At 37.2% G+C, this 143,378-nt stretch overlaps 10 protein-coding genes across 14 annotated transcripts; 8 read left to right on the top strand and 2 right to left on the bottom strand.

The window, feature by feature from the left end:
• Positions 1 to 11,579: 11,579 nt before the first annotated feature.
• On the top strand, positions 11,580 to 14,479 carry LOC130712092 (protein NRT1/ PTR FAMILY 4.3-like). Its single transcript, XM_057561924.1, has 5 exons — positions 11,580 to 11,832; positions 11,953 to 12,170; positions 12,259 to 12,708; positions 13,212 to 13,318; positions 13,488 to 14,479. Exons 1-5 carry the CDS (start codon positions 11,712 to 11,714, stop codon positions 14,371 to 14,373), a joined length of 1,782 nt encoding a protein of 593 aa, XP_057417907.1. The 5' UTR covers positions 11,580 to 11,711; the 3' UTR covers positions 14,374 to 14,479.
• Positions 14,480 to 17,029: 2,550 nt separating this feature from the next.
• On the top strand, positions 17,030 to 21,631 carry LOC130711849 (uncharacterized). 3 transcript variants are annotated; one of them, XM_057561613.1, is made up of 8 exons: positions 17,033 to 17,220; positions 17,289 to 17,357; positions 18,143 to 18,262; positions 18,556 to 18,638; positions 18,740 to 18,815; positions 20,066 to 20,251; positions 20,522 to 20,650; positions 21,264 to 21,631. In XM_057561613.1, the coding sequence occupies exons 1-8, from the start codon at positions 17,140 to 17,142 to the stop codon at positions 21,423 to 21,425; spliced, it is 906 nt and encodes a 301-aa protein (XP_057417596.1). In that variant the 5' UTR covers positions 17,033 to 17,139; the 3' UTR covers positions 21,426 to 21,631. The 3 variants fall into 3 exon arrangements, with proteins under 3 accessions (XP_057417597.1, XP_057417598.1, XP_057417596.1); XM_057561614.1 differs by lacking the exon at positions 21,264 to 21,631 and having other exon boundaries at positions 17,030 to 17,220; positions 20,462 to 20,601; XM_057561615.1 differs by lacking the exon at positions 21,264 to 21,631 and having other exon boundaries at positions 17,030 to 17,220; positions 20,474 to 20,598.
• Positions 21,632 to 26,533: 4,902 nt separating this feature from the next.
• Positions 26,534 to 38,289, top strand: LOC130713938 (cullin-associated NEDD8-dissociated protein 1). Of its 2 annotated transcripts, none has more exons than XM_057563765.1 (29): positions 26,534 to 26,676; positions 26,869 to 26,930; positions 27,017 to 27,186; positions 27,315 to 27,525; positions 28,081 to 28,246; positions 28,887 to 29,016; positions 29,127 to 29,241; positions 29,340 to 29,497; positions 29,594 to 29,717; positions 29,979 to 30,029; positions 30,104 to 30,186; positions 30,852 to 30,936; positions 31,005 to 31,106; positions 31,205 to 31,303; positions 32,510 to 32,620; positions 32,695 to 32,778; positions 32,850 to 32,990; positions 33,709 to 33,801; positions 34,202 to 34,323; positions 34,412 to 34,574; positions 34,661 to 34,900; positions 35,279 to 35,527; positions 35,656 to 35,832; positions 35,927 to 36,073; positions 36,204 to 36,320; positions 36,514 to 36,682; positions 36,887 to 36,964; positions 37,044 to 37,182; positions 37,899 to 38,289. In XM_057563765.1, exons 2-29 carry the CDS (start codon positions 26,895 to 26,897, stop codon positions 37,993 to 37,995), a joined length of 3,657 nt encoding a protein of 1,218 aa, XP_057419748.1. In that variant the 5' UTR covers positions 26,534 to 26,676; positions 26,869 to 26,894; the 3' UTR covers positions 37,996 to 38,289. The 2 variants fall into 2 exon arrangements, with proteins under 2 accessions (XP_057419748.1, XP_057419749.1); XM_057563766.1 differs by having other exon boundaries at positions 26,553 to 26,697.
• A 3,098-nt stretch (positions 38,290 to 41,387) lies between these two features.
• Positions 41,388 to 46,685, bottom strand: LOC130713939 (CLP protease regulatory subunit CLPX2, mitochondrial). Of its 2 annotated transcripts, XM_057563770.1 has the most exons (12): positions 45,772 to 46,685; positions 45,636 to 45,686; positions 45,215 to 45,289; positions 45,053 to 45,130; positions 44,535 to 44,591; positions 43,934 to 44,004; positions 43,750 to 43,849; positions 43,393 to 43,497; positions 42,909 to 42,971; positions 42,656 to 42,778; positions 42,280 to 42,435; positions 41,388 to 42,103 (listed from the first exon to the last, which is right to left on the bottom strand). In XM_057563770.1, exons 1-11 carry the CDS (start codon positions 46,582 to 46,584, stop codon positions 42,283 to 42,285), a joined length of 1,689 nt encoding a protein of 562 aa, XP_057419753.1. In that variant the 5' UTR covers positions 46,585 to 46,685; the 3' UTR covers positions 41,388 to 42,103; positions 42,280 to 42,282. The 2 variants fall into 2 exon arrangements, with proteins under 2 accessions (XP_057419753.1, XP_057419750.1); XM_057563767.1 differs by having other exon boundaries at positions 41,388 to 42,435; positions 45,772 to 46,684.
• Positions 46,686 to 50,610: 3,925 nt separating this feature from the next.
• LOC130715833 (imidazole glycerol phosphate synthase hisHF, chloroplastic) lies at positions 50,611 to 68,204 on the top strand. The gene is made up of 18 exons (XM_057565959.1): positions 50,611 to 50,889; positions 50,965 to 51,059; positions 51,129 to 51,232; positions 52,770 to 52,939; positions 53,051 to 53,165; positions 53,735 to 53,790; positions 53,891 to 53,929; positions 54,035 to 54,133; positions 54,375 to 54,437; positions 54,515 to 54,577; positions 54,681 to 54,763; positions 54,910 to 55,018; positions 55,108 to 55,161; positions 64,585 to 64,672; positions 65,190 to 65,227; positions 66,494 to 66,599; positions 67,102 to 67,268; positions 67,884 to 68,204. The coding sequence occupies exons 1-18, from the start codon at positions 50,659 to 50,661 to the stop codon at positions 67,941 to 67,943; spliced, it is 1,740 nt and encodes a 579-aa protein (XP_057421942.1). The 5' UTR covers positions 50,611 to 50,658; the 3' UTR covers positions 67,944 to 68,204.
• A 1,420-nt stretch (positions 68,205 to 69,624) lies between these two features.
• Positions 69,625 to 70,293, top strand: LOC130710561 (putative ribonuclease H protein At1g65750). The gene has a single exon (XM_057559871.1). It carries the CDS (start codon positions 69,625 to 69,627, stop codon positions 70,291 to 70,293), a length of 669 nt encoding a protein of 222 aa, XP_057415854.1.
• A 1,543-nt stretch (positions 70,294 to 71,836) lies between these two features.
• LOC130710562 (uncharacterized) lies at positions 71,837 to 74,536 on the top strand. The gene is made up of 3 exons (XM_057559872.1): positions 71,837 to 72,836; positions 72,941 to 73,750; positions 74,133 to 74,536. The coding sequence occupies exons 1-3, from the start codon at positions 71,837 to 71,839 to the stop codon at positions 74,534 to 74,536; spliced, it is 2,214 nt and encodes a 737-aa protein (XP_057415855.1).
• A 1,381-nt stretch (positions 74,537 to 75,917) lies between these two features.
• LOC130711913 (protein root UVB sensitive 6) lies at positions 75,918 to 81,273 on the top strand. The gene is made up of 11 exons (XM_057561695.1): positions 75,918 to 76,463; positions 76,557 to 76,841; positions 76,909 to 77,019; positions 77,103 to 77,222; positions 77,665 to 77,766; positions 77,858 to 77,930; positions 78,162 to 78,242; positions 78,335 to 78,399; positions 78,504 to 78,605; positions 78,700 to 78,882; positions 80,660 to 81,273. Exons 1-11 carry the CDS (start codon positions 76,164 to 76,166, stop codon positions 80,726 to 80,728), a joined length of 1,491 nt encoding a protein of 496 aa, XP_057417678.1. The 5' UTR covers positions 75,918 to 76,163; the 3' UTR covers positions 80,729 to 81,273.
• An 8,522-nt stretch (positions 81,274 to 89,795) lies between these two features.
• LOC130710569 (uncharacterized) lies at positions 89,796 to 90,659 on the top strand. The gene is made up of 2 exons (XM_057559879.1): positions 89,796 to 89,885; positions 89,928 to 90,659. Exons 1-2 carry the CDS (start codon positions 89,796 to 89,798, stop codon positions 90,657 to 90,659), a joined length of 822 nt encoding a protein of 273 aa, XP_057415862.1.
• Positions 90,660 to 92,114: 1,455 nt separating this feature from the next.
• LOC130716244 (zinc-finger homeodomain protein 4) lies at positions 92,115 to 94,309 on the bottom strand. Its single transcript, XM_057566449.1, has one exon. It carries the CDS (start codon positions 93,587 to 93,589, stop codon positions 92,609 to 92,611), a length of 981 nt encoding a protein of 326 aa, XP_057422432.1. The 5' UTR covers positions 93,590 to 94,309; the 3' UTR covers positions 92,115 to 92,608.
• Positions 94,310 to 143,378: the final 49,069 nt, after the last annotated feature.

Genomic DNA, 143,378 nt, shown 5'->3' on the forward strand with positions numbered 1-143,378 from the left:
AAGTTATTGGGTTGGAGTAAAAATTAATAAAATGATGTAGATGATGTGACATTATTAGAAGTTATAAAATGTAAATACTTTAGTGAATATCATGGTTAAAGATACTTTAGTTAGATGGCTAAATGTTAATGCGATTATGTTAACTTTCTCTTTTAAATGAAGCAGTTTACTTTAAAATTTCCATGGTCTAAGCATACATGGTGGTCTATGTTGTATAGAAAATATATATGGTGGTCTATGCATTTTATTCAGAATAAAATATAATTGAAATTAATGGGGGAATTATGGTATCCGCTTAGGAATTATTATGTGGTGAGTCTCCACTTGTCTCCCACTTTGCCCTTAACAAAACTTTTCCGTGTACATCAAATTCTAGGCACAATAAATATCGAGATTAATTTTTATGCACTGACGGTGTAAATAAGTTTTGCACTATTATTCAATCACATCCCTCCATTTTATTTGCTCACAATTAATTTTGAATTTAAGAATATCTAAAAATAAACAATGGAAGGTTGTGATTAAATGATGGTGTAAAACTTTTTACACCGTCGATGCATAGAAATTAATCATGCATCCATTTCTTCATTGACTTCTGTGTTTATCAACCGATACAGCCCAAATATATCTTTCTTATTAGGCTTAATTACAACTTTGGTCCCCGACGTTTATCAATGCCACGATTTTGGTCCCCCACCTAATTTAATTACATGGATGGTCCCCGACGTTGTAGACCGTGTGCAACGTTAGTCCTACCATTTATTTCTTAATGGAGGAGGCTTACGTGGACGTCTAATTGGAGAGAAAAAGGAGATCTGAGGAGAGAGGGAAGCACGTGAGTATCACGTGAACTCACATGAACCTTATATGAACCCATTATACCCAAATCTGAAACCTTAGGGATCTAAATCGCGTTACCTTCTTCGTTCCAGAGAGGTCAGGGGTTTAGGTATAATGGGTTCAGATAAGGGTCACGTGATACTCACGTGTTTCCCTCTCTCCTCATACCTCATTTCTCTCTCCAACTGGACGTCCACGTAAGCCTCCTCCATTAAGAAATAAACGGTAGGACTAACGTTGCACACGACCTACAACGTCAGGGACCATCCACGTAATTAAATTAGGTGGGGGACCAAAATCGTGGCATTGGTAAACGTCGAGGACCAAAGTTGCAATTAAGTCTTCTTATTATTATATGAACTAAACTGGAGAGGCACCGGCCTTCCATGTAAACAAAAAAATTGGAGAGACACCTTAATTTTTTTTTTATAAGAATTAATTTGAGATTTGTGGTGAATTAATTATGTTCAATAAGAAATACTCTTATTTAATTAAATTTTCTCTCTTCTTTACTCTTTTATTTTTTGCTCCTTTGGCCACCAGTCTCCACGGGGGAAAGGGGCCTCACGTGACTAATATGGCTCGGGATACGATAGTGATGTCCCTGGTCACAAATGTTTTTATTTTTTACCTCAGAGGGGATCGAACCCGGGCCAGAAGCCTAGGTGAAATCCCTTAAGGAAATGCACATTCACCACTTATGCCACCCCTTGTGGTTCTCTTCCTTACTCTTTAAAACATTAATGATGCATATAATTATATAAATTGAGAAAAACGAATTATGAGTAATTTTGAGAAATTGATATAAATTAATTGAGAACAAATTTATGTTACTAACTACGCAAATTACTTAAGAGGCATGAAATAATTATTTGGTTTTTATAATAAGAAACGAAGGGAGTAAAATTTAGTTTTTGATACTATAAAATTTTCAACCTACCTCTTTTAGTTATGGTAAATAAATTGAAAAAACTAAAACTCTTTCTATTTTTGTATATGCACCCTCTCATCTAGTCCGTTTAAGGAACATACCCTGCAATAAAGATGTTTCAAGACCAATTAGGACTCATATCTTTCAACCAAGATGTCATGCGCCAAAAAAACTTCGAATCTATTTGCCACCGTTTTAGTAATGACCTTGTATATGACATTGCACAGTGAGATGAGACGAAACTCCCCCTTGTACTTCGACTTCTTAACCCTTGGAATAAGGCAAAGAAATGTCTCACTAAACCGACTAGGATCCTCCTCATCATTCAGAATCGTGAGCACCAGACTAAAGATATCATCACCAACAACCGACCAAAACTTTTGGTAAAAAAGAGCAGGAAGACGGGACCTAGAGCAGAAGTTGGCTTCATTTGCATAAGGTCATTATACACCTTCTGCCTTTTTAAAATAGCTCCTAGAAACCCCCTCATCTCTTTTGTTACCTGACCCGTCACCACCTCACACACCTTCGACGCGTCACAAGGGAAAGACGTTGAAAAAAGGCTAGAGAAAAAACTGGCCACAACGTGCGCAATTACCTCTTCCTCCTCATGAACCACGCCGTAACCATCCTTAATCAGCTCCACCCAATTTCGCTCGCCTTCCTCTATGAGGTCTTTTGATGGAAGAAACTTGTGTTTTTATCTCCATGGGCCAACCACATAGCTTGGGATCTATGCGCCCACCAAATCTCCTCACTCTCTAGCAAATCATCCAACCTAGCCTCCAAACCTTTCTTCCTATCCAGCACCCCTTTGTCTGCTTCCTTCCCACAACTCCAACAACTCATCCCTTACCTCCTTGATTTTAGAAGGCACTTTCCCCAAACCTCTCCTTCGCCCATCTAAACACAGGTCCACTATGCAATCATTAGCCTTATCATGTTTTGGTTTAGCCTTGGCTTTGAACAATACTAGTTTATGTACTAACAAAGTAAATACTTTTATATAAACATTTACTTACAAGTTACAACATTTTTTTTTAAATTAATATAATTATGATGCAGCAAGATAAGAGTTAAATTTTCATGCACTTAATGTAAAACAGTTTTACACAGATATCGAATTAGATTATGCCACGCAGGACCAAACAGACACATTTCTTTTTAATTTTATTTAAAAATATATAAGTTTCTAACGTGTCAGAATTCAATTGGACGTTTGTGTAAAAAATACTTTACATTGAATGCATCAACTCGTTTCTTGTAAGATAATAAAATCTAATTAAATATATATATATGTAAAATTTAATTACACTATCACTTTATTATTATTAAACTTGATTAAATATATCTTTCGCATCAATTTGCATGAAAATTTTGTCGTCTACTTTCCATGAAATAGAAGGGACACAAAAACATGTTTAAAAAGGATGTAGGTTGGCCAATGAACTCGAAAATGTATAAGCTACCTTTTGTTTTGAATTAATTAGCAGCGACAAGCTTTTGAATTGGTCTTTTTTGTCCTTGTCATTTATAACACACACAACACAGAACAGGACAAAACTATCATAACACTGCAATAAGCGATTAAAGTTGAAAGCATGTGGTGTGGAAAACTTCTCATTTTTTCGTCCGACACCAAAGAGCAATGCACCCAACAACTTCTTGCAACCCCTTTTAACCTTTTTCTTCTTCTCAATACTTTAATTTTAATTTAAATGGTCGGTGCACCCTATAAAATAATTCACACTACCTGGTCAGAATATATTTTTTATGAGAAAATGGTTTTTTTAGTATATTGAAAAGATAAATTGATCTCTCTAGAGATTGATTCCTAAACCTCTCCACCCTGATTCATATATCCCAGAACTCTTACAATTTTTTATGAGAAAATGGTTAATGCAGCGTCAATATAAAGTTTTTTTTACACATACATTTAATTAGTTTCTATCACATTAAAAATTTATTTTTATTTTAATTAAAATTAAAAGGAAATGGTCCATTAATCTTATATTTATCTTTTGGCTTTGGAAATCTTAATAATATATAAAGCCCATCCACCAAAGTGGGCCGTACTGTTATTTAATTTCCACATGTCACAGCTCTATTGGTTGGTTTCACCTATTTTCCACATGTCCTTAGCTGATTGGTCCAAATCCTTGCATTTTGATTGGTCGAAATCATTGAATCATTAATTAGAAATGTCAATAGCACACGGTTTTGTCTTTATTCATACATGGTTTTGTCAATATTAATTAGTACCCGGTTTTGCCCACATATTAAGTAAATATTAAATTTTTAAATTTTGTTTAATATGGAAAAAGTCCTAACTTGGTATGTCACGTAAAAACCAAATATGGTTTCAATTTCCGGAGAACAAATATGGAAAAAGAAAATGAGCTGTATGAATAAAGACATACCCGGTTTTAAACAGAATGGAAATATTTGACTGATATGGAAAAAGTCATACCCGGTTTTGTCTATTGTATACTTCTCAAATATGGAAGTATTTGACTAATATCAATTGTGATAATTAATTGACGAGAACAAATTTTATTTTTTGAAAAAATTTCAATTTTTACATGTATATTTTCCCGCCTTTCTCATATCCCAAATTCTATATAAATACATGTGCTCATAACTGTTCGGCCACCAACCTATTTCCCTTGGCCATTCATTTCTTCACTCCATTGTGTTTGTTTTAATCATGGAGATGCACAACTTTGTTGTACTTCATCATATGGGGAAGGTTTATTCTTTACCTACATTTTTTTTTATTAAATGATCTTACATATTTTGAATTGTCCACGGTACAATTAAAGTTTTCATTTTAATTTGCAGGACTTTGGTTTGCTTACTGAATATGATGTCATGAGGCTTAAACTTCAGACTGCCGGGACATGCTACATTGTTGATCCTCTAGGGAAAACTTTAGTGTTGAAGTATGAAGTTTATGAACATTTTGCTGCAATAACCGATGGATGGGCTGGCCTCTGTTCATTTTACAATTTCAGTTACAATTGTTGGTTTCTTTTTGCCAAATAAGAAAAGCCACATTTAATATCTCTATCTATACTGAAACTTTTGACAAAATTAAGTACCACGGTTGGCCTGTTGTCAGACTTTCAGTTACAATTGTTGGTTTCTTTTAGATTTTGAAAATTAAAATTTATGTTAGTTTTTTTTTTTTGAGAGCTTTACGTTAGTTAGTATGATTTCAAGATTGTATGTTATAGAAAAACAAAAAAAAAATTATAAAGGAGTAGCCTTTTTAAATTTCGTTTAAAACAGCTATATTTAAATTTCAAATTTAAAAAATCAAGCACAAAGATATCTTCAGGATTATTTCAAATTTTAGTTATCTTCATTACGTTAAAAAAATTGCGGAATTAAAGGAGATTTTTTAGAAAACAACTATTTTTAAACATCGAAAAATGACTAAAGCAAAAAAGAAAAGTACAGCACTCCTAACAAGTCTTAAAGCAAAAACACTTTGAGCTCTGAGGACGTAATTCCACCAGCTTAAAGCCTGGAACTAACAAGAATGAGTCATGATCATGACATACTCTTCAATTTCTTTTTCTATGTGATTTCTAGAATTTTTTATGTCAAAAAAGAAAACCCCCCATTGTAATCGCTCTATGCTTGCATATTTCAAGGAGGACAAATTCATACTTCAGAATGTGCATATGAAAGCATCCCTAATTAATGCATTCTTCCTTTTGGGCTTAGTGTTTTCTTCCCTTAGTAATTTAGAGTTCTAATATTTCTTTTATATTGTGTATAATGGCAAGATATATATTAAGAAGAAGAACCAACAATAGAGTAGTTTTCGTATTTCGTTCTTCACTCTTATTAATCAACCATTGCAATTATACTTTTGTGTCCTCCATAATTTCTGCTTCTACTTGAATTGAATACAATTTGTTGTTCAGTTAGCTCTGTTTTAAGGCTCAATTGGCGCACCCTTCACCCAAGTCTCCCACCACCATATAAAGTTGTATTATGAGTGCTTTTGGCGAATATTGTATTGTCAATATGTTAACAATGAGACAATTAAAATGCTTGATTCAAATAGTGAATTTATGGTTTATGAATTTGTATATGTGCCTCAAATTCTTAATTTAAGAAGTCAGCTTTATGCTTTATGAATTTTTATACGCTTACCTAAATTTTAGGAGAAAATTATCACCATTTTTGAAATGTAACGGTCTCTTTTTATTTATTGTTTTAGTTAGATAAAGTATACACAAAATGGTTATAGACTTTAATAATCTGATAGTGAAATATGTTCTCCATGAATTTGAAGGTAAAAATTTCTCATGGGAGAAATATTTCATGTGAAAATATATTTATGTTAAAATTAATAGGAAAAATTTTTAAAATAATTTTAGTGTTTTTTCATAATACATATAGTTTTTTTAAAGCAAAATTTTATTGAATAAAAAGTTGAGATACAAATCATCTCGACAAAGGAATAATTACACCGTGGCAACGATGGCAAGCAACAACCGCAAACAACGAAAAGCAATCAATGCGGAGCCTCTCAGTAGTTTATTGAATTATGTTTAAACTACAAGATTGTTTAAATAAAAATTATAGGATTAAAAGCTCTCAAGGGATGGAACATATATTAAAATATTTTCATGTTAAATAGAAAAATACATATATAGTGTTTTTTTATTTATGGGAAAAAATGAAAATTACGACCCTAAGGTTTGGTTCCCATGCGATTTAGACCTTAACTTTTTTAAAGGTGTATTTATCTCCCTAAACTTACTAAAATGTGCAAACCAACCCTTCTGTTGATTCTGTTGATTTTCCTTTTAAGTTTTTTTTCGAAAGCAAAATGATATATAAAATACTATAGTCAAGAATATACCAACATCAAAAAGAGGGGACACAACAGTCAAATAAAGCCAATGCAGCAAAAGCACTCAAACAAGCCCCAAGACCAAACTAACAACTAGACATAAAAAGGAAAACGACATGACCCTTTTAGTAGAGGGAAGGCTATCCACAATATAGAAGAAGGCAAACGGGGATTGTGGTCAAGAAAAAATACATTGAAATTGACAACAGGTATGAAATTTATTGCGGTTTTAATAGGCATTGTGGGTACAGTAAATTTTAAAAAATTTGAAAAAAAAATCGTGCAAAAATTAAATATATATCATATATGTTATTTATTAGTATTGTAATCTGCATGCTACATGTTCTTCACTGCAGATATGTTGTGCCTTACAATCCCACACTCCTTATGAGGTATCAAGCTCACATTAATGTGGAGTATTGTAACAAGTCCAATGCTATAAAATATTTGTTCAAGTATATCAACAAAGGGGCAGACCGAGCAATGCTTGAAATATCAAATCAGGACAACGATGCACAAGCAAAAGAGCCAGTTGATGAGGTAAAGCAATATTATGATTGTCGCTATCTTTCACCGTGTGAGGCAGTTTGGAGAACATTTGATTTTACCATACACAAACGATGGCCGTCAGTGCAAAAACTAAATTTTCATCTCCCAAATGAATATTTAGTATATTATAATGATGATGACGATGTTGGAGATGTCCTAGAAAAGAGTGGTACAAAATCCACAATGTTTATGGCTTGGTTTGCAGCTAATGAGAAATACCCTGATGGGCGGAATCTAACATATGCTGAATTTCCCAGTAGATTTGTTTATCATAAAAAAGATAGAATCTGGAAACCAAGAAATAGGGGTTTTAAAATTGGCAGACTACAGTATATCCCTCCAAGCATCGGAGAGTTATATTACATGAGAATCCTACTGACTATGCAAAAGGGTTGTACATCGTATAGAAGTATCAGAACAGTGAAGGGAATCACATATGATACTTTTAAGGAAGCATGCGATCAATTGGGATTGCTAACAGATGACAAAGAATATATTGATGCAATTAAAGAAGTCTCTGATTTAGCTTCCGGAGAACAAATGAGGAAACTCTTTGTAAGAATGTTGATGATGAATTCTATCTCAAAACCTAATGATGTTTGGGAAGCATGCCGGCTACTCTTATCAGAAGGCATTCTACACCATAGACGAAAAGAATTTCATAATCCAGGTATGACATTTTTCAAATTATATTATTAAGATTTTAAATGTCTTTAAAATGAGTTAATTAATGCTAGGATTTAATTTAATTGAAATTCAAAACTTTTAACACAAATGTCGTGCAACATAATTTTGCATACTATGTGAACAACATTAGTTATATTCGATATAGCGATAAATCATTGGTTAATTTTTATTTTCGACTGCAGGACTACGAATCGCAGATGCTGATTTGAAAAATTTATGTATCATTGAAATTGAGAAGTTGCTCCAAAGAAATGGTAGGTCATTAAGTGATTTCCCATTATTACCAACTCCAGAATATGATGAAGTCCTACAATTTGACAATAGATTTATTGTCGATGAACTAAGCTATGACAAAGATGCATTACGGATACAATATGAACAGTTGCTTAGTATGCTCACACCTGAGCAGAAGTCAGTATATGAGAGGGTTGTCACATCTGTGTTGTCAAACTCAGGAGGATTCTACTTTTTATATGGCTATGGTGGAACCGGAAAGACTTTTGTCTGGAACACTTTATCCGCGTCACTTAGATCCAGATGACTAATTGTTCTTAATATTGCTTCCAGTGGCATAGCATCATTAATCTTGCCTGGAGGCAGAACAGCTCATTCTAAGTTCTGCATTCCATTAGATGCTACAGAGACCTCGACATGTAATATAAAGCAAGGAAGTCTACGAGCAAAGCTTCTACTTGAAACAAGCCTTATCATATGGGATGAAGCTCCAATGTTGAAAAAGTTTTGTTTCGAAGCTCTAGACGTTACACTTCGAGATTTAATGAGGTCAAAAAATGAAGACAACGCTCATAAGCCTTTTGGAGGAAAAGTAGTAATACTTGGAGGTGATTTTAGACAAATACTACCTGTAATAGCTAGAGGAAGCAGACAGGAAATCGTGGAAGCTACTGTAAACTCTTCGTCATTGTGGAAGCATTGCAAAGTTATGAAATTGTCTAAGAACATGCAGCTAACCGCAGCTGAGACGGCTGATGAAGCAAAAGAAATCAAAGAGTTTGCAGATTGGATACTTAAAATTGGAAATGACGATCATCCTGATTCCGGCGCAGGAAAGTATGAAGTTCAAATCCCGCCAGATCTGCTCATCCAAATTAGTCCCGACCCATTAATGGAATTGATTAGATATACATATCCTGACCTTTCGGGCAAAATGAAACACCCTCAATTCTTTCAAGATAGAGCAATATTGGCCCCAACACTGGAGGCTGTAGAAATAATAAACACTTACATGCTTGGGATGATAGATGCACCAGAACATGAATATCTGAGCTCCGACTCTGCCTTGCGATCTGATGATGATTCTAAATTTCAAGGTGAGTGGTTTACCACAGAATTTTTGAATGACACTAAAAGTTCAGGAATGACTAACCACAAACTTTTATTAAAAGTTGGTACTCCAATCATGCTTTTGAGAAATATAGACCAAGCAGCAGGCTTATGCAATGGAACCAGGTTAATTGTGGATTAACTTGGTGAACGTTTTATTGGTGCAACTGTTATAACGGGAACAAATGTCAATGACAAAGTGCACATTTTAAGAATGGACTTGGTCCCTTATGATTCCAAATTTCCAATTAAATTCAGAAGAAGACAGTTTCCAATTGCAGTGTGCTTTGCTATGACCATAAACAAAAGTCAAGGACAAACATTATCTCAGGTTGGGCTCTTCCTTCCGAGGCCCGTCTTCACTCATGGTCAGTTATATGTAGCTCTCTCAAGAGTACACTCAAGAAAAGGTCTTAAACTTTGTATACTTGATGAGGCGGGCAAACAACAGACCAGTACTGTAAATGTGGTGTTTAAAGAAGTTTTTGGAAATGTTTGATGTAAACAACACCATTTCAATTCATTATATCATTTTGCTCTACATATATCTTTACACGGTTAGCTTATACAAAAATTACTTATTGATTTATTAAAAAATTACAACATATACTTTCCGTGCAACGCACGGGTACCAGCACTAGTGATATATATATACACTTCATTCCACCCTTTTTCAACTTTTACGACGAAATATTAGAATTCATCACAAAACGAGACAATAGGGATAGAATTAGTGATGAATTTTACTAAGAAATGTTTTCCGTGGCATAAGATGTCACTATTTTAAATCTGTCTATTCTAGCAACAAATTATATTTTCATCTCTAAAATGCATTGATAATTTAAAATACTTGTTAAATTTTGCATGTATTAGTGACGAATTTTGGAGATGGAAAAATATCTATCGCTACAATAGAGGGATTTAAATTAGTAACGACTTTTGCGACTAAATTACCCCCTTATTAAAGTTGTCATTAATTCTAACTCTATTATTCATTATCCAAAGATTTTTTACGATTTTATGTTTTGCTACAAAATTTAGAAGGGGTGAGGTGGAATGTACATTTAGACAAGAATGATGGGGTATCATTTTAACATATCTTTTAAGTGTATTTTACTATTTCCCTTTTTATATTTGTCCTGATATTTGGACCTAGGGAGGAAGTGACATACGACGGACTTATGTTATGGTGTGAATTTTGCTTCAAATTTTTCATGCATAGTTTTTATCAAATTTTACCTGCACGTTTTCTTACGCATTTTCATTACTAATATTGAAGAAAAATTTGCAAGAAAATTTGTATGAAACCTTTGCAGAAAAATTCAAAAGAAGAGTTTTGAAGGAAAATTTGCATGAAGTTATAGGCTAGGTTTTAAACTTCTGCCATACACTTTTTTTTGCAGGGATAAGTATGCTTTAACTAGAAAGAAATATTAGACAACCACACCAATTTCCTTGTCATGCCGAGCAGCCAGCACATGTATACATACATCTTCACAGGGGGAGGAAAAACTGGAGATAAGACCGGAACCACCCCATGTTCTAGTGACCATAAACAGCCCGTTCATTGCTTCAGGTTGATCACTAAATTTGTTGACTTAATGTTCCATCTCTTTACATCTATGTACCGGCCGGATGAGAGAAGCCGATGCCAGCCTGCCGCCTAATGTGCTCGGGGATGAGCCTATTTACCAGCTCAGGTGATGCTCCAGCTAATTCCTGTTTAAAGTCAAAAAGTGGGGGCAATGGGCGGCCATTTGGCAGTCGGGCATTTGGCTCACGAAGCTCATCAAAGAAAGGATGTGTCAATGCTTCCAGCGCAGTGCAGCGAAGACTAGGTGAATATTGTAGAAGCCTTGATGCAAGGTCAATTGCTTCAGGAGGCATTAATCACAGTAAAAATGTGTATATTCCTTGGATGTTATGTCTAAAAATAAGAGATACTTATATATTCCATTTCTTTTATCAAATTATTGTTTCTCTATCTTCTCATTCTTATATTTCTCTATGTGTCTGTGAATTTGAGAATAATTATTTCTACACAATCAACACTAATGTTCACATTTCAGTTTTTCTTCCATCTCATTTTCACATTTTTTTCCATTTTATCTTACTTTATTTTCTATCACACATTAAAGTTCTATAGATGGAGGTGAAGAGGTGCTCATGCTTTTTTTCCTTTCCATTAATAATTGGTGCACAACTATACAGTGAAAAACACCTAAAGCCCTCCTCATAAAACATGTTTCGTTGTTTTTTTTTTAAAGTTCTCCACTTTATGAGAGTCTAAAGTAGCTACAAAAGTGGGTGGTTATTTCCATTTGACATTAGAAGTCAGAGTGGATCAGTGGAGGTAGTACCACACATATTGCTTTGCGGGTATACATCCACTTTCCATTTCACTATAAATCAAGGAGCTAACTATGTTGATCCATCCATCCATCAAGTAAGACAAGGCAAAAAAATAACTTGTATCATTTCACAACAATGCCTAACAAAGCAGAAGTCAGCAACACCACCCCATCCGCCGTTGAAACTCTTGATTGGAGAGGCAGACCCTCTCATCCTTACAAACATGGTGGAATAAGACCTGCTGCCTTTCTTCTTGGTATCATTCTTTCTATTCTATGTGTCTGTCTATGACGTGTTCTTCTAATTAATTACACTTATACTCTGTCTCTTCCTCTGTCTCTTTATTCTTAATTTGCTTCACTGCACTACACTGCAGGGTTGCAAGCATTTGAAATAATGGCAATAGCTGCGGTTGGAAACAACCTCATAACTTACGTCTTCAATGAGATGCACTTCTCTCTGTCCCAATCTGCCAACGTTGTCACCAACTTTGTTGGCACTATCTTTCTCCTTGCCCTCCTTGGTGGCTATCTCTCTGACTCTTTTCTTGGGAGCTTCTGGACCATCCTTATCTTTGGTTTTGTTGAACTCTCTGTAAGCTACTACTTACTTACTTCTGTTTATTTATTAATTAATGACATTTAATTTGAATTGATTGTAATAATAATTAATTTAACTGCAGGGTTTCATATTACTCTCAGTCCAAGCTCATCTCCCTCAGTTGAAGCCACCACCGTGCAATATGCTAATTACTGATGATGGAGGAGAACACTGCACAGAAGCAAAAGGTTTCAAGGCCATGATATTCTTTTTGGCAATATACTTGGTGGCATTGGGGAGTGGCTGTGTCAAGCCCAACATGATTGCTCACGGAGGAGACCAGTTCAATCAGGAAGACCCCAAGCAGCTAAACCAGCTCTCAACTTACTTCAACGCTGCTTACTTTGCATTCTCTTTGGGAGAACTTGTTGCCCTCACTATTCTTGTTTGGATTCAAACTCATTCTGGAATGGACGTGGGCTTCGGGATCTCAGCAGCTGTCATGGCAATGGGACTGATAAGCTTGATTTCTGGAACCTTTTATTACAGGAACAAGCCCCCACAAGGCAGCATCTTAACCCCTATTGCTCAAGTACGTACCATTCTTCAACTATCTGTCTATTAATTTCCTACCCTCTCAAGATAAAACTCTATTGTATACATTCTTTAGTGGAACAACACATTGCTAGCTCGGTTCAATTATCCATTTCTAGTTATCTAGAAAAATTCGTACTTTTATAAGTGTCTGTTTAGAATCCTTAGATACTAGCTAGTTGTGTGATATGTGAACTTACTTCCATCTCAACCTTTCTTAAGGGTTCTATTCAGTTTTCCTTTTGCATTGAAATAAGACTTATCTGCTAAATAGGGTTGTGTAAATGAGGTGGATCACATCAACATTTGTGATTTTGTGATAATCATCAAAACATGTATCATTGTTTATTCTTGGGTTGCACAATAATATTGTTAATTTGTGTTTGCTGAGACATGTAAGTATCAACTTTAATTTTGTGTGTCTTATGGATATATGCATGCTGGTTTGTATTCCTATTACTCTTACACTAATTCAATCAAGTTGCCATGATCTCATACCAGGTTCTTGTGGCTGCATTTTTTAAAAGAAAGCATATTTATCCATCTAACCCCCAAATGCTTCATGGAGATCAAAACAATGTCGGTCAGGTTCATACTGATAAGTTTAGGTACTTATATACTATGTTATTTTTACTGCTTGTCTTTTCAAACACCTAGATCAAAAGAAACAGCTGTCTGTTGATAAACTTCATGATCTAGAATAGTCTATATAGATTAATTAAATTTCTGCCAACATATACATATCTAAAAAAGCTGATGATGAAACTCTATGTTCAGGTTCTTGGACAAAGCTTGTATCAGAGTTGAAGAGGCTGGGAGTAACACAAAGGAAAGCTCATGGAGGTTGTGCAGTGTTGGGCAAGTTGAGCAAGTGAAGATATTGCTATCAGTTATTCCCATTTTTTCTTGCACCATAGTTTTCAACACAATCTTAGCACAACTCCAAACATTCTCAGTACAACAAGGGAGTGCCATGGACACCCATCTCACAAAGTCCTTTCACATTCCTCCTGCGTCGCTACAATCCATTCCTTACATTTTGCTCATCATTGTAGTCCCTCTCTACGACACCTTCTTCGTACCATTTGCCAGAAGAATAACAGGCCATGAATCTGGAATCTCGCCTTTAAGACGAATAGGCTTTGGCCTTTTTCTGGCTACCTTTTCCATGGTTTCTGCAGCTCTATTGGAGAAGAAGAGAAGGGATGAAGCCTTGAACCATAACAAAACATTGTCCATTTTTTGGATCACCCCACAATTCTTGATCTTTGGGTTGTCAGAGATGTTTACAGCTGTTGGCCTCATTGAGTTCTTCTACAAACAGTCCATGAAAGGGATGCAGGCATTCTTGACAGCCATCACATATTGCTCCTACTCATTTGGGTTTTATTTGAGTTCAATTTTGGTTTCATTGGTGAATAAGATCACTTCAAATGGTTCTTCAAATGGTGGTTGGCTCCACCACAACAATCTCAACCAAGATAGGCTTGATCTTTTCTATTGGTTAATGGCAGTCTTAAGCTTCCTCAACTTTCTCAGCTATCTATTCTGGTCCAATTGGTATTCTCACGGTTCCACCAAATCCCAAGCTGAATCTAACACCAAGGAAAACAATCCATGCGGCCAGGGCTCTAAATACTTTGAAGATCACAATGTTCCATAGCAACTTAATGTTACTCTAAATAAATTTACATATCTTTAGACTTTAGTTTTCTTGTACTATTGTAAATATAAAGCTATGAAAAATTCTGCATACTTTTTTATTTGAAGCTGACAGTTGCTACATCTGAAAATGTCTTGTATATACAAGAGTTTAATGGATATGCACTGACACAGTGTAAAATAGTTTTACACAGTCATCCAATCAAAGCATGCCACATAGGAGACATAATTACATTTGACTTTAATTTTAATTAAAAGAATAATATATTTTCTGATTTGGCAAAATTCAATTGGATGTCTGTGTAAAACTATTTTACACTGTCAGTGCATGTCCATTAAACTCATACAAGAATATCAACTTATATACTTCAGATGCATGCTAGCTTTTAAGTTCCTTCGTTCTTTTTTTTTGCCCAAAGTTCCTTTTGTTCATGTTACTCTTCAAACTCAGTGACATGGGCTAGGAAGCTTGTATTATATATTATATATATGATATGAAGATGAATTAATTTTACATGTTACTAGGCCCAAGTGGCCCCTAAATTATATCTAAGGCCTAGTTAGTTTTCCAGAATCTTCTACCTGATAGGATTTTGCCACTTGTCAAATTGTCCTTATTTTTTGAAAATAGTTCTCTATAATAAAGTGAAAGAGCATCTCTAACGCTGGTTTCTTAAACAAGCTGGAGATACTAAGATATGTTCCTTATTTTTTGTTGTCCTTGGAAAGAGCTGAGTTTGAGGGCAAGTTTCTTATAAAATAAGAAACGATGTCTTGCACTAAGAACTCTGCTTTTTGATTCCTTAAATTAAAATATTGCTCTTTCTCTCACATTTATCAACTAAAAAAAAGAGGGAACGATAATAGAACTGAAGAGGAAGATGAACATAAGTTGAGAACTAAAATCAACCATTTATTACAAACCAAAAAATAACAAAATATTCCAAAAAGATTTACAAAAGATGAACTTTTTTTTACAAAAGATGGAAAAATGAAGAGAAGACGACAACGAGGGGAAGATGGTGACGGCGAGGTCCTTTATTCTTGAATGTCACCGATTTGTTGCTCGAACCTCTAATCTAGTGCTTGAACCATTGATCTGGTCGTGTAAGACACTGATCTGGCAATGAAAAACTCCGATCTAGCTTGGGAACCTCTTATCTGCTCTTAGCCCTCTAACCATGAGAAGAACAAAGGGGAGGGAAGGACATGCAGAGGCGGAGCTCGGAGACGCGTCCAGATTTCGTGAAGAAGGGAGAGGGAAGGGTTTCAGGGTTTCTTTGAAGAGGAAGGGTCGATGTCGCCAGAAGGGGCTGGGAGTGAGAGAGGGGCGAAGAGGAGTGAGAGGAAGATTTTTATAGAAGGTGACCATTTCAACCGGTTGTCTTAACGTTAGGGCTCCTTATAGACCGGCTGGAGCAAGGTTTTTTTACCATTTTGGCTCCTTTTGACCAGTTGTCTTTTGTGTTTTTTTGTTATACATATTAATAATTAATAAAGTTAATATTTAATTGGAGTATTGAATTAATATTAAATTTTAATATACGCTTAGGGTAATAGAGATAATGAAGTGGTAACTCAAAGAAGTCCCACATTGCCAAGATTAGCAAGTGCACAAGTGCATATATAATAAAGAACACACACACCCATTGCCTTAAGCCTAAGGTTTTGTGGTGTTGTGTGGTTCTAACTAAGGATTTCTAACATGGTATCAGAGCTGGTCTGATCCAAGCCATGACTTCCGCTTCCAAAAAAAAAAAAAAAAAAAAAAAAACGAAAAAAAAAAAAAAAAAAAAAGTAAAAATCCGAGAAAAAAAAAAAAAAAAAAAAAAAGCAAAAAATGGCAGTCCCATTTGCGCAAGCCAAGGCCTCAGACTCAGACGAAGGAGCACAAGTCCAAGGAACTCCGATGCTCCCGCTAGAGTACTAGCCCAGACAAAGAAAGTCGAAAGGCAGACTCAGACGAAGGAGCACAAGTCCGACGACCACTGATGTTCCCGCTGGAGTGCAAGGCACAGGCAAAAAAAAAAAAAAAAAAAATGGAGTCCCAATTGAGGGGGAGTAATAGAGATAATGAAGTGGTAACTCAAAGAAGTCCCACATTGCCAAGATTAGCAAGTGCACAAGTGCATATATAATAAAGAACACACACACCCATTGCCTTAAGCCTAAGGTTTTGTGGTGTTGTGTGGTTCTAACTAAGGATTTCTAACAGGTGAAAATAAAAATTATAAATTTATGCATTATTGTGAGACCAACTAATAGTTAAATAAGAAATCGTGGTTTGAGTGACATCTGTATCCCTTTCTTGTGGGTGTCTTAAATCTTATGTCGCATTACGAAACCATAAAAATAATATTGAAGAAACTAGAATAAGGAAACAACGATGGAGATGTTACAAGAAATCTTAAATGGAAAGCATGCAGAAAATTGACCAAGTTGCTCACCAAATTTCTTTTGTTTGTAGCTTTTAGCCCTTTAGTTTGTTTTTGGTAGATTAATTTACAAATCTTTTTACCCAATTGATTTCCATTGATGTTACATGCCCCCCCCCCCCCCCCATTATGTTATAAGTCACATTTAGATTTAGGAATGATGAAGATTTGGGCCGATTGAAATAAAGCCCGGCCCAAGAGATGATATAAGGAATGTCGCGACTCGCAAAGTGTTGTTGTTGTTTCTATCTTTTTCAACAAAAACTGTGTCTGTGTGTCGAAGAGAGAGAGAGAGAGAGGTTACTTAGGGTTATCGAAGAAGAAGAAGAAAGATGCAAGGGCAAGGCAGTGATGAAGTTAGCATAGAAGAGCTCGCCTCTAACCTATCCACCTACAAAGACCAGCTCTACCAGGTAGGTAATTAGGGTTTCTTCTTCTTCAATCATGATCACAATTTCATATTCATAATCAATTTCTTCAGGTCAGACAACTTTTAAATGACGACCCTTCAAATTCAGAGTATGTCGACATGGAAAGGGAGCTCAGGGAGGTGAAATTTCTCCTTCTTTCGATTATACTCCTTTAGTTTAATTTCCCCTTTCCTATCAAAATATTCTCAATTGATTACTTATTCATTCATCTCATCACATTCTTATTCTTACGTAGCATACAGACCATGTATACATTTTATTTTAATAATTCAACTGTTAGAAATATAGTATGAAACCATTTTTGTGACCTTTACCCAAAAGCTTGGGATAACTGCTTGTTTGTTTCACATGGTATTAGACCTTCTATCACTAAGTGCTCTTGAGTTTCAGCACATGGTAGGTGGGTCGTGCATTGCCAGCGCTTCAACCTCATGTGGGCTTTGCGTGAGGGGATGTTTAGAAATATAATATAAAACCATTTATGTGGCATTTACCCAAAGGCGATAATTGGTTCTTTGACGACTCTAGTGGCTCATTTATTCTATTTAGTGTTGAAAACGTGGGTGAGGGTAGAATTTTATCTGGACGGCCGTTAGTCTAATGATTCGAATTGCAGATCATGAGGACCATGGCAAAAAAAGCAAAATGAATGAATGTTAGATCTATGTACCAAAATAAAAGATTAGATAAACTCATCAGAATGCACATTACTTCTATCTTGGTGGTTCTGTGCAGGTTGCTCTGTATCGTGATGTCCAGCATGCTTTCTCCCTCTCACCTGATATGAGATGTTCACACTGATCGTCTAAGTTAGAATTTTGACATTCTTGGTTTATGATGTACAAATTTCGGAAACATATTTGTTTTACTGAACTGGAATGTGGTCTAAAATTATGTGTTACAGGTGATTGCTTTGACGGAAGAGCTCCTTGCAACTGCAAAGCAAAATGAAATGTCAAGTTCAAATGCTGTTCCCAATGCTGATACATCTCCAAGTTTGTCTAATCCTATGGAGAATAAAGGAGTACGTACTTGGCATTCTGATTTGACTTTATTATTAAGTAGATAATTGAACCCTGCAGATGCAGGCACTTGTATGACCTATTTTGGTTTTTAATATTTATCCCTGGCATACTGCATTTTGCACCACCATAGAACTGCTTATTCAAAATTGACTTAAGTGCTTGCCTTGATGATCGATGAAATTACAATCTGGCAGAAGTTGTGGATGAAACAATTGAATATAATCTCTATTGATTTGACTGCAATGGTTTTTCTGGTGATCATTAATAATTCCTTATGTTATTCCACTTTTAGGAGTTAGATAGCAGCTATGATCATGAACAGAAATTTCCGGTTGGCTCCAAAATTCAAGCAGTTTGGAGTGATGATGGGGAGTGGTATGTGAAGCAAATATTTCTATTTGCTTATCTTTGTATTTTGTTTTCCATTTCATTTACCGATGTATTCATGTTTGATTAGTTGTATTATGAATGTTCAGGTATGAAGCAACAATTGAGGCTCATACACCAAATGGTTATTATGTTCGCTATGAAAATTGGGGTAATAGAGAAGAGGTATGGTTTCTAAAACTACTTGATGCGTGCTCAGAGTTTGTTTGAAAGAACTTATTTGGGCTTGTCTTATAGCATAAGACTTGAGCAAGTGTTTGTTTTGAGCTTCTCAGATAAGTTTTTGAATAAGCGCTTATACTTACCTATAAGATCTTTTTCTGTCAATTATCATAAAAGATTAAGAATAAGGGGTTGTGTTATAAATACTTGATGACATAATTGTTTAAGTAAGCAATTTACCTTTACCCAAAGTCCCAAAAGCACCCGCAATGATAATCCTTGTCATGTGATGTATTATGTTGTATCTGCGTAAAAATTTCCCTCTAAATTCTTCTTTACTGCATGATTTTGAGGTAACTTGCGTGGTACTGTAGTTGGATAGATAGGAGGAGGGATTAAGTTCTAATGGAAGTCCTATGTCTTGTTTGGTGGATCTAAATTTAAGATTGGCACAGTGCTCATCTATACTATTTGTTATATACCATTTAACTCGAAGGAGTCCTCTGTTGCTACTTGCTATTTTACCATAAAACAACTTTGCTGTATTATCTGCTTGCTAATCTTGGAAACGTAGAAAAGGTATTTTGAGGGAAGAATTGTGAATTTTTTGCTATGTTTGATCACCAACCACCCCTTAATCTGCTGTTGAAATAATGCATTGGTTATATATTATTTATCATTTATACAGAGCGAAGTCGCCACTTGTTATTGTACCATAATACAATTAATTAAGTTTTATCTCACACAAGCATATGAAGAAAGGGATTTTGAGCAAGAAATTTTTGTTGAAATAACATAATTCGAATAATGTGTCATTGCATCTTCTATCTTTTCTGTACATGATTAATAATCACTAAATTATGTTACTTTTAATCGTATGCTATCATGTTTATTCAAGTATTTTCTGGTGCTTTGTTTTTTAGAAAGGACATAGCGGAATCAATTTATCTCAGGTTACATGCAAGTAAAGAACTTTCAATTGTATACTGTGTGCCATCATGTGTGGATGAAAATTCTCTGTAGTTCATTGTGTAATTGGAAAATGGAATAGTAGAGTATTTTGTACTGGAGATGATTAATTTCACTGTGCTGCTCATATATTGTATTGAGAAAACATTGTCCATAAATTAATAGGCTAGTAGTCATAACATAAAATCTTAAGCCTAACTTTTGGTTGTTGATTAAGAGACCAATAATTTTTTTTTTATATCTCTCGGTAATTCTCATGTACTGATGGTGGTTGCTTATTACAGGTAGATCCTGCCAATATAAGGCTAGTTCAAGAAGGTATTGTTGATGCTTTGTTAGAAGCTGAGCGAGTTGCTGAAGCTACCAAGCAAGCTATCAAACGTAAAATTTCTCAAGCAGCATCTGTTGATTTCCAGTCTCGAAGTCTACCTGCTAAGCTTCGAATAGAGCCTGATGACCCTGAGGATGTGGTGAGATGTTGCAGCAAATTTTCATTCTTTGTTTTTTTACCTTTGGAATTCATTGACTTGAGTAGTTATTTTTTTATATTCATGAAGTGCTTGAATTTGCTATCTATATATCCTTGGGGTAGTCTCATTCTGTGGGTTACTTAATGATCTGTATTTCTGTAACCGATGATGATTGTCAGTTTCATCCTAAATTGATTCTGTTTTCTGAAGTTTTTCTGCCAGATAATTAGGATGCCATTGATGACAAGTTTGCTCACTCAATGATTGCAGAAAGCTGCCAAACGTAAGAAAATACACGCCTTCAAGTCAAAGATGAGATTTGAGCAACTTGAAGTCACTCAAAATAAGCGACAAAATGCTTGGCAGCAGTTTCAATCAACCAAAGGAAAGACTAAGAAGGTACCTTTTTCAATTTTGCTATATTTCATCGTCTCATTTATGTTATCATTAAGAAGTTTCACAGATTATCTACTCACATGTACCTTGGTGCGTATTGTTTTATTTTCTTGTAAGAATCTTATTTAATTTTAATTTTATATTCATTTTAAAGTGGATAATGGATGTGAACTAGAGCCTCATTGCTAAACATCCAAACATAGAAGTGGAGGTGAGCTCATATAGTGAAGTAAAGAATTTACATTTTATTGTACTATCTTGAGGTGAATGTGTCGGAAGATGTTAAAAATTTAAATTTCATTAATTTATTAATTTGAGTGCAAGAACCAGCTTGAATTTACCTTAGGAGAGAAATATTGTCGCAGTCTAAAAGCCCTTTGTAAGTTAAAGTCACTTGAAAATTGAAATAGAATTCATTGTTTGAGATTTTTTTTACCATCAAGGAAAAAGATTTTTGTAACATCAACCCTGGGTAGAAGGCCAGATCTTTGAAATTCCTGTTATGTTTCATTTCCAGTTCACAATTCACCGATCTGCGTTCTCTATACATTTAAATTCTTTAATATGCTCAAATTGTTACTTTTTGATGTGTAAAATATATTGGCTTTGCTTACAGATTGGTTTCTTCTCGGGAAGAAAGCGGGAGAGTATTTTTAAATCTCCTGATGATCCTCAAGGAAAGGTTGGTGTGACTGGAAGTGGGAAAGGTTTGACCGAATTCCAGAAAAGAGAAAAACATTTTCATCTCAAGGATGGTTCAGTTGAGAATGATGAGTAGGTTATGCCCAGTTGAGAATGATGATTAGGTTATGAAGGTGTTATCCTTGTTGGATGTAAAATGTGCAAACCATTCACTGTAGAGGTTCATTAATGCCAAACCAAAACAATTGAATTAAGGGCCAAGAACAAAAATTAATTAATAGAGACTTGAATTAAAATGTTAATTTTACATAGATGAAAAAAATTAATCCTATTTTGTTTGTTCATCTTAATTTATTATGATGCTGTAAATTTTGCTGGCTTTTATGGCTCAGGTTGAGAGTTTCCTGTAGAGGTAAGTTCTCTTGAGTGAGATTTGATGTTGCAAGATTTTAGCTTAGATTCTCGAAGGACACCTCACAAAAGTTTCCCCGTAATATGACTCACTTTGCATTATGTATAAATTAATTTGTTTCTTTAGATGATAAAAAATCATAGTTTCCTATTGAGTAGAATCTGATGTGGCAAAATTTCAGCTTGGATTCTTGAAGGACATATGGCAAAAGTTTCCATGGAATAGGGCTCCCATTGAATTATGTATAGATAATACTCCCTCCAATTTTTTTAACCGGTAAAAAGAAAAAAAAAACACGCACACACACATTAAGAAGTGTAATTTTTTTTATAAGCGAGTAGTGTAATTAATATTATTATCTCTTTAAAAAATATTGCTCTTTATTTTTGTTTTTCTATTTTACCTTTCAAAGTGTTTTTTTTTTTTTTTTGTGCCCACTAGGGTGGAACAATAATATTTTGGTCCACCGATGCACCGTGATTTATCACCATTAGATTTTAGCATATTGGAATATTCTTTAATTAGATGGTCAGGATTTGATAGATGAGAAAAGGGTAAAATTGTAAACAGACACTTCTTCCCCACCCCTTCCCCTCTTTACTGGAACTGAATCACCATCCATGAGCTTCAACCTTTCATGAACCACCACTTCCATCATATTTTTTTGGCTTAAAAGCATTTGTTGCCTCTGATGTTTCAGGTTTTTGCAACTGACACCCCCCATCTATTTTCGTCCATGTTTGTACCATTAATGATACTGAAAGGTGTAGTAAGTACCCCTCCGTCACATTGACGTTAAAAAATTAACGGAAGGGGCTGATGTGGCTTTTTTTAAATTTTTTTTTTACCTGCCACGTGGAAATTACGTTTAAAATTGAGAAAAAAGGGCAAGAAAGATTCGAACCCAGGCCATGCAAGTGTCAAAAACAACACTTAACCAACTGAACTAGGTAGATAATTGTAATATCTAACAACACAATATTATTTATATTATCTACCCTCCTTTAAACCTATACACAGCAATTCAGCAAACTACCCCATAAAGCTTCTCACCCCAAAATCCGAGTACCCCCATCTGATTCCGATTTCGAACAACAAAACCCTTGTTGGGTTTACGAGAATCAACATTGTTTCCTTCCCTTTAATCTATGGAAATCACAAAGCTGTACCATGTCATAACCTCATCCTTCATCATCACAAAACCTCTCATCCTTTAACCACAACTCCCCTGCATCCTGAAAACCTTCACCACCGAATTGAACCACCTTCTTCCATCGCCCAGAACCTCGCCAAAATAATCACCAACAGCCACCAAAACTACCAGAACAACAACCCAAAATCTCAGAAATCAGAAAACAGAAATCACCACAACCATTCCCAATCACCATAACCATTCTCCAACACCTGAATAAATTGAACCCAGAACCTCCAACGCACAAACCCAACCATCCAGAGCCACACCAACCTTCGCCCCAGCCACTATCATAACCAACAACTGAAACCCCCATCGTCAGAACTCAGAAGCCTCCACCCTCCGTTCATTGCAAACCCGCCACCATCATGTGGGTTTACGAGAGAGAGAGAGAGAGAGACCAAATTGAGACCTGAAGGGGAGGAGGAGAGAAATTGAGCAATAGTACAAGGCGAGATCGAGGAGACTCCACGGCAGCGTGAAGATGACCCGACGAAGAATATGGTGGTCACGCGGCTCAGTATCTGGGTTTGTTGATGATTGGCAGGGATGAGGGTTTCTTTGATCTTCCTTTTCTTTCTGGTTATGGGTCATGGGTTTGGGCTCTGATTTGAAGATGAAAATGGAGATTAGGAGAAGAAAGAGGTTTTTGGGATGATGGAGTTGTTGCTTTCGGTTATTGAGTGAAGGAGAAGGAGAGAATGTTGTATGTGGATCAGGATAAAGAAGAAGTTCATGGATGAAGATGAAGGGAACAAAATGATGAGAATTATCTGGGTTCAAGTTCATTACATTTTGATGAATAAGTATGCTATAAATAAAAAGTTGGTCATAGTTTCAACATTTGATTGAGTAGCTTAACTGGTAAAGTCTGTGTTTTGCTAATTCAAGGTCATGGGTTCAAATCCTCCCACCTCCTTTTTCCAAGTTCTGATTTTCTTTTAATGACGTGTCACGCCACGTAAGATGCTGACGTGGCATTTAACGGCCACGTCACCCTTTTTAAACGGCAGAATAACGGAGGGGCAAACGGTGCACATTTGTAAAACATCAAGGGTACAAACATGGACGAAAATAGATGGGGGTGTCAGTTGCACAAACCTGAAACATCAGGGGCAACAAATGCTTTTAAGCCTATTTTTTTAAGAAATCCAGAATCAAGTAAAAGCTAGAACCCGTGCAAACAAAATCTCATCCTCATTCCTTCAAATGCTTCAAACTTTTTTTACTCCAAAATTCATAGCTCTTCCAAAACAACTGAAAAATATTCCTGTAGACCAAAATTGACCTACGCTATTTAAGGTGTTAATTACCAGAATGTTGAGCAGCAAATAGATGCTGAAAATTTTATTGAGACCTTAGGTTGAGATGTAAATGATATCGATCAAATGCGTGAAACATGCTCTGTCAAATGCATCCAAACCCAGGGAAAAAAATTGAAGCTTTATGAAACCCATAAAACATCAAAACGGATCTGGTTCACAGCCGAACACACCATCACCACCAAACCCCTAACTAGAACCACCACAACCTGCATCTTTTCCATCGTTTCTCCTGAGACCACAACGCACACGAAGGAGAAGATGATGAAGAGAACCAGATACACTATCACCCAGATTTCTCCACCGCTGCTCCTCACCATTGAGAACCAGATCAGAGCTGTACAACCACCATCAGAACAGATCTGCCACTCTTCCCTTCGATTCACACCCAACTTCCCTTCGATCCACTCCTCTGCAACATCTTGCTTTGGTTAGGGCAGAACAAGGAGAAATCAAAATTGAAAAAAAAGAGAGAAAAGGAGAAATCGAAATTAAAGTTTGCTTGATGTTTTCTTATTGGTGATGCAGATGGTGTTTGTGGGTGCTGTTGGAGATGGTTGAAGTGGGAGGAGGGGAGAGTGGGAGGAACCGATGAAGAATGAGGAGAATGGAAAAGTCTATAATGCCCCGAGTGCAAAGTCTCAAATATCCCTGGTCCATCGGTGGACCAAATTACTAATAGTCCACCCTAGTGGGCACCTATTTTTTTAGTGTATTAGAATTGAAAAAGCAACAAACAAAAACACGAAGACTAGTCACACCCCATTAACTGAAGAATCTCAAAAGGAGGGGAATTTTAAGTAAAAAATCTCTTCTTGCTCGAAGACTCGTCTATGCAAGAGCATTTGCAAGTTTATTCCTCTCTTGGGACATGTTGCACCAGAACTTCCCAACCCTGGTTCAATAAACTCCTTGCTTCAGTCAAAAAGGCTACACAAGAATGTAAGTTCAAAGACTTGTCACCTATTAGTGCCTTAACAACATCCAAACAATCAGATCTACAAACAAGCTTATGAACACCTTTGTCCCAGCCTTCCAGGCCATGCTCAAGCCCTGAATTACATCAATAAGTTCATCCTGGAAAATCTCCCCAATACCTTTATAGCTAGCAAAACCGTGAATCCAATTGCCATTATGGTCTCTAAGCAGGCTGACACAACCCATGGTGGAGGAAGCACGAAGAAAGCTTCCATCGACGTGCAACCTAGCCCAAACCCAACAGAGGTGCGATCCACTTTGAAGCAGGGCGCAAGGTCAGACCATCATCATAACCTTGACTTGAATCAGCAAGGGAGCCAGTGATACTGCGTTGGACTTGCTCCATGGGCTAAACCTCACTACCAAGAACCATGTTGTTCCTTCAACGCCAAATCCACCATATATTATTGAGGTAAAACACAACTTTTGCATGGTGTATCATACTATCATTCCAATTCAAATAACTGAGACAAAAAAGTTAGGGAAGAACATACCAACAGAACGAAGCCAAAGCTTTTTAGGATGTGAGCAATCATGGAGACAATGAAGAGCATCTTCCACCATATGAGAGCATCTAGTACAAGCACGACTATCAACCATATTGTAGGAAAAATGAAGAGCAATCACTGGGAGAGAGTTAGGAAAAACTAACCAAATAATGAACTTGTACTTCTCAGGAATAAGAAGTTTCCATTTTACGGATACCCTCCTGACTATGTTTGAGTTTAGGGTGTTTCTCCGAGACTTGCGCCCTTATTTGTCTTTTGATTCTCCTTTTTAATGAAATTTCATTGTTCTTTTTAAAGCGAAATTTAATTATTACAGTAAAAAAAATGTAAAAATGTCAATGTATTTTATGGATGAAATAAGAGTATGTTACTCAATAAAACTTTTCTCTTTTGAGTTAACACTTAAAAAAGAAGTTTGGTTGCAGAAGCGGTAGCAAAACATGGCTTAGATTTGAGGCGCAACTTGTAGTTTGATTTTTCCCTAGGTGCCTCTTTTTGATACATCGGAAAAGCCCTAGGTGCCTCTACCCATTCTAATTCATCAAAAAAAAACTTAAAAAAGAAACAATAAGAGGAAGAGTGTAATATGAAAATAAAAGTTTGTCTAAATAACCTAAGGAAAAACTTGAATTAAATTACCATAATTATATGTGGACCAATAATATTTAACATAACTAAAATTTATAGCCCACTTATGTTAAATATGATTGGATCACATCTAAAATTAAATTATATTGATTTAACCCAAATTTAATTTATTAAGGGTTATTTTGATGAAAATAAAATGTAATAATATTAGTGATTTGAGGTCATAATAAGTAGAAACGAAACGTTAAAAAAAAAAAGTAGAAACGAGACGAGACGAGACGAGACGAAAAGGGTTTTAAGGGCAGTGGCACGGAGCGAGCGGGGAGGGAGGAAGTGTGAGAAAATTGCATTTGGGTTTTAGAGAGGTGAAGAACCGAAGCGAAGAGGTGCGTGCATTTTCAACTAGGGTTCGGTTCTGCTTCTGATTTTCTTCTCGCATTCCATTCTAAACATTCACGATGCTTTGCTTTTGATTTTCAACAACTTCACACACGCACACACTCATACTCACAATTGATCGATTTCTTTGCTTGCTTATCTAGTTATTTTCATTCACCTATCGTTTCGTTTCTTCTCAGTTTTTTCGCTGATTTGAGGTGACAGAATGGCCAATTTAGCTTTGACTGGTATACTGGAAAAGGTACTATTGTTATTTCTTATTCAAAGAGGAATGCATTTTTTCGTTACCAACTAAACTAAACTGTTTGATTCATCTTCTCATAACAGATGACTGGGAAGGATAAAGATTACAGGTATATGGCCACATCTGATTTGTTAAATGAGTTGAACAAAGCCACATTCAGGGCCGATTCCGATCTCGAGCTCAAATTGAAGAATATCATCATACAACAGCTTGATGATGCTGCTGGTGATGTTTCTGCACTAGCTGTCAAATGGTAATACCACTACTACTACTACTACTACTACTAGTACTTTCTTTCTCAATGTTATGCTATTATACTGCACCACCATTCAGTTCAAGTAATCTATTTATTATTGATTTAAACCTGATTCAAAATTGCAGTCTCGCTCCGTTAGTGAAGAAGATGAGTGAGGCCAGGGTTGCGGAAATGATCGCACAGCTGTGTGTCAAATTGCTCAATGCAAAGGACCAGCATCGCGACACTGCTAGCATAGCCCTCAAGACGGTTGTTGCTGAAGTTTCTACTCAGTCTCTTGCACAGTCTATTCTTTCAATTCTCTCACCAGAATTGATAAAAGGAATTACTGGCCCAGTAAGTTCTTCATTTTGCTTAAAAACTGCATTCCTATTTGGGGGGTGGCCGCCACACGCCTCAATTCAGGACTGAAAACTATGGTTTTTGGACAAAATGTTGATTAAGAGTTTTTTGTTACTTTATTAATAATTGCTGGTAAATTAGGGTTGAGTTTTACAATCTATATCTTTTGGTCTAGTAAGCCCATAGATCTATGGTGCAATATGACCTATGCATGCGGTGATAATCCAATTATTTTGTTCTTGTGCATTACTTGGGAGTTGTGTGACAAAAAGGGGATCATATTGATTTTTTAGGTGTTTAATTTGGGCCTTTTGGTTTTGGGATCTACCTAAGCCAATTGGTTCATGGGCTTCCAGAATTCTTTGAGAAAAGGAAATCTTCTGAATGGCTTTAAAATTTGGCAATTTTTTGTTTTCATTTACGAAATTGCTTAGTTTTGTGTTTGTCCCTCTCCCGTGCTTAAGCGTTAATCACAATTAATTATAAACACTTTATTTAGTGCTTTTTCTAAGTGACATGCTATTATAAATCTCCTTATTTTATCCACAGGGAATGGGCACAGATATTAAATGTGAATGTCTGGATATTCTATGTGATGTCTTTCATAAATTTGGCAATCTGATGGCAGTTGACCATGAACTGTTATTAAGTTCCCTACTTTCTCAGCTGAGTTCTAATCAAGCTAGTGTGCGTAAGAAGACTGTGACATGCATCGGTAAGACAACTTCAAATTGGTGGTCTTTTGTTTTCCATGTGAAGTTTGTTTTACTGGAGAGTTGATAGTTTTTTTCACTGTTTGAATATTGTCAAGTTTTTCTCCTTCCATTGGTTGAAAACTCTGTTGTAGAAAAGTTGTTTAGAGCAAAATCTTATTCAGTTTTTTACTATATATAACTTTTCTATACTCTGATTTGAACCTGTTAATCTTTTAAAGTCATCTAGATTTTTGTTGTAACTGGAATATGGGGTAAAATGTAACCATGAATTTCGAATTGGCAAGCTAAACCTGACAGAGAGACTAAATTATTAATCCTTCACCTCTTCTATATTGAAAATTATATTAAAGGTGGACATTTTGTCGTCAAGAAAACTGATGATGGCCTCCTGAAACATGGCCTCCAGAGTTTCAGGATTGAATTGGAATTTTCAAGTCCATGTATATGTTGTTTACGAATGGAACACTAATTGATTGGATATAGTTCATTAAATTCCTGATCGCATTGAAATACTTGATGCAAGACAAGATATTTTGAACCCTGAAATGGACAATTTTAAATTTGGTTGAGAATATTGTTGCTGAAAGCATGAACGTAAAATTGTAGTTTGCTTTAACAAATTCTTTTTCATCTCTTCAGCATCTCTTTCTTCGAGCTTGTCAGATGATTTGTTGGCTAAAGCAACAGTTGAAGTTGTTACCAACTTAAAAAATAAAGCTGCCAAGCCTGACATGACCCGTACAAATATACAGATGATTGGTGCTTTGAGGTTAGCAATTTCTTCCATATTATTTTCTCCCTTTTGCTTCAGTTTCTTTTTAATGTTGAAAAGAAAATCACTTTCTTGTTAATAATAGCTTCTGATAATTGGTGTTTTAGTCGAGCTGTTGGCTACCGATTTGGGCCCCATCTTGGAGACACAGTTCCGGTGCTTATTAATTACTGTAATAAGGCCACAGAAAACGATGAAGAGCTCTGTGAGTATAGCTTGCAGGTGATAAGTTTATTCTACGAAGTGTGCATATTTGTAAATGTAATAACACAGTGTCAGTGATCAGTCATATGCTCAATAATGTTAATATTTGTCTGCAGGCTCTAGAAAGCTTTCTCCTAAGGTGTCCAAGGGATATTTCTGTTTATTGTGATGAAATTCTACATCTGACACTAGCATATCTAAGTTATGATCCAAACTTCACGGACAACATGGAGGAGGATAATGATGATGAAGGTCATGAAGAGGAGGAGGATGAGTATGCTCTTTTGGGTTCATTTGGCTGAGTGTGGGATTAATGTTTACATGATATGCTTCATGTTAATCATGCCATATATGTTATATTGTTTGGCAGGGAGAGTGAAAATGAATATACAGATGATGAAGATGTCAGCTGGAAAGTTCGCAGAGCAGCAGCTAAATGCTTAGCAGCATTGATTGTTTCTCGTCCTGAGATGCTTTCAAAGCTGTATGATGAGGTAATTATGCTATTAGTGTCTTATTCGTATTTCGTACGTAATCTACTGTTCTCTTTGTCTTTTTAAGATATTGCTATTGTATTACTTGATCTCTCTGGGTAGTGGGTGAATATTTGGTTTGATGAGGTATTATGTTATCCTCATTTCCTTCTTATAAATTCTTTTATACAAAGAAAATAAACTTTTTACATGTTTCTGAATATGCTTGTTCGCTGTAATCTTTAGGTGTATTACTGCCTAACCGTAAACTTTCTCTTTTAGGCTTGTCCAAAACTGATTGACAGATTTAAAGAGCGAGAAGAAAGTGTAAAGGTAGGTGAAAATAAGTAATTTATTTTTAGTGTTTGATGACACAAGGTTATTTCTCTGACATGGATGGGTTGCAGATGGATGTGTTTAATACTTTCATTGAGCTCTTACGTCAAACTGGAAATGTCACAAAAGGGCAGATTGATGAAAATGAAACGAGGCAAGTGGCTTATGTTCTTCCTAGTGACAAATCACTTTATCTAATTTCATTTTTCAATCTGAACCATCCAAATTTTAAGCTACTATCTAACAGCCAAACCGCAATATTACAGACTTACCCACCTTTGGGTCACTTTTTCACTTACCCACATTAAAGGAACCCTTATAGAGTAATGTTCTTGTATATTTTTGTAAAGTCTGAAGTAAATATTTTTTTGAAGAACCTGTAGCATTTGTAACGCATGAAATCTGTTATCCAAGAGCACTTCTGTTATTATGACTGGTGTATAGCTTCACTGCTCTGCTTTTACAGAGATGACATTTTACAAATTTTATATCTGAACACAGCTCTTTAGGTTACAAGGAAATACCCATTTTTGATGTGATCCTCACCGTTTAGCTATCTATGTTAGAAATATAATCATTCATGTGCCATTTACCTAACAGCCTAAGCTTTTGGGATAATTGGTCCCTGACAAACAACTGCGTTTAGTCATTTACGCTAACATATGCGTCTAAACCCTAAAATATATTTGGGTTAGAAGCTTTATCATTAGCAATATTATCATTGACCATGTCTGTTTTTCCAGTAGTTAAACCCAGTTTTTCCAATAACCTCATAATATATAGCACTAATTAACTTCTTGGCACTGACATGCTGTGCAGTCCTCGATGGTTGTTGAAGCAAGAACTGTCCAAGATTGTCAAATCTATAAATAGGCAATTGCGTGAGAAGTCTATCAAAACAAAGGTAGCAGTCACAAAAAATTCATATTTGATTAAACTCTCGCCAGATTCTAAGCATAGTTGTCTATGTAGGTTGGTGCCTTTTCTATTTTGAAAGAACTTGTGGTTGTCCTGCCCAACTGTCTTGCAGACCACATTGGGTCACTGATTCCAGGAATTGAAAAAGCATTAAATGTAAGTTATAATGCTGAGTTAAATTTTTGTTTAATTTCATGTAGTTTGTGCTACATTGCCATTGCTCATTATTTTGTCTTTTTTTCTTTGCTATATAGGACAAATCATCTACCTCAAATTTGAAGATTGAAGCCTTAATATTTACAAGATTGGTGTTGTCTTCACATTATCCTGATGTTTTCCACCCTCATATCAAGGTAACAGCATGAGTATTAGTTTAATTTACTCTTTGAATTGGTTTTTGTGTACCTTTACCGATTGCGTTTTGAGGGCAATGCTAGTGCTGTAATAGTCTAATGGATATAATATATTATGAGGAAACATATTATAAGTGTAATTTATGATGTAATGGCCCCTAATTGCCCCATTCTTCTAATAAAAAGTTCAATTTCAGCACAAGATATGTTGGCTTGTGCAATTTCCACGCTTTAAGCCCAAAGCCCTCGTGTGAGGGGGCATATTATAAAGAAAAAAATATAAAACTGTTAATGTGTCTTCATTTAACAGCTTAAACTTTTGGGACGGTTGGTTCATGATACTTATTAGATTTGTATTTTATGATCAAAATTCTAAGGTCAATAACTCCATCTTCTTCACAGTAAATATCAAAACAGAGGTCGTATCCTTAGTCTATGATTATATCAGTTAGTATGTTGGTTCTGTTTCACATATTTTAGTTTTGGTAAAACTTACTAGATTTGATGTCTTAGTGAAGTATTTTTATTTTCCCCCTTTAATATTTCAATCTATGATGTCTCTAACCCTAGTGATTGTGATGAGTTCAGAAAGTCGCTACAAAATATGCTTCTTCTAAATTTATAATTATTTATTCTGTTTCAGTACTTATTGTAACGTTTTCTGTCATCTTTATCAGTTTTCATTTTGTCTTCTATTATGATTAACTCATTGTTTATAGTCCTCTGTTTCTCTTTCTTAAGTCACTTGATTTCTATGGAATAAAATGGTCATCCTGCACTTGATCGTTCAAGGCTTCAAACTTTTGGTTCAATTGTTCTAGGTGTCCTAACGAAGTGAACTGTGTGTATCTAGACTTCAATCTTTGCCATGTTCAGTCTCATGGTTGATATGGTCATGATTACTGTCAGTAATCACGACATGCATGCAGTTGTAACTCTTGTATTTCTGCACATTTTAAGTTCAGTGGGCTTCATGTGAGGCTGTCAGTTATAAAACCTTCTCCTCCTCTCCTGTGTTCTTAACAGCATATGTAAGCCTCTAGTTTTGGTGGCTCCATGATACACTTTATTGGTTTAGATGTGCCTGTTGAATTCGTCAATGCAAGGGCAGTGACATTTATTTGCTATTTCAATGTATATTGATTATTGAATATTTATAGTTATGATATATAGCATTATTGTGTAATTTTTTGTTTCTGTTTGTAGGCGCTCTCTGCTCCTGTTCTATCAGCTGTTGGTGAGCGTTATTACAAGGTTACTGCAGAGGCCTTGAGAGTTTGTGGAGAACTTGTTCGTGTTGTGCGACCAAACATTGAGGTATGTATATATCCTCTTTGGACTGAAAACCAATGTTACTTGTTTCTAACAATCAGAATGACATTTTCCTGTAGGTGTCTGGTTTTGATTTCAGACCATATGTCCATCCCATATATAATAGTATAATGTCACGCTTAACAAACCAAGATCAGGATCAGGTTTGTAGATATTTTGTAGAAGGATGTTTTTAATATTTTTTTTTATCATGCATAATCTTTTTCCTCTCCAGGAAGTTAAGGAATGTGCTATCTCCTGCATTGGCCTCATTGTGTCAACATTTGGCGACCATCTGAATGCAGAATTACCTGCATGCCTTCCTGTGCTGGTTGATCGGATGGGAAATGAGATAACCCGACTTACAGCTGTTAAGGTTGGCCAGTTGACTTTTGTAACTGAATTTTTTAAATTGTGACTTACATTTGTTATGCAGAAAAACTGTTAATAGTATAGCAGTACGGTAAGGCTAGTATGAGGAAAGTCATAAGGTTTAACAGAGCGATTTTTTGAAGTGTACTCAAATTGAAGGGTGTCTATTTTTTTTTTTTTTGCTTGCCCACATGGTTTTTACTTTTTAGTATTGATAGAGGTACAAGTCAGTTTCATATGCAACAGTGGTTCTAAGTATTAAGTAATTTGTGAAACATGGGGTACTCTCTGTTTGATTGTTTTTTTCTTCTGCATAAATTGTTAGAATTTTCCCAAATATCGAATCTATATCTTTCCATTACTTTCTTTGTTAGCTGCCCCTTCCTCCTTTATGTAATTTAGAGTCCAAGTGTCCAAAATCTAAACAATCTGACAGCTACTGGTTCAGATTAAGAAAGAACTAAAGAAATGATAGGATTTTTTAAAAGATAACTCTGAGCCTTGGATGTGTATCCAGGTTAGGAAGAGAATGACTGGATCCATGTTGTTCCCCTCAAAGGGTTATGATTTATGATAGCCGAGGTCCTCTCACTTCAAAACTAATCTCCAACTAAACACTAAACCCCTAAATGGCTATGTTTGTATTGTACTCCTAGTTGCTTACCAGGAAACATGTTAGCTTGAGTAGCAGTATATTCTTTAATATCAAGGTTCTTATGCAGGCGTTTGCTGTCATTACTGCTTCTCCACTTCGGATGGATCTATCGTGTGTCCTGGAGCATGTAGTAGCCGAGTTGACGACATTCCTTCGAAAAGTATGCAATGCTTATCAGATATTTTCTTTATTAACATGTAATTTTTTTTTTTTGAAATTCCATATTGGACTTAATCTGATTTTGAAGTATCCATAAAGCAAAAATATGAATGTCGACAATATACCGGACTTTTATTATTTCTTAGTTTATTTTAATTTCAATTTTTAGATTAATATAGTCTAAAATATTATATTAGATTAGTAGAATCTAAATTGAAATGCTTTCTATTTAATGGAATTTTGGTGTTTTGATGATCCCTACCTTGTTGACCGCAACTTCTGTATTTCTTTCCACATTAATGCTGCTCTCCAGTGAATATTAAATTTATTATAATTTCCTGGGAGTTCCCCACTGTAAGGGGTGAGAAGTTCTGAGATTTGCTTTGGTGGTTTGCAAACAGGCTAATCGAGCACTAAGACAGGCCACCTTGGGAACCTTAAATTCACTCATAGTTGCTTATGGTGACAAGATTGCTTTGTCTGCTTATGAAGTTATTATTGTCGAACTCTCCGGACTAATTAGGTTTGTCTTACTGATCTACATTTGCACCGGTGATTTGGATTGATTGACTTTTTTTTATTTCTTCTCATCTTTGTTGCTTGTGTTTCAGTGATTCTGACTTGCATATGACGGCTCTTGCCCTGGAGCTCTGCTGCACATTGATGGGTGACAAGAGGTCAAGTCAAAGTGTTGGTGTGGTTGTTATAAACAAAGTTCTTCCTCAAGCTCTAACATTAGTCAAAAGCTCATTGCTGCAGGGGCAAGCACTTTTGGTAATGTTTATGCATGTGACTGAGCATACCCATTTTAATGATATTAAATATGTCCGTGCTCACATTTTTTGCACTGAATGCTACAGGCTTTGCAGCACTTTTTCGCTGCTTTAGTCTATTCTGCAAACACTAGTTTTGATTCTCTGCTGGAGTCACTACTTGGCTGTGCTAAGCCTGCTCCACAGTCAGGTGGCATTGCTAAACAAGCATTGCATTCAATTGCTCAATGTGTGGCTGTTCTATGCCTTGCTGCTGGTGATCAAAAGTGTTTGTCTACAGTGGAAATGCTTACTGACATTCTCAAGGATGACAGCAGTTCTAACTCGGTAATTTTGCTCTCAACTATTTCTGCTGTGTAGTAAATGTGTTTTGATAATCCACCTATTCAACACCTTATAAAGGTCAATCCTGCTCCAATTGAATCTTGATCTCGCAGCACTGCTATCCGTTTTATATTTGCAGTTTCCCTTCCTTTTTTCTTGTATGGCTTTGCTTCCTGGTTTTGTTAGAATATCTTCAGAGTATTTTAGACAATCTTAAGTATTCTTAGCATTTCTTGATTATCTTTATAAGATCTATAGAATATATTGTGCAGTCACTTATTTGTCTCAAAAGAAAATGAAATACATTGCCACAATAGCATCCCTTCAGATTACTCCTAATTTTCTATATGTACTAATCATTGTGTGTTTTCCCTTTCAAAGGCTAAGCAGCACCTTGGTCTTCTATGTTTGGGAGAGATTGGTAGAAGGAAGGATCTAAGCGCACATGCACATATAGAAAATATTGTAATTGAGTCTTTCCAATCTCCTTTTGAAGAGATAAAGTCTGCTGCCTCATATGCCCTTGGTAACATTGCTGTTGGTAATCTTCCAAAGTACTTGCCATTTATCTTGGATCAGATTGATAACCAGCAGAAGAAACAATACCTCCTGCTTCATTCTTTGAAAGAGGTATGTTTCCTCGAAAGAATATATGGTTGGTTACAATTTCTTTCTAATATTTAATATGATGCAATTATGAATTATGATTACTTTCTTATATTTGATATATATGTGATTCTCTTGTCTCTACTTGGCAGGTAATTGTGAGACAATCTGTAGATAAAGCTGAATTTCAAGAGTCTAGTGTCGAGAAAATACTTGATTTACTCTTTAACCACTGTGAAAGTGAGGAAGAAGGGGTGCGCAATGTAGTTGCAGAGTGTCTGGGCAAAATTGCACTCATTGAACCTGTTAAACTTGTTCCTGCACTTAAGGTATCTGAATTTAACTTGGTACCCTGTACTTACGCGTGTGAATTAGATGTTTTATATTTAATGGTTCTGTTTGTATTTTCTAAAATTTGTATAGGTAAGAACAACCAGTGCAGCTGCATTTACTCGAGCTACTGTTGTCATTGCTGTGAAGTACTCTATAGTTGAACGCCCTGAGAAGATAGATGAGATCATATACCCTGAAATATCATCATTTCTGATGCTTATCAAAGATAATAACAGGGTAAGTTTTTTTTTTTATCAACTTACCCACCAAGAAATTTATCACACTTTTATTTTTATGTTTATGTGACTTATTTGCTGATTATTATTTGGTTTGAACTTTATTATTACTTATTGTTATAAACGTGCAGCATGTTAGACGGGCTGCTGTCTTGGCTCTAAGCACATTTGCACACAATAAGCCAAACCTCATCAAAGGGCTTCTTTCTGATCTGTTGCCTCTTCTTTATGATCAAACAATTGTTAAGGTAACATGTATTGTGTTATTCTATTTCTTGGGGTTCTGTTGAATATGACATAACAATATAAACCTGACTTTTTCATCCCTATGATTCTTTTGAACTTTTTAAAGTAACCTAATATGTTCTGTAATGGCTTGAGGCTACTGGCTTTTGAAGAACTGCAGGACGTTTTCTGATTTTTATAATGAATTTTTGACAGCAAGAACTGATTAGGACAGTTGATCTTGGTCCTTTCAAGCATACTGTGGATGATGGGCTTGAGTTGAGGAAGGCGGCTTTCGAATGTGTAGACACATTGCTGGATAGTTGTCTAGATCAACTGAACCCCTCATCATTCATTGTTCCTTATCTTAAATCTGGTTTGGATGGTGAGCCCATCTCTTCTAATCACATTTGTTGCTTCTGATTTACTCACCTGATGTTAAATTTTAATTTCGACATTTTTTATTTCATGTTAACTCTTTTCATCATGGATTACCCTTCAACTATTTTTCCTTGCATTTTAGCACAAGTTAAGATGTCAAATTGTGTTTTTTAGATCATTATAATGTTAAAAAGCTTGTGTTTTTCAGATCATTACGATGTTAAAATGCCTTGTCACCTGATACTTTCGAAACTAGCTGATAATTGTCCTTCGGCAGTCCTAGCAGGTTCATTTTTTCTCTGTTGAAGTATTAAGATTTTGGTGTATAGCTTTTCTCTTTTTGTAACTTGGATTTCACCTTTCAGTGTTAGATTCATTGGTGGATCCTCTCCAGAAGACTATTAATTTTAAGCCAAAGCAAGATGCTGTCAAGCAAGAAGTAGATCGAAATGAAGACATGATCCGAAGTGCACTCCGAGCTGTTGCATCCTTGAATCGCATAAGGTTTGTATTTGCGCTGTTTGTGAACAAAGCTACTTATATTTTCCATGACTTATCTGAGACATAACAAATTCAAAACAAAATATATCAATAAAGTTACACCTTTTTAAGAATACACTATCAGCTTGCCATCTTTACTTGTTAAACGTAGAGACAAATATGTTCCTCAAATTACAAAATGGAACATTCCTTCAATGCAAGTGCTAGAATATTAAACAATTGAACGCATAAGAAATATTTGGTGCAAGTGTACGAATACCATGCTTAATATAAATACTAGTGTCTCATCTCATCAATGCTTACATAGATCTTTGATTTATTCTTTTACAGTAATATTTAAATGAATAATTTAAATTATAGTTGTTTTGATGTTGTATTCTATAGAATACCATATTTAATCATTTTTTAATATGAGCAACCCCCCCCCCCCCCCCCCCCCACACCAACACATGGTACATTGCAAATTTACAGTTTTAAATGGATAAAATTCAGTTTAGGCACATAAAGCTTTAAAAACTTACTATTGAAGATGTTCTTCAATGGGTTACGGTGAAGGCATACATGCTCTTCCTTGATAAGCGGATTCTTTATTGTCAAACCATGTTAATTGGATGTAATGACAGAAGTAAATTGGATTTTTTTTCCCTTCTGTTTATCATCTTTGCATTACTGTCCATGTGGCTTATCTAATATATCTTCTGAAAATTTGCATTCTGCAGTGGAGGAGATTGCAGTGTCAAGTTCAAGAGTCTTATGAATGAAATCTCAAAATCACAAACTCTCTGGGATAAGTATTATTCAATCCGCAATGAATAATGCACATGCACCACCGATATATTTTGTTCTTTATTCAGGAAGGAGTGATTAAATATCAACTGTCAGAGCATGTGTGTGATTAATTTTGCCTTCATGGAAAAAAGTGATGCAGTGGTTTGAAACCCATTGATGCTAGGGGTCTGGAAAACTAGTTCAATTTTTTGTTGTATAGGATAAAAGATTTTGCCTTTTTTGTACTTTTTTTAACATGAAAGGTCTAGCAATTGTGCAAATGCTAATGGAAATTGAAAACCATCTTGGTATCTGCGAGCAATGATTTTGTTCTTGTTTTAATATGGGTAAATAGCCAAGTTGGTCTCTGAAAGTATCAACCGCCTTCAAGTTGGTCCCTACACTTCTAAAAAGTCTCCTGCAGTCCTTGAATGTGACAAAGTGCATTCAAGTTAGTCCCTGACGTTAAAAATCTTAACAGACGTTAACGGAGAGACTGACATGTCATGTTTTTTTCCACTTGGAAATCCCACGTAGGAAAGAGATTTGACCGAAACATGAAATCTTCAATTTAGTCCCTATTGTTGAAAAAATGTCTTTCTCGCCCTATCTTCCTCTACCTCTTCCCACCACCATCACCCTCTCTTCCGGGAACCTTCCTCCCCAACTATCCACCCACTCCACCACTACAACTCTAAAATCCCAACTCAAACCATAAAACAAAAAACCCAAAACCCCAAACCTTGATTCTGATTCATGAAGTCAAGAAGATGAATTTTAGAATTGAAACACAAACACGTACTGTTGTGGTGAAAACGCAATCCATTTACGTTAAAGACATGCCTTGATTCTTCTAGAGCACCATGACTTTGATGAGAAACTTTCCAATCCACCTTGCCCATTGTATTGCATACCGAAATGAGCATTGACCATCATCATCATCATAACTACGATCATGATCTCTATCAGACATTCTGCTTCTTTAGCCGTATAGGTAATCATCAACACTTTGACAATTAACCAATACTTGCGCTAAATTTACCAAAACTAGCCATCAAAGCCTCCTTTCATAGTCATTGCAGATTATAGAAACAAAAGGAAGAAGACCCATAAGCAAAAAAATGCCCAGATCCATAACTGCAATCATCTACCATAATCATCCACCCTAAACGAAGAAGAAGAAAACCTAGAAGAACAAACAACCCAGATCCGTCACCACAGTCATCTAGCATAATCATTTACCGAGAAGAATAAGAAAAATCCAAAAACCCAGATTCGTCACCGTAATCATCTACCATAGCCAACAAAACCCGACCGGTACTCATTTTCCCCAATTTCTAGAAAGTGTGTTAAGCTCATTCTTCTTCCATAAATTTGGGGGTTTTGGTTTTATGGTTTTTGAGTTGAGATTTTAGAGTGATGATGGTGGAGTGGGTGGACGGTTGGGGAGGAAGAGAGGGTGATGGTGGTGGGCAGAGGTAGAGGATGATGGGGGAGAGAAAGAAAAAATTTCAACCCTAGGGACTAAATTGAAGATTTCATGTTTCGGTCAAGTCTCTTTCTTACGTGGAATTTTCAAGTGGAAAAAAACATGACATGTCAGCCTCTCCGTTAACGTCTGTTAAATTTATTGACATTAGGGACTAACTTGAATGCACTTTGCCACATTCATGGACCGCGGGAGACATTTTAAAAGTTTAGGGACCAACTTGAAGACGGTTGACACTTTCAGAGACCAACTTGGCTATTTACCCGTTTTAATATGCATGAATTTGAGGTAAGGGGGCTAAGAAAAAGAGGGGTGGTCAAGATAAAAAAAAAATTGTATGCCTATAATGGTTTCTAAAGCTCACATACATATGTATAACATGTAAGAAAGCAAAAATTGTAAAGTTGGGGGTCATAGCAGACTGTGCCCCCCTCCCTTCGCCACTATCTGTTGCCTTGGATCGTAAAAAAATATGATTCAATGAATGCATATTTAAGCCTCATCAAATTGTAGAGGAAACGTCGTTATTGACAAATTTGTTTATTTAACTGCATTTTTTTTGTAACTTCTTAAAATCCATATAAAAGGCCTCTCATCGATCAAACTAGAATTACAACTTACAAGTATTTATACATGAGAGTAAGTAAGAGAGTTCCCTAATTTGGTTATAATTGTAGCAGGTTACTAACTAACTACCTCAGGGAACTAACAATTTAAATGTTTTGTTTACAGCAAACTAATCTGCATATATACAAACTAAAACTAGCAAACGTCGTTATTTCAATTACTGTTTAACTGAATCAATCACATACATGTTGGATCCAACTATGATCATATTATCTACACATACAAGTAGTGCTACAAATGAGGTGTCACTCACTTTAGTGAATAAAGAGTAATCATGATATGATAGTGTGAAGCCATGACTGATTCAGGTAGAAGAGAACTTTGAGAACCATTTCCTTGATGCATGTTTTAGTCCATAAGTGGACTTTGTTCAATTTGCAAGCATGCTCTAAACAGAATGTCCATGTAGATTTCTTCTAAAAATCACCATTTAAAAATGCATTGTTAATGTCCAATTGGTATAGTTTCCAATTCTTCATAGCCGCTGATCTTGGCATCAGGAGAGGAAGTGTCCAAATAATCAATCTTATTCTGTTGTGTGAATCCTTTGGCCACAAACATGGCCTTATATGTTTCCACTGTCCATCAGGTTTTAGCTTCAACTTATACACCCACCCTATTGCATGCTTCCCAGTTCCCAGCTAGTAGTTTAACAATATCCCAGGTATGATTGGATTCCATGGCAGCTAACTCTTCCTGTTGTTTGCCCATCAGGAATCATGGCAGACTGATGATAATATGCAGATTCATATGTAGAAGAAACCTGCAGTGTGAAGCTTTTGTAGGAAAGTCTTTCTCTTTTCTTGTTTTGCAAACTTAGCTTTGTTGAAGCTTGTGCAGCAAAGACAAGATTAATTGAATCAGCGGTAAGAGTAATTTTTCTCTACTTGTCCTCTTGAATCACCGTGGGAAAAACAAGATAAACAGGAGATACATAGTTCATAAGAGAATTTGACTTAACCTGATTGAAGAGTCGACTCAGTCAATTCCAAGAAAACACAATTTTACAAGTACAGTTTTGCTGAGGGAGATAATCAATGTGATTCATTTTACCCTTATCATTTTCTGTTGCGTCTTAGGTGGGGGCTTCATGGTGGTTGAGTGGCGAACATGGAGGTTGGACGGTCGTCATGCAGGTAGGATAAAAGGAGGAAGATGAAGAGGAAGGAGGGGAACAAGGAATGCGTGAAAACTTCAGGTGGACAGGCCATGTGAACACCATAACATCACTAGTCATTATTTGATTTTAAAAAAAAAAAAATTGTCAAGAACCAAATGTAATAAATTTTTTTTCTAGATAATATATGATCTACACGACCTCAAATGTGGACACCATATCATATCATAATTCCAAAAGATGATTGTTTTAGAATTGCTAGAGTTATTCACTTATGGCACGTAAGTGCAAGGGAAATGGAAGAGTAATCAGATCCATCAAATTGGATGGCATTTCCAGTACGATATTCCTATATCATCACACTTCAGGCTCAATAGCCTCTTTTGTAGGTATCCCAAACCCACTGCTAAAAGAAACAATTCTCACTATTTCAACGATATTGTCTTTACTGTCAAAAAAAAAAAACAATATTGTCTTCGTTTACATCAGTCATCTCTTCCTCTTTATCACATTTAATATTAGCGCACAAAAACTAAGGTAAAATTACTAAGTGGAAGAGTGCTTAATTGAGAAATTGTAGTTGCTTTATTCTTACTATTGTTGTCATTCACCTTTGTGCTGCTCCCTTTCTCGTATCAAAGTATAATAACTAAACCTTGGGTTAGATCTTCTGAGAGTCCCCCACCTCCTTTGTTGACGAACTTGATTCTCGGTTTCTAATTCATCTAACAGAAAGTGTAAGTTACTGTGTAAGCATGAAAGCCGTTCACTGAGCTCCAGAGTGGGTGCCAATTGTTCACAAAAAGATTTAGAAGGATGAGATTAGTCTGACAATAGCCTTGCTCATCCCTATGTGGCCTTAAGCGCCTTGTGTGTCTTCATCGCCCCCAACCAACAGACGAAATTTGACCGAATTTCAAAGCCTAATATAACACTAACTTTACATTATACAATGCTCATTGAGAGTACACATATAACACTTTTATTCAAACGCAACCCTCCCTAAAAGACCAAAAAAATGGAGGTATACTAAAAAAGGGTGAGGAAAAAACAGGAATGATAAAGAAGAAAAGAGCTTTGCATTCATCTATCTACTGACCATTTACAAACATATGGCTCTTGCTTGACCCTCCAATGAGCCATTATTATCTCTGTATAGTATTTTTGCTCCACATCCATGTCCGTTCAGTGACCCAACAGCCTCTTCATCAACCAGAACCCCTTCGATGTTACCAATATCAGCCTTGTCGGGGACCTAATTATATAGAAATCCAAAGCCAAAAAGACACGTTCATATCCATCACAACGATATTAAGACTATGTTTGGGATAAACAGTAATGCAAACGGACGTTGGCACTCACTTCAAGACAAAAAGTGAACAAAACTCTTCTTATGGTTTGTTGCACTCAACTGATATCCAAACATCTTTAAAAAAACATAGATGAGGAAAACAATAGAATACAATCCTATTTACCTCAAACATCGCTTCGGTAAGAATGTTTTCTAATAAGGCTCTTAAACCACGAGCACCAGTGTTCTTTGCCATAGCTTTCTTTGCAATCAATCTCAAAGCATTATCAGTGAAATGTAAATTGACCTGAAATATTCAACCAGATTGAAATAAGACAATGCCACTCTGCCACTAAATGCTGAACACAAAAGCAAGGTAAGAGGAAGAAAAAGAATCCCTGAGCACAATAAGAAAGGGTTAAAGATTAAAAGCTTACGTCATTCATTCTGAACATCTTCTTGTACTGTTTAACAAGGGCATTTTTCGGTTCAATAAGGACCTGTATCTCATAAATGTTACTGTTAGAAATAGTGGAATGAGAATTTGGATTTACTGCAGTCGTGACTTTACAAGACCTTTTAACTGTTTGATCAAGATCAGACAATTAAGATTTAAAGAGACTGATTATACATTTGAAATCGGATTTTAAATTTGAATAGTCTAATCAAGATCAGACGACTACAAAGCGGAGAACTACAGTGAATTTAGGAAAATCTGACTGCAGGGAAGCCAGATCCGTGGAATGATAAGCTGATAAAACGATAAATATCAACCAACAATTTTCTAGAAACCTGTGGATGTTGTGGACCCACATTTGCTACTACTCAAACTATAATCTGGTGCATTCGTGTGTGAGTGTGTATCAGCACAGAATACAGGGCAGCACTCGGATATACATTTGACACAAACATATGACATACCTGCAAAAGTTGGTCCTCACTCAAAGCAGACAAACCAGCTAAAATGGGAAAACGCCCCACAAATTCAGGTATAAGGCCATAAGCAATTAGATCGCCACTTTCCACCTGCAAATCTTTAGAACTACCGCATTAGCTACTTTAAGAATTTTTTTCTATGGCCCAGCCAAGAAAAAAGGGATAGAGAGGGGATTTTACTCATAAACTTCTATGGTAAGATAACTAAAGCCCTGAGCTAACAAATCAGAATGAAATGAAATTACCAACCCAACAAATGGTCCATATTCCATAATAACCCCCTTTGCCTGGAAAACAGCCAAACTTAAGAAATAACATTTAACTTGAGCCTTTAGTTCTCACATTCTCTAGAAGTGATGATGTCACCGCAGCATCAGGTAATCCACAAGCCCTCATATTTGCACGAACTGGTACTCCAAAGCCAATGGACGAATCTTGCTTCCTGCAACAGAAAGGGACTTCAATAGAAACTCCCAAATACAGGGGTAGCAGCAATGCCACGTAGAGTCCTAAAAGATGACCTCACCTTTCGGAGATGATCTTCTCCAAATTAACAAAGGCCCCTCCACATATAAAAAGAATATTTTTCGTATCTATCTGTCGAGAATAATGTGAGGATATGAGGTGCTCAGGTAAAGGAGGAAAAACAATAAAAGATGTCAAACTCCCAGGCTGGAGAAGGGCATTAGTTATTCACATTCTGAGTTTTACCTAAACCATAAAATTGTTGAAAATTATGCATCCAGGACATTCACCTTAGGGGACAAATTAGAAAAAGGGAAGGGTCGCAAAAAAGGCATGGTACACTAGAAGCATTTAATGTATGTCATAATCCTCCAGAAAAAAAGATTAAATTTTCATCTTTCATTTCAAAAATAGGAAGGGTGGGGAGGTTCTTCAAACTTCATCACAAAATTAGTTATAAGAATCAAAACGACATGCAGGCAGCAATAATATTCATATAAAGTATAAACTTGTATTATCCTTTAAAACCAACTTTATTATCTTGCACTAAGAACAATGTGTTTAATTTTAATTTTTTAGCCATAAAATTGTGGTACTTTCCGTTATGCAAGTCAAAATAGAAAGCCAAAACTAAATGGAAATTATTTTTGTTCCTGACATACCAGGACACTATCACCAGACTGATGCTTGCGAGCTCCTTTATCAGGTACACTCACTACCTGTGATAGGAAAAGATCCATTTATAATTATATTAACATATAAGAACAATATATAGAAATAGAATACAGGCAACACTATTTCAAGTTCTTAAAAAAATTTAAACAGCACTGATGCAATTTTAAACACTACCCCCAAATTTGACAATGCTTATGTCATGAGTAACACACTAAAAAAAGTTCACAATGGCTTCATCCAATTGCTAAACATTTTATACAGCTCCGTAGATCTGATGCAATGTTACTTCAAATAATTTGTATATTATGGCAATGCAAACAATTGAAAAGTTTAATATTGAGGACATGGCATAATCTTTTCCCAGCATAGTATATTTGCAAAAGTACTATTGCAACTTCAAATTATTGGCAAACTGGCGCTCCACATTTTTCATATAAGCTTCACATGGGTTATTTATCACAAAGTAATCACCAAAACAAAAATCTTAACAATAAAATTGACCCACAGTGCTTTCCAGCATTTTGAGCAAGGCCTGCTGGACCCCCTCCCCAGATACATCCCTTCCAATGTTCAAACTTTCTCCCTGCAAAAGTAGGCAGACAAAATTATCATTTTATACTATCACAAAAAGCACAGAATCAACATTTCATCAGAATGTGAAACAAACCTTCTTAGTAATCTTATCAACTTCATCAACGTAGACAATCCCTCGCTGAGCTAATTCCACGTCGAAATCAGCTTCCTGAAAAGAAGGTCCATTAAGCAGAGTGTTAGAAAATGACAAATTCTACATCTACCTCCAGGCACTCCACAACCGAGACAATGATGCATAAGCACTGTAATACGCTCCGGTTAATGCACATCAAGGAGGTCATGCTTTCATAAACACTGATCTAAAATACCAAATACAGTTCTTCACATAAAATTAATCAGTACTTATACAGCTAAACTAGTTATAAATTACATTGTTTAATTAAAATTAACTAGACATTAATAAAAGTATGATGGATAAGAATTGACAGACATATAAGCTTTTGCAATGATAAAGGAAATGAATATGGAATGCAAAGAGAAGAAGATACTCATACCACAAGAAGCTTATATAATATTGACTCAACATCTTCTCCAACATAACCAGCCTGAAATGTGCATTGATTGATGAAATCAGTGAAGTTGAAGTGGAGAACATAAATATAGGAATGATGATGAGATGAGAATTGTGACCTGCGTGAAAGTGGTAGCATCAGCAATGGCAAATGGAACATTGACAATCCGGGCAAGCGTTTTGGCGAGCAAGGTCTTCCCTGAGCCAGTGGGACCGATGAGCAAGACGTTACTTTTTTCAGGCTGAACCAAATCAGTGTCTTGATCGGAAGATTGAGACTCAGGCTGAGTTGTTGCAAGGCGTAACCTGATATAGTGGTTGTAAACAGCGACCGAAAGCAGCTTTTTAGGCTTTTCCTGACCCACAACAAATTGATTGAGGGCATTGAAAATCTGTTTGGGCGTTGGCGGCAAAGGGGAATCTGGTTGAGGTTGAGGTTGAGGTTGAGGTTGAGGTTGAGGTGGATGGTGGTTGAGCCTTGCGATCTCGATGAAAGTGCCGTGAAGAGGAGAGAGCTTGAGGGGTCTGAAGTAGAAGGCGGTTTTGCAAGAGGGGCAGAGATTGAGGGCCTGATAGAGACCCGGTTGGTGACCAGAAATGGATAAGGGTCGGTTGGAGAAGATGACAGACATGTTTCTGGAGCAACGAGGGCAGTTCATGTCGGCTCTTATGTGGTCGTAGTAAACAATACCATCACCGCTTCCCTTTCCCTTTCCCTTTCCCTTTCCCTCCCACTTGTGTCGCCGCTGATACCCTGAATTTGTTGAATTTGAATGGGGATTACTGCCACTGTGGTTGATGTTGTTACTGAGAATTTTGGAAGAAGGATAGTAGTAGTAGTTATAGTGGAATAAGAACGAGGCGATGAGCCTGCTTCTCCTTACAATTGGGTGCATCATCATGTTCATGTTCATGTTCATGTTCATGTTCATGTCTGCTTTGTTTCCTCCTTTCCTTTCTACTCACCCATGTCCTGCTTCCCTGCGACTGCAAATGATAACAACAACAATAGCACCTCACGAACCACCATTATTCTAAGACATGAAACATGTTTAGTAAAAAAATACTCCTAAGTTATTATGTTTGATTTTAGCAGACATGTTTTAACCATCAAATTAGTTCCTAAGTTTGTATGCGAGTTTGATTTTAGTCATTCTGAGAATAAATAACATGTAGTAGTGGTCATTTTTATGGTTACTAACGGTTTTATACCGTCACTAAACATCATTTTTTCTCGGAGGGACTAAAATCAAACTCACATACAAACTCAAGGACTAATTTAACCATTAACAAAAAAATATTATAGTATTAATATTCTTTTTCTCCATAGCCCGCAGTCATGAGACTTATCTTCCGAGGCTTGGAGATCACATAGAGTAAGCAGGCTTCAACCAACAAATGTTTCTCCATGCGCAACGCATATAATCCCGAATCACTAATTTTTGTTATAATGTGTGCAAAAGGCAAAAAAAATTCCTTTTTTAGTAATTACTATAGATTTATGTATATTTAATATTCACAGTTTAATAATAAATGACAAATTATTGTTAGTAAATACTAATAATAAATGGCTATAATAAAACGCTTCACTTGTGTTCGAGTTCAAAGTTATATGTAAAGTTTTAATCACTCTAATAATGCAAACCTAATAACTAAGGATCTAATACCAACTATACCACGATCCACTCTATGTTTGCGACCAACATACAAACTAGCACGAACCAAACTCTCAATTGGTTTGACTACTAATAAGCCCAAGGATAAGTGAGAGTAATTTGAAAGGATAAGTGAGAGTAGTTCTTCTTCAAATTAGCTTGAACTTATCTAATTTTATTAGGCTTAAACCTCATATTAGTCCCTGTCTTTGTGTCGCCGTCTGAACCAGGTCCCTGATCGGAAAAATTTGTGGAATCAATCCCTATCTTTCAAAAACGTATGGAGTCAGTCCTCGCCGGAGCCCAGAGCTCCGGCGAGTGATGACATGGCTTGCTGATTGTGCTAATGAGGCCTACGTGGATTTAAAATATAAAAATAAAATTACATATCAGAAAATTAAAAATGCAAATTACCCCCAACTTAATTAATTAAAGGCTTAATTAAATCAAACTTATTAATTAAAAAATAAAAATCACAAAAAAACTTTTCAGAAAAACAAACTCTCTACCCTCTTCATCATCATCTTCTACAATCTTCATCAATTCTTTTCAAAAAAGAGACTTTCTCCATCTTCTCATCTTCCTCCCTCTCCCACCATACAAACCCACCCCCACCCTCAACCGAACCCCCAACCCTCACCCTCCACCAAACCCCCAACCCTCACCCTAACTGAAACCCAAACCTCCCACTCCCCACCCTTAACCTCAACCCCACCACCAATCGAAACCCCAACCCTAATCCAACACCAGAAAGGGGAGAAGAAAGAAAGAAACAACCCAAGGAAAAGAAGCTTGAGTTCGGTTCTGAAAATCTGGGTTCGGATCCGAAATTTTGGGTTTGAGTCAAAGTTTATGAGAGAAGGAGAAGGAGAAGGAGAAGAGGGTGAGAGAGGAACATAGAACGAGATTCACAATGGTTTATTCGTTATGGATCTGAGTTTTGATCTGAGAAGAAGGAGAAGAGAGTTTGGATCTGAGTTTCATCTTCCATGGTTTCTTCGACCTCGCACCAACACCAGAGACCTCCGAAGCCATTCATTTTCCTCTCTCAGATTGAAGCAGATGAAGCAGAAATTTGGGTTTGGGGTTTCTGGATTCTGGGTTAGGGTTTTGGATTTGGGGTTTCTAGGTTGAAATTAAAGGGGAGATTATATGGAAAGGGATTTGGGGTTTCTTGGTTGAAATCCCTCTTCAATTGGTGTTGATGGTCGTCCTTGCTTGCCAGGTACTGTGCTTGCTGTAGTTTCCTGTTCGGTTGGGTTCTGAAAGCATTAATTGTTGTGTATCTTGCTCGGCCAAATTTCCTGGGATTCCTATGTGGTAAATGAATTAATCTTTGAGAGGTTCATTATTTGCTGTGTATCTTGCTGGGCCAAAATTCCTTGTTTGCGTGAAGTAAATGGTCTAGAGATGTTGCATTTTGTATGGATACTAACAAGAATTTCTGGAATTTTTTCCTTCTTGGAGGAAGAAGATGATAGGTATTCTGGAATTCTGGAGTTGTATGATGAAGATGTACCATAATTAAGGTTTTGTAATAGGTTTTTTGTTTTGTTTTTTAAATTAAGGATTAAGTTGTTGTAATTAATACTTATTTTTAAATTATATTTGGATTTTTTATATATTTTTAATTAATAATTAAATTTTTTTATTTTTTAAAAAATCCACGTAAGCCACATTAACACAATCAGCATGCTACCTCATCACTCGCCGGAGCCCAGAGCTCCGGCGAGGACTGGCTCCATACGTTTTTGAAAGATAGGGATTGATTCCACAAATTTTTCCGATCAGGGATCTAGTTCAGACGGCGACACAAAGACAGGGACTAATATGAGGTTTAAGCCATTTTATTATGTACTATACTTACCTTTTTTTTTGTCAATATATTATACTTACCTAAACATCAATAAATGTATTAATAAGTGTCTTGAACATATTAATAATACATCCCAACTAAATTTGTTTATTAGAGAGTATGAGTTTATTACTTACTAATTATCAACATATACCACTTGAGGGCGTGTTCGGGGTGGTTTTTGGTTTTATGTTTTGAAATTTTTAAAAATTCAAACTAGTTTTCAGTTTTATTAATACTGTTTTTATTTTTTGTGATTTTGAGTTTTAAAAAACTTTGTGTTAACTTTGTAAATCCACAATAGTCACAATAATTATCAACTTTGTGAATTCACGACAATGGGTAGTAGTGGCGACATGATAATAGAGGTGCCGGATAGCAGTGGTGGTAGAGTTTTGATGTTACCTAATGACGGTGACAGTGGCAGTTATGGTGGGGGAGGGTGGTGGTGGCAGAAGCGACAATAGTTGTGGAGGTGGGGCAGTGGTCGTGTTGGGGTGGTGATGCCAATGGAAGTAGTAGTATAGGTGGTGGTGCCAACGTCGAAGGCGGTGGTGGTGATGGTGGAGGTGATTGTAGTGGCAATGAAGGTGTGGTGGTGGAGGGGTGTTACATGGTGTTCGTGATGATGATGGTGGTGGCGGCGACATGGTTGTCGTGCCGATTATGGTGGTGGAGGTGGTGGTGGTTGGTGGAAGTGGTGGTAGTGGCAGCGATAGTAGTGGTGGAGACAGTGGGGGTGGTGGTGGCGCACGTGACAATGTGAAGGGTGGTGGAGGTGGTGGCGGTAGTGGCACGAATGGAGGATGCATGCATGTGGAGATGGTGGTGGTGGAGATTGGTGGTGGTGGTGGAGGCGGCGCCGATGGCGGAGATGGTGGCGCGGTGGTGACATGGGTGGAGGATGCATGTGGTGGCGGTGACAATGGTGATGATGGTGGTGGCGGTGGCAAGGGTGGAAGATTCATGTGGAGATGGTGGTGGTGGTGGAGGCGACGACGGTGGTGATATGGGTGGAGCATGCATGTGGTGGCAGAGATGGTAGCAGTGGTGATGATGGTGGTGGCGACGACGGCGACGATGGTGGCGGTGGGTGGTGATGGTGATGAAGTTACATGTTATTAAAACTAAAAAACATAATCACAAAACCATATTTTGTGGTTTTGAAAAACAGACCAAGATGGTTTTGAAAATCAATAAAAACTCACTTCAGCTCCATTTTTGCCGAACACGTTTTGTTTTTAAAATTGCATTTGAAAACCAAAAACTGAAAACTCGCAACCACCCCGAATGGCCGTGACTAATCAATCAAATATTTAAAAAAAGTATTGAAATTGGTGAGTATGATTTTTGTTGGGCCAATTGATCTCATGTTTCATTTGAGCCCATCTAAAGAATAAAAAAAGAATAAAGTAATGGAGGCGGTATGGTATGTAAATACTAAATACAGACAGCGCAACTCAACATTGAGTTGAGGCTGAGGCGAAGCAACAGCAATGGAAGCGCCGTCATTTGCTTATTCCTCTCCATCTTCCTGTTTCCTCCTTCGCAACAAACCAGTCACACTCACAAGATTTCCCCATTTTGGCCGTACCAAACACTCCAGGAGCTTCTCAATTCGTGCCTCCTCTTCTGGGGATTCTGTTGTGACGTTGCTTGACTATGGTGCTGGCAATGTTCGGAGTGTCAGGAATGCTATCAGATCCCTCGGCTTTCAAATCAAAGATGTAAGCTTTTTTCACCTTCTCTTAATGGGGTTGCTGCGTTTTTTCGAATCTCAAACAACCTTGCTTTGTTTCTAGGTGCAAACCCCACAAGACATTTTGAATGCAAGCAGACTAATCTTTCCGGGTGTTGGAGCTTTTGCTGCTGCCATGGAAGTGTTAAGCAAAACTGGGTGGGTATTTTGTTTTCCATGTCATGTCATGTGAGTATCAAGCTTCAACTCATATCATATATTTTGCAGTATGGATGAAGCATTATGTTCATATATTCAAAAGGATCGCCCATTTTTAGGCATTTGTCTTGGACTTCAACTACTTTTTGAATCTAGTCAGGAGAATGGACCAGGTCAGTTATCAACTCCTCTTTAGTTTTTGTTATCATTCACAATCCTTCAATTCCTCCCTGAATATCTTATAATTATAGCATACATGGATACCAAGATATACATCCCTGTACATGTGAAGCTAAAACACTTTTAATCCATGATATATAGACTTCAATTAATATATTATATGAAACGTAACTATTATTCACTTCTCATTCAAGTTTGAAAGATTTTTCTAGTCAGCCATTTCAAGTCGTAGGTGCCTTCATATTTCACTTTTAAGGTGTGTCATGGAACATAAGATTTTCCAATAGTTGCCCATGATAGAAATAGATGCTTTTTACACAGTCCTAGTTTATGAGATGAGTGGAGTGAATTTTAGCTTAAAATTTGGTGAAAGCTTGGAAGTGTTTTTTTGTGTGGTTAAAATGGAGTTAATGTAATGTCAGTTTAGCAAGACACTAGTTCGCGATGGTTTGGAGGTGAAACTTGGGGATCACATCATCCCACATTCAACATTTCATGTATCTTGGATCCATCTAATAAAGTAATGAATATATTGATGGGAATGTCACACATAGGATTGATTCATGATAATTGGATCAAGTATATAAATATTCCAGGCATAATTCAGAAGCACCATCAAACCAAAGTAAAATTATAGGGAACAACTATATGACCCGCATAGCTCTATCTCTATGGTGGTCCAGTAGTGAGTGTTTCACAATGAAGTGCTGGCTAGAGTGATAAAAACAATGTTTAGCTCAGATAAGAGCGGAGGTAAATGATTGGATAATAAGATATGCAACACAATACAAAGTTTTGAAAAAAATTATCTTGGAGAAGCTGATGTACCAGTACCACCTACTGGTGAAGTAATGAGAAGATGATGGGAACTAGCCTAAGGTGGTTTGATCATGTGAGATAAAACCCAATAGGGGTTAATGTGAGAAAAATGGATCAAATGGAAGATAGTTTGATTAAAACAGGTAGAGGAAAATTATTGAAAAGGGCTTTTCTCCAAATGGTATTTCTGAAGCTTTTTATTTTTTATTTTTTTATAGTTCAATGGCATTGATCGATTCATATAACTGACTCCATCTATTGCGATTATGTTTGTTGTTGTAAATTCATTTTTCTTAAAATACAATGTTGGAGATATTGGTATATGTCGCTCTCAATTTTCAGTAGTGTTAATCTATGCTTTACTTCTGCAAAATGGTTTTTCATTAGTGTATTAAAATACTTTCTGACTTAATATGTGCACCCATGAAATTTTTTGGTTATGAACTGGCCTTGACAATATATGTTGTCCTCAGATTCTTTTGTTTTGTCATGACTGTCAATTTCTTATGACGAGTAACAAGGTAGTAATGAATCTAATGATAGAGAAATCTGTAACCTAATGAATATTTACTATGCTTCTAAAACAACGAAGGAAAACATGGAGACAATGCTCTATAATATAACATATCTTAATTTTCTGGGCATTACATGAGCATTACAATTTTACTTTCACTTTTAAGTATTGAATGGAAAAATATGCTTGTGAATCAGTAAAAGGTCTTGGCTTAATACCTGGAACTGTTGGACGATTTGACTCATCAAATGGCTTTAGAGTACCACACATTGGATGGAATGCTTTACAAATCACAATGGACTCAGAAATTCTGGATGACGTGGGAAACCACCATGTCTACTTTGTGCACTCTTATCGTGCCATGCCTGTATGTCTCCACTTTTCTTCAAAAACCTTATTACTTTGGATGTGACATTCATATCTTATATTTTCATAATCTGTAAGTGTTTGAGTAATCTGAATTGTTTATTTGTCTCAGTCAGATGACAACAAAGAGTGGGTATCCTCCACCTGCAACTACGGTGACAGATTTATAGCATCTGTTAGAAGAGGAAATGTGCACGCAGTTCAGTTCCACCCAGAGAAAAGTGGAGGCAAGTTTTATCTTCCTTACAAACCTTCTAGTTTTTTCTGTCCTTTCTCTTTATTTTTTTATATGCTCTAAATCATGGAGGGTGCAATCTATCCTAAATTTATATTCTTCCATAGTTTGTAATTGGCCTTGGTCATGTGAGGAGATAAATTGAAGTTTCGGACATTACATTATTTTGGAATTTGATGTACTTACAATCTTACATACAAACTTGTATAATCCCTGCATCCGTAAAGGAAAAATTGAGGGACAATTTGAGGTTCTGATTGACTCAGAAGAATATGAGATGAAAAAATTGGAAAAATAGGTAACTATTTAATTAACAATTGGAAATGAAAAATTTCTTCTATCTCTAATATTACTAATAAGATCTGAGTTCTAAATTTTTATTGGCTTTTGGCGTTATACGGAAATATGCATTGCTGCAAATTTCACATTCTTCTTTTTGGGGAGAATACTTTCTTCGGAGATATACTTCTTTATTTATGCGTAAAACAATAATGCTATGTTTTCCCCCCCTTTTCTTGGGCTAGCTTATTCTTGTCCTCATTCCTGATATGATATTTTCAGAGGTTGGTCTCTCAGTTTTGAGAAGATTCTTGTATCCGAAGTCAAATGTGACAAAGGTGGCCTTCATATCTTTATACCTGTCTTCTATATCACTGTTTTTTATCATCATTTTGATATATGCTTTATTAACTATTTGCAACATTCACTTGAAGACAGAGGCCTGGTGAGAGAAAAGCTTCAGAACTTGCAAAAAGGGTAATAGTCATGGAAGCCCCTTTCTAAATTTAAATTAATTAATGTATCATGGCCTTACTGGCGCATTCATGATTTTGGTCTGCTAACAAAACATTGTTTATGAAGGTGATTGCTTGTCTTGATGTGAGAACAAATGATAAGGGGGACCTTGTTGTAACCAAAGGAGACCAATATGATGTTAGAGAAAATACAGAAGAGAAAGAGGTATCATAGATAATACTCATTTTTATGAAATTTATAGTTTTTATGACATTCCTCACATAGAGCATAGGCCAAAACATTGGACATCTATGCAACACAAACTATTCATAGGTGTAGAGAATTAAACAAGAACTTTCTAGACTTGTTGCTGCATCAATCACCACATAAATTTTCATCATTAAAGAATAAAGTTCTATGTTAATGTTTATAAATCATAATCTTATGATGCCATTTTAATGTTCAGGTAAGGAATCTTGGCAAGCCTGTTGAGCTTGCTGGACAGTACTATAAAGATGGAGCTGATGAGGTATGCCTTTGACTTTGTTGTTTTTACACATATTACGAAGCATGTTCTTTCCTTCTAAACTTCAACCTTTAATGCAGGTCAGCTTTCTAAACATCACTGGATTTCGCGACTTCCCCCTTGGTGATTTACCAATGTTGCAGGTTTGTTAACTGTGCTAAAATTAAAGTTTTTACTTTTTATTAGTTGGTGCTGAATTATATATAATATCTGCTGCTATTTCATGTTTGCTGTGCTTCCTTCTAGGTATTGCGATCCACATCAGAAAATGTTTTTGTACCCTTAACAGTTGGGGGTGGAATTAGAGATTTTACAGATTCAAACGGAAGGTATTATTACTAATTATTATTAATTTATGATGATTATGGTATTGACTTTCTTGCCACATTTTTTTTTCAATGAGAATGTTCGGCTTTATAGTTTTATTTTCCTCAGAACTTCTATAACTTTATCATCCAACTAATTATATTCTCAGGCACTATTCTAGTTTGGAAGTTGCTGCAGAATATTTTAGGTCTGGGGCTGATAAGATTTCCATTGGAAGTGACGCAGTTTATGCTGCAGAAGAATATTTAAAAACTGGAGTATGGAGTTCAACTATTGCTTCTTTATATTAATATACACTGAAATACTTTTCTTTTGATGTTTTGATGTTTCTATGACTCACATTTAGGTAAAGACTGGGAAGACCAGCTTAGAGCAGATATCACGAGTTTATGGGAATCAGGTAAGCCAATAGCTAATAGTCATGTCTGCTATTTTATTTTATCAATTTACCTATATTTGAGAGTCCCTAAACCAGTGTTATCAAATAGCGGCTATAGCGGATTTTTGGCTAATCGCGACGCCGCTATTGCCTGCTATAGCGCGCTATTTCCACTATTCGCCGCCAAATAGCGGCTGAAATAGCGGATTTTTGGCTTACCGCGATGGTCCGCTATCGCGATTTGATAACACTGCCCTAAACATGCATGTAACCACAAACCTCTTTTTTTACCCTGAACTAATCTAACCAGACCAAAAAAATATTTCGAAACAAATAGCAGCAGTGTTAATATATGACGATTATTTAATGGTGAGATATTAAGCTACTTTTGCTTGCGAAGGTGTAGTTTCTCCTAATCATAATGGTATATTTCAATACGTTGAGTATAATATGTGATTAATATATGTTCTATAAAAAAATAAGATTACAGTATGCCTTCTTATAGAGTTCTGTGATTGTATGTTTTAATTATCTTAACTTTCAACCTGTCTTTAGAAAAAGAAAGAAAACATTTAGAAATTATGTTGTAAACTTCAATTATATGTGCCACGCTTCTTCATGTCAAATTAGTGGTGATAATGTATTTCATGCAACCAGTTAACTTGTTATCTTGACCATAACCACGTCACGAAATTTAAAGTGGTGTGCTCCACTTGTTGGTCACCTTTACTGTGTGATGTAAAATATACAAGCTAAGGGATGGCCTAGGTTGATAGTTGGTAACTTGGTATATGAACTCCCCCTTTTTCTTAAAAAGGAAGTGTGATCCATGCTCCCATGTCTAGAAGGCACTACTTTGTTAAATGGTTCAATAAATTAAAATGGGATCTAGGGAAGCTTTCTAATGGCACAGTCTAGAAGGCACTACTTTGTTAAATGGTTCAATAAATTAAAATGGGATCTAGGGAAGCTTTCTAATGGTACAATATTTGTTATAAATAATGTAAATAGTGTATAAGTTATCCCCCCGCCTCTATGTAATTGAGACACTAGGATTCACTCATTGCCCTCTCTCTTTTCTCTGTTTATATAGTATTATTATGATTTGGTTACGTGTCTGTTTATTGACTGAGCAATAGATTATTTAAATCCAACCTGGATGTGGACTGGCCAATTACTTACCACTTACAGCATTTGATCTTGCTTTTATTTCAAATTGGTTTCTTCTGTCATCTGGATTTCCCCTTCCTTCATTCATTTGCGCCCATTAGAAAATTTTCATTCATCACTATATGTTAGCAACGAAAAAAGTAAGGAATTCAAAAGAAGAGTTCTTGTGCATATGAATGGTGATGAAAAGATAAATAAAACCATGCATATTAGATGTTTGTTTCTCCCTTTTCAGATGAAGTAGTGTTTGAACATATTTTAACATTTGTCAATTCTTCTACTCCAAGGAGATATTAGAGAACCTCTTTGCTGAAGTGATTTGTGTTAGGGAAGAAACCAGAGAGAGAGAGAGATAGAGAGAGAAAGAAGATTCAGAGAAAAGAGAGAAGTTCATTCATCAACAACATGGTTACAATTCATCAACTAGCAGCTCTTTATACTTCAACTGCTTCACTAACTTCTCTAACAACTTTCCTAACTTCCTAACAAACTCTAACAGCTTAACTGCCAGCTGTCTAACTAACTCTAACAATCACATTCGTAACATATCCCTCCCCTTAACAACTTCCTTGTCCTCAAGGAAGAACTTGTAAATCCACAGGAACATCAGCAGTAGTATCAAATGTAGGAAACTGCTGTTTGAGGTTGTAGAGAACCTCCCAAGTAGCATCTTCTTCCAGCTCTCCTAGCCACTGAACTAACACCTCAGTAACAGCTTTGTGCCGGCGCTGGACCATTCTTCGCTTCAGTATCTTAAGAGGAGCACGTGGCTGATCCATGTTGCCCCAATCCAGAGGTAAAGGCACATGTTGCATAGCAGAAGAAGGGCAAGGTTTCAGTAGTGAAACATGAAATGTGGGATGGATTCTAGAGTCAGGTGGTAGAGCCAGAGTGTAGGCAACTTTGCCAACACGATGTAGGACTTGATAAGGGCCAAAGAAACGAGGAGACAATTTTTCAGAGGCTCTATGCTGGGTAGAACTCTGCCTATAAGGCTGCAATTTCAGCAAGACCCAATCGCCCACAGAAAATTCCCTATCTGTCCTGTGTCTATCAACTTGGACCTTCATCCTAGCCTGAGCTCTCATGAGATTAGCTTGAAGCCTTTGAATCATTTGTTCTCTAGCTGTAAAACTTCTATCCACAGCCTCCACCATAGTACTCTGAGGACAATAAGGGAGATGAATTGCAGGTTGCTGACCATACACCACTTCATAAGGTGTGGTCTGTATAGCTGAATGATAAGTGGTGTTATACCACCACTCAGCTAGAGGCAGCCATGTAGCCCACTCCTTAGGCCTCTGCCAAGTCATAGCTCGAAGATAGTGCTCTAAACACCTATTGAGAACCTCACTCTGACCATCAGACTGAGGATGATAAGCAGTGGTTAAATTCTGTGAAATTCCCAGCTGTTGTAAGAAAGCAGTCCAAAATTTGCTAGTAAAAAGAGGATCTCTATCACTAACAATATTGGAGGGAGCACCATGTAGCCGATAAACCTCTTTAATGAAAATCGCAGCTAAAGTAGAAGCTGTATAAGGATGAGAGAGGGGTATGAAATGGGCATACTTGCTCAGCCTATCAATGACAACCCAAATAGCATCCTTGCCATGAGATTTTGGCAGCTTATCAATAAAATCCATAGCTATGCTTTGCCATACTCAAGCAGGTATAGGGAGTGGTTGCAACAAACCAGGATTAGCAACTCTCTCATACTTACACCTGAGACAAGTCTCACATGATTGGGTGAATGCAGCTACATCCTTACTAAGCCCCTTCCAGTAAAAGAAAGACTTAATCCGGACCACAGTAGCCCTTATGCCAGAATGACCTCCTTGATGAGAGGAATGAAGCCACTCCAAGATTAAAGTCCTAACTTGGGCATCATTAGGAACCACTAGTCTATGTTTCCTAAACAGCAACCCATCCACCACAGAGTAGTGAGTATGCAGCTGGGGTTGAGCCAGAACCTGAGAAATAAGGAGTTTACGAGCATCATCAGCTGCATAAGCTTGAGTAAGTAAGGCCCACAGTTCTGAAGATATGGAAGAGACTGAAAGCTGCAATAATTCTCCATGAGAGGCTCTAGAAAGAGCATCAGCTACCACATTTTCCTTACCCTTTTTGTACTGAATTACATAGGACAAACCCATCAACTTAGTAACCCACCTATATTGAGCTGGAGTAGACAATCTATGCTCCAATAAGAATTTCAAGCTCTGCTGATCAGTAAGAATAGTAAATGGCTGGATAGCCAAATACTGATGCCATTTTGTAACTGCATGGACCAGAGCCAAAAGTTCCCTATCATATACTGACAACAACCTGTTTCTAGGGGATAAGACCTTACTAATAAAGGCCACATGGTGGTGATCCTGAAGCAGAACAGCCCCAATGCCAGTACTGGAAGCATCAGTTTCCACTGTAAAAGATTTCTGCATATCTGGAATAGCAAGGACAGGAGCTGTAACCAATGCATTTTTGAGCTTTAGGAAAGCATCTGCAGCTGCAACTGACCAACAGAAGCCATCTTTCTTCAAAAGGTCTGTTAATGGTGAGGCCATGATACTATAGCCCTTAATAAACCTCCTGTAATAGCCTGTGAGTCCCAAAAATCCTCTCAATTGTTTAATTGTAGTTGGTTCAGGCCACTCTTGAATGGCTTTGATCTTGGTAGGATCTGTAGAAACCCCTGATGCTGAAATAAAGTGGCCTAAATACTCAATCACAGGAGTGAAAAAAGCACATTTACTCTTTTTGACATAGAATGAATGCTTCTTAAGGACTTCAAAGACTTCTCTCAAGTGCTGGACATGGTCCTCAATAGTAGCACTATACACTAAGATATCATCAAAGAATATAAGCACACTCTTCCTCAAATATGGAGCAAATATAGCATTCATGGCTCCTTGGAAAGTTGAGGGAGCATTTTTAAGACCAAATGGCATGACAACATACTCATATTGCCCTGAGTGTGTTTGAAATGCTGTTTTCTCCACATCCTCAGGTCTCATTCTCAGCTGATGATAACCAGCTCTTAAATCCAATTTAGAAAAAACTTTAGCTCCCCCTAATTCATCCAATAAGTCTTCCACCAATGGAATGGGAAACTTTGCTTTCACAGTCATATCATTGAGCTTCCTATAGTCCACACACATTCTCCAGCTACCATCCTTCTTCTTGACTAAAACAATTGGAGAAGCAAAAGGAGAAGAGCTAGGTTGAATTACCCCTGACTCAAGCAATTCTTTCACCATTTTATCTATGACATCCTTTTGTGCAGGAGGGTATCTATAAGGCCTGAGAGAAATGGGATTTGACCCTTCTTTTAATATGATCTTATGATCATGGATGCCCCTGAAAGGTGGTAACTCAGCAGGTTCCTCAAACACATCAGCATAATCTTGCAAAATGGCTTCCTCATGAGCCTGCAGCTCCACATCTCTCCCTTGCACAGTTAACCCAGAATCTAATGACTCCTTAGTCTTGAGAGTGCAACAAGCCACCTCTCTGGAACAAGGAAGGATCTGCAGCAAATAACTGAATTTATCCTCCCCTACCATGTGGTGCAATTTAGCAGCAGAAACCAGTTTGTTCTCCTTTTCTTCCATAGCCTGCAACTTGACCATTTCCTTCCCCATAGCAAACTCCATTATTAAATTGGTACTTGAATTTGATGAAAATATTACTTGTATATTTCATTCATAATACTTGACTAGACTACAATATATATATAGACTAACAAAGAGATTAAAACAAACTAAATCTATCTAAACCTATCTATATTTAAATAGATATCATCTCTATTTAAATAGATACTAATCTAAAATAGATAAACAAATCTTAACTATATCTCTATGAGATAAGACTAATAATAAACTAAATCTTAATAGATATTCAACACTCCCCCTCAAGCTAAAGCTTACTTAGCTTTAAGCTTGTAACAAATCAAACCCAAAAAGAAAATTATCTTAATAGATATCCCTTAATAATGACAGTCTTGGCGAATCTCTGAATTGAATAACCTTTCAAACTTCTAGTAAATCCATGGGCCGGCAAAAGACAACTTCTTATACTTCAAATTGAATCATCTTTCGAACTTCTGCTAAATTCATGGGCAGGCAAAAGATAACTTCTCATACTTGATCTGGCTGAAATTGATGCAAGACAAAAACCAATTCTTCTGAAGTGTCGTAGGGTAGCTGAGCCAGCAAACAAGGGCGAAAAACCAGCAACAATACACCCAAAAACAAAGGCTGAAGCAACAACTCCCCAACAACAACTACACAGAAATAAAACACACTTGAGGTCGATCGATTGATGGCTTCTAAGACAAACAATGGTGTCAACTTGACACAGACAACTTTCAAACATTAGAGAGAGTGGACCAGCGCAACTCGCAGCTGAAGCCCTAAAACCAGAACCAATAACTCTCAACTAGAGAGCGGGCCAAGCGCAACTCGCAGCTGAAGCCCTAAAACCAGAAAACCAAACAATCGAGACAAAACAAACGAAGGTGACATTGTCACCTTCAAAACCAAACAAAACCAAATTGCATAAAGTCAGTCAAGATCAATATAACAAGAGCATCTCGGACAATGAGACGCAAACAACAACTCAAGTCTCAAAAACCAATGCGGACCTGAGCGTCAAAACAGAGTTAAAACTCTAAACCAAACCAAACTAAACCAAACCAAACCAAACTTGGCCAACAATGAGAGATGGCACGAGAAACGTCCAAACAGGGTCAAAACAGCAAACCCACAAACCAAACAGGGAGAGGAAGACCGGATGATCACAACTGTGACGACACAACACGCATCAAAACAGAGGATCCTTAAAACCAAACCTGGCTGATACACAAAGAGGACCAGCGAGAACAAAGCAGCGGAGCAATACAATTAGATTCAACCTGACGCTTCTGCCTCTCCCAAAAAACATTAGCACATACTGGATTATGGAGAAATTGGAAAGCAAAGGAACACAACAATCTAAATCAGATTGTTGGATACTCCAAAACACGATGCTATTAAACAATCACCATAAAAGCATCATTCTTGGATACAACTTCCACCGAACCAGCAACAAGGATGACGATTGTCGGCGGTGGTTGATTGTGGTCTCTATTAGGATATTAAGCAATATCCAACACTTCCCCTCAAACTATAGCATATATGTCATATGCATAGCTTGTAACAAATATAATTAAGATTTAACAATATTCAGATCTACCCCTCAAGCTAGAGCATATATGTCATATGCATAGCTTGTAACAAATATAATTAACTTGAGAAGCCGCTGCTGCCGGAGAGAGAAATTCCCAAAAACAATCCAAAACTCTTTTCCAACTCTAAAGCCACAATTATGCCAACTAAAACCAAGAAACCAAAACAAGAAACTAGAGCAACCCAACACACTAATTGTGAACTTGACTGGACCAAAGAGCCACGTGGTGCATAGAACTGTACGGTTAGCAATCTTGGGGTACTTCATACGGTATATAAGCCCTTGAAACAGCTCTGGTTCATAACGGAAGAAAGCACCATGGGAATATGCAAGACCCTCCAGCCGTATTGGGAACTTGACATCACATGAGCCAACAATGTTCTGATTCTTCTGAATCTTGAAATCCTTATATTTGTGAAACCTTTTTTTTTTTTGTGAAGGTAGCAGTCCATGATGTAATTCCCATTAGCCAGCTTCCAATTGAATTGAAAATTCCAAACTCAATATACCACACTTGCCAAATCCAATAACAGTCGTAATGTGGCATATGGTTGCATAGCCACAATTTCAAGAAAAACGCTTCCAGATCTGAAAGCAAAACCAGATAAGTCGTCATTGGCTGCAGCGACGGTCGGTGGTGGCAGTAGGCGATCCAAAAAAAAAAGCAAAGGACACCGAATTCTTCTTTAGCAGGAGATATTCAAAACGCATCAGCCATGGAGAAGATAGAAAAACAACCAGAAATCAAAGAGGGGTTGATTAACCAGCGTGAACAGTGCACAATGAGGAGATGTGACCCAAAAAATAAGACCCAAAAACCAAATAGCTGAGAGAGACATCACGAAAGCAACTACGGTTTCAAGACAAAGGGGAGTATTCAGAAAGAAACGAGGCCGTAAGAAAACGGCTAGAACTAACAAGCGGAAGCAAAGTATGAAAAATAAATCCAAGAGATTTGGAAAGTCACCATGAGGGGGCTCACGGGGAGGAGCCCCCTCACAGCGGTAGGATCGAAACTTGCTCTGATACCAACTTGAATTTGATGAAAATATTACTTGTATATTTCATTCATAATACTTGACTAGACTACAATATATATATAGACTAACAAAGAGATTAAAGAGAAACTAAATCTATCTAAACCTATCTATATTTAAATAGATATCATCTCTATTTAAATAGATACTAATCTAAAATAGATAAACAAATCTTAACTATATCTCTATGAGATAAGACTAATAATAAACTAAATCTTAATAGATATTCAACATTGGTAAAGTCCCAAGAAATAGTTCCCCATTGTCTAAGCCATTTCATACCCAAAATGAGATCACAACTACTTAGAGGAATAGCTATTGCATCATCAGTAAAAGTGTATCCTTGCATCTTCCAAGTAATTCCCCCACACCAGCCAGAACCTTGTATAATTCCCCCATTTGCTACTGTTACTTTCATTGGTTGTAAGCATTGAAGCTTGCTTAAACCCTCATGACATAATTTTTGATTAATGAAATTATGAGTGCTTCCTGTATCTATTAATACAAAAATCCTCTTTTTGCCTAACCAACCAGTTAACCGCATCATAGGATATTGGGAATCACCCTCTAAGGCATTGAGAGAAATAGAATCACCATGCAAAGCATTAAGAGAAACCTTAGGAGTACTTACCTCTGTTCCAGTTTCATGCTCCACCTCTACAGGAAGTTCCTGTTGATCAAGATCATCCACTGCCATGAAAAAAACCTGAGATTTTTTCCTCTGAGGACAATCATGCCCTGGAGTATACCTTTCATGGCAAAAGAAACACAAATTCTGAGCTCGATGCTCATCCATTTCTTTGGGAGTTAGCTTCTTCTGAAATGTGTAATTTGGTTTTCCCAGAATACCTTTCTGATTGTTTTCTCCAACCAATTTCCGATCAATTCCCCTCTTTTCCACGATTGCAGGAGTCAGTCCCTTCTTCTCAGACCAATTGCTATAGGACTTGGTTACTGAATTTGACTTCTTGTGCAGTAACTCCAAACTCCTTTCTTGCAGCTTAGCAATCCTCATTGCTTCCAGAACCGTACGAGGACCAAACATCTTCACCCCAGTACACAACTCAGAATTGAGGCCTCCTAAATAGCATTGAAGCTTCAACTGTTCAGATCGCTCTGTTCTACATGCCAAATTATCAAACGCTTCATGATTTTCCTCCAAGTTTCCTTGCTGCGTCAATCGCTTGAGTTCCTCCATCGGGGACTCGAATTCGACGCCGAATCGTGTTCGCAACGCCGCCGCGAACTCAGGCCAAGTCACTCTGCCCACAGTGCCTTGCTCCAATCCTTGAAACCATCTGAACGAGCTTTCATCCAAAGCGATGCTGGCGATGGCGACACGCTCCGCTTCCGGAGTTCCATCCAACGCGAAGAATCGCTCACACTTCGCGATCCAAGAATCAACGTCTTCCTTGCTGAATTTCGGAAAATCCAACCTCGTGAGACGGGTTGGCATTCTGTAATCACCGTCGCTTGCTGTTCTGCTTCGCCGCGACGAAGCCAGATCCGTAACCTGAAGCCCAATTCCACGCATGGCTTCTTGGAATCCATTGAATTGCGTCTCGAATTGGAGTTCCAGCTCACGCATGTGACGCGCGATGCAGGGAACCATGGCAGCCATGATTCGTTCCTCAGCTTCACGAATCGAACTCTGGAATCGTGTTGCTTCAGCCATGGCGGTTCCGAGAATCGAAGGCTCTAGATACCAATGTTAGGGAAGAAACCAGAGAGAGAGAGAGATAGAGAGAGAAAGAAGATTCAGAGAAAAGAGAGAAGTTCATTCATCAACAACATGGTTACAATTCATCAACTAGCAGCTCTTTATACTTCAACTGCTTCACTAACTTCTCTAACAACTTTCCTAACTTCCTAACAAACTCTAACAGCTTAACTGCCAGCTGTCTAACTAACTCTAACAATCACATTCGTAACAATTTGTTTAACTATATATCATCATTCTGCCATATATGGTTTGTCAGTGTTTTTGTGATGCATGAATTTCAATACGCAGGCAGTGGTTGTTAGTATCGATCCCCGTAGAGTGTACATCAAGGATCCTAATGATGTACAATTCAAAACCACAAGGGTTTCAAGTCTAGGTGAAAATCTTTCTTTTTTCTATGATATTTTTTTTGTCTAAATTATCTAAGTTCGTAGTCTATGAATCATGATATATGTAGCAGAACGTCTTTCTTCTGATCTGCCCTCTTTAAGTTTGGTTGTAAATAATAAATAATTAGGCCTAGAACTTGTTTGAAGTTGGGCCTTCTTATGTATATGCTTATTCTCTTCTATTGCCATTTTTCTACCCTTTTTTCTTTGATGTAACAGCTATTCATATTATTTATATAATATGGATATGTCTTTAGATGCAGTTGACTTTCCAACCACTAGTGTGAAGTTTCTTCCAAAAAATAAAGTTTACAGTACTCTATATTCGTGTAACATATTTTGGGGGGGGGGGGGGACATGTGCTCAAGGTGGAGCATTTGATTTTGATTTTTAATTTAATTGGAATAAACCAGTGCTGAGAGAGTTCTTGGGATGTAAAACTAAGATGATTTTTTCATGTGAATTTAAATTAAAATATTTATTAGCATTTTATGTTCCTTTCAGGTCCAAATGGAGAAGAATATGCCTGGTATCAATGCACAGTAAGTTTCTTATCACTCTTCACTTAAATGTTTGAACATTTCCACTGAACTAGGTCTCTTAACCTAGCTTCTCTTTCATTTGAAAATTGCACCATTAGAAGTGGATGATACGTGACAACTTTTATATATGCTTAAAAAGCATAACTGGTGTTCCAAGCTGTTAGCTTATTTATTGATAAGAACCATTGACACATCATAGGTCCAAAGATAAATCTAATGCTGCAGAGTGCAGATAGAAGATATGACTTTAGGCTTCACAAACTTTTGTATGTTTATCATTTAATTTTGACAATTGATTCTCCTTGTCCAACAAAACTTCACCAGACATAATAGGGATGATTAAACTATTAGAACTTTGAAGCAATATTGTTAATGGCGGATGGCAGACTACAGTGGAGAGCCAGAAACCCGCCATATTTGACAAATAATGATGATGGATTATAGCAGGATATCGGCCATGGCAGAGAGCCAAAAACCTGCCATGAGATTCTGCCATGGCGGATATTTGATAACACTGCTCAGAAGCAGTAATTTTCTAGTGATATAGTTGCTAGAGAATTAAAAATTATGGATGACCTGACATAAAATAAAAGTAGTTATTTCTCACGTTTAAGTAGTATTTTTAGTTACTAGAGATAACAATAATCAAAATTTGCCTTGATTAGAAATGTAAATGCTGTTAGATGATAAGCATGAAAGAATCTGAAACTAACACCAAAGGAAGCATATAATTAAATGGATAGTAGAGCTGGTTTTGATATTAATTTACGTGAATGGCAATACTCCCACCTTGTTGTGTATACTATTACTTTATTTAGTGTAAGTGAAAAAGAACACTAAAAAGGAGGTTTTGTTTTTATTTTTATTTACTCCTACCAGGCACCAGCAGCTGGTTCTTCTCTTCGGGGTTGGGCAGCAGAATTATTATTTTCTGAGAACTATTTTTTAATACATTCTAGCTCACTTGTATGATTGTTGCATTCTTGAGTCTTGCTATTGTCTGGACTTGTACAGTTGGACTTAGTGATGCTCTCTAGTCTCTACTTATTAGTACGTGTGATCTGGTTATATTCGCAATACTAGAAGGGGGCAACGACCAAAACTATCTGTGCACCTAGCCTTCAGTTTTTGTAGTTAGTGGATTTTCATGAGACTTTAATTCATACATCTCTAAGAATTTTGTCAAAGGGAAAGAATGAAGGTGCATTGCTCACTTCCTGAAGTCATTTTTCTTAGCTCAAATACCTTTATTTTTTTCATTTGAAGGTTAATGGTGGGCGAGAAGGTCGACCAATTGGTGCTTATGAACTAGCAAAAGCAGTTGAAGAACTTGGTGCTGGAGAAATACTACTTAATTGCATTGATTGCGATGGTTATTTTAACTCTATCCTTCATATATATATATATATATATATATATATTTCACTGTATTTTATATTCATTATTTGCTAATTTTGACTGTTGCGAAGACCATCTTCATCATCAATGAATTTTTCAAAACAATATGACTATTGAGCTGATTTTTTATCTGCAATATATTGGCCTGAAAAGTGGAAAGAAATGATTGTTTCTCTTGTGTTTTTATCAATCTGTCGAATACTATTATCAGGGAGTTGCTATTGCGTATATGCTGCGAGATTTAGCTGTCTTGTTGCATTCACAAGCTCTATTTTTTTGTTGTTGTTCTCTATTAAGATCTAAATTTTTCTTTATTGGACTATTCCTTATTCTCTTTCTCCCCCTATTTGTACCTTTTTTCCTTTCTGATAAATCTTGTTTTCTTTTAAAAATGATATTTGGGGTCATTTGATTATATATCCAATAAAATGCTGTATTAATTCTAATTTATTTTTTCACTGTTGTTAATATGTCAGGTCAAGGAAAAGGATTTGATATAGATTTAATCAAGTTGATCTCAGATGCCGTAAGCATCCCAGTGATTGCGAGTAGTGGTGCTGGTGTTCCTCAACACTTTTCTGAGGTGTTTGCTACAACAAATGCATCTGCTGCGCTTGCTGCTGGCATTTTTCATAGGAAAGAGGTATAACACCTGTTTTATTTATTTCTTAATGCTGAGCAGTGTTATCAAATCTCCCATGGCGGGTTTTTGGCTCTCCGCCATGGCCAATATCCCGCCATAGTCCGCCATCCGCCACCATTATTTGTCAAATATGGCGGGCTTTTGGCTCTCGGCTATAATCCGCCATTAACAACACTAATGCTGAGGGACATGGTTGGTGTCATAGTTTAGTGCATTTTGCTATATCACTTTTAAGCCTCAAGTATTTGGTACTTACCTCGTTGTTGAAGTGTGATCTACTCATTAATTATTGGATGATTCTTAATCATTAGTGGGGTTCGATAAGCTTTTAGGGGAAACACCTTTTATGAGATAGATTTTTCCTTTCAACATCTCATAAGAGCACTAGAACTTTTTTTCCGGGTGAATTTTTAACTTTTTAAAACAAAAACTCATCTCAACTTTTAGTCACAATTTTTGTTTAAAAGGGCTCTTTTATCTTAAAAATGGCTCACAAACTATACAAATGATCAATTGCATACTTTGGTCAATGTGCATTATTAGAATGTCTTGTGTCAGGTAGGTTTTGATGATGTTATTGAGAGGCAGTGAATTTGAACTTTGCATGAACTGCAGGTGCCTATTCAGTCAGTAAAGGAACATTTGTTGAAGGAAGGCATAGAAGTCCGAATCTGATCTTTGCACTTAGCCCGTTTGGATATAGGCTTATTGAAGATTGTTAGAGTTTGCATCCAAACTTAGTAGTTATGGGCTAAAACTAAGATGTATACTTCGCAAAAACAAAGCCGGTTGTATTTTATCACTTTTGTGTAATTCAACATTCTAGCTCCCAAAACTTTTTGGATCATGAAAAGCTTTTTGTACCTTGATGATGTTTTAATACATGGGGAAGCGGGTTGCCATGTGTTCAATCCCTCTGACCATTTCTTGTTCAAAGATTGTTTCAAATTTCATTTGTTTCCCACTTTCCCCCATGGTACAGGTTTCATGTTTCCCCTGAATGTTTTGGTATTTGTTATATATGTATATAATGGTGAGCGTTTAAAAGTATGAACCAAAATGAAATTTAGTGATTGAAAAAGATAATAGATCACCTAATAGAATGAACCAGTGTTATATACTCATTTTTGTGGTAGTTTTTTACCATCACATAACTTTGTATAAGAGTGATCCATATTATTATCCGGTTTGTATAAGAGCTGATAAGGGCCGTTTAGTGATTATTCAAATAGTGTATCATATTGTTCTTATTTTGCGGGTATGTTGACACACCATCTTTCTTGTGTTAACTTACGGAGAAGATTGCAAGGCAGTTGAGGTTCAGTCAAAGTATCTTGGGTTACCTGCTTTTGTTGGGAGATCAAAATCTCAGGTTTTTAAATTTCATTCAGGAGAGAGTATGGAAGAAACTAAAAGAATGGAAGGAAAAATCACTCTCTATAGCTGGACGGGAGGTGTTAATTAAATCTGTAGCTCAGGCGATCCCCACTTATATGATGAGTTGCTTTTCCTTACCCTTGACTCCTTGAGCTTATGTCATCACATAGAAAGCATGATCTGTAAATTTTGGTAGGGGAAGCAAACAAGGTGAGAGGAAGATACATTGGGTCAAGTGGGACTCTTTATGTCAACCCAAGAAGGATGGAGGGATGGGATTTAGAAGTTTTAAAGCCTTTAATGATGCCCTTCTTGCAAAACAGGGATGGAGGTTATCCACCGAGTAATGTTTCATCCACACCTCTCTTTTGAGGTGGAATGGTGAGAGAGATAGGAAGAAAAGAAAAAGTAAGAGAGAGAAAATATGAGATGTGATAGATAATAAGATGAGAGAGATATAAATAAAAAAGGTGGAAATGAAGTGTTTAAAAAATGAGGTGTGTATATATCATTACTCGTTATCCACCTGCAAGGAATCCTTGGTATATCAATGCTTGAAGGCACGGTATTTTCCAAGGAATAATTTTATTGTTGCACCTGTGGGGAATTTACCAAGTTATACATGGAGGAGTATACAGCAGGCAGCTTGGGTTGTGAGAAAGGGATCTTATTGGCGTATTGGAGATAGCATGGGGGTTCAGATATGGGATGATAATTGGCTGCCTAGTCAACAAGGATTTAGACTTTGGTCACCTAAACCTGATGGGTGTAACCTTTCTCATGTCTTTGAATTAATTGATCATACCACAGGTTCCTGGAAAGGATCTTTAATACAGCAAATTTTCCTTCCTTTTGAGGCTATGCAAATTGAAAGAATTCCTCTAACATTACGGACGTATGAAGATGTTCTGGTTTGGGCTGCAACACCAAAAGTTTCTTCTCCGTCCAATCGGCGTATCACTGTATTAAAAATTGGCAAATGCAGGGTGCTACGTCCTCTTCAACAGTGGTAAGGGATGATGTGCGGCAGCGTCTATGGAGCTTGAAGATCGTCCCTCGGTTCCGCCACTTCTTATGGAGAGTGCTTAAAGGGATTGTCCCGACGAGGCAACGGCTATGGAATAAGGGTGTTCGTTGTCCACTTTTCTGCCCTCGGTTTGATCAAGCTGCGGAGTCCGTTGAACATGCTTTACGTGATTGCCCATGGTCAAGACGGATGTGGTTTGCATCTCCTCTAGGTTTCTCATGGCCTGCGGATCTATCTCAGAGTTTTGGTGAATGGTGCTGCTCTTTGTTGCTTGATGCGCCTCAGGAGGTGGTGGAAATTTTTGCTACAGTTTGCTACTATATATGGAGGGCACGAAACCTCCTGTGCTTTGATGAGAAGGAGAGCTCTGAGATGGGTGTGGTCTCTCTTGCAATGAATACCTTGCACGCATACAAGGAAACGCAGCAGCAGATGGAGACGCACAGTACAGCACCTAGGGACAGATCAAAACAGAAGTGGAATGCGCCTCCGTCTTATTGTGTGAAGGTGAATGTTGACGCTTCTGGATCGGGATCATCATGGGGTTTGGCGGTTGTCATCCGAAATCATTTTGGAAACGCCATAGCTGCTCAACACAGGCCCTTATTGCAGATTTTGTAGCTGAGTATGCAGAATCATGTGCTTTAAATTTGGAGCAGAATTTGCACTTAGTCATGGTTTTCACTCAATTGAAATGGAGTATTGCAAGTTAGTGGTGGATGCTGTTAGGCGACATGATATTCATGGTTCTTATCAGGCTTTTATCTTACAAGACATAACTGATTTATGGGATAATTATTTGTCCACACCTCATCTTTGAGGTGGAAAGAGGTGGAGGATGAGAGAGATAGGAAGAAAAGAAAAAGTAAGAGAGAGAAAGTATAAGATGTGATAGATGATAATAAGAGAGAGATAAAAATAAAAATATGTGAAAATGAAGTGTATAACATATGAGGTATGTATATATCATTACTCCTGATTTATGTGTTAATTTTCAGTATTGTAGTGTTGTTCATGTAAGTAGGACTGCAAATATGGCAGTACATAATTTGTCTAGATTCTCTTTGTCAAATGCCAATAGGGTGTGGGTAGGTGTTACTTCTGTTTGTATTCAGCACTCCGTGCTCCAAGACATTATGTCTCTTTCTGATTAATTAATGAAATGATATGTTGGTTGTCTAAAAAAAAAACTTACGGATTACATTTACCTAAACATTAATAATTGTTTTAAACATATTAATGATAAATCGAAACTAAAAAAGTTCAATGAAATAGTATGATTTTGTTAATTATCAACATGTATTCCGAAGGTTGGCGTAGTGGTTAAGCCTTTATTCCTTAAACAAGTAGTTTGACGTTTGATTCTCAACTCTTTCTGAATTAAAAAAACTCATTAGTCAATTTTATATTGTTTTGCGCGTTGATTGTGGCATAGTAGTCAATAGCGGCGCTATCGCGGCGTCGCGTCGCGTAGCGGCCGCTCCCCGCGATTTTGGGCTAATCGCGTCGCGGAAATGCGTCGCACCGCGAATCGCGGCTCAATCGCGGCCAATAACGCCGCTAACAGATCTGATGGGTAAATGACCCAAAACCCATATTTTTAAACCGTTGGAGTTTTATAGTCAGGGGCAAAACTGGGATTTTGAATGGAATTAGGTCAACTTTATGCTTCCTCTCTTCCTCACTCGTTCATTCACACCGTTTCACTCTTCCTTGCTCGTTTGTTCTGCTTCTTCCCTCACTTCCTTGCTCATTCCACTCCTTCTCCGGCGACAAGCTCTCCGGCGAGAGCTTCTTCTCCGGCGACAGAGGTTAGTTTGTTTTCTTAATTTCTTCCTTCTCTCTCTCTCTCGTTTTCTTCTTCTCTCTTTCCCTCTCTGTTTTTTTCTACTTTTCTCTTCTTTCCCTCTGTTTTTCGTTTTCCTCTTCTTTCCCCTCTTTCTCTTTTGGTTTTGTGTTAACATACTCTGTTTTATTTTGTTTTCCTCTTCTTTCCCCTCTTTCTGTTTCTATTTTTGGTTTTGTGCTCACTTCCTCTTCACTACAATAATGCTCTGTTTTAGTAATGCTCACTCCCTATTCTGATTTCTGACTTCAGTAAGTGCTGCATAGTGCATATCTTATTTCTCTTCTTGACTTCTTCTCCTTTCCTATATGACCAGCCATGGCATCCCCCTCTGAAGTTGAACCAAACAACAGTGAAGTTGTAAACAACTGCAAGCGGTCTGAAAATGGGCTTTACAAGCCTATAGGAGACAACATTGATATAGCATGGCAGTGGAACAACTTGAAGAATCCACATGATAGGAAGAGAGTAACATGTGATTTCTGTGGGGTGACAACTTCAAGAGGAATTACAAGGGCAAAACGTCATCAAATGAAAAAAAAGGGAGATTGTAATTCATGTAGGAAAGTTCCAGAAGAAGTGGTGCTGTTGTTGAAGGAAGCTCTTTCTAAGAAACAAGGGCAACAAGAACACTTGATTGAATTGCATGAAGATGAAGAGGAAGAAGATCAGTTGCAAGAAATTGTGTCAATTAAAAGTGGGAAAAGACCTATAAGTTCAAGTGGGGCTTCCTCTACTGTTCCTAAGAAGCCAAATGTTAAAGGCCCCTTGGATTTACATTTTATGAGAGATCCGGAGACAAGCTTGAAGTTGACAAAATCTAAGAAGCAAACAAGCATGATTGATGCATGTGATAAAGAAGCTAGAGCAAGGACAATCCAATATATTGCTAGATTCTTTATTCGGAATAGCATTCCATTCAATGTTGTGCGAACAAAGAGCTTCAAGTTGATGCTTGAGGCCGTTGGAAACTATGGCCCTCACTTGAAAGCTCAAAGCTACCATGAGATGAGAGTTCCCCTCCTAAAAAAGGAGTTGGAATACACCGAAAACTTGATGAAGAAAAATGTGGAAGAGAGAGGAAAGTATGGTTGCTCGATTATGTCCGATGCTTGGACGGATAGGAAGCAAAGGACTTTGATAAATTTTCTAGTGAATAGCCCAGCTGGATCTATGTTTGTTAGGAGTGTTGATGGATCTTCATACATGAAGACCGGAGAAAAGTTATTCACTCTTTTGGACAACCTTGTTGAGGAGATTGGTGAGAAGAATGTTGTGCAAGTGGTGACCGACAACATAAGCAATTATGTATTGGCCGGTATGTGACGTTAACTATTACTTCGTTAATTACTTTGTTAGTTTGTTAGTGATAATGTGTTGCTCTTGCTCATTTCAATTTTTTAATTTGGAATTGGGTCTTAGGTAAAATTCTACAAGCTAAGAGGAAGCACTTATTTTGGACTCCATGTGCTGCCCATTGCATTGATTTGATCTTAGAAGACATTGTCAAGCTTAAAAGAGTTCAAGAGACCATCAAAAGGGGTATAAGTCTTGTTGGCTTTTTCTATAATCACACTTTGGCATTGAACATCATGAGAAAGTACACCAACAAATCAGAATTGGTTAGACATGGAGTTACAAGATTTGCCACCACATTTCTCACTTTGCGAAGGTTGTACACTCAAAGAAACAACCTTAGAAAGATGTTCACTTCCGATGATTGGACAAAGACTACCTTGGCTAAAGTCACTAAGGGGAAAGGGGCAACAAATGTGGTTCTCATGAACACATTTTGGAATGACGTTGCTTATTGTCTTAGGTCTATGAGGCCATTGGTGGGTGTCCTAAGGCTTGTTGATAATGAAAGGAAGCCGGCAATGGGTTACATATATGAAGCTATGGATAGGGCTAAGGAGGCTATTAAAAGTGGTTTTAAAGGAAATGAAAGCAAGTACAAGGAGATTTGGGCAATAATTGATAATAGGTGGGAATGTCAACTTCACCATCCATTGCATGCTACGGGACATTTTCTGAATCCAGAATACTTTTATGATAATCCGGATATGGATCGTAATCTAGAAATCATGGATGGTGTCTACAAATGTATTGATGTACTTAGTGAGAATAATGAAGTGAATGATAAAGTTGTGCTTGAATTGGCTGAGTATAAGGTGGCTGGAGGCTTCTTTGGAAAGAAACAAGTCGTAAGAGCAAGGAAAACAATGTCTCCTGGTAAGTGAGAATCATGCTCCTTATTTAGATTAAATCTTCAAGCATCATGAACTAACTTATGTTGCATTATCATTGTAGCTGAGTGGTGGAGGTCCTTTGGACAAAGTACTCCTCATTTGACGACACTTGCTATTAAAGTGCTAAGCTTGACGTGCAGTTCATCCGGTTGTGAGCGAAACTGGAGTATCTTTGAGCATGTAAGTTAATACTCTATTTATTTATTTTTATAAAGTATTAGTTTAGACTTTAGAGTTTCATAAAATAATTATGAAACTAACATTTATTTTATATTATAATATAGATTCACTCAAAGAAGAGGAGTCGTCTTGAGCATCAAAAGTTGCAAGATTTAGTCGTGATGCCATTGACCCCATTGTCCTAGATGGCATTGATGATAGTAATGAGTGGTTGTTGGGAGAAATGGGTGGAGATGGAGAAGAACATGCTGAAAATGATTTGGTTTTTGAAGATGATGACTTAACTTTGGGAGATGTTGCCAATGCAGGAGGTGTTGATGAGCCCTTGACATATACTAGGAGGACATCAAAAAGGGGAATTGATGCTGCCACTACATCTTCTACTACTAGGTCTAGGCCTTCAACTTCAACCACTAGAGGCCGAGGGAGGGGACAAAGAAGAGGCAAGGGAGCGGTGATAGAAGAAGTTGATTTGGAAAGTGAAGAGGAAAGTGAAGAGGAAGAGGAGGTGGGGGAAGAAATCTACCACACGGACACAAGTGAAAGTGACAATGAAGAGGATCCCGAGCTAGAAGAAGATGATGATTGATGATTTCTTATGTAGCCAGGAGTCTAGTAACTCTTATTTTAAATTTCAATGTTGTTGTTTCATGTTTTAAATCTTGGAGGCTTGAACTTCTTTAGTTTTTAAACCTTACGACTATTAGGTATTATGAATGTTATGAATTTTAAGTAATATTTGTCATGTTTTAGTATTTATATGTATATTGAATTAAACTGTTATTTATATTTAAAAAAAATCAAAATAGCGGTTATCCCGCTATCCGCTATCCCACTTTTGGGGCCGGCCGCTATCCAGGATTCACTAATATGGATTGTGGTATAACACTATTGTGACAGTTATACCTTGATCAAGACTATCTCTTGAAGCAATTTTAGTGATAAATTATTTGAAATAAGTAACGTATTGGAATCGGAATTGGTGTGTCGTGAAGGGGGAAAGTACGAGCTTTAATTGCTGGTGGGCCTGTGGTAGAGGAAGGACATGTGGCAAGTTTATGCCAAGTGCCAAGTGCCAAGTCCACTCCCCTTACTAGTAATAGAACGAACAAAGCACATGTGGATGGATATGGTTCCTTAATTCTGAACCTCTCTTGTAAGTTGAGTTTAGGGATGGCACCCGCGAGGGGCGGGGGCGGGGAGTGCCTCCCCCGTCCCCATCCCCGCGTCTCTTTCATGTCCCCATCCCCACTCCCCATCCCCGTGGCGGGGTGAATTTTCTCCCCATCCCCAATCCCCACCTCCCCACGGGTCCCCGCAGATCCCCATGGGGACCATTAACACAACATTAAAAATAAAATAAAACTAAATTAAATATAAAAATACTTAAATTTCCACGTGGACTACAAATAGTTAAATATGAAAATCACAAATGAGAATGAAACATGTCAAGTTCTATGAAAATATATAATGAAGTTCAAATAACATTTAATTTACTATTAAGGGTATTATGGTATTATTGATTTTTTACCTATGTATACAGGGCGGGGATTCCGCGGGGCGGGAAGGGTGATCCCCACCCCCATCCCCAAATTTATCTCGGGGGAATTTTTGTCCCCATCCCCATCTCCACAGGGAAAAATTCCCCAAGATCGGGGCCCCAAACGGGACAGTCCCCACGAGGATCCCCATATGCAGGTAGAAATTGCCATCCCTAGTTGAGTTTAATTGTTTGATTTGAACTAGTAGTGAATTCCATTAACTAGTTGGGTTAAGGGTAGGTGCACTACTCTCTCCCTCCCCCAATGCCATTGACATTAACTAAACCATAATAAAAAAATCTCCTTGTGTCCATATTCAATTATATTCTTTTCACTCTTATAATGAAATACAAATTAATTAAACCATTTGTTAGCACAATATATATATCAAACAATGTAAATGTATGTATATTTTGCAAAGTATTAGTAGAAGAAAGGGAAAGGGAAGCGACGTCGTATAGAAGAGAAACCTCAGTTGGTCCGCTGAATTGATGATAGACAGCCACCTGTTCCTGTGTTGTGGCCGGCGTGACCTGTCTCCCTCATTCTATTCAGTATTCACTCAGTACTCCACCATATTTTTCATGTCTTTCGATGAAACCTATGCGATTCATTTTCCTTCCTTTTATTCTTCTCTGAACTGCATTAAGCAAAACCAAGCGCATGTAAATAGTGATGGCTCCCAATCCTTATCCCATGAATCCCATGAATCTGAATCTCAATTCCAACAAGTCACCCTCCTCCACGGCCACCACCACCATACCACCATCCTCTCAGGAGATTCTCGTCCGCGAAACGCTGCGTATCAGCGCCAATTTGGCCTCCCCGCTCCTCGAACCCACCACCAGGTTGATTTGCTGCGAGGAAATCGACGGCCGCCGCTGGGACTATCTCGCTGAGACTGATTCCTCCGGCCAATTCAAGAAGAATTCATTTCGCTCTCTCACCTTGCAAACCCCTCAACCTCCAATCGATGTTAGTTAGTTAGTTAGTTAGTTAGTTTCCATAAATAAATAGGAATTGAATTTCGCATCACAACATGTTGATGAATTGAATGAATGTATGCAGGGACTGATTTCATTCGTGAGATCCTATGTTGTTCCTGAAGGTTTCCCTGACAGTGTTACCCCTTCGTACGTGCCGTACATGACATGGAGGGCATTAAAACACTTCTTCGGTGGAGCAATGGGCGTTTTCACTACTCAAACCCTTTTGACTTCAGTTGGCGTCTCTAGAAACACAGCCACTCCTGGTGCTGTAGCTATCAACTGGATTCTCAAGGATGGTGCTGGTCGTGTGGGAAAGATGCTTTTTGCACGCCAAGGAAAAAAATTTGATTATGATCTCAAACAGGTACTACTAATTTACTTTTTTCTGTTACAAATTCCCACAATTGCTGTCTCTAAGTTATTCTTTACAGCTGCGCTTTGCAGGTGATCTTCTCATGGAGCTGGGTGCCGGAGTGGAACTGGCAACTGCTGCAGTGCCACATCTATTTCTTCCTTTGGCTTGTGCTGCTAATGTAGCAAAGGTTTGATTACTTTTTTCTGCTGACTCATTCGATTCAGTTTCATGTCTGCTCAGCAATGCTTATTTGTTTATTTCTGCTCATAGAATGTTGCTGCTGTCACATCAACATCCACTCGGACACCAATTTACAAAGCCTTTGCTAAAGGAGAAAACATAGGGGATGTCACTGCAAAAGGAGAATGTGTTGGCAATATAGCGGACCTGGTATGTTTATGAACTTCAATAACAATTATTAACTGTAATGTTTGGTAAATTTTGGATAGTGCCAGTTTAATTAAAAAATTTAGGATTGTTTCAGAAAATTCAAACAAGGAACAATAATAGTTCTGAAAGAAAGATTCTCACGTTGTCTGCCAAATGAAACAATGAAAAGAAGAAAATTAATCTAAACTTTGTACCTGGGTTTCCTTGGGTATAAACATGTTTTGATTGCATCACATGTCAGTATTATAGTATGACACTAAAGCCACTTGATCTGTAAGCCTATGCTTTCTAAATGCCAGCACTTCTCATGTCCCTAATATATCTCCAAGCTTACTTTTTTTTTAAACCTTTAGAATCGTATCATCCATGTTAGTAAGCTTTAGTTTGTTTTTTCTGCCCCTTTTGATGAAATGAAATGCTGAATCTCTTCCCTAATTTGCAGTTAGGAACTGGTTTGAGCATATGGATTTCCAAAAGGAATCCGTCGCTTGTCACCACGTTTTCCCTCCTTTCATGTGGATATATCCTTAGTTCTTATAGAGAGGTTTGGTTTTGTATTTCTAACCTTGATGCTTATATAGCTGTACTTCCAATCTTGTGGTTGTGTCACTAAAGCTTATTTATTGCATTAATAGGTAAAGTCTGTGGTTTTGCATACACTTAACTCAGCAAGATTCAGTGTGGCAGTAGAGGCCTTCCTGAAGACAGGTATCTTAACAGTGCTGTAGATGTCCTAGCATCTGACGTGCCAACACAATAAATAAATAAAAGAGATAATGAAGTGATTGTGTATCTTTTTGACATATCAGATAGTCAATCCATGCTACTCGTATCGATCAATCTGTTTTCTCTTGTATAGTCATTTTCGTATATACAAGCAATTGGTTTGATATACTATTCCACCTTCACTCATATTTTAAATAAACTAATCCATTTCAGGACGAGTTCCCACTTTGCAGGAGGGCAATATGAATGAGAATATATTCAGTTTTCCCTGGAAAGATAGGCCTGTTGTTCTAGGTAAATCAATGGACTGAAAGGTTTTTAGATGTCAACTGCAGCCAATGTCTCGAAAATTAAAACTGAAGTTTTCCTTTTAAATGTTTCTATAGGATCAAGAATCAAGGAGGCATTCCGAGACCCTAGTGCATATGTTGCCATAGAGCCCCTGTTCGATGTATGTCTTTTTTGAGAGATTAAAAATTAACTTATTGTTATATTTATTTCTGGATTGGTGATGCTATATAATACAATTATTCTGTTCTCTTATATTGGTAACAGAAGGAGAGGTATATTGTGACATATGACCCTTCAAAATATAAGGTCTATGCTGTGCTGAAGGCTCAGGCGAAGTCAGACGATATTCTAAAAGCAGCATTCCACGTGAGATATATTGCTTTATTACAAATTTATTTGAAGAGCTGGGGAATTCTTAATTTGAAAAATACTTAAAAGTTTAAATAACCTTATTCTGCAGGCTCACGTGCTCTTGAGTTTCATAAAATCATCGAATGAAAATAAGGTCTCATCTCAGAAGCAAAGGGAGGATCTTAACTCAAATGTGATGCTCACAGTTGCTGATCTTGAGGCTTGTATTGCTGATTCTTGCAAGGTCGTGGCAAATTCTTATGGGCTTTTCAAGAATAAAGCTAAGGAGCAGGTAAATGGAGCAAAATTATCTGTTTGTTCAGCATCATATCATGTTTACTCTGCATTATTTGTGTACCTGGTTTTGCATGCTATCTTTGAAATGTAATTGTTAGTATTGAGGTCTTAAATTTTTGGACATGTGGATGGCCTTCTGTTTGTCCATCCTAGTCAACGGGATTTTTGTTTCTTCTGGGTCATGGGGTAGGAAGAGGTACTACTACTAATTCAGTTTCTCGCAAGTGTTTCTATCCCATAATTTGAGCTTGGTCATCTAAGCCCTTGGCTTGTTACTGATGCCCTGCTTTGGGTGAGTATACCTCGAGCATTGCACTGGTTTGTGTAATTCCCAAAGGTACTGAAGGAAGGATTTCTTTTGAAGTTTTTAAAATAGGGTAAAACTTAAGTATAGTACCATTGGTGCTGTTGGTACTGTTCTTCAATCAAAAAATGACACCTGGAATTGCACTTAATTTGTTTTGGCTCCATATCCTGGAATCTGCAAACACATCTTCCTTGATCCTTCCCTCTTCCTCCAACCTCTCCAACCTTCCATCTCCCTACCACACCGCACAACATGCCTTTCCTTAAGCCCGCAGATGTCAATTGAAGTGCTTGTCCCAGACATTAAGACATGGACGACCATGGAAAGAGCACGAGCTCTTAAATTTTAGCAGCCTTGACACCGCCATGGTGGATTACAGAACCAATTTTGCAAGATCACCCTACTTGATTGCAATTTCTTCATATGAAAGCCCTCTGTTCTTTTTGACACCGCCATAATTTTTTTTGTTGAGATTCCAGATATTTACTTCTTCACACAAATGTTTCTTCAATCCCTAATATTGTCACTCTAGAGCCTGAGAAGATAAGTTTCATACCCTCTTTCATAGGTTTATGGCACTGGATTCCCAATGTTCTTGTCTTTAAAAATGAAGAAAAAGCCATCACAAGTTAAAAGAGAGGAGATATACTCTAATTTTCGGTGGAAACATGGTTACAGAGAAAAAGGACAAAGGAGTTCGTGTGGGAGAAAAGAATTGATTTGAAAACTCAATAGTGTAGGGGTTAATAAGGCCAGGTGTCGTTTTATGATTGAAGAACAGTACCAACAGCACAAATGGTAGTGCACTTAAGTTTTTCCCTTTAAAATAAAGCTGTTGGCTTAGAATTTGGTTAATGCTAATCTTCATCCTGTACTTTATAATTACATAGTTACAATAGAGATAGCTAGCATGTTTGGAAAAACACTCTTACAATTTATTCTAAAGTTAGAATTAATTTTGATGAGAAATGTACGTGAATAGCTTACGGGTGTCAGCGTTGATTATGAGAAAAAATACGTTTATCCAAACATGCTAACATCTAGAAACACTTCTACTTTTGTGGTGGAAGATCGCCACCTTGATAATGTAAACTGTAACCAATCGTATTGTAAATTGTTAATAATAGACATTTTAGGGTCCATTTCCACGGTCAACATCAAGTTATGAGATTTTATTTTATTTGTGTATGTTTGTTAAATCATTGCAAAAGCCAAATACATGTAATCTATATAGTTATGAAATTCATATAACAAAAATGTATGACACTTTTTTTTTGTTACAAAAGGAAAATTAAAATTGTAAAATGTATGTCACTTTGTGCACAAGTATATTTCTCTCTTCATATCTCTATATCATGTCAACCACCACTTCTCTTTGTTCTTATCCTTTTTCTTTCATTGTTGTACTAGTTTTGTACAGAGGTATTGTACAAAGATAATTTATCTATAATCTATTTGCTTGTAGGGTTGGGCTATGTCAGAATCACTTTTAAATCCTGGTCGAGCTAGGCTGTGTCAACTTGATAATAGATGATGATATCATCATATTCTTAGCTGGGTGCTGTCGGGTTTTGAGTACCAAAGTTCTTGGGACTGCTTAAGATGATAAACGAGTCAGACAATCACCACTGTGCAAGGAGGACTTGCAATGCTCAAGGGGAATAATGCTATTGTCATCCTTGATCCTCAGTTCCTCACAAGATCCATCATCCATGTGAACTTTGGCAGGATGTATGCATGAATGGCAACTTTTAACAGTGAGGGTTGATTTAGTTATAGGAGTGAGTTGTAAGCATGTCCGTGTATTATATTACTATATAGATTCCAATGCTCTTGAATGTTTTTACCCCATGTCTTGCTCCATTCTTTGTTTTCTTCCTGTTTTTGTTCTGTGTTCTCTTTTGGCTCTGGGGGGGCTAGGATTGCTGTCTTATAAGTTTTTCAGTTTCAATTTTGCAGCCGATTTCTCAGTTGTACATGTACAAAGTACAAACCATAAAAAGATTGAGATACAATCTTCATGTTGCATACTTGTCGTTTTATTTGACCAATAAGTTAATAAAGTTTGGATTTTAAGTATTTTCATTCCAATTTTGTATTTTCACGAAGCAGGATGATTTTCTTTTTGTAAATTTGATTTTGATTAAAACGTAAAATGAAGTGAAACTATATCAGAAAGCCTACACGTAAAATGTGACCTGAATATAATTATATAATTATGTTTAATAAATAATTATTTAGAAGAGTATATACTTTATATTGTTTCATAAGAAAATTTAGATTTTGGTTTATAGGGTGGCTGTTAGGGTGCAAGTGTACACTAGGTCTTGCACCATACAAGAGCAAATTTTACATATTATAACGGGTAAAGTAACCTGCTTAGAAAAAAAATAAAAAAGTCATATTACAAAATTATCCTTCTATTCTTCCCCTCTTCCACCTTTGTCCTCCACCGCACACCCCTCTTCCCCCTCCCCACCTATCTCCGGTCTCCCTCACCCACCATACGCATCCCAAAAACCCAGATAGAGCTGTTGCAGTCATGATATACCGATGACATCTCTTTCCCATCGCCGGCAACAATCGACGCCAGTCACCGCACTCTCTACGATCTGTCCCAAACCTGTATTATCACTTCTCTCTCACTTTCTTGTCCCTTCTGCGGCGCTGCTTCATGCTGCCGTCGCCGTCTCCGACCAACCACCACGTGTCCCTTCACCGATCTGGTCTCCAGCTCCACATGCAGAGTCCCATTCGTTTACATTCAGAGAAAATGGAGTACAGATCTCGAGAGTTGGAGAGGGATCTTGAGAGGGAGAAAGACGGAGGTGAGCCCCCTGGTCACGACACTCCCTGGTGATTCGATGGCGGTGAAGTGCGAAGAGGTCGCGGCGAGGAAAGAGATCGCGATAGAGGGAGGTTCCACAGCGAGGGTGCTCCGGCCCTGGACATTGCGAGATGGTGGCGGACGCAAAAACGAAGAACAACGACAAGGCTAGATGGAAACGCTGGACAAGAGGACAACGATGCCTTCTGAGTGGGCGACGCAAATTCCGGGGGAGATGAGCCAGCGGAGATGGGCCTGGAGGGAGAAAGAAGAAAGTAGCAGAGGAAGAAGAATGGCTCAGAGGGCTTTTGTGTCATTTACATATTTTATTTTAAATATAATTAAAAACTATTCTACCAGATAACCCAGTTACCCATTAGCCTCAGTGACAGGTGTTGTAATGCTATTGGCTCTCAAAGGTATGGCACCGGTGCAAACCTAATGCGTATTGCACCTTATATTCCATCGGTTTATAGTCCATCTCTCAGCTACTTCACTTGGATTTTGGATTGGAGGTTTTGTTGATTCAAGCGTTGGTTCAAGCATTTAGAAGCCGTATAAATTGACTAAAGGTGTGATAATCCTTAATAAAGATAATCATTATATCTCTTAAGCTAATTTTTTTTGGTAGAGTTAGGTCATTTAAATTTTAATATGATATTAAAGTCTATCCTTAATCTATTTAGTGAATATCACCCGTATATGAGTCACCCGTAAATATGTTTAACTAATAATCTTTTGGCTTAGAGTAAGACCTTTCAAATTATAATAATCAATTTCTATTTTGAGAGACTCCTCCTTCTACTGTGTATACTATTTTCGCTTTTGATAGCACAGTTAGTTTAGGAATTATTTTTGTTTTTACTTTATTTCTGTTTCTGATTAGTAGTATTTAAATCTTTTACACCGAAAAAAGAAAACATTTCTGTTATATAAATATTAAAAGCTAAAAAAGAAGATATGAAAGCGAAATGTATAATGTGTACTATCAATATGAAAGTAATTTCTTGTTTCCACGCAATTTTTATTTAGATAAGTAATTTGTCACAAAAAATGTGGAGGCAGAGACCTCAATGAAAATAATAATTGTGCATTTAGAATTCCAATGAAGTATTAATTCATGTTTTTCTAAATAATGCCCTTATAAGAAAAATAAATGATGAGAAATAATAGTACATTTTAAAGGATAAAATAGGAAAATATAAATTATGTATTTAAAAGTTAACAAAATTGATTGCATTTTTTAATATATGTATCTTCTCTAAGTGAACACTTATATTAAAATGGAGAAAGTATTAGTTAGTTTTCATTGAAAATGTTTGTCGTAAATTATTTTAGTCTTCCAAAAAATTCCTAAATTGAACATTAAAATTAACACCCTCAATTGATCTAAACACGTTATAAGGCAGAACTGGTATTTCACCACCCCAAATTTACCATACAAATGTGTCATCTTTTAAGATGTCATTTCATTGTCAGCACTTGCACGATTTTAAATATGGCTCAGAAGATCATGCTTCCAAATTCACAAGGTCTCTTAAATGTGTCGTGGTGGGTAGGAAAGTTTTCATTTTGTAAAAACTGTTTTAAAATTTTAACGTTCTGACAAGAATTTTCATTTCTCGATCGTGAATAGTGAACAATGAATCCAACACAAAGCAAATGGGAAAAACTGAAAAGTCACAGCTTCACAAGAATCCCCTCATTTTCCCCTATGCACTCTCCAGGTAATGGAGGGGCTCACACATGGTAGCTCTAACATCATTGGCAGCATTTATGACATTTTAACTTGTGAAACTCTGTAGTCACAAAGTGTAAAATTTTAACAGCCATCCCAAAATTTAAGTAGAAAAGTTCAAAGAATTTTTATTGAAATTGAAAGTTGTTTTATTTTCAACAAGACTGAAAGAAAAATGAATAAAGTCAATACGCTTGTGATAGTCTAATGCAATGTTCTCAGCTAAAAACTAAGAACTGAGTTCTGAGTTCTTAACCACTGGAGGGAATGACGTGGAATTCATAATTCTTCTAAATTCTTAGAGTATCTTCAATGGAAGTGTCACTTATCTAAGACACTTGAAAATGAGCGTCTCACACTATTGGAGCAAATGAGATCTTCATGCTGTAAAAAAATTAGTGTATGCAGCAAGACACTATGTCTCTTCAAATTGTGCACAAAAAACAAAAAAGTTATTATTATTATACTGAAGAAAAAGTGGTTTGGTGTTGATTGTGAGATCTACTAGAGAAACTTTTAAGAGTTGTTGGGTTGAAATAAACAAGTAATAAAGTGGTTTAGATGATGTGAAACTATGAAGAATTGTAAAAAATAATATAAAATGAAGTGTAGACACTTTAGTGAAGGTGATGAATAAAAATGCTCTTAGAACATCTTAAATGTTACTCCCTCCGTTCATTTTTAAGTGTCGTTTTAGCATAAAGCTCTCCAACCAAGATAGTGGGTTATTATAGTTGTTTTTCCCATTATACCCTCTCACATCCCAATCATAAAGTCATAAATCTCTCCAACCAAGATAGTGGATTGTTAGTTTTTTTTTCCACTCTCTCATATCATTAAACCACCTATTACTCTCACCCAATCATAAAGTCAAAAAGGTCTTCATACTTATTAAGAAAGAAGAATTTTATGGAAAATGTGAAGTGGAGTTATTAAAAAAGTAAGGGTATAATTGACAAAATGGAACCTAAAACATCAAAACGACAGTTAAATAGGAACAAAAAAAAATGTTCTAAAACGACACTTAAAAAGGAACGGAGGGAGTAGTTCTTAGCTCTTATCATTATTCATGTGGGCACGTACGACCAAATGTGCTTAAACAACTCTTTATAGATTTTACTCCAATCATGAGTTCTTAGTTCTTAGCACTATTCATCCGGTCCAACAATACCATTATATTAATATTTTTTTATTTTCATATATTTTGATTTAAATTTAAATGTTAATTCAATATTTAAATTAATGAGAGAGAAAAAAAGTATTTTTTTATGCTAAGAACTCAAAAAGTAAGACTTCTTATTTTTAAGAACTAAAAACTCCACGTCATCTCCTCCAATGCAAGGTTCTTAGTTCTTATTTTTGAGTTAAGAACTAAGAACTGAGTTCTTAACCACTAGAGGGGATGACGTGAAGTTCTTAGTTCTTAAAAATAAGAACTAAGTTCTTATATAAGAAGTTTTATTTTTTGAGTTCTTAGCATAAAAATTTAATTTTTTTTTCTCTCATTCATTTAATTTAAGTATTGAATTAGCATTTCAATTTAAATCAAAATATAGTGCTAAGAACAAAGAACTAAATGCAACTCCAACGCTGGGCTCTTAGCCCAGCTGGAGGTTTTAAGAGCCGACTCTTATTTTTTGTCTGCGTTGGAGTTGGCCTTCAGGCTCTTAGCTACAGTGCAGGGTCTCTTGTGCAAGAGCCCCTACTATATGTACTCTTAGATTAAAAAATTATTATTTTCTCTCACATCCATCAACAAGAAAACAAGGGAACAATAACATAATGAGAAAAGAAGATGATTAGAGACAGTAATTTTACCATTAACAACCAAAAATCAACATTTCATTACATAAAGGAAGAAAAATTTTCAAAGATCAAATTTTTACAATGAAAAAAAAAAAACTAGCACAACTTCGATTTGAGGTCTTCTGTTCTTGCATGTCACCGATCTACTACTGGAACTTTCGATCTGGACTGCTATTACTTTGCATGTGCAAAAAGGAGCTCCCTTTCCTCTGATCTGGTGGAAAAGGGGCCACCTTTGCTCCAATTTGGTGGTGGTTAGTCGATTTGGGGGCTTTTGGTGGCGGTGAGGTTGTTTTGTTATGGGTAAGTGGCGGTGAGGTGGGTTTTGGTTGCGGTGGTGGGTGCTTGGTGGTGGTGGTGGGTGTTTGGTGGTGGTGGTGGCCGATTGGGAGAGGTTTAGAGGAAGAGAGAAGAAGAGAGGATGAAGAAGAAGAAAGGAAGAAAGAAGGAAGGAGAGGACAGCTACGGTTGAGTGGAGATGAGGTGACGTTTGGCTTTTATAGGGGGTGACCTGCTGAGCAGGTCATCCAGTCGTTGGAGCCCCTTGTTGACTGGCTAGAGCCGGTTTTGTGGCCATTTGGGCCTTTTTTGATCGGCCGGACTGATTTTTTCATCTTTGGACCCCTTTAACTAGCCCAATTTTTTTTTTTGAACTTTCAGCCCAAACATTAATTTTAATTATAGTATTAGGAAATTTAAAGAAAATAATTAAATTTAATTATAGTATTGATTTAGTATTAAATTTTAAATCTGAATTTGGTGTAAATAAATATTATAAATAAATGTTGTATGGTGGGACACGGGTGGAACCCTTGTAATAGTAATTTAAGAGCTCATGCATTGGAGCAAAGAGCAAAATTTACTTCAGGTCTTAAGTCTGATGTGGCAGTACAAGTCCACACGAATAGTGCAGAATAATGTTTAAGAGTTCGGGTGCATTGTAGTTGCTCTAAGAACTCATGGTTGGAGCAAAATATGCAAATAGTTGCTTAAGCACATGTGGTAGTATGAGCCCACATGAATAATGCTAAGAACTAAGAATTAACAACTAGCATTGAAGATGCTATAAGGAGTTTTACTTTTTGAGTTCTTAGCAAAGAAAATTAATTTTTTTTTCTCTCACATTCATCAACTAACTGATTTAATTTAAATATTGAATTAGCTTTTAAATTTAATTCAAAAATATATGAAAATAAAAAATATTAATATAATGGTATTGAAGCAAAATCTGTAAATAGTTGCTTAATCACATGTGGGAGTACGGGTCCACATGAATAGTACTAAGAACTAAGAATCTAGCATTAGAGATACTCTAATATGAAGATTTTCCAGAGTTTTAATGCATCTTATGGTCTAACTGCATAACACGTAGAACAACTGACATGCAGTTGTTATAGCTTAAGCAGATGTTTTAAATTTTCTATAAATATAACTGTGTTAAATACTTGATAGAGAGAACTTTAAGGCCATAGAAATTCTACTCAACTCGAATATAATTGCATTAGTTAAGAGCTTTAAGTGATAATGATTAGTTAAGAAAACAAATTTCTCTCCATTGAACCCTTCTTTATGTTGGTGCACTTAGTAATGTTGAGAATTTGAAGTGAGTTGGAGTTTCATATGCTTAAAAACGGTGAGGTGAGCATAATATAAAGATGTGAGACATAAGTCAACTGTCTTAAGATTTTGGGTAAAAATATAGCGTAAATATCCTTTTGTGGTCTTCAATATTCTCATCAGTACATGTTCTCTTGTTTTGGACTTTCATTATAGTATTTAACCGTATCTATTGTGACTCACCTCCATTTCTTGAGAACTTAACTGATACACAAGGTTCGTGCTAAGGTTTGTTGAACACACTAATATAAAGATGTGACACATAAATTTAATGTCTAAAAAATTTGGGTAAAAATATAGCGTACTTATCTTTGTGTGGTCTTCAATGTTCTCATTAGTACATTTTTTTTTATAAGCAGTTCTCATTAGTACATGTTCTCATTAGTACATTTTTTGTGGTCTTCAATGTTCTCATTAGTACATGTTTTTTTGCTTTGGGCTCTCAATATAGATTTAAGCATATCTATTGTGACTCACCTCCATTTCTTGAGAACTTAACTAATGCACAAGGTTTGCGCTAAGGTTTTGTTAACCACACTATTTGGAGACACACTCTTTTGTCCCCGTGTGGTAAAAGACCTTTAACTATGGTCTTAACACCCACGATTTTGTCCGCAATTGCCACGACAACCACAATTTAAAATCAATCATATTCATGAGTCCTTTGTCTATGTCTTATTCCATGTTCCAATAAATAAAATTATGTCATGTTAATTAAAAAAATACATGTATATGTCTTTTGTAACTTTACATGAATGTTTTTTTAGTTAACATGACACAATATCATTAGTGAAACAAGAAAAGAGACACAATTTGGAGATAAATGATCTTAATCTGAACAATTAACCGTAACATTAATTTTCGTATATCATAACTTTTCTCTATATCTCTCTCCTTTTATTATATCACATCATAAATCATAACCATTACTTATTTATCTTAACTTTACATCTTACTCTAGGTATCTACATAATTTTGATGTTCTCCATTAAAACATTAATTACTGGGCCTCAAAGTGCATTTGTTCCTGGTCGCCTGATCACTGATAATGCACTGGTGGCATATGAATGTTTTCATCTTATGAAAAAAAAGATGTTTGGCCGTAATGGCATGATGGCTTTAAAGCTTGATAAGTTGAAGGCATATGATAGGGTCGAATGACCGTTCCTTAAAAGTGTCCTTGAGAAAATGGGGTTTCCCATAGGTTGGATTTCTCTCATTATGGACTATGTAACTTCGGTTCAATTTCAGGTAATGCTGAATGGTAACCCTCAGGTACCTTTCGATCCTGGTAGAGGATTGAGACAAGGAGATCCCTTATCCCCTTACTTATTTATTCTTTGTGGGGAGGTGTTCTTAGCCTTGATTCAAAAGGAGATTGAAGCTTCGTCTCTTCATGGCATTAAAATTGCCCGTTCTGTATCTGCACCTGTGATTTCTCACCTTCTTTTTGCAGATGATAGTGTGGTCTTTGCAAAGGCCACAGTGGATGAAGCTAATGCTGTTCTTAGGATCCTTGCTTCCTACGAGCGAGTTTTTGGCCAAGTCATTAACTTTGACAAATCTATGCTATCCTGTAGCCGTAATGTTCCTAGTCCCCGTTTCGATGAGCTTAAAACGCTTTTGGGTGTGAAGGCGGTGGATAGCTATGACAAATATTTGGGAATTCCTACCATTATTGGTAAGTCAAAAACTCAAATATTTCAATTTATCAAGGAAAGAGTTTGGAAGAAACTCAAAGGTTGGAAGGAAAGATCTCTATCCCGTGCGGTTAGGGAAGTCCTAATTAAGGCGGTTGCCCAGGCAATACCAGCTTATATTATGTCTTGTTTCCTCTTACCAGATGGTTTATGTGCAGATATTGAGCGTATGATTAGCAAATTCTATTGGAGTGGTGACGCTTCCAGGAGGGGTATTCACTGGCTCAAATGGGATTCTTTGTGTCGCTCTAAGTTGGACGGTGGTATTGGCTTTAGGGATTTCAAAGCCTTTAGCACATCCTTAGTAGCTAAGACTTGGTGGCGAATTCAGCATAACCCGGAGTCTCTTTTGGGCCGTGTGTTCAAGGCCGTTTATTTTCCTCACACCACCATTAGTGCAGCAAAAAAACATGCACGCCCGAGCTACACTTGGACGAGTATTTTTCGTACTGCATGGGTGTTTGAGGAGGGGGCCTGTTGGAAAGTTGGTGATGGTAAAGGGATTGATATTTGGAAGGATAAATGGCTTCCAAGTGGATACCCTTTGATTTACCGTGAGGACTTGGCCCATGAGGGTAACCTAACCTATGTGTCCAATTTGATGCTTGATAATTTGCAGGTGTGGAATAGAGACTTGATTGAACTTTTCTTTTGGCCACCCACAGCTAAGGAGATTTTGGCTATCCCACTAGCTTTGAGGCCCTCAACAGATGTTCTCTTTTGGCCCTTGACTTCAGATGGTGCTTATAATACAAAGTCTGGTTATGAGTTTGTTCGTCAGCAACAAATTCGTGGTGCAGCAACCTCCTCGAGTTCTGCAGCTAGCGGGCGAAGTCAGCGACCTGAATATTGGAAGTCCTTATGGCATGCTCCGGTGCTACCTTAGGTTAAGGATACTGTTTGGCGAGCAACCATGGGAATCTTACCAGTTCGAGCGGAGTTGAGGAAGCGCGGTATTGAGATGGATACGAGTTGTCCTTTCTGCATGGAGGAGGAGGAAACAGTAACGCATGTGTTGTTTCAGTGCCCAGTTGTGATACGCTAGTGGTTTGCCACTTCTTTGAGCATGAGATTCTCTCATGGTGATGCACCAGCTCTCTATATTCAGCAGATTTTGGACAGCGATGATTCAGAGGTAATCGGCATGAGTTTCACTTTCATTTATGCAATCTGGGAGCAACGTAACAGTGTAATTCACAAGGGGTTGCCGGCCAGCTTCAAGGTGGTCCTTCAGCGGTTAGCAGCGCTGCGGTGTCCGGACAACAGTGATTTGGTAGCATCTCCGACAGCCCGTGTGGAAAACGTGAGTACGTCATGGCGGAGACCGCGTGGAGGCACAATAAAACTTAATTTTGATGCTTCATGGACAGCGGATACAGGTGCTGGTTTTGGCATGATCACACAGAATTTCAACGGCGAGGTCATGGCAGTTGCTGCTTTTGGTCGAGTGGAGGCTCCGTCTGCTCTCGTGGCTGAAGTTTTAGCATTTCGGTGGTGTATGTTATTGGCAAGGGACCTTGGCTTCTTCCGAGTGGTTCTAGAAACGGATTGCAAGCACTTATTTGAGACTTGGAAGAAGAATAAGCCGAGGTCATCTTATTTATTTTCTATTTTGAATAATTGTCGAGAGAAACGGTCTCTTTATTTTCTTGTTTTGATTTATCCTTTGTGCGCCGTTCTGGCAATTGTGTGGCTGATTATCTGGCAAAAAACACCTCAAAATTTTCCAATGTTGTTTGGATTGAGGAGGTTCCGCCAGAATTGGACCCTTTGGTAACTTCGGATGTATTAGCCTCTATGGCTCTTTGATTTCAATATATCATTTCCTTTAAAAAAAATTAAAACATTAATTAGTGTGCGCATATAAAATAAAATCCCAAAGAGGCTAAACTCATGAACCATTAACAATAACATCTTTCATACACGCTTAATTTTTCTCTATCTTTTTTTCTTATCACATCACATCACATATAAAATATTATTGAATTCCAAAATCTAGATTCTTATGTTTTTTTATAACTAATGATTCATACACACTTCATTTTCTTTTTCACCTCAACACCACTTATTACTCACCTACAATGTACGAAAATTTAACTTTTTATTAGAAAAATTAAGAATAACTATCAAGTTCTCTAGACTTTTTAGTCATAGAGGCGATATCATATCAAATAACTAATTATCTCAATAAATTATTTATGACATTCGTATCTTTCTTGGTACCCTCAATAATTATTAGGCAGTGACTATTTGCGCCTCCCCGTTTTACTAAGTCCGCCATCTCCTTTTTAAAAATTCCAACATTGCCCTTAGTAAAAAAAACATAAAAAAGTTACTTCCCACACACCATCTCATTCTTCCTCCTCACCCTCCTTTTCATCCTCCACTCCCAACTTCTTTTGGGTGATCTCAAGTCAAGAATAGAAGCTTACCCATGTAAGTTTTTACCTTTTTCCGAGCTTTTTTTTCAGCTTTTTTTTAACTTTCATCGCGATTTCGCGACGTAACTGGTTAGTCCCGCACTTAAACATGCGGTAGTGAAACAAATTACACACTCCCGCTAACATAAGTGCGGAAGTGAAAAACTTAGTCATTTCAATCGTGTTAAGGTCTGGTATTGCTACCTAAATAAAATTGATTTTCCCGCACTTAAAAGTGCGGAACTTGATGTGTTGGAATAATAGTTCCGGAAGCCTCCGCACTTAAAATTGCGGAACGTATTTTTCTACAACTCACAGGCTAACCGCACTTCAACATGCGGTAGTCATAAAACATGTCCGCAGTTTAGAGTGCGGGCAAGTCACGAAACATCCTCCCATGGCAGAATTAAATCGAGGGACTGAATGAAGACACAAAATACAACCTAGGCCTCGAAAACTTGTAAGAAATAACTTACATTGTTGTTCTTCTTGTGGGTTTTGTCCTCCTTTCTCTTCCTCTTCTTGACTTGGTTGTGGGTTAATATGGGTTTGAGAGACTTGATTTTGTGAGGGTTGAAAATTTTGAAATTTGGTTGGAGAGGAAGAGGGGTTATACGGTTGAGAGAGGGGGGAGGGTTTGTAGGGAAAGATGAAGATGAGGTAGTTTTTTTTTTTTAAAATTTAAATTACTGAAGGGTATTTTGGTCTTTTTCCAGTTTTGGGGATGACGCACTTAGCAAAATAGGAGGCGCAAAATAGTCACTGCCTAATTATTAATACTCAAAATTTACTCTTTCAAAACAAAGAACAACTTTGACAAAAACAACGTTTTCAAATTAATCACAAAATTCTTTCCACAAGTAACCAAAAAACACTAATCACAAAAAGGTTGTTTTTGGTCGCTTGAAAAGAAATTGACGTGGGAAGGTCCTAATGAGATGAAGCATAAGAGAAGCAGAATTTGCAAGGTGAAAGAGAAAGCAGCTAGCATGGAAATTGAAGTGTTTATGCAATTCTATTAATAATACATATATATCATACCTCAAGAGTCTATTCTATTGCATAGATTCCATGTCCTGCATACATGATGGGTAGAGGAGAGAAACATGACTGAAACTGAAACTCCACGTAGCAATGCAAATGCAAATGCAATTTCCTAAACTAAAGCACAAGATAGATGGATATTATTTTAATGTAAATAGGAACTCAAAGCTAGAGACCCAGAGATCAGGAAATGACTAGAGAGATACATACTATATATATAGGAACAACGAAGGAAGTGAAGTGATAAATATAATTAGTTTAATTAAGAAGGTTGTGATGGTGTTGTTGGGAGATTGTTCTTTTTGGCTAGATTGTGCTTATTGTTATGCATCCAAACCTTGAGCACTCTTCTCTTGACACCAATCTCTTGGCAGAATTGTTGCACTGCAGATTCCTCTTGCTTCTGAATCTTCCAACCAACCTTGTCTGCAAAGTTGAGCATTTTCTCTTTCTGCTCCTGTGTGAATTTTGTCCTGAACCTTTTCTTCACTATCTGATTCTGTCCTGCAGGTCTACCCACCATTCCACCAGCCGCAACATCTTCTTGTTCATCAGATTCAGAAGGAAGAAGGCTCCCAATGTTGTAGGGCATTATCATGTGGTGGGGTGGTAATATAGTTCTAGAAGGCAGAATGTTGTTGTTACCTGCTGTTGTAGGGTGGTGGTGATACCCCAGAGCCTCAGGAGTAGTTAAGATGTTCTTGTGGTGATGATGATGATGGCCTCCTAAAATGAATTTCCTTCCCCCAAGACCAAGCCTGTTGAAGTGTTGGTAGTCAGGTGGTTCACCTTCAACTTCTTTTCTGTGGAAGTTTCTGTGACAGTTGCAAGCAGAGCAGTTGAGTGCCTCTATGGTTCCTTCTTCTCCACTTGGCATGAACTCACCACACCCATCTGTGGCATTCCCTCCCATTCCTGCTGCATGATTCTTCAGGCATTCTCTGTACCTGATCGCCACTTTCTTATTGTAGGCTCCATCATCCTCCTGTTGCAGTCCTGCTGCAGCTTGCAATTGCATAGATGAGCCATTTGAAGGTACTGCTGCTGATGTGGGAGATATGATGTTATTGTGGTTGTGGTTATGGTGTGGAGCTGGGTCATGAATATGATGCATATTCATGTGGTGATCATGTCCATTACCTGCAGCATGTCCCCCACCATAATTAGTACTGCTGTTTATTGGGATTGGGATTGGGATTGGAATTGGGATTTCTCCAGCTTCTTGGCTGCTGGAAACTTCCATTCTGAATATTAATTGCTTGAGTTTAATTTGGAGAACAAAACACGAAGGAGACAAGACAGAAATGTTGGAAAGTGCAAAAATGATTGATAGTTATTTCCAAGTGTGACCAACCACTCCTTTGATCTTTCAAGAGCAACACATGATCAAGATGGATGTTGGACAAGCTCTAGCCAGAAGGGGAGTAACTAAGTAACTGGATGGTTAATTAATAGTTTCTTTCTCTCAAAAGGAAGAGTATAGCTAGCTAGGAGTTGGGAAGCACTTGAGTTTTGAAATTATGTTGAAGAGAAAGTGAGAAGAAGCAGAAATGAAATTAAGTGGATGAGAATTGTAGGGCACACAACTTTTGAAGGAAACAAGATAGACACTTTCCCCCTCTGGGTATTTTCTTCTTCAAAAGTGAGAGACAGACAGAGAGAGACAAACAGTTGGTAGGTAGTGGTAATTAAGTGAGAAGATATATAATGAATGAACCTTGTTTTGATGTCTGTCAGCAGCTGCTACAGATGATTCAGTTGGAGAGGAAGGAGGTAGCAGATAGAGGTAACTGACATGGAGAACTAGGATTCAAAAACACCATGAAACCCCTTTCACACAAGACATGCTTGGTTATGAGGTAAGAAAAAGATTATGTGACTTCAAATAAGAGTAACTATGGGGAAGTTAAAGGAGAGAAATGAAGAGGACAAGTTTGGAGATGGGTTTAGGTAGTCAAGCACTAAACAAGAGGAGCTTATAGAGGTGTTGTGGGACAAAAAAGGAGGAGGGAGATAAATGCAAGGCTAAAAAGCACTTTTGGCCCCTGATGTTTTAAGTTTGTGCAAATTCTGCCCCTACTCTATTTTTGTCGACGTTTCTACCCCTCATGTTTTCAAACAGTGCAGCGTCTACCCCTCATGTTTTCAAATAGTGCACCGTCTACCCCTCCGCCCCCTCATGTTTTCAAACAGTGCACCGTCTACCCCTCACGGAGGGGTAGACGGTGCACTGTTTGAAAACATGAGGGGTAGAAACATCTACAAAAATAGATAGGGGCAGAATTTGCACAAACTTAAAACATCAGGGGCCAAAAATGCTTTTTAGCCTAAATGCAAAGAGGGAGGGTTGAATTCAGATTAGAGACCAACAAAAAAAAAGGTGTTGTGGTTGCTTTGCTTTGCTTTGCTTGCACTATCAGCCATCGCGTTTACGCCATCCATATAGAGTGAGTAGAGGGGAGCAGTGTGTCAGATAGTGGTAAGGACAAACTAAAGCAGAGAGAGAGACCCTTTTATTTATTTTTCTTTATCAAATAGCTAGCTAGCTAGAATTAAAACAAACAAATAACAATGGAACATATGATCCCCTTAAGTAATGTCTCGAGTTTGAATCTTGTGGATGGATAAAATTTTTGCTGAAAAAGTTAGACCCACCATAATGTAAATGTTCCCGACTAGAACAAGATTGCTTCTGAAAAAGGACACATATCTTACATAGAAAATAAACAAACAAAGTTGTTAGCTACTCAAACTAAATTAGCCAATCCCTAACCCCACTAGACTACTTCAGTTATATACATAGGATGCCAAAATGGGGATGAACTTAGAGGTCACAACTCACAACCAACATTCACATTTAAATATACAAACTATTTATTTAGGAAATCAATGAGTTGATTACAATTTTAATTTTCTATATTTCAAAGAAAAGAAATGATTGTTTGATAGTTTTTAGTTCTTGAGTTCGTACTGCCGCATGTATTTAAGCAACTCTCTACCGATTTTGCTTCAACCATGAGTTCTTAGTTCTTAGCACTATTCATCCAGTCCCACAATACCATTATCTTAATATTTTTTATTTCCATATAATTTTAATTTTAATTAAAATGCTAATTCAATACTTAAATTAAATGAATGAGAGAGAAAAAATTATTTTTTTATGTTAAAAACTTAAAAAGTAAAACTTCTTATATAAGAATCGAGTTTTTATTTTTAAGAACTAAGAACTCCACGACATCCCCTCCAGTTGTTAAGAACTCAGTTCTTAGTTTTTAATTCAAAAATAAAAATTAAGAACCTTGCATCGGTGATGTTGTTATTAGGCATACTCTTGAATATATGTTTGACATTACTATTATATTTGAAGGGTTACACCGGTTGGACTGAAAGAAATGTTTTCCGTGACTATTATTGATAATGAAATACCCTATATATACAACTTACCTAGTTGACTAACAATAAATATTAAACCCTAATTACAGGCGTAATTACAAAGAGAATGAAGAAAATTAAAAAAATGTGTATGTTTTTATTCATTTTACCTGCAGAACTATGATAGTGATACTATACATGTTCGGACTCATACTGTGTGGTTATGTCCTTCCATTCATTCAGGCTTCAGCATTAAAATATTAGCTTTATAGTATGTATGGTTGAACTTATTGATTAATTAATAGCTTATGGATCCAAACAAATTAAAAGATCTTTCGAGAATTTGTGGAGTAATAATTAAGTTAGTGATGAAAGCATGCATGCAAACACAGTACGACTGGTAGTGGTGGTGGTGAAGTGTTAGTTTGGTAATGAGGTCTTTTGGTTTGGCTAGCTCAACATAGAATAGATCAATAGAACGCATTCTTCCTTCACGCGCCAGCATTACTGCTGAGGGAAATTAATTAATTATTGATTGATATGCTTGTGGTGTTGTGTCAATAAATAGTTCCCTCAAGATCACAATGATGTTCCTTTGGAATATATACAAGTTGCAGCAGAAGCAGTAATTGAATTTCATTCAGATTTATCACGTGTGAGAGAGAAAAGCAGACACACACATGGACAAATAATACTAATAGTATACTACATCCACCCTATTTATAATAACTAATTGAGATATTTATATATTGTAATTATTTTTATAAAAATCAATTTAGAGTTTGTGATACATTAAATATTTTTTGATAAAAATATTTTTATTTAATTGAACATAAACATTTAAAAAGTGAGTTTAAAGTAATTTTGTAAATTCAATATTAATTTAAAATAAATTTATTATACTTAACTATTTTAATTAGATTTTTTAACTGTCTAAATTAATTTTTTTCCCCCTTGTAAATGGAAATGGACGGAACTCCCTCCAGCAGTACTCCCTGCAGCAGATAGCGTAGGTTAGTAAGTAAAGAACCGATGCTTTATCTATCTAATTGTCAAATTATTACTACTGTATTAGTTTAACGGATCAGTTATCTATCAATCAATCTTCAATCAAATAATGAACTAATATATATAGCACCACCAATGGAGATGGAGATGGGATGAGGGGTTTGACTTTAAAGTTCATTGTCAACATGCATATATGCACTAATTAATCCTCTCATTAACTAGTACTAAAATATCTGTCGACATATATATATATATGTAATTATATGAATTATGAACCTCTTCCTCCTGTAAAAAAAAAATAAATGAATTATGAACACATTTTAAGATTGACCTGAAAAAGTTAATAGTACGTCACGGTTGCTCTGTAAAGTTGTTGTTTTTACTTCTTTACATATTCTGCTGGGAAGAAAGAAAAGGCTTCTCATTTTTGTTTTGTTACATGATATGATATAAGTATTTGTTTATAAATTAATCATGAATCGAAATGACTAGCTTTATATATTCTTTTATTATCCGTTACCTTTATTCTAGTTGCTTTGCTAGCTACATACTACCACATTTAAGGCTTTATCCATGGATTGATGCATATATCTATCTTTCCAAGGATTGATGCATATATCTATCTTTCCAATTTGTTTTATCTATGTTGTCGCTTCTTCTACTAATTCGATCTGCATACTGCCTTTCCCTTTACTGCTTTTCTTTCTTCTTTATGTCTCACACTAAATTATTCCTGACCTATATATACAGCATTTCTTTTCTCTTTTTTAATTGCAATTGCAATTTGTTTGGAAGTTCATTAGAGGAGGGAGAGGGACACTTTTCGTAAGGATCATACTTAAATACTAAAAGATTAGGATTAATTTACACACATACGCGAAGAGAATTAGGATGAATATGGGTTGCTGGGTAGAAGGGTCCACACAAATAAATGGTGTTGATGACATACATACATGTGACAAGACAAGACACGCCCTAGCTTGATCACAATTTTCAAGATGCTAGCTTCACACCCCCAAATCATGTTCCTTTTTTAGTTTCCGGGAACCCAAACACAGAAGCCCACTACTCCTTCCGTTCCTATATAATTGATACTTTAAGTTTGTTTCATAAGTACATCCTCCGGTCACATATATAAGCAAAAAAGACATCTTAGGTTCATTCATTTAATGAATGTATCTAACCATTAATAATTAATGTTCTTGTTTTATTCAAATTACAATCCAACTTCCTACTATACCCTTTATCTCTCTTATTAATTATAACTTTTCAATTTTTCTACCACCAATAAATGAAGGGTACAATTGGTAAAGTATAATTAATTCTCTCTTGGACTATGTAAAGTGACAGATAATTAGGAACAAAATTCAGCTAGAGATAGTGTCAGTTATTTTGGAACGGAGGGAGTATTATTAATCACTTCATCCCTTACTTAGCTTTGGTACTCAAGTAGTATAATTTTGTTTGGAAATTATAGTTTTGGGGTACTTTATTTTTTTTTACCAGTCTAGTATAAATCGTCACTGTCAGTGGTGATTGTGTTTTTTTTTTAATTTTTTAAAGAATCGCCAATAGCATTGTCATTTTATTTTATTTTTTTCATTTTTTTAAATAAATCGCCAATCATGTTGGCGTTTTCCTTATTTTTTTAATTTTTCTTTGTTTTTTCTAACAATCGTCAACTATGTTGGCGTTTTTTACTTTTTTGTTTTTTTTTTAAATCGCCAACCTGTTGGTTGGATTTTTTTTATAATTTAAAAAAAATAGATGAGAACAACATTACATAAGATTACTTGAAGAGAGTGTCAAATTATCAATATTAAGGACAATGAAAATCAAAAATTCAGAACAAAACTCATTTTTTGTGTAAGAGTTAAAAAAAACCTATCTAGATTGCTTTTAGAATGAATATAACAATTGTTTTTTTTTTGTTTTTTTAAATTAGTATAAATTACAATTTTTTTACTATTCAAAATAAAAAACCAACCAATTGGTTATTTAAAAAAAAAAAAAAAAGTAAAAAACGCCAACATAATTGGCGATTGTTAGAAAAAACAAAAAAAATTAAAAAATAAGAAAAACGCCAACATGGTTGACGATTTATTTAAAAAACGAAAAAAAAGTAAAACACCAATGCTATTAGTAATTCTTCAAAAAATTAAATAAAAAAAATAAATCGCCACTGTCCTAGATTGGTAAATAAAAAAATGGTTAAATGTGTTTTCTGTCCCTGAACTTTAAGCGAGTTTCGATTTCCGTCCCTCGCCGGAAAATCTTCCTAGTGTGGCGTCCCTCTTCCACAAGTGACGTATTCACCCAACTCCTATCACTTATGAATGAGTGAGCCATTTTTTATTTTCCACATTAGTGTTAGTGTTAGTGTTACCGTTCTAATGATGCATCGATTCAGAGACCACTTACGACTTCTCACAGTCACAGAGTTCCCCTTTAACCTTTTCAGATGGATGACAGTATACCTAAAGACAAGCAAGTTAGCACACAATGAAACATAAACACATAGCATATGTGGCCAAGGCCACTATAAGTTCGAATGACAGAAACAAGAGAGTGTTCAAGTGAGGGTACACACATCTCCCACAAGGCATCATCAAACATAAACTTGATTAATTAAGAACACTGGTGAGAACTATCATCGGACCATACAGCTTCACTCCCTAACCTCCTCCTCTTCTGGATCCTCCTCCATGTCACCACTGCTCCCCTCCTCCGGCACTGGCATAGGCACTCTCTCTCCCAATCCATTGGGCTTCACGAACCGCTGTATGTAGATTCGGGCGTCTCTGGAAAAGCTTAGTGACCGCACCTTCTTCCTTGCTGTCGACCTGAGACGAGGCGCAGTCCTCCGGGGCGGAGAACCTAATGGCTCCTGAGGTGCTTGATTAGGCGCGAAGAGATCCTATGGGCTCCTGACTCGGATCGGTACGGGTCGGAATGGCTCCTCCTGGGGCAAAGGGTCCACACCAACCTGCAGATCGGGACACAATCCGGCCTGGGGCGCTGGATCCACCTCCGTCTGAGGCTGTGGTGGCAGATCAGGAACGGGCGGACGGAATCTCCGGGCATGCCTCGGCATATAGAATGAGAACATGAGGGGTATGGTCACTAGGTAGCCAAGCTCATCTGATCCGGGTACCCTGCAACACAACATGGCCAGTCCAGAATAAAAACAGAAACCGGTAGCGAGATCAAGGTGCCAGCCAGTACGGGACGGGAAGTCAGCGTGAATGGCGAGTACTGAAGGGAGGCTCATATTCTAGCCTATGATATGCTTTATAGTAAAAATAATGCAAGGGTAAGTCAAACACGACTTTGCACAAGCCACATGTCAAATAAGATAAACGATAAAGTTCAAGATAACATACTATTAAAAACAAGCATGTTAACAAGCACATACAAATCACACATAGTATGAGGTTTTACCGCCTTATACCTTCGTCCTTCGAATTGACTTCTCTCACTACTTCTTTACGAAATGGTGAGTTCATCGCCAACCTTTTTAATTATGTTTGTCATGTGATGAGTATATTTTATGGGGCCCGAAGCCTTAGCTTCTTTTAATCTTCGGAAAGTCGTCTCAGGAACATGGACACTCCTTACAGTCCACTCTTTACCGGACATGATCGCTCAGTAGCTCTTCGACAGAAATACACAACTTCGCGACTCCTGGTACGTTGCATCAGGCCGGCCCTCCGGACCCTGCCGGTAGCTGATGGAGAGGTAGAGTCATTGTGTAAGTCCCGAGTCTATTCATCTTTGAACAAGACCACCATTGGCGTCTCTGTATTCCCACTCTCTTTAGTGGTAGTGACAGCACTTCCCTACTCCTTGTCGCTCCGAAAGGTTGTTTACAAACATCATCCATCGCTCCCTTATTCTTCTCTCGAATTTCTAGCGAACTAGAAACAAACATCCGTACCTTACTCTTCAAGTAAGTACGCCTCATTGTATTTGAAAGCGAGATCCGAAGGGATCAAGTAGTCGGGTTTTAGGGCAGGAAATAGTTATTCGACCCGGTAATGGTTATCTACTTTCTTTAATTAATTTAAAGAAAGGGTATCACCTATTCGTTTACTAATTCCATTTTATAATTATTAATATCTATCTTCCTAAGGTGATTCCTAACATGTGACGGGTATGTCAATTTTCCAAATCCAAGTATCAATAACACATTAAGCCAGTGAATTATTTCCCTGTACCTTCCTACCTCAAATGTTTTAGATTTATATATTATCATAAGACAAATTCTCTTATCCAGGTTTTTAAGCCGATTTCCTAAGTATCACCATATCCCATGGTATACTTTACCTCCTTTCTAACAATGCAGCAATACAACATCCACAAGCAATTCACATATGAATCACAAGCAAACATTCAACATCACTTCATAAAATCCACAGTCATTGTAAACAATAGAGTAAATAATAATATGTCTACTATCGCTTTAACGATTACTTAATTGTCATGTACCAAGACAAGGTCTGGTCTAACTCCCCTTACCTGTGACTCAATGATTTCTTTTGAAACTCGAGAGCTTGATCCTTCACGCTCTGCATCATGGATTATGGTCGGGTTATAGATCCATGAAGCTAAAAATATAACTACTTCATGTACTAATTTTATTTTCTTTTTACTACCCTTTTACTCTAATTTTCTTTACTGGCCTGATTCTGTTACTAAACTCAGTCCTTAAGCTCATAATCACTTCTAGATTATTTAACTTACTCTTTAAGCCATTTTGTCAAAATCACTTATTCTTTAGCTTACTAACTTAACTTCCTAATTCATCATGCTAGCCTACTGACTTCTGACTTCTTGGTCTTTCATTACTCTATTCCTAGTTTCCCTAACTCATAATCAAGTTCAGAATCACTTAATTAAGCTTATTAACCTAGCTTAAGTTCAAATTAATCCTAAGTTTACTTGCAAATTAAGAAATTCACAAACTAGGCTAAAACTAACTTCTGATACTCTATTCCTATAGTTTCCAACCTTCTGAATCCATCTAGACCATTTTTAGAAACATTTGAGCACTGTAACTACCTCAATTTGCCAGTTTTTGAATCGGCCATGAGGTGAAATTGGGGTTTTTCAACTCAGAGCTTTATCATCGATTCTACCTATCCTAAAAGGCTCTACCATGTTCCAAAAGCATAACCTAATCAATTTGGCACTCCAATTCGAGGCCTGAAGCTCAACCCGATAGCATGCTCGAGTTTGAAAATTCAAATATTGGTTCTGCTAATTCATGGTGATTCGAGGCTCAAAACTAGTCTAAAGCTTCCTAAAAATGTCCTAAGCTTAAGGATAAGTTTTGGATTGAAAACAACGCGAAAATGAGAGAGTTGCAGAAACTCACTCGCCGAAGAAGACGAGGTTCGCCGGAGAAGATGATCGGAGGTGCTGAAATCGTCACCGCAGTGTTGTTCCGGGTACTGGGACTTGTTCTACAGGTTATGGGGATGAATGTGGTGCTAATGGGTGCTGCTATGGAGGTCTGGAACGTGAGAAAAGTTGAGTTACAGGTTGAAGAACTCGCCGGATTCTAGAAATTGCTCGCCGGAGTTGCAGGGTGCTCGCGGGTTTGGGTTTTCTGGGCTCAAAGTTTCGTGAAATTGACCCAGATCGAATCCTTACCCTCTCAGGAACTTAATGGAATGAAAATTACACTCTAACACTCAACAAATTTTGAGAATCGAAGAGAAGAAGCTTGTGAAGCTTTTCTCGGTCTCGCACTCTCTATCAGCTCTCTGGGCTCTATCTGAAGAGGCTAAGTGTTGGAATGGAATGTCTGAGGCCCAAGGGGTTCGAATGGTACCATTTTATAAGCTGTAAGTGGCTAAATTAAGCAAATCAAGATTAAGAGCTTAACCAAGTTGCACCACCTATGGAATTGCATGCAAGCTGATTATCACAAGGCTCCAGGTGCTGCTGCAGGTTTGTGCTAGTCCAAGCATCATTCAGGAGGGGTTTATGGGAACTAGAAGCCATCATGGTGCTTACTATTGATGAATAATAACGTGTCATCATGGGTGAATAGTAACCTAGGGCACCGGTTGGTCGGTTATTTTATTCTGTCTTGAAGTCGGGACAAATTGGCTACTATGCTTCATCATTTCTGAATACTAAGGGTTTTCTAATAGTGTATTTCCCCTTTGAATGCCTAGTACTAACACACATTGTATACTAGGGTTTGGCTCGTCGGTTCGACTATCGATCGATCTGAGACAGTGTGTTACTACCGTCAAGAGATTCGATTAGATTAGCTTCCTTTCCTCATCTACTCGAGTCATTCATTTAAATGAGAGTCATGACGACCATGTCTTTGGTACCTTTGATTGTCGGTTTGATATAATCGTCACACCGACGTTCTATCGTCGCATCGTAAATCGTGCATAAAATAGGCATACATATATATATACACACACACACAAGCACACACATACACGTATTATATATATATATATATATATATATATATATATATATATATATATATATATATATATAGTTATTCATACTACCTCATGCTTTGTTAGAGTCATAATCCTAGTCCATTCCTAGTTCTAGGGTTAGTTCGTCATCTAACGGTCATCACCTGTTTGGTTAGAGTGTGGGATGTTACACCTTGCGTCATCCTCCAACTCAATTGTTTGTACGGAAACCGTCATTGCCGTCGATATAGCTCCGACAGCCTTGCACGTGGCCATGCCACTTCATTTAATGAAATGAATGGCATTTAAATAAAATAATAATTTTTTTCTGTTTTTTAAATTTTAATTAAGCCCTCTAATTTAAGAAAACTAGCCACTCATGGCTAGAGAATCCATACAAGAAATGTTAAGAACCTGAGAAAAATTATAAGTTGGAAGCCTTTCACAAGCCCCAAGGTTCTCCTCAGCTTCTAAACTTGATCCAAAATGAGTAAAATGTCTAAGTGTTCCAAAGAAAATGGCCAAAACATTATTTATAGGCAAAATAGACGAGTCTGGGCGCTCAGGCGGCAATTCAGCACGCCTGAGCGCCAATTCCATGCTGAAAATGTGCCTCTGGAAGGCAATTGAGCACGCCTAGGCGCCAATTCCAAAAACCCTGGAAAAAACAATTGGCGCCTAGGCGCCAATGGAGCACGCCTAGGCGCTCAAGTTCGCTGGAAAACCTTTTTATCTTCCTCTCATTACTTCAGCATATTACACACGGCCTACACGTGTCAAGTCACCGCGACTCACGGCGGTCACGACTGCATCTGGGCGAGAGAGTCAAATGCTGTCGCCGCAAGCCCACTCGTGGACTCAGAAGGATCTGTCGAGCAAGTCAAAATTTAGCTTTAGCTTTATTTACCATGCCATGTCGGCGACTTATCTTTTTCACTAGCCTTGATATTAGTTAGTTTTTCTTACACTTGTCTCCTATGTTCTAAAGACACTCTTAGCTCTCATGCTTCGAACCCGGTGTCTTGTGGACTTGTGGATTGGATGAGACCCCAGAGACCCTCGCCCAGGGGTGCTCACCCCAAGGCGACCCACAAGCTAGGGGCTTGGGCCTCTTGGAGGAAGCTCAATCGGCCCACTAAGGACGGTTGGACGAGCCAGACCCAACCCTCAGCCTATAAATAAGGGGCGGTTACCAATTGTAAGAGACTCTTAGCTCATTTAATGAATAACAAACTCTAGATTCAGTTACGCTTTCTCTCTCTAAGCGGTTACACGCTTTCTCTCTCTTTAGATTCTCTCATTGCAATCCTCACACTCTAGGTACTATACCTTTTTTCTATGTTCTTGGTTGGAACAAATTTTTCCATATTTAACGTTAAGAAAGTTTGGTTAAGACTCCCCTTAATCATATGATGAAACTCGTAAATATTAATTTTTTTGAATTCTGTCACCCATTCCTAAGGTTAATACCATTAAAATTCAAGAATTTCAACTAAAAATTGGAAATTTGAACTAACATTCAAAAATTTGCACAAATTTTAGCTTGATAAAATTTGGTTAAAACAACCCTTCATTATATGATGAAACTCAGAATTTTTTTTTTTGAACTCCGTCACTCATTTCAAGGGCTAATACCTTTAAAATTCAAGAATTTCGACTAAAAATTGAAATTTTCCACCAAACTAAAAAATTTGCACAAATTTTAGCATGAGAAAGTTTGTTTAAAGTTCTCCTTAAACATATTACAAAAAGTGGGGAATTTAAATTTTTTCGGATTTCGTCACTCATTCCATGGGTTAACTAACACCTTTAAAACTCAGGAATTACGGCTAAAAACCAAAAAAACTACACTGATACTAAAAAAATTCATAATATTATTCCTGAGTAAAACTTAGTTAAAGCCTCCCTTATTTATACCATGGAACTCAAAAAATTTAAGTTTTTTAGATTTCACAACTAAATCTATGGGCTAACACCTTTAAAACTCACAAATTTCGACAAAAAATTGAAAATTTGCTCCAACACAAAAAATTGTCCATATTTTACGTTGAGAAAGTTTGGTTAAGGCTCCCCTTAATCATACGATGAAACTCTGAATTATTAATTTTTTTGAATTCCGTCACCCATTCCAAGGGTTAATACCTTTAAAATTCAAGAATTTCGACTAAAAATTGGAAATTTCAACCAACACTCAAAAATTTGCACAAATTTTAGCTTTAGAAAATTTGGTTAAAGCACCCCTTCATTATATGATGAAACTCAGAAAATTTATTTTTTTTGAATTCCGTCACCCATTCTAATGGCTAATACCTTTAAAATTCAAGAATTTTGACTAAAAATTGAAATTTTCTACCAACACTCAGAAATTTGCACAAATTTTAGCATGGGAAAGTTTGTTTTAAGGTTCCCCTTCATCATATTACGAAAAGTGGGGAATTTAAAAATTATTCTGATTTCTTCACTCATTTCATGGGCTAACACCTTTAAAACTCAAGAAGTACGGCTAAAAACAAAAAAACTACACTGATGCTAAACAAAATTCATAATATTAATCCTGAGTAAAACTTAGTTAAAGCCTCCCTTATTTCTACAATAAAACTCAAAAATTTTAATTTTTTTAGAATTCGCAACTAAATTCAATGACTAACATCTTTAAAACACAAGAATTTCGACAAAAAATTGAAAATTTGCACCAACACTAAAATATTTGTCCATATTTTACGTTGAGGAAGTTTGGTTAAGACTCCCCTTAATCATATGATGAAACTCGGAAATATTAATTTTTTTGAATTTTGTCACCCATTCCAAGGGCTAATACCTTTAAAATTCAAGAATTTCGACTAAAAATCGAAAACTTCAACCAACACTCAAAAATTTGAACATATTTTAGCTTGAGAAAATTTAGTTAAAGAACCCCTTCATTATATGATGAAACTCGAAAAAATTATTTTTTCGATTCCCTGCTCTATTTCCTGGTTCGCTGGGGCTGTCTCGATCTGTTAAGGGTTTCCAATCGGCAACCACTCAGGGCGACGGCGGCTCCGGCTCAAGCACCTTTCTGTCACGTTTTGGCTCACAGGTTCACTCCTCCATTCCTCTGTTCCGTTGTTTCTGGTGTATTCTCTTCCCCTTTCAAAAATAACTTATGAGAGAGAGTCGAAGAAGGTCTGCCAAGGAGCCTCCGGCACGGTGGCGGCGGCCATGGAGGCGACCGGCGACTAACTTTGAACGTCACTGGGAGGAGGAACGTCCTAAGCAGAGATATGCAAATTACCGCTGGAGCTTTGATAGATCACAGCAGCAATGGAATAGGTCTGGTTTCTCACGGCAGTGGCAGAAAGGTGCAGCCCAGGGACATGGCAGATATGGAGAGAATGGGGGCCAATTTAGGGGGAGCTATGATCAGAAACGGAAGCAGCAGTCATACGCGCATAATTCACGCCCTCATCAACATGGATTCCACCATGATCAGTATGAACGTCGTGCTCATCAATGGCAGGCTCCGACGGCGAGAAATACAAAAGGGGACGACATGATTTTGATTCCAGAAGGCCTCATAACCAACGTCCTCACCCACAAGAAACTAAACAGCACAATTCCAATCAGCAAACACAGTCCTTTTCAATTTTCGTTGATGGTTTGGGGGATAGGATTACACTTGCAAAACTTAGAGCAGTATTTGGGAAAGCAGGAAGGCTTCGTGATGTTTTTATCCAGCAAAATAAGAAACATCACCGTCGCTTTCGTTTCGGATTCGTGCGATTTGCTAGTAATGATGAGGCATGGACAGCAATACGTAAGTTTCATGGCTTGCGACTTGAAGGGAATTACTTGGTGGTGCAGAAAGCAAGAATCCAGAGGCCACCACAAGCTGCAAGGGTTCCTTCCCCAGGGAAAAACCAGTATGAAATTAGAGGAAGAATTTGGAGACAGAAAGAAGAAATTTTGGTGCAAAAGCATGATACAGTACCTCAAAAACAGCAGGGCACAGAACGTTTCTCCGGCAACTCAGAGGCATGTCAGTTACAGTTTGCTGCATCAGATATGGACGTAACATGGGTTCAACGATGTGCTCAGGCGAGAACCCTCACAATCAAGCCGGCTGAAGTATTGCAGGAGGAGTTCAGTCAAATCGGATTGTTTAATTTCAGACTAATCCCGCTTGGTGCGAATGAGGTGCTACTAGAGTTCGAGAATAAGGAAGAGATGGAGAGCACAATAACGGAATGTGCTTTTTTCCTGGAGCAGATGCTTACTGACATAAAACCATGTTCTGAGTTCACGTTCGGCACGGCACACTTTGTCTGGATTCGTCTGTGGCAAGTTCCGATGGGATTGTGGAATGAAGCTTTCTTTACTGCTGTCGGAAACAAATTGGGGAATTACGTTTTAACTGACACCGCAACGGTCTTGCGACATCGGGCTGATTTCGCTAGAATATTAGTTCGTATGAATCATCCCCTTTTACACTGCTTCACCATGTCTGTTGATGTTGGTGGCACTTCTTGTGTAATTTTGATTGAGAAGGATGTGGAAGCGCATGATTATGGTACTGTCGAGGATATGCCGTCCACGCCGGTAAAAATTTACAACTCTGAAGAAGAGGATGATGACGCAGAAGATGAGGCAAAAGAGGATGAAGCTAATGATGATGATGCTGCGAAAATTCCAGAATTCACACTCGATAAGGATTATGCATCGGCCATTGAAATTGATTCAGAGGAAGAAGATGAAGTCTTCAGGGATGGGGCTTTGGAAGGCTTGCGTTTCTGTGGAGAGGAGGCAGCCCAGCCAGCGACCCATGGCGACGGTGAAATCCCGCCGGAGGCGGAGGCAGGTTTGAGAAAACCGCCAGCAAAGGAGGAGATGCGTGGGGACGTTTCAAATTCGAATGTGTTAATGGCAGCCTTCAATGCAGAAGAAGAACAGAAGGAGCAGTTACAGGATATCATTGAATCAGGTTATTCATTGGAAGAGATTGAGGAATGGAGGAAGAGTTTAAAAGCTGAAGGAATGGTGATTAAAGAAAATCATATCTTTGATAAAAAAATTCAAAATCAGAGATTTTCAGTTACAGGTTATTCTTTCAATTCCATTGATTTGCTTCAGAATAAAAATTATTATTGGCCTTTTAATTCCTTCTGCAGGGGCCCACAAAATTATAACAAAAAACAAGGATTTGAGGCGTGTTTGCCTCACCAGTTTAGCAACCAAAAGGAGTTTTTTGGCCTTCACTCAGCTTCTGAGACTACAATAGCATATGAACAAGGAAAAAGCCGGGACGTTTTTGTGCATACCACTCCAAACCAGATAATCAGACATCACATTTCAATCCCTTCTCCTGTGTGTGCCTTAGCATCGCCTGTGACGTCATCACAAAATCAACAACTTACGTGTTCTCCTGGCTGTGAAGTTCCAACTGATTCTGTAACACCGGGTTTGGAAACACCAAATACAAATTCCTCACAAAAAAGTTCACAGCGTGGTCGACCAAAAGGAAGCAAGAATAAGCCAAAACCTTTGCCTGTTGATTTTTTAGAGCCTGTACAGGGAGAAGATGGAGTGACGACACGGGCTCAGAGAACTTGGTTACTCGGAAAGCAGTTGGGTTTGAGACCGCGAGGCTCGGAAGCGTTGATGCTCCGTGGTTTAGAAGCTCAAATTCGCCAAAACCATCCCCATCTTACTTGACATGTCAGGCTCATGGTTCTCTTAGAATGTTTGCGGCTTAGGCGGATCAACAAAGGGGGAAGTTTGTGAAGAGAGCAGTTTTACATTGGTTCTCCAGCTTTGCTGTTTTTGTTTGTTTGTTGCTGGTGCCTTTGTGCTGTTGTTTTATTTGTTGTTGTCACTGTTGCTGTTTGTTGTTGTTGTTGTTGCTGTTGCTGTTAGGATGTGTTTTCCTGTTGCTGTTTGTTGCTGGTGCTGATGTTGTTGCTGTTGGTGTTACTGTTACGAAATTGACTGTTGTGTTGTTGCTGTTGCCTGTGTCTGCTGCTGCTGCTAATAAATCGTTCTGGCCTGCTGTTGCTGCTGATTTACGTTGGCTATGATGCAAATTGAAGTAGATTTTGAGATGCAAAGGGTCATGGTTTGAGATAGTGCTAATTTTTTGTTTCAAGGATTGTAGTGCTTATTTGTATTAGTGCAGAATGACTATCCCATAATTGTGGTACTCTTTTTCCTTGCTTGGTTTTTATCCCATTGGGTTTTTCCAAGTAAGGTTTTAATGAGGCTCCTTCTTGGGATTTCGACTATATCATTCTGTGGGTTGGTGGTGGGTTTTAGCACAGCTCAGGTTTCTTTGTTGCTTTTGGTTCTGTTATTTCAGATTGTACTTGGCTCATGCCTAGAGTGTTTTTGGCTCTGGTTTTTATAATAATATTCATTTCATTTTCAAAAAAAAATTCAAGAATTTAGACTAAAAATTGAAATTTTCCACCAACACTTAGAAATTTGCACAAATTTTAGCATGGGAAAGTTTGTTTTAAGGTTCTCCTTCATTATATTACAAAAAGTGTGGAATTTAAATTTTTTCAAATTTCATCACTCATTCCATGGGTTAACACCTTGAAAACTCAGAAATTACGGCTAAAAACAAAAAAACTACACTGATACTAAAAAAATTCATAATATTATTCCTGAGTAAAACTTAGTTAAAGCCTCCCTTATTTCTACCATGAAACTCATAAGTTATAAATTTTTTAGATTTCGCAACTAAATCCATGGGCTAAAAAACCTTTAAAACTCACGTATTTCGAAAAAAAATTGAAAATCTGCACCAACACAAAACATTTGTCCATATTTTACGTTGAGAAAGTTTGGTTAAGGCTCCCCTTAATCATATGATGAAACTCGGAAATATTAATTTTTTTGAATTCCGTCACCCATTTCAAGGGTTAATACCTTTAAAATTCAAGAATTTCGACTAAAAATTGGAAATTTCAACCAACACTCAAAAATTTGAACAAATTTCAGATTGAGTAAATTTAGTTAAAGAACCCCTTCATTATATGATGAAACTCGGAAAAATTATTTTTTTGAATTCTGTCACCCATTCTAGAATTTAGACTAAAAATTGACATTTTCCACCAACACTCAAAAATTTGCACAAATTTTAGCATGGGAAAGTTTGTTTTAAGGTTCTCCTTCATCATATTTGGACTGGGCGAGACCCCTAAGGCCCTCGCCCAGGGAAGCTTGCCTCAGGGCGGTGCGCGAACCAGAGAAGTTGGGCCTTCTCCTTGGAGGCCCAACTTGCCCACTAAGGACGGTTAGGGACGCTAGGCCCAACACCAAGCCTAAAAAGAGGGGTGGTTACCAATTGTAAGGGACTCTTAGCTCATTTGAGAAATAACAAACTTGAAATTCAGTTATATTCTCTCTCTAAGCGGTTACACACTCTCTTTCTCTAGATTCTCACGTTGCAATCCTTTCACTCTAGGTACTATACCTTATCTCCATGCTCTTGGCTGGAACATTTGGCGCCGTCTGTGGGGATCGATAAATTTCGATTCCCGGACTACGTGGATTGTGATTTTGGTTGAGAGAAGTTTGAAATCTTGTGCAATTTTCTCTGATTTTCGAGTTTTGGTTTGAAATTCTGGTTTACGATCGAAATCCGATGGAAACTCGCCGTTGTCGACGCAACGAGACGCTGGAGCAGGGCCGCAGTTCTCCACCGTGTAACACCCCATTTTCTGTTATTAGGTTATTTATTATTTTATTTTAATTAGTATTATGGTATATGGTAATTAAGTGATTTTGTTAGATAATTAAGTGATTATGTGATATAGATAAATACGGTTTTAGGGTTTAGTATGAGTAATTGAGTGTGGGGCCCATTGTATGGCTATTTAAGGGTTAGGAGTGAAATAGAAAGAAAGAAAAGAAAAAAAATAAGGATTAGAAGAGAAGCAGAACAAGAAACACGTGAAAGCAGAGAAGGAGAGGAGAAAAGAGGAGAAAACTTAGAACTGATCTACAAGAGGTAAGGGTTTGAATTTATGTTTTATGGATTGGTATGATAGTGGATAATGATAGAAAGCATGATTTAGGAACCCTAGGTTGCAAAAATTCCCAAATTGAAATAGTTAGGGTTTGGTTTTTAGATGATTTTGGGGGTAGATGATAGGCTTGCATGATGCGCAGAAATTTACGTTCTCTTGTACCCTTTTTCGTGCTATGTTAATGGCCGAATTTGAAGAAGTAGTCTTCATAAAAGTTGTAGGTTTTTCTGTTACGAAACTTTTTCCACTGGTTTCACGTCATTTCGACGTCTGTAGCTCGAGTTATGTGTATTTTAGTGAGTATAGGTTAAGCTGTCCAGTTTCTTACGAACTGCGGTTAGTGTACGATTTTTCCTGATTTTTGTACTTTGAATTGTGACTTGAAAATTTATAGAGGTTTACAAAACGTGTATACGGAACCATGATAAAAATATTAGATTTTTCTGAGTATACTAGTGTTCTTTACCCGTGCGTTGCACGGCGATTAAATTTATTGTAAAGATGAATCAGCAGTAATATGTTTTAACTTAATTTAGCCTCTTTTCAGTAAGTATAACAGATATGGAACCGAACATATGTTACAGACATGTAGATGAATAGACTACAGTAAATATATTAATTTGATGAGGTTGTAGATATCTCACAATGTCAACACTTGAATAGTAATAAAAACCAAGTTTTTAAGTAATGCATTACATTGAAATTGAAATAAGATAAATATAACAATGACAACAACATGAACCCTTATTAGAAGTTGTAGTCCATGATTAATGATAAAAACTTCATAACCAATCTTGTTGTCAATCAAGCATATTTGAGCTATAGAACCTACAAAGGAAAAAAAAAATTATAAGTGTGAATATATACACATTAGGTTCATTAACCTAGTTCTTATAGAAATAAACACTCAATGTTTCTCATTTAATCTAATTTCCATATTTAATTAGATTTCCTTATTTAATTTAATTTTCTTATTTAAGTTCCCAACGTACACTAAGTATAATTTTTTTTTAAAAATTAACCAATTAATGTTAAATGATCGTTAAGGTGATTATGTTTATTGAATGGGCAATGATTGATTACCTTAAAAATTGCCATTTTTTAAATTTTTTTCAAATTTGATTATCAAAAGCAAAGAAAAAACTCAAAATTTCTCATTTAATTTAATTTCCTTATTTAAGTGAATAGTGTAGATTTTAACCCAACACTCAATATTTTGTTAAAAAAAGAATAAAGTGAAATATTGAGTGTATCTTTTTAACGTGATATGCAGGTACCAAACTTTTTATTAACTTGACACATTGATTTTGCTTATTGAAGCTCTATTTCTAACAATTTTTCCGTTATTTTTTAGTTTGAAATAAATTAAGCAGAGATCAGATTTTGAAAAAAAAAAGTTTTAATTCAGTTTTTTTTATAAAATATAAAAAAAAACGAAGATTGGTGTCTTTTTTTTGATGGAATGCTTGCAATATATTAAGATGATAAAGCTGCATCAGCATACATGTCATGGGAAATACAATCAGGGGGGTTATCCCACCAAGTTGTTGTACTAAAGTTGACAGCATTTGCAGCTAACTTGTGAGCAACTCTACATTTGTTGTTCTCCTAATGTGCGAAATGCTAAAGGCTGAAAAACATGATGCCAAACTTCTGCAATCATCAATTACTCCTGCTGTATCAGACCTGGAGTTTCCTTTCCTCATTGCATGTACAATGCAAGCAGCGTCCAGCTCCATCATAACCCGATCCACTTCCAACTCAAGGAGTTTTGCCAAGCACCATCGCAAGCTTAGAGCTTCAGCCATAAGCGGGTCTTGTCGCAGTGGTTCCTCATATGCTGCTGCAAACATAAACTCACCATTGTGTTGTCGGACCACCATTCCATAACCTGTGCTGGTAGCTCCACTCCACCCCGCATCAATATTAACCTTTAGAAATCCTTCCGGAGGTGCTTGCCAATGATCCCTACTGTCTTTTGTGTCCTGCGTTTGGCTCTTCCTCTCTTGGGCTTGAAGCCATTCACGAAGATTGGTGTTTAATTAAGGAAATAATGGTTAATTAGAGAAAATATCACATTGAATAACCAAATTCTTTTATTATGGGTTGGAATCAAACATTAATGCCAAAAGTATTTCCCCTGAATTAAAGTTGATTTAGGCAAGGAATAGCAAAGTTTGATAAGTTAAGCCAATATACACATCGGGTCCTTAATGTAATATTAATTAATATTCTTTAAAAGAATTTCGTTTTTATTAACTTGACACATTGATTTTGCTTATTGAAGCTCTAATTTAAAAAAAAAAATCCGTTTTTTTTTATTTGAAATAAATCAAGCAGAGATCAGATTTTGAAAAAAAAAGTTTTAATTTAGCTTTTTTTATAAAATTTAAAAAAAACGAAAATTGGTGTTTACTTAAGGAAATAGTGGTTAATTAGAGAAAATTTAACATTGAATAATCAAATTATTTTATTATGGGTTGGAATCAATCAAACAATAATGCTCAAAGTATTTCCCCTGATTTAAAGCTGATTAAGGCAAGGAATACCAAAGTTTGATAAGTTAAGCCAATATACACATCGGGTCCTTAATGTAATATTAATTAATATTCTTTAAAAGAATTTCGTTTTTATTAACTTGACACATTGATTTTGCTTATTGAAGCTCTAATTTTAAAAAAAAGTCCGTTTTTTTTTATTTGAAATAAATCAAGCAGAGATCAGATTTAAAAAAAAGTTTTAATTTAGCTTTTTTTATAAAATATAAAAAAACGAAAATTGGTGTTTACTTAAGGAAATAATGGTTAATTAGAGAAAATTTGACATTGAATAATCAAATTATTTTATTACTAGTGTTTTTTACCCGCGCGTTGCACGGGAAATATGTCTATTGTATTTGATACATTAATTAATACTTTGATTATTAAAAATATATTAAACAACGAATGAAATAGAAAAGTCAGAATTGAAGAGTAAAGTGGACATAAAGACTTCTCTTCTAAGCCCGATTGAGACCAAAAGGAACTCGTTTCACATTCTTTGTAAATATGAAGACGATAACACAAATCATAGATATAAGGAATTATCAACATATTAATCTTAAAAAAAATTAATGTGATAGTAGCACAAATCAGGATTGTGTAAGATATATCATAAACTATAACATTATTGTGTTTATTCCAACTAAGTAGGGATGACAATGGGTAGGTACTTTAGTACCATCTCCATACCCGCGTTTTTAAAAATTACATGTACCCGTCTCCATACTCACGTGGGTAGCAACTCGAAGCTCTCCACCTTTGCCAAAATCTAAATCTATGGATGACAATGAGTCTCAAAATCATAGGGTACCCGCAGAAAATATCCACTATGGGTAGAGTAAAAAACCGCTAAATGGGTATGAGGTTGAGTATAGATAATTACCCGCAAAAAATAAAGGGTATGGGTGCGGGTATGGGTACTATAGTACCCAACCGGCCCATATCCGCACACACATGTTATCATTATTATTATTATTATTATTATTATTATTATTTGGGAATATATTAACAAATTAACTTAAGCTATAGCTTTCAAACTCACTCTTTTAAAAAAAAAAAGTTTGGAATATATTAATTAATACTCTAAAAATAAATAATAAATAAATTAAGATAAAATCAAGAAATAAACCACCTAAATCCTAATCAAATCTAAAATTTAAAAATGTATTTTTTTTACTCTAAAAATAAATCAAAAATAAATTAAGATAAAATCAAGAAATAAACAACATAAATCCTAATCAAATCTAAAATTTTAAAATGTATTTTTTTTATGAGAATTAATCTGAGAATGACACGTGTTATTTTTTTTCAAATTAGTGAATATTCTGCACCCTAGAAGATTTTCTTTTCCTCAATCCTTTTGCTTTTGATTAAGAAGATAAAAGCAGGAATCCTTAAAACATATGACATCTTAATTACAATTAGTTGAAGAACAAAATCAATTCATGAAGAAGATTGAAACAGAAACCCAAAATGAAGTCTTGAAGAACAAAATACCCTCTTTCACCAATTTGAAAGAACTGTGGTGAAAAAATTGTATTTAGTGTATTTGTGAATCTTGGGGTGGAACCCTTGTGAAACAAAAAATCAAAGGAACATTTCAGTCAAGAGAAACAAAAAATGGTGTATTGCCCCATATGTGCGCACCCCAGCAAATTATCTTTATATGTAAGAAAAAAACAAAATAATTCTCTCACCCAAAATAATTGTGGTTACTTCACCAATAAACTTATACTAACAATCAATTTAAATTTAACTTAATGAAATATATAGAGTAAAGTAAGATAAGTCACCCAATTGGCATACTAAAACATGAGTATATGCAAAACTAATGAGTTTGAGAAAAACATGAACCAACATTAAGAATGAGCTAACCATACTCATGAAGATTAAATGTGGGCTCTTCATATGCTTTCATCAATTTGACTGACCTGCGCATCATTAAAAAAAAAATTAGTAAGTTGTGCATCATTCACATACAGTGCAAATAGTATGCTTATACACACAGCTCAAACATGATGAATAAAAACGTGCAAAATTTGAGAAATGAATATAAATTCAAGCTATCCTAAGTTTCGTAAATTTCTATAAATTATACCAAAATCTGGTTTAGAATGGCTTCACACGCATGGATTTCTACAAACTATACTAAAATCTGGTTTAAAAAATACAAAAGCGGAAGAAGAACAATAGAAAAAACATTACGTCTTCAACAATGATTCGTTAAAGGGTCTATGCAAAAATTTGTAAACTTTTGGATCAAAACACACAAAATATGTGAAATTTAAGAATCCATGATTGAATTACGAACAAAGGATAAACTGAAATAGCACAAACCATCAATCACAACATGATAAACTCTTCTTCACGTAACATCATCTTACGGCATACCTATGTCGTGATCGCGACATGTGGCAGAGGTAGAAATAGCAGCTATCAAATCTCTGCGTGTCCATGGTTGCTTTGTGGACCCTCAGCACCAAATCAACTCCTTTTTCTTAGAATTAGCATTAAATAAATAATAAGATAAATTAAGATAAAATCAAGAAATAAACAACCTAAATCCTAATCAAATCTAAACTTTAAAAAGGTACTAAATAAAGATAGATAAAAACTACCAAAATCTAGCAAATCACAATAAAAAACTCATAAAATCCTGAATTAAATAAAAATACCATAAAAAATTCATTTATACTCTAAAAATAACTCTAACATAAAATAAAATAAAATATTTCATGAAAATAAAATTAAATAAATAATAAATAAAGATAGATAAAAACTATCAAAATCTAGCAAATCACAATAAAAACTCATAAAATCCTGCATTAATTAAAAATTCGAAAATTCAATAAAAATTAATTATTATACTCTATAAATAAATGTAAAATAAAATAAAATATTTCCTGGAAGTAAAATTAAATAAATAATAAGATAAAATTAAGAAATAAACAACCTAAATTCTAATCAAATCTAAAATTTAAAAAGGTACTAAATAAAGATAGATAAAAACTATCAAGTCTAGCAAATCACAATAAAAACTCATAAAATCCTGAATTAATTAAAAATCTGAAAATTTAAGAAAATTTAATTAATATACTCTAAAAGTGAATCTAAAATAAAATAAAGTATTTTCTGGATTTCAAATAAATGATAAGATAAATTAAAATAAAATTAAGATATAAACAACCTAAATCTCAATCAAATCTAATATTAAAAATGGTATTAAATAAAGATAGATAAAAACTAACAAAATCTAGCAAATCACAATAAAAACTCATAAAATTCCGAATTAATAAAAAATTCGAAAATTCAATAAAAATTAATCAATTTCTTCTAAAAATAAATTTAAAATAAATTAAAAGACCAAATCTTATCTTTTAAAATAATATCAATCAATTATTTTAGAATATATAAAATTAAAACATATATCAATTGAAAATTATATCTTCTAAAATAATATCAATTAATTAGGTTAGAATATATAAAATTAAAATATATATCAATTGAAAATTATATCCTCTAACAAATTGACACGTGGAATAATTTTTATGAGAATTAATCTAGGAGCGACACGTCACTAACTTGGCCTGTGGGAGCGACACGTCATGCTAGAAGTTGTTCTTTTCTAATATATATAGATATAGATATAGATATAGATGGGTTGGAATCGATCAAACATTAATGCTCAAAGTATTTCCCCTGAATTAAAGCTGATTTAGGCAAGGAATACCAAAGTTTGATAAGTTAAGCCAATATACACATCGGGTCCTTAATGTAATATTAATTAATATTCTTTAAAAGAATTTCGTTTTTATTAACTTGACACATTGATTTTGCTTATTGAAGCTCTAATTTTCAAAAAAAAATCTGTTTTTTTTTTTTAATTTGAAATAAATCAAACAGAGATCAGATTTTGAAAAAAAAATGTTTTAATTCAGCTTTTTTTATAAAATATAAAAAAAACGAAAATTGGTGTTTACTTAAGAAAATAGTGGTTAATTAGAGAAAATCTGACATTGAATAATCAAATTCTTTTATTATGGGTTGGAATCAATCAAACGTTAATGCTCAAAGTATTTCCCCTGAATTAAAGCTGATTTAGGCAAGGAATAACAAAGTTTGATAAGTTAAGCCAATATACACATTAGGTCCGTAATGTAATATTAATTAATATTCTTTATTACCAAAATTTTTCAAAAATATTCCGACTTCTAATTAGGTCCTTTTTAAATTATGCCAATATACACATTAGGTCCTTTTTTAAATTATGATAGGTTCTGCAAAGAGTTTGGTTAAGTTAAGCCACGTAAAAAAAACAAAAAGCAAGGAAATTTAAGCTATCAATTATTTTCACATTATTAACAACGTTTTTTTAGTTTTTTTTTTAAATGAAATACATTTACTCAACTTTAATTTACACCTTCAAATCAGAGTAACCAAATTGGATAATTAGAAGTTGGAATATTTTTTTAAAAATGGTAGTATTTTTAACGTGATACTCCGGTATATAACTTCTTTTTTTCTTCTTTAACATAACGCGTTTTCAAAAGTTAACATAACGCGTTTTCAAAAGTTGCTCAAAACTTGGCTGAAATAATATTATCCAAGAACCTATATGGTTAATCACTCAATGTTTAAACAAACATAGTAAATTGAAATCGAACTCAGAAATACTTGAGAATTTCATAAACCTACGTATTTCATAGTTGAGATTTGTATACTTATACCGTGAGCAAAGGTTGAAATTCATACATCAAGTTATTTAGTCTGCCTACCAAAAACAAAAAAAGTTCTTTAGCCTAATCTGTTAAGTCCATGGCCCTGCATAATGAGTAATTATAGGAAATGAGTAACTATAGGAAATGAGTAAGTATTTCAAATTTTTTTGAAAAATGATAATCAATGGTATATGTATTCAAATTTTATGTTAACAATTAATGAGGGACTCAAAAACAATAAAAACAAAATCAGCATTCAAAATGCTTTCAATAATGGGCCTCCATAAAAAACTAAAATCAAAATGGGCTTCTATTGTTTTGGTCCAGATCAATAAGAAGGTGACACTTGTCAAGCAAAGAGGGGGATTGGGTGAGAGTTATTCTTGGAGTGCCAAATCATCTAGGTGGAGCTCACAACCTTCCTCTTTTCTAAAGTATATAGATTTGATAATTTACATCTGTTTAATAGTTCATTAGATGTGTGGTGCGCGCACATGGCGAGTTGCGCAGGAAGATGTCGCAAGATGTCGCGACATGGCGAGTTGCGTAGGGAGATGTCGTGAGATGTCGCGATATGGCGAGTTATTCAGCGACATGGCGAGTTGCGTAGGGAGATGTCGTGAGATGTCGCGACATGGCGAGTTGTGCAGTGAGATGTCGCGAGATGGCGAGCATGAGCATGTCGCGAGTTTTTGGGAAAATTTAGAGAGAAATCCAGTCTTTAGGAAATAGTTGCAGAACCTGTTATATATGAATTATATTTAATTTACATCTATTTTTAATAATCATTATATGGTGTTGTTTCTGAATTGATGTTATGTTTGAGATGCTAAGTTGTTGTGATTGCAAGTTGTATAATTGATAACATGTAATATGTGTTTTGTGCAACTGGTGATGAATATGCTAAAATAATTAGGACTTGGAGATGGTCTGAATATGCATATGTTAGTTGAGTTTTGCACAATACACTACATAGTTGTCAAGAGGCAATGTTTGCTAGTTCTCGTGGAGGCTAGTGACTTGTCCCAAAACTGGAGTGGTTTTGAAGCCTAGAGCGAGGGCTTTATTGGTGGTTATCTGTCTGGAGTGGACGCGGTGATACCGCTAAGGATAACAACTTTGGTACCAAAGGCATTTGCACGAGTCTCACTTGAGTCATATGTGTTATGGTGATATTTTTGGAGAGATTTGATGTGGTGGTAATTAGAGACTATTATATATGTTCTAATTGAGCTATAATTTATGGAGTATTTGCCATAACTGTGAACTTGATTAATTATGTTAAAATTACATAATTTATTATTTGTTAGTGAATGTGAGTAATTTATGTGGAGCATAGATAAGCTTTTACATTATTTATTATTATGCTTATCCATATGATATGAGTTCTCACCCTTCTGTTGGAATGATGTTCTATGCGACATCGCTCAGGTACCGAAGATAGTGGAGCTTCTCGCGAGGGTTAGTTGGAGGAGCCAGTCTTTCATTTACGGTTTAGTTAGGGGAGTCATGCTCTGTTATGTAACACCGGGAAACGTTTAGTTTTGTACCTTGATGTTAAGAGATACCTATGAACTCTCTTTATGTTAAATTTTGGAGTTGAAATAAATCCGCTGTGCTATGCATATGATGTTGCGACATTAAAGTTGGAAAATTTATATATTTATTATGAGCATGACAGGTGTTTTGATTTATGTTTCTGGAGAATAAGTGTGACACCCTCTGTGTTATGCATTTTACTCTGATTTATGATATATTATTATGCGGGGTTTAGAGGGTGTTACACACCGCGCCGTGTGAGGGGAAGGCCGCGCCAAGAGGAGGTTCGTCGTGAGCAACCCGAGCAACCGCCTCATCCTTCTTCTTCTCCAACACCTCCGTTACCTTCTCCACTGTCTTCACCCTCGCAACAAGGATCTCCCGCGCATTCGCCGGAAGTATCAGAAGATGGATCGTCGCTGCCTCAGGCTCCGATCACTCACAGAGATTGGAGACGTCTGATCCGCAACGTTGACGACATACGGCAGCGGAATGATTGCTTGCAGGAGCAGTTGGAATACTATTGCCTTGACCAGCAAGACGAAGGAGAGCGGGAAGCAGAGGCCGTAGCAGAGTTTGAACCGTTCTCGGCGGCGGTGGGGGATGTAGCCATACCAGACAATATGAAGAATCTTGTTCTGGAGACGTATAGTGGAAGGACCGATCTGAAGGATCATCTGCTTTACTTCAACACGAAGATGGTGATAAGCGCGGCGTCTGATGCGGTGAAATGCATGATGTTCCCGTCGACGTTTAAAGGCACAGCAATGGCTTGTTTCACGACTTTGCCTCATGGTTCCATTACAAATTTTCGTGACTTCTAGTTGAAGTTCCTTGTTCAATTCTCCGCGAGCAAGATCAAGCAAGTAACGATCGACGATCTGTACAACGTTCGCCAGTCAGAAGGTGAAGCTCTGAAACAGTATGTGAGGCGGTTCAGTGCAGCGTCTGTTAAGATCGAAGAGTCAGAATCGCATGCCTGTGCGCGCGCTTTCAAGAACAGACTTTTGCCGGTAAAGCTAAATAGCAAGCTGAGTCGCAAGCCAGCTCGATCGATGGCGGAAATTCGCGCTCGGGCGAACACCTACATCTTAGATGAGGAGGACGACGCTTTCAAGAGAAAGCGTGCAAAAACGGAGAAGGATGGAGGTCAGAGGGACGTATCGCCAGCAAGCAAACAAAGTTAGGAGAAAGGAGAAAGCAGTAAGCGAAGGGACAAGAAAGCAAAGCCAGTGGAAAAGTTTGCAAATGAGCAACTCTATCCAAAGAAGGAAAGTTTTGAGCGTCGGCGCCCGTGGCATCAAGCCGATTCTCGCCAGTGAGAGGAATCGGGCAAAATTCTGAGCGCACATTTGACAGAATTGCTCCGGGAAGTCAGGACAACGCACGTAGTCGAAGAAGGCGAGAGGGAAGTCAACCCGCCTCAGGTGGCAGTAGATAAAACCAAGTGGTGTGAGTACCATCGCTCGGCGGGTCGTGACACCGGAGATTGCTTCACGTTGAAAAACGAGATTGAAAGGCTAATTAGAGCGGGACGCTCACAGTTGAATGATCGAGGTGATCGCTGGAAAGGCGATCGACAACAGGGGAATCGACACAAGGGAAGTTGTCAGCAGGATGATTGCAGGCGGGACAACCGTCGTTGTCGCGTCCCCCTTCCATGAGTGACGACTTCGCCCTACTCCCTCACTTAGGAGTGAGCACGCGACGTAAATTTTGAACATTTTTTTTTCTTTACCTTACTGTTGTCTCGTTAGGTCGGGATCGCAAGAGTAAAGTGTACTCGAGCATTCCCTTTCATCCATAGGTAATCGACCTCTTAACCTAAGAACGCGGAGAATGATAATGTAAACCCCACAGACATACATAACATGCATGGTCGGCGGACGGATCCACCACATAGTTCAACAGTCATGCAGACAACATATAAGGAGGACACAGAGCCCTCGAGCACATAGTCTGATACAGATAATCAAAATACAAAAGTGGAAACATAAAGCATCATCATAAGAAACTCGGACCGTACGGCTTCATCCCCTCAGATCTTCTTCCCCCGGATCCTCCTCACTGACTCCCCCACCAGCTGCTGGCACTGACACTGGCTCTGGCATAGGACCCTGCTCTGACTCCCTGTCTCCGGACGCCTCGCCTCTCTGGAATCTGCGTCGGTAAACCCTTGCATCTCAGGAGAATCTAGGGGATCTCACCCGCTTGCGGGCCGTAACCCGAAAGCAAGACAAATTCCTCCGGGGTGGAGGAGATCCCATAGACTCGTGGGTCTGCGGGACTCTCTGATCAGGACATCCCTGTGAACTCATCACGGTGACTGGTACTGCTGAGATGGGCTCGCCGGTCTCCATAGGCTCGCCTGCCTGTGGGGGCGGCACATGTGGGCTGCCAGAACTCTGTGGACTGACCCGCTGAGCATGGGTCGGCAGGAAGAATGAGAACACCATAGGGAGCGTCACGGGAAAGCCGATGTGCCCTGCTCCTGGATCCCTGCACCACAAAACTGTGAGTCCCTGATAAGAGCAATATCATGTGAATGGGTCGACGTGCCAGCCAGCACGGGACGGGAAATCAGCGTGGATCGCTGTTGAAGGGTTTATACCACAACTACTTTCAAATCCCTTTCAAGATTCAATCGTAGTATAGTAAAGGGTTTTTATCGTCCTCAGGGAATTGGAAATACAACGCCGTTCTTTAGTGAAAATACTTAAGCAATGAATTCAAAGAGTGTTTTGGTTGGTTGTTTTAAACTAAGTTGCAAGACTAAAAGAAAGCTGTAAAAAAATGAGTTGTGAACAAGTTGAGAAAACAGTTGGAATTGGATTTCGCCGATTAACTTTTCAGTATCCTTATGATTTCACATATAGATTACTTCTTATGTTGGATTTCATCATATCATTTCTTATCCTTTTCACAGTTCCCTCATAAAAAGGATTATCACCTCACTTTCAAATAATCAATTCCTTGAATAAATTAGAAAATAAGTTGCTTTAAGCTTAGATATTTCTTGACTAATGAATTCCAATTTCATTCCTAAAACTGAAACTCACTAGATGATCTTATCTATTTCAGAATCAAAGGAATAGTTTCCACCATTCAATCAACTCCAAAATCAAGCATTAGTTGATCAATCTAAAACTAGCATGAAGAACAAGACAAGATCATTGAAATCAACACATAGGAATATAAATTTATATATGAGAATCAAGTTGGATACATTCAAGATAAAAGACTACATCCAATCCCAACACAAGAAGTTTAGCTATCCATTTTCATGGAAGCTTAAAGCTTACAAGAGAATAGAGAAGATGGAGAAGATCCGTGCCGTCGTCGGCGTGTCCCCAGCTCAACGGAGGGTGCGAAAGCTCTCAATCTCCCTTTTCTTTCTTTCTTCCTTTGTGGGTTTGCTCTTTCTTCCAGTTCTGGTTCTGTAAGTTCTCCTGGTTCTGATTTAAATTTTCCTTTTAAATGGCAAATCTGGCACGACCGCTCAGCCCCTTTTCTGGCCGCTCAGCGCCCTGTTACTTTAGGGATGGGTTTTCTTTAACCGCCTTGAATACGCTCAGCCCCTTTCTTGGCCGCTCAGCCCTTTTCTGACAGGAAAAAAGGAGCTCAGCTGGTTTTTAAAGGGCTCAGCTGATTTTTCCCAAACCTTCCAAAACTCTTTATCTTTTCACCAAATCTTCATTTCTTCACTAGATTCATGTCCCTACAACAACAATTGAGATTGGATCTCCATTTAAACACATTCTAATCAAAAGAGAGTCAATTTGCAAGATAATTCTTATGAATACAAAAGATAAGTGTCACATTAACAAATGAAAACATGGTAAATTAGACACTTATCAATCGCGAGGACTGGAGGGAAGCTCATTATCACACCTGTTATCTGCTTTTATAAAAATAAGTGCAAGGGTGAGTCATACGCAACTTTGTACAATAATACACATCAGATAAGATAAGCGTTAAAACTCAAGCCAACATACTATTAATTACATACATGTTAGCAAACACAAGTAATAATGCAATAGGGTTAAGTCCACCTTATGTCTCCGTCCTTCGAATTGACTTCTCTCACTACTTCGTAGGAAATGGTGAGTTCATCGCCAACCTTTTTATTTTATTCTTTTATCATGTGATGAGTATGTTTTAAGGGCCCGAAGTTATCGCTTCATCATCTTCGGAAAGTCGTCTCGGGAACATGGACACTCCTTACAGTCCACTCTTTACCGGACAAGGATCGCTTAGTAGCTTACAGACAGAAGTACACGACGCAACTCTTTGCCTTAAACATCATGCCAATCCCGACCTCAAGGGTCCTGCCGAGACGGACATGAGAGGTGTACTGCCGTGTAAATCCCGGGTCAATTCATCTCTGAACATGACCACCTTTGGCGTCTCTGTATTCCCACTCTCTTAGTGGTAGTGACAATACTTCCCTACTCCTTATCGCTCCTTAAGTGTGTTTTCAAGTATCAATCATCTTCCCCTTATACTTCCATTAGGTTTCTAATAAATTAGAAACAAGCATCTGCTGCCTTACTTTTGAGTAAGTACACCATAATCATTATAGAGGTGATATCTTTAACAATATTAGGTAGTTTAGGAATACAAGCGGGAACCCTAATCCGCCATTTAAGGCTCCCCTTAATCATACGATGAAACTCGGAAATATTAATTTTTTTGAATTTTGTCACCTATTCCAAGGGTTAATACCTTTAAAATTCAAGAATTTCGACTAAAAATTGAAAATTTCAACCAACACTCAGAAATTTGCACAAATTTTAGCATGGGAAAGTTTGTTTTAAGGTTCTCCTTCATCATATTACAAAGAGTGGGGAATTTAAATTTTTTTCGGATTTCGTCACTCATTCCATGGGTTAACACCTTTAAAACTCAGGAATTACGGCTAAAAACAAAAAAAACTACACTGATACTAAAAAAAATTCATAATATTAATCCTGAGTAAAACTTAGTTAAAGCCTCCCTTATTTCTACAATGAAACTCAAAAATTTTAAATTTTTTAGATTTCGCAACTAAATCTATGGGCTAACATCTTTAAAACTCACGAATTTCGACAAAAAATTGAAAATTTGCACCAACACTAAAATATTTGTCCATATTTTACATTGAGGAAGTTTGGTTAAGGCTCCCCTTAATCATACGATGAAACTCGAAAATATTAATTTTTTTGAATTCCGTCACGTATTCCAAGGGTTAATACCTTTAAAATTCAAGAATTTCGACTAAAAATTGGAAATTTCAACCAACACTAAAAAATTTGCACAAATTTTAACTTGGGTAAATTTAGTTAAAGAACCCCTTCATTATATGATGAAACTCAGAAAAATTATTTTTTTTGGATTCTGTCACCCATTCCAAGGGCTAATACTTTTAAAATTTTACCATCAACTTTCTTTGACATTGAAAAGGGGTTGAGATAGGGGGTCCCCTCTCACCACTCTTATTCAATTTATGCGCAAATGGATTGTCATGCTTGCTAAATCAACTGCTGGGCAGATCAGGAATCAACCTTTTCAGTGTAGTTAGAATAAGCACTCGAGAGGCTTTGAACCACCTCTAATTTGCGGACGAAACATTGCTATTTTGTGAGAAGAATGACAAGCAACTGGAACTTCTCTGCCATACAGTTTTTGCTTTCCTTTTTGCTTTGGGGTTGAGACTTAATATGGAAAAGTCAGTGATTATTTGATGTAATATAGATGAGTTAAAGTTAGAGAGGGTAGCTCAAACATATGGATGGACAGTGGGGTCGCTACCAATCACTTACTTGGGAGCCCCTCTAGTAGGTAATCCAAGACGGCTATCATTCTGGGTACCAGTGCTGAATAAATTGAGGAAAAAAGGGAGATTATACAACTCTAAATACATATCCCTAAGCAGACGGTTGGCCATTTTAAAGGCTGCCTTAAATTCCATTCCAGATTATTGGATGAGTTTATTCAAGGCTCCAAAAGGAGTAATTTCAGAAGTTGAGAAAATTTTCAGAGCATTTCTATGCGAAAGAGAAGAAAGAGGGAGGAAAATGGTTTGGATCCCTTGGGAATTAGTATGCAAAGCTCGTGAAAAGGGAGGACTTGGGCTAAGACACCTTGCTTGGAAGAACAAAGCACTGCTAATAAAATGGTCATGGAGATACGGTTCAGAGGTACAATGCTTATGGAGAAGGATTATTGCTGGGAAATACAACTGGGATAGTAGAAGACTTTTTCTTCACCCTGTTTTAGAAGAGAGGAGGGGGGGGGTGCATTCTCACCAATAATTAAGGATATTGGAGCTGTTCTTAAGGAGGAGTCGATGATTTCCTTGGGATTCAGAGAAAACCTGATGTTTGGATGGAAAGAAACAGTGTCATATTCAGAGGTAAAGGGGTTCAAATGCAAGGATTAGAAGATATGATTGGGATGAGGATAGCTTGGTGGATAAAAAATGTTTGGCCTCACTGTCCATTTGTGTCGACCAAATTAATAGAAACCTATCTGATATTTGACTGCCATCTTCTCATGCCATTCCGAGACAGGTTTCGTGGGCACCTCCTGATATTGGTGTGATTAAATGTAATGTGGATGGCGCATCCAAGGGCAACCCAGGAAACAGTGGAATTGGGGGAGTCATCAGGGATTCAAATAAGAAATGGTTGGGATATTTTGCTCTTGGTATTGGTTTCGCCTGGGCTTATTGGACTGGGCGGGACATAAAGAAGATTATGTCCCGCCCAAAATGAACAATAAACCATTGACGATAGCCAAGGCGGGAAAGGCAACATGACGAGCTTCATTGCCCTCCCTTAGGTGATGGACCCACAAGCCAGCTGGAAGATTCCTTTGGATTTGTCTTATGTGTACGAGGATTTGGGCCCTGATTGTCAGGCCCAAATATAGGAAAGATCCATATCATGACCACCCCCTCTATAAAAGGGGAGGTCATCCACTTGTACGAGACCAACTTTTTCAGCATTAATGAGAATATTCCTTTTATGGTAGTTTTGCTATTTTAGTGCTCTGCTAGGGTTTACTTTTTGTCTTTCTCTTACATAAGCTTGCCCTAGTACAGAACATTGGCGCCGTCTGTGGGGAAGACTCAGCTCTTCCGGTGACAGAAGGAGGAATCGCGAGCCATGGAGACTCGTTCATACGGCGTAGGTCGGCGCGATCATCGCCGGCGCGGTGGTGGTCGACACGGCGGTCGCGCCGGCGGACGAAACAACAACCGTCCCGTACTGGACGACCGAGAGCAGGAAGCTTCCTCGGAGGGGGTCCACTCAGTGGCGCCGTCGCCGGCGTCATTGGTGAATGCAGCTCCGGGAAGACCTTCAGATCTGATCGCTAAATCAGATCCAGGTGTTCGGCGGCGTTCAACGCCGCCTGACTACGTGAACTTGGAAGATCTTAAAACAACTGCTCCACGGAGAGCGCAAGAGGCAGTGACAGGTATCACGCCTGCGGCTTTGCAACAAATGTTAGATACCTTGCAGAAGGTGCAGTCCCAAAACGAGCAGTTGCAAGCCCAAGTTGAGTATCTTACTCAGCGGCAGAATTTTAAGCAAGAACAACGCCTGGAGGCGGAGGATGTAGTTGAATTCCAACCTTTTGTTCCAGCCATCACTAGGGTGGACATTCCAAAGCACCTGCAAACCATGGCATTAGACGCCTTTTCGGGCGAATCTGATCCTATGGAGCATCTTAGATACTTCAATACTAAAATGGTGATCGGCGGGGCGTCGGATGCGGTAAAATGTCGATTATTGCCTTCCACGTTCAAGGGCATGGCGATGCAGTGGTTCATTCGACAACCGCCCTTCTCCATTGATAATTTCACTGATCTGTCCACTAAGTTTCTGACTCAATTTTCCGCCAATAAAACCACAAAAGCAACAATGTTTGATCTTATCAGCATACATCAGCAACCAGGCGAGAAATTAAAAACCTACATGGCACGCTTCAGCAAGATGGCGGTGCAGTTGGAGGATGAAAATCCAGATGTCTGTTTGGCGTCATTCAAAAATGGCCTTCGGGCGGGAGATTTGAATAGAGACTTAACAAGGCGACCGGCGAAGGATATGATGGATCTTCGCGCTCGTGTTCAAGAGTTCATATTGATTGAGCAAGATGACCAGAAGAAACAAGAAAGAGAGGAAGGACGTAAGCAGTCTCAATCTGGCGGTGTTTCACAAGACAAATCTAAGGCGGGGAAGGAAACCAGGATAGCGCAAACCCCCCGCGTACCAAGACCGGGACCATACCACAACTCTAAACCTGGCTTTCAAAATACATGGCACAGAAATTCACAAGGTCCCGCTGCTGCCACAGCTGGTCAGCCTGGTGCTTCGCCAACGCCAATCCCACTTACTAAGTTGAATGCACCCTTAAGTACCATTTTAAGGGCGGTTGGACAGACCAACGTTGTGCAGTACCCACCACCCCCACGGCGGCCGCCAGCTAACGTGGACACCAATAGGTGGTGCGAGTACCACAGAGCGTTGGGGCATACGACAGATAATTGCTGGAATTTAAGGCGGGAAATTGATCGCTTGATTAAAGCTGGCCATTTGGCAAACTTTGTCAAAGACACAGCAGCGCCGGAGGTAGCTAAAATCACTCAAGGGGACAAAGGTAAAGGTAAAGAGATAGTTGAAGAGTTGGGCGATCCTGCTGGGGAATGCTCATCTATTGCAGGAGGATTTGGCGGTGGTGCAATTTCAAGTAAGGCTAGAAAACGCTACGTAGCGGCAGTACACTCAGTACAGGAGTCGAACGAAGGCGAGTGTTGGGTGAATCATTCCCCTATTATATTCACCCCTCAGGATTTTGCGCATGTAATTCCCCATGACAACGATCCAATTGTGGTAACAATTAGGGTTAACAATTATGTGACAAAGAAAGTATTCTTAGACCAGGGATCTTCGGCAGACATCATCTATGGAGACGCCTTTGATCGCCTGGGACTAAAGGAATCAGATTTGAAACCATACAGGGGAACTTTGGTGGGATTCACAGGAGACCGTGTCAGTGTGCGGGGATACGTCGAAATTCCGACTGCCTTTGGAGAAGGAGAGTTTGTCAAGAAGTTTCAAGTAAAGTACTTAGTATTGGCGTGTAGAGCCAATTACAACGTACTCTTGGGGCGAGACACCCTCAATAAGGTCTGCGCGGTCATCTCAACTGCTCATTTAACTGTTAAATATCCCGCCTGCAACGGGAAGGTCGGGATATTGCGTGTAGACCAGAATGCAGCAAGGGAATGCTATTTGAGGAGCGTGGCGCTCTATGGGCGGAAGGCCGCCAAGGAGAGCCACCGAATTACAGAAATCTTCCCACAAGAAGGATTTAGCTTGGACCCAAGAGATGATGCTGATGATTTTCGCCCACAACCGCTGGAAGAAACCAAGCAGGTGCAAGTCAAGGACAAGTTTCTAAAGATTGGCAGTGGGTTGACAACAGAACAAGAGGACAGACTAATCACCCTTCTGGGTGATAATCTAGATCTCTTCGCATGGACCATCAATGATGTACCAGGGATTGATCCCAAGGTGATCACCCACAAGCTAGCCATACGACCAGGGGCGACCCCGGTCATCCAACCAAGGCGAAGAATGAGTGAAGAAAAGAACAAGGCTGTACAAGTAGAGACTGAAAAATTGATCAAGGCCCGCTTCATCCGTGAGGTACAGTACCCAACGTGGCTCGCCAATGTTGTAATGGTCAAGAAGGCCAATGGGAAATGGCGAATGTGCACGGACTACACGAGCCTGAACAAAGTGTGTCCCAAAGATTCGTACCCACTTCCCAATGTTGACAAGCTTGTGGATGGAGCTTCAGGGAATGAACTTTTAAGTCTCATGGACGCTTATTCGGGCTATAATCAGATTATGATGCATCCCTCGGATGAGGAAAGTACAGCATTCATGACTAATCAGGCGAACTATTGTTACAAGACAATGCCTTTTGGTTTGAAGAATGCAGGAGCTACGTACCAACGGCTCATGGACAAAATTTTTTCAAAGCAAGTAGGCAGGAATATGGAGGTGTATGTGGATGACATGATTGTAAAATCCGCCAAGGCTAGTGATCATGGTGGCGACCTTAAAGAAGCGTTTGATCAGTTAAGAACATATCAAATGAAGTTAAACCCTGAGAAGTGTTCTTTTGGGATCCAGGGAGGAAAATTCTTGGGATTTATGTTAACATCAAGAGGAATAGAAGTAAACCCAGATAAGGGAAGGGCGATCTTGGAAATGAAAAGCCCAACAAGTATAAAGGAGGTTCAGCGTTTGACAGGGCGAATGGCCGCCTTGTCACGTTTCTTGCCAATGGCGGGTGACAAAGCGGCCCCGTTCTTCACATGTTTAAAAAAGAATTCAAAGTTTCAGTGGACAGAGGAATGCGAACAAGCTTTTACCAAATTGAAAGAAACATTGGCCACATTACCGGTACTCTCCAAGCCAACACCAGGCGTTCCATTAGTGCTCTATTTGGCGGTTACTGACAAGGCGGTAAGTACGGTTTTGCTCCAGGAAGAAGGAAAAAAGCAGAAAGTTATATATTTCGTGAGCCATACTTTACAGGGGGCAGAATTGCGGTACCAAAAAATTGAAAAGGCGGCTTTGGCGATTCTGAAAACTGCAAGGCGCCTCAGACCTTACTTCCAAAGTTTCCAAGTCAAAATTAAAACTGACGTTCCCTTAAGGCAAGTACTTCAGAAGCCTGATTTATCAGGGCGATTGGTTAGCTGGTCGGTTGAGCTGTCAGAGTATGACTTACAATATGAGCCAAGGGGCCAAGTCACAGTCCAGAGTTTAATTGACTTCGTGGCGGAATTAACACCCACTGAAGGAGAGAAGACTCAAGGAGAATGGGTCCTGTCTGTGGATGGATCCTCTAATAACACTGGAAGTGGGGCGGGAATAACAATCGAAAGTCCAGATAAAATGATCATTGAACAGTCTCTCAAGTTCGAGTTCAAGGCGAGCAATAATCAATCTGAGTACGAGGCTCTAATTGCCGGCTTAAGGTTGGCCATTGAATTGGGAGTCCAGAAGTTATTTATCAAAGGAGATTCGCAGTTAGTGGTTAAACAAGTGAAAGGTGAGTACCAGGTGAAGGATCCGCAACTGTCCAAATATTTGGAAGTGGTGCGCAGATTGATGATGGAGGTCAAAGAAATCAAAATAGAACATGTCCCGAGGGGACAAAATGAGAGGGCTGATGTGTTGGCAAAGTTGGCAAGCACAGGGAAATTGGGCAACTACCAGACAGTCATTCAAGAAACTCTGCCTCGCCCGAGCATTGATTTGGTAGAAATAAAGTTGAAAGCTGTAAAGTCAGTCAGTGAGGGCGAGGTATCTTGGATGGAATCGATTAAAACCTTCTTAGAGAACCCACCAAAGGAGGATGATTTGAACACGAGAGCAAAACGAAGGGAAGCCAGTTTTTACACACTGGTGGGTGGAGAGTTGTATCGGCGAGGAATCATGTCTCCTATGCTCAAATGTGTCGATATCAAGGACGCCCTCGGAATAATGGCGGAAGTCCACGAAGGCGTGTGTTCTAGTCATATTGGCGGGCGATCCTTGGCAGTTAAGGTGATAAGAGCAGGATTCTATTGGCCAACGATGAAGAAGGATTGTTTGGAGTATGTTAAGAAATGTGAAAAATGTCAAGTCTTTTCTGACCTACACAAGGCTCCACCAGAAGAATTAACAACCATGATGGCGCCTTGGCCGTTCGCCATGTGGGGGACCGATATCTTAGGACCATTCCCTGTGGCGAAGGCACAAATGAAGTACATCATCGTGGCGGTTGATTACTTCACTAAGTGGATAGAGGCTGAGGCAGTAGCAACTATCACGGCCGCTAAGGTCAGGAGCTTCTTGTGGCGAAGGATTATTTGTAGATTTGGGGTTCCCAGGGCATTGGTAATGGACAACGGAACACAATTCACAAGTAGTGTTACCCGAGAATTTTGTACAGAAATAGGAATCGAGATGCGATTTGCCTCTGTAGAACATCCACAGACCAATGGGCAGGCTGAATCGGCTAACAAAGTTATCCTGAAGGGTTTAAAGAAGAAACTGGATGAGGCAAAAGGGCTTTGGGCGGAGGAACTACCAGGCGTTCTTTGGGCATACAACACCACGGAGCAGTCAAGCACAAAGGAAACCCCGTATCGTCTAACTTATGGAACTGACGCCATGCTCCCAGTGGAAATTGAAAACCAAAATTGGCGAGTGGCTCGGTTTAATGAAAATGACAACGGAGAAAACTTAATAGCAAATCTAATTATGCTGCCCGAGGAACAACGAGAGGCCCACATAAGAAATGAGGCGGGAAAAGTGAAGGTGGCAAGAAAATTCTCAACAAAAGTGGTGCCAAGAAAAATGAGGGTAGGAGACTTAGTGCTCCGAAAAAATACAATGCCCGATAAACACAACAAACTCTCACCCAACTGGGGCGGGCCTTACAGGATTATTGGCGATGTTGGAGGAGGAGCTTATAAGTTGGAACAACTAAGCGGTCAAAAGGTTCCACGAACATGGAACGCCTCTCATCTAAAGCAGTATTTTAGTTAGTAGAAACAACAAATGTGAACGAAGTCGCACTCTTTTTCCCTTTCTTTGGAAAGGTTTTTAATGAGGCGACAATTGTAATGAAGGGACAATTGTTCCTATACGAAAGAAAATTAATGAAAAGATCATTTCAACAGAATCATATATGTTTTGAATTTTTATTACGAGTTCATGCAATGCAAATCGTATCAAGGTATGCAATACCGCGAGTAAACCTTTCGGAATAAGAAAGTATCGCCTTCAAAAGTTAAAAGCCTTGGCAATTCTAGTGGCCACTAGAAACCAAGCCTCGTCGAAAAATCGGCTAAGGTATATAACAACGAAAGTTGGGAACAACTAAAAACAACGAATGAACTTAAGATGATATCCATTTAAAGTAGAAAAAAGGGGGCGATGCCCATACATGATTTGGAATGAAAATAAAACAGGGCAATGCCCAAAGAAAAATTTCAACTTCATAAAATAAAAACAAATTCAAGCCAGGTTCTCGTGGTTGGCGTTGTTGCCCTGGCTTGTCCCAGCTTGAGGATCTTCCTTCCCTTGATCCTCATTCCTGTGCTGCTCATTCCCATCCTCGCCATCTTCTTCAGGCTCACTCTCATCATTGAATTGGGGAAGGAGATCGAGGCTAATGTCATCATCACCAACTACTTGACCATCCTTGATCTCCTTCAGCCACCCAATGCGGGAAAGATCAAAGCCCGGCTCAACTACACTGATCTGCTCTTTGGCCGCCAGAAAGCCTTGAGCATATTGGAGAGAAGCACGCCCTAGGATGGAAGCATTCAGGCGATCATGTTTCTTCTCCAACTTTTGATATTTGGCTTGAATGGCAGTGTGCTTGTCATTTATGGCTTCTTTAAGAGACTTGGTCTTTTGAAGAAGCAGGTCCGAAGCAGCCAAGTCTTCAGTTAATTTAGCACACTTCTCCTCAGCAGATTTCAGCTTGTTGTTGGCGGTCTCAGCATCAGTTTTAGCCCGTTCATAGGCTGTCTTGTAATCAGCTGCCTTCTTCTCAAAACGGTTTTTGGCTGAGATCAACTCTTTCACACACTGAGCCATTCCCGCCACAGTACTGGCGGCAGACAGCGCGTGATGGATCGCCATGGAAGCAATGTTGGGGGGACCCTGACCGGAAATGTCCTTGTGAATCCGGTTGTCAAAAGTACGGGTCATGAATTCCAGCCCATTGAAGTGAGGATCCGACAAGCTCAGCAAGGGGGGAGGAGCTTCGCCACCAATGGCTGAACTAGGCCCAGCCTGGCCAAATGGAGTTGATGGGCGGTTGATCAGCGTGCTTGAATCTTGTTGAGGGGGCGGGACATTGTCATGTCCCTTCTTTTTCTCAGCGGGACGACTTTTTGAATCAAGAGTTGATTGGTGGAGAGGCTTACCACCAGCAGCACCTGAAGTTTTTTGACGTTTAGGGTCCCTGACGTTGTCAGAACCCGAGGTACCTTCATTCTTCTTCTTCTGCTCAGCTTCGGCGGCCCTCTTTTTCGCCGCCGCAGCAGACTGGGCGAGGTACTCCTTCATCTTGAGTGGGTTCGCGTCAACCTTGCCTTTTCCCATCGTAGCTGTACGGAAAACATCAATTAGACGAGATACATGAACAAAAAGAAAAAGAAGTTACGTACAAAGATTATAAACTTACTAAAAAATTGATTTAAAGTGCCGGATTTCGACGCCTCAATCAAGTCGTGACCGGAAATTACTGGTAGTGTGCGGAGGTAATCGGCGACGCCTTGTTCAGATTCATCCAAGGCGTCGTATGAAACAGATATTTTTCGGCGAGGGTTCTTTGTCCAGTAAAAAGGGAAGAGGGGGTTATTGTCAGAATCTCGGAACAAGTTCTTTATTTCGGGCGACTCCACAACTTTAAAGTATTTCTTCTGCCATACTTTGTAATGGCTTTTAAGGGCGGTAAACCGACTCATGTTCTTACGGGCTAATAGTGGAACCCATTTCACAGAAGTAGGTTTAGTGGTGACTGATTTATAGAAAAGGAAGAACAAGGGATAGGTTGGAGTGAAACTCAAGTGTTCACAAAGAATTTCAAAGCAGCGGAGGAAACCCCAGGCGTTGGGCTGGAGTTGGCAAGGCGCCACATTCAGAAAAGAAAGAACGTGACATATAAACGGCGAGAAAGGAAGTTTAATGTTTAAATCTAAGAAGAAATAGCCATAAACAAAGAAAAAATCGGGCGATCCATCGTCTGGTTCTTTACGCAACAGAACACAGTCATCTTCGCCACATGGGAGGACATTCAACAGATGATCTTCATTATTCGAGGTGGCGGGATCTATCTTCGTGAACCCTTGAGCAGAAATTCGAAGCGAACTAATGCTCCCAACGCTGCTCCAGATAGAATGCAACAAACATTTATCTTCAACTAAATGCACGTCAGAGCGCCATTCAGGTGAAGACAAATCTCCATTAGAGGAGAGAATTGAGTCTACAGAGCCGGCGGGACCGGAATCATCATGGGTAGAAGGCGAGGAATGAATTTCAATTATAGAGGGGGCGACAACTTCCTCCTCCGTGGAGGGTGAAGAAAGTTCTAGGGAAGAAAGGCTAGCGTTTGGTAAAGACATGCGAGGCAGTTTCATAAAAAGAAGATGAACAGAGTTAAAAGTAAAAAGAAGATGAACAGAGTTAAAAGAAGAAAGAAGATGAACAGAGTCAGAGAAAAAAGAAGTAAACGAAGAGTCTCAAGAAAGAGAAAAACTAACCAGAGGGAGAAACGTGAATTTGAGAAAGGAGAACGTCGGCGATAGGGGAGCACCGCGCAATGACGACGGCCGGAGGAAGAAAAGGTTCACCGGAGTTCAAAGAAGAGAATGAAAGCTGCGGTGAAAAGGGTTTTCAGAGCAAAAGTTTTAAAAAAGTGAAAAATGAAAAGTGAAAAGGGGATTTTATAGAGAGAAAGGAAGAGAGAGAATGAGTGGGGGAAGATCGTGGGATCGTGGGATTTGAAATTCGAAAAGTTAGGAAGCGAAAAGACATTACTCCTCGAGACGCGCAACTGAAGATTGCATTTATAACAAATGATGACGAAATCCCGGAAAATAAGGATACGTGCGTCAGTTGAAAAGACGTGGTTGACGGTTATGATTAATGGCGACATATCTTTGAAACGGCAACAAAGGTGGCGAAGTGTGAAAATGGCGATGTAACAACGAAGGTAAAATGGCGATGAACGAATAAACAATAGAGGCGAACTACTAGGTAACATGATGAAGACATTTCAACTCTTTACTCGAGTCTCATGTCTTGGGGGCATGTGGACTGGGCGGGACATAAAGAAGATTATGTCCCGCCCAAAATGAACAATAAACCATTGACGATAGCCAAGGCGGGAAAGGCAACATGACGAGCTTCATTGCCCTCCCTTAGGTGATGGACCCACAAGCCAGCTGGAAGATTCCTTTGGATTTGTCTTATGTGTACGAGGATTTGGGCCCTGATTGTCAGGCCCAAATATAGGAAAGATCCATATCATGACCACCCCCTCTATAAAAGGGGAGGTCATCCACTTGTACGAGACCAACTTTTTCAGCATTAATGAGAATATTCCTTTTATGGTAGTTTTGCTATTTTAGTGCTCTGCTAGGGTTTACTTTTTGTCTTTCTCTTACATAAGCTTGCCCTAGTACAGAACACTTATGAAGCTGAGGTAAAAGCTATCCTGCATGGACTACTCTTTTGTCAGCAATTCCTATTTAAGAATGTGATTCTTGAAAGTGATTCTACAATTGCAATCGGTTGGGTCCTTTCTCGTGACAAAAGGCCTTGGAAACTACTCAATGAGCTAAACCAAATTGATTATTTGCTCCAAGAAGTCAACTGCTTAGAAGTAAGGCACACCTTCAGGAAAAGCAATTCTGAGCCTGATTTTTTAGCAAACAAGGGTTGTGAAACTAATGCTCCTGTATGGGTTCTATTAGAAGAGAGGGTGGGAACTCTTTAATATGAACATTTGTACGTTTAGAACCCACGGACTGCGTTCCCACTTTATTTATCTTATTCTACTTGACTTGTAAGTGGAGATGCTTCCTCGAGTATTACTTGTTTGCTCAAGGTTTTCTTCATTCTGTACCTTTCCTTTTTATCAATGGATATTTGATCTTTCCAAAAAAAAAACTTTAAAATTCAAGAATTTCGACTAAAAATTGAAATTTTCCACCAACACTCAAAAATTTGCACAAATTTTAGCATGAGAAAGTTTGTTTAAAGTTCTCCTTCATCATATTACGAAAAGTGGGGAATTTAATTTTTTTTTCGGATTTCGTCACTCATTCCATGGGCTAACACCCTTAAAACTCAGGAATTACGACTAAAAACAAAAAAAACTACACTGATACTAAAAAAATTCATAATATTATTCCTGAGTAAAACTTAGTTAAAGCCTCCCTTATTTCTACCATGAAACTCAAAAAGTTTAGATTTTTTAGATTTCGCAACTAAATCCGAAAAAAATTAAATTCCCCACGTTTCGTAATATGATGAAGGAGAACTTTAACCAAACTTCCTCATGCTAAATTTGTGCAAATGTAAGAGTGTTGGTGGAAATTTTCAATTTTTGTTCGAAATTTTTGATTTTTAAAAGCTAAATGCCCATAGAATACGTGACGAATTCAAAAAAAAATTTAAATTTTACAAGTTTCATCATATAATGAAGGGGTACTTTAACCAAATTTTCTCAAGCTAAAATTTGTGCAAATTTTTGAGTATTGGTTGAAATTTCCAATTTTTAGTCAAAATTCTTGAATTTTAAAGGTATTAACCCTTGAAATGAGTGACCGAATTCAAAAAAATTAATATTTTCGAGTTTCATCGTATTATTAAGGGGAGCCTTAATCAAACTTTCTCATGTAATATGATTATTTCAGAGTAATCTTATATAATTATAGACATATTTTTTCTTTTAATATTTTTAATGGATGAAATATCTCACAAATGGTCATGTCACTTGAGAGAATTTATCCGCACTTGTATATATACAATTTGCTGGCATAATTAGGAAAAAGAAAGTTTTTTTTTTTGTTACAAGCAAAAAGAAAGTTTAAGTCAATATAATTCGTTGGGTTTTATTTCATCAGTACTATTGCAATTATATGTATTGTTAGCCTGACTTTATTTATTTGGCCAAGTTGAGGATATATATAAACCAATATCCATTTTAATCAATGCATAGTCCATGGCATTTTTTAAGGGGTTGACTCGCTGAAAACCCAAAACAGCTTCTCTACCTTCACGTCCTGACAACCTAGGTTTGTTCTTAATTATTCACCAAATGAAATGACAAACACAAGATGGATTTTCCATATGTAACAACTAACAAGTATAGATATATAATTTACAAACACAGAGACGGTCCATAAACAACATAGCAAATCAAATTGGAGTTAAATGATATTGGATTTGGAAAACCCATATGCATATGCTTTGTTGCATCATTGAAGATTCAAAGAAAGAAAGCAAAGCTAGGTTGGCGTTGATTACTCGCTTAATATATTCCTTTCTTTTAGCAAGCAGACAACTACAAGGAATAAAGACTAGAGATCGATGTTCCCAACGAAAAGTTAAAACTTTTTCTCTCACATTCCAAAGCAAATTATTTTATGTAATTACCAAATAAACAAGCAAGGAAAAGAAAACACTTCTCCCTCCCTAATCGAAAAGAAAAATTCTGGGTCAACTAGATTTGGTCCTCATGATACTAATTTACAAAGATTTCTGCTTGCATTTGCTTTTTAGAAGATGCTCTTTGTTCTAATTATCTTACTCTACACCTACCTATGTTCCTAGGTGCCTTGTCTTAGGAAACCAGTTCTACCTTTATTGTGCCAATCATTTTCAATTAACGAATCAAATTACTTAAATTGGTTTGGTTTTTTCACTTCCCCTTTGGATCATTTGCTTTCGACATGCTTGTAATCATCAATACAACTTGTAATCATTCCTTTCCGCTTAAAGCTTAAATCACAGACAGTGTTTGCTCATTTCGAGGATTTTTACTTCATAGTACTCCCCGTTCCTAAATAACTGACACTATTTATAACTAAATTTTGTTCTTAATTATCTATTATTTTACAAAGTTTAAGAGAGCATTAATTATATTTCACCAATTGTACCCTTCATTTATTGGTGGTAGAAAAGTTGAAAAGTTAGAATTAATATGAGAGATAAATGGTATAGTAGGAATTAGATTGTAATTTTAATAAAACAAGAACATTAATTACTACTCCCTCCGTCCCTAATTATAAGCTAACATTGAGACTTTTTTTGTGTCACTAAATATAAGCTAACCTTGCAAAAGTTAATATTTCTTTCCATATTCACCCTTGCATTTATTGGTAGTGGAGCACCACCATTAGTAGTACAATGATGAAAAAGTGTTATCATAAATAGGGGTAAACATAGAAAGTTGTACATTTTTTTTGAAAACCAATGCATCAATTAAGGCTTTCTTAATAAGTGTGATTTTTACAACTTTAGCTTATAATTAGGGACGGAGGGAGTATTTCTTAATACTTGTGCAACAACCTTAAAGTGTCAGTTATTTAGGAACGAAGAGAGTATTTTTTTTAGGAGTGGGAAGGTTTGAGCTTTACTTGTAGGAAATGAGTGTTTTTTAAATGTGCTTAAATTCGCGACCAAAATGACAGTAGTTGGATATATATTTTTTCGACATTCAATTAATATACACTTATGACTAATGTATGCAGTTGTTATGTACCAAAAAAAATGTTTTGTGACTAGCTATGTCATATTGAATGTCGGCTAAATAACGAATGTCCACATATAATTATTGAATCTGCCATTAAACCTTGTAAGCTCTTTTTTTTTCCTTCACAAAATCTATGTACTTATATTAACTTCCAGCTGTCATTATTGTTAAGTTATACGGTGAAAATTCTTATAATCACTTAGGGGAAAACCTACAAAATATAGTTTTTAGAGTTACTGTTATTTGAATTGTGTGTCACTTCACTTCTGATCTAAACATAATATTTATCGTCCAAATATGTAAAAGTGAATTTATACACATGCACTTAATAGAATTATTGGCAAATTGTGTTGATAATGCAATGGTGAGTTGAAGTACTACATTGGTTAAGAATTAATGAGGTGAAAGCTTTACTGTGATCCACAAACTTAATGAATAAGGTGAAGACTTATGCGCTTTTTTGGCGGCTGGAACCGCCAAAACTTGCTATTTAGCCGCTAAAGAGGTATTTAAAATTGGTCTCACCTTTTTTTTTTTTCTATTTTCACTCATTTAGTGGCGGTTTCAAACCATAAAAAATGTGTCAGAAACCGCAAGGAATTAACTAAAACTGGATTAAAATATTTTTAAATATGAAATGTTTATTTCTCTCTTATTTATATCTCTTCACTTTATATCATACCAAACGACATACTCATCTTCTCACATCTTTCACTCTACTTATCTTCTCTATTTTCTATCTCTCTACCACACAAAACGTCAATGTCTTGTTTTCCAGGCCAATGAGCCCACCCTATCTCCCCAATAAATTGTTGAGAAAATTAAAATAAAAAAGTTTCACATTGAATATAAATGAGAACGTTCAATAGTATATAAGTGAAACGACTCGTACACCAATTACCTTAAAATTTTAGGTGAAAAATGTAGTTTCATTCAGTAATGTGGTTTACTCATCATCCAATATACCCTTCACAACTTAACAACATAAATTGGACCAGTGGGCTTTTGTTAGTTTGTAAGCACTCAACAATGTGTGTCTCTGCAACACAAACACATGCAAATGTAGCAAAGTACTCTGTGAAGGTGACCACCATCATTCTTGCGAGCTTCCTACTCATGGTCAAGGGAAGCTTTTTCTCTTTCCGTATCATAAGAGGAAAGGATCATTTTACACTCTTTCAAAAGCATATGCAGACTTCAAAGGGTTTGGTTCCTTAAGCCTGAAATGTTCAGAGAGTGGCCAATTTCTTCCCTTGCAATCTTAGTCTAGGATCCCAAATCAGCAGAGCCAGACTGGACTATCATGTTAGCTCGCCCTCAACTCATCATGTATCAAACTTTTTGCCATTCTTCCATCACTTTTTTTTTATTTTCCTCATAATCAATTTTGACACTCATTTTAAACTACTTAAAGAAGGTTTCCATCAGAATTGATTTTAGTTTTAAAATAAATTATAGATTTTTTTTGAAACATGCACTTACTTAACTTCTTATGAGTAAATGATGTGTTTTGAATTAAGATGAACTTATACATAATAAGCATTAAATACAAACCACATGGTAAACAGAATTACATGTTCATCTAATTTGCCTGAAATTAAAACTGGGTAGTTCCTTTGAAGCTGAGCCTTGTCTCAATCATATTGAAATAAGTCATTGATTTGGAGTGAGGGTAGGTGTCATTTGGGACCCCCCTTTGGTTATGATAGAATCTGTATATATGTTTCTTTCTTTCTGTTTTCAAAAACAACTGAAAAGCGAGGACTAGCCGTTGGGATTTGGGAACATTCCCATTGCCTTTAATTTTTGTCTCAGGTACAGAGATTATGACACAAGGCCAAGGGCATCCACCCAACTTTCTACAGTGAGCAAGGCATGAGATTCAAAGTAATGTCATGCTCAATATAATAAGCAAATAAAAATTAAAAGAAAAAAAGGCAATTACTTTTCCTTGTAGTGTACATGACTCCTTTACAACCCTTCTACTTTAATTTAGGGATATGAAGGCAAGAGAGAACTCTAAGATGAGATCATGAGAAATAAAGAGAATTTGACTAGTGAATTTGAAGGAGAATATTAGGAAATTGATTAAGAATCCATGTTGGTTTTTTTTTATAGGCCAATGTTAATTAGTTGTTAATTGTTAGTAAATTAGTTCCTTCACCAGGATTCGAACCCCGCCCTTCACTCTGCAAATCCCTTCATTCCCTTAGCTCACCATGTGAGCTACCCTCCCCCATGTTGGTAAAAACATCTACTATGATCGATGATTTCTTATTTATTGAACTTATATTAAAGTTAATTAATCCTTTACAGGCTACCTCTTGGATCATTAACTCAATTTGATGTACATAGATTTAATGAAAGGTCAAGAGGTGCGTGATGAGAGAGAGATCATTTTGATTCAGATGGGGGGACTATAAACAATACTCGAATTACTAGCTATCATTATTATTGCATTGATAGTAATTGTAGAAAACATGACCAGTTCGTTTCATCACTATCGTATGGAGTCATTTATTATTTTATTGTGAGTGAAGTTAACTCTCTCACTAACTTTATAAATTTTCATATATTTCATTCCAGACAAAAAAGCAAACAAGAGTCACAAATCTCATTAATTAAAACATATAATTTGATGAAATTATGTATTTATAGACACAGTTTTAACTATTTTTTTAAAGCCATTGTTGTTTTATATATTCAAAGCATTTTTCTTATTCTCTTCCATATATTCATGTCCTCATTTAATATTGTATCTTTCAAGTACCACCAATCACAATTCTCACTAATTAGTTCACCAATGATTTTAATTCGGGGTTGTCTAAATGACCCAAGAAATGCTTGAGTTAAATAACTCATCATCCAATCACATTGAAGATAAGTGAGTTGAAATTTCTATATTTTATTTATTAATTTATTTCCAACTTACTTATCTCCAATGTGATTGGATGGTGAGTTATTTAACCCAAACTTCCTCATGGGTCAATTAGACAACCCCTTTTAATTCTCTCTCTTTCATATAACTCATTAAATAAGGGTGTTTCAGTCAAATTATAACATCAATTAATGAACTCTTAAACTTTGTGCATAATCTTAAACTACAATAGTTTTGGAATGGAGGGAGTATATAATTTGATTAAAACACTTTTATTTTAAGTTGAGTTAATTAAAGATAGAAAATACTAATTATTGGTGAAATAATTTGTGAGAATTGTGATTGGTGAAAATAATATGTGATAAGCAAGAGATGTAACATTAAATGTGAGTATAGATGAAGGAAAACATAATAACAATAATTATTTTTAAAAATATGTGAAAAGTTAAAACAACAACCATTTTGGAATTGAGAGAGTAATAGGGGCTCCTAATTCTTGGTGAGTTGACATAGTGATTCAATATTTAATCCTTAAGCAAGCAGCTAGAATTCGATTCTCAACTCTTGTGAATGTTAAGAACTTATTGGTTAACCTCCTATCACTTATCGCATCTAGGGTTGCAATAAGGACCCTTTGTTGAGTTCCCTGCGTGCAGGGCCCAACACTATTATAGGATTGGTGAGTGGGTGTGTAGTGTAATGCAAAAGTTGCAAGGTATTACACACACATATATATATATATATATATATATTCATTTACTTGGTGAACTCACCAATGTGAGATTTCCACTTTCATCACTCCCTTCAAGGTTAATTGGAGTTGTTAAGTTCAAAGGTCATCCCGTTGCCTTGTGTGTAATTGAGCTTAAGGAGACATTATCTTTTTTGTTCTGAGCCCATTTTTTTAGATTAGTTATATTTTGTATTTTCTTGGATTAGTTTTTTTATCGTGGATCGTTGGATAATGGGCTCTGATACAACTTGTTGGGTCTAGTGCACGTAGGGCCCAAAACTACGTTGAAGGTCAAGGAGTGTCTAGGATTAATGAGTGGTGTCTACCGTAGTCCATAAATCTTAAGGTATTTGAACTTGGAACATCCAAGTATACACACACTCATTTACTTGGTGAACCAAATGATGTGAAACTATTACTTTCATCACTCCCCTCAAGTCTAACTAGAGTAGTT

Source organism: Lotus japonicus, chromosome 4 (genome assembly GCF_012489685.1).
Source record: "Lotus japonicus ecotype B-129 chromosome 4, LjGifu_v1.2".
In the NCBI taxonomy this organism is placed as follows: Eukaryota; Viridiplantae; Streptophyta; class Magnoliopsida; order Fabales; family Fabaceae; genus Lotus; species Lotus japonicus.

Bases quoted from the DNA above. Each gene is read 5' to 3' on its own strand.
- LOC130712092 (XM_057561924.1), top strand. From the start codon at position 11,712: ATGCCTAACAAAGCAGAAGTCAGCAACACCACCCCATCCGCCGTTGAA. The intron at 11,833-11,952 runs GTATCATTCTTT...ACTACACTGCAG, and splicing joins ACCTGCTGCCTTTCTTCTTG to GGTTGCAAGCATTTGAAATA. The intron at 13,319-13,487 runs GTACTTATATAC...CTCTATGTTCAG, and splicing joins GTTCATACTGATAAGTTTAG to GTTCTTGGACAAAGCTTGTA.
- LOC130711849 (XM_057561613.1), top strand. From the start codon at position 17,140: ATGCAAGGGCAAGGCAGTGATGAAGTTAGCATAGAAGAGCTCGCCTCT. The intron at 17,358-18,142 runs GTGAAATTTCTC...TATGTGTTACAG, and splicing joins TGGAAAGGGAGCTCAGGGAG to GTGATTGCTTTGACGGAAGA. The intron at 18,263-18,555 runs GTACGTACTTGG...TTCCACTTTTAG, and splicing joins ATCCTATGGAGAATAAAGGA to GAGTTAGATAGCAGCTATGA.
- LOC130713938 (XM_057563765.1), top strand. From the start codon at position 26,895: ATGGCCAATTTAGCTTTGACTGGTATACTGGAAAAG. The intron at 32,779-32,849 runs GTTTGTAGATAT...TTTCCTCTCCAG, and splicing joins CAAACCAAGATCAGGATCAG to GAAGTTAAGGAATGTGCTAT. The intron at 34,324-34,411 runs GTTTGTCTTACT...CTTGTGTTTCAG, and splicing joins GAACTCTCCGGACTAATTAG to TGATTCTGACTTGCATATGA.
- LOC130713939 (XM_057563770.1), bottom strand. From the start codon at position 46,584: ATGAACATGAACATGAACATGAACATGAACATGATGATGCACCCAATT. The intron at 44,005-44,534 runs GTATGTCAGGAA...TATTCTCGACAG, and splicing joins AGTCTGGTGATAGTGTCCTG to ATAGATACGAAAAATATTCT. The intron at 42,436-42,655 runs GTAAATAGGATT...CTATATAATTAG, and splicing joins TTACCGAAGCGATGTTTGAG to GTCCCCGACAAGGCTGATAT.
- LOC130715833 (XM_057565959.1), top strand. From the start codon at position 50,659: ATGGAAGCGCCGTCATTTGCTTATTCCTCTCCATCTTCCTGTTTCCTC. The intron at 50,890-50,964 runs GTAAGCTTTTTT...CTTTGTTTCTAG, and splicing joins TCGGCTTTCAAATCAAAGAT to GTGCAAACCCCACAAGACAT. The intron at 51,060-51,128 runs GTGGGTATTTTG...TATATTTTGCAG, and splicing joins GAAGTGTTAAGCAAAACTGG to TATGGATGAAGCATTATGTT.
- LOC130710561 (XM_057559871.1), top strand. From the start codon at position 69,625: ATGCAGGGTGCTACGTCCTCTTCAACAGTGGTAAGGGATGATGTGCGG.
- LOC130710562 (XM_057559872.1), top strand. From the start codon at position 71,837: ATGGCATCCCCCTCTGAAGTTGAACCAAACAACAGTGAAGTTGTAAAC. The intron at 72,837-72,940 runs GTATGTGACGTT...ATTGGGTCTTAG, and splicing joins AAGCAATTATGTATTGGCCG to GTAAAATTCTACAAGCTAAG. The intron at 73,751-74,132 runs GTAAGTGAGAAT...CCATTGTCCTAG, and splicing joins AAGGAAAACAATGTCTCCTG to ATGGCATTGATGATAGTAAT.
- LOC130711913 (XM_057561695.1), top strand. From the start codon at position 76,164: ATGGCTCCCAATCCTTATCCCATGAATCCCATGAATCTGAATCTCAAT. The intron at 76,842-76,908 runs GTACTACTAATT...TATTCTTTACAG, and splicing joins TTGATTATGATCTCAAACAG to CTGCGCTTTGCAGGTGATCT. The intron at 77,020-77,102 runs GTTTGATTACTT...TTCTGCTCATAG, and splicing joins GTGCTGCTAATGTAGCAAAG to AATGTTGCTGCTGTCACATC.
- LOC130710569 (XM_057559879.1), top strand. From the start codon at position 89,796: ATGGGAATCTTACCAGTTCGAGCGGAGTTGAGGAAGCGCGGTATTGAG. The intron at 89,886-89,927 runs GTAACGCATGTG...GTGATACGCTAG, and splicing joins GCATGGAGGAGGAGGAAACA to TGGTTTGCCACTTCTTTGAG.
- LOC130716244 (XM_057566449.1), bottom strand. From the start codon at position 93,589: ATGGAAGTTTCCAGCAGCCAAGAAGCTGGAGAAATCCCAATTCCAATC.